Below are 144,179 nucleotides of genomic sequence, written 5' to 3' on the forward strand. Positions count from 1 at the left end.
CAGAGTTCTTCACTGGTCATCTCCCAGTCCATTCTCCAATCTCCCAATCACACCCTTGCCCCTACAGTGCTTTCCTCTCAAAGTACACTTGTGATATTACTTTATAATCACCCCTAAGCAAATGTCATTGCCAGTAACCTACAAATCAGACAGATGTTACAAAACCTAGAAGGAAAAAAAAAAAACTGTTAAGAATAGAAACCAATGGTTTAGTGTAGTAAAGAAAAAACACTCCTCCTGTATGTGTATTATAAATTACTTTATAAATTTTGTAATTTATAGTAAGAAATAAATATTTGGTCTTTGTCCATGATTCCTGGAACATTGCTCCCAGAGCCCTGTAATCTCCTATATAAGAACCATAGGGGTATCTTTCGGTATAATATTTAGTTTTGTTCCCAGTTCCTGAAAGAGCCCTAGTGTGATAAAGGTGAAATGAGTGTTTTTTGTCATTCATAACAAGCTCCTTCAACCACACCTGAGTTTATGTTAATGATGTGATTTTTGGAAAGCCCACAGGGTAAATCCTTGTTGCCAGGGGAACCAACCACGTGATTAAATGGTTGGAACTTTCAACCCTCCCTCCACCTCCTGGGACAGGATAGGGGCTGAAGGTTGAATCAGTCACCAGTAGCCAATGATTTAATCAATTGTGCCTGTGTAATGAAACCTCCATAAAAACCTAAAAGACAGGGTTTGGAGAGCTTCAGTGTTAGTGAATATGTGAAATACTTCAAAAGTGACTCACTCAGAGAAAACGCGGAAGCTCCATGCCCCTTCTCACATACCTTACCCTATACATCTATTCCATCTGGCTGTTCCTGAGGTATCTCTTTTTACAATAAGCTGGTAATCTAGTAAGTGAACTGTTTTCCTTAGTTCTGTGAGCAGCTCCAGCAAAATTAATTAAACCCGAGGACAAGTTGTGTTAACCTCTGATTTATAGCCAGTTGATGAGAAGCACAAGTTGGCAGTCTGAAGTGGGGAAGGGGAGCAATATTCTGGGACTTAGCCCTTAACCTATGGGATCTGATGCTATCTGCAAGTAGGCAGCGTCACAAATGAGTTAAATTGTAGGACACTCAGCTGGTATCACATAATTGCTTGATGTAGGAAAAAATCCATACATCTGGTAACTAGAACTGTCAGAAGTGAAGAAGTGTTGTAGTAGAGTGTGGAAAGTAGAGGAAACATACAGGAGTGTTTTTTTTTTTCTTTACTACACTAAACCATTGGTTTCTATTCTTAACAGTTTTTTTTTTTTTTTCTGGATTTTGTAACATCTGCCTGATTTGTAGGTTACGGGCAATGACATTTGCTTAGGTGGGTATGCTTTTTCAACTTATTACTTCTCAATTCCAAATCCACCCTTCATTGCCTGCTGGTGACACTAAAAGAATTCTCTTTTGCCAGTTGGCTTGATGTTGAGCTTGGTCAGTAGAGAATGCTGGAAGGACACTGAAGGAGGAAAGGGTTTTTCTTCGAGGTGCTGGTTAAGTTCTCCTTGGTTTGCTCCTACAGCATCCTGCAGCACAGGACACCCTATGGGCAGCTTCTCCTAGCAACCCAGAGGGAAATGTCCCTGCTGGTGGCTTCTCACTGGGTTCTTTAGCAGGGCACCTTTCTGTGGATGGCTTCCTCTGCTCCAGAGGGCAGAGTTCCAACAGCACTTCAGGAAGTTCCCCACCATGCAGTGGGGCATGGCTGCCACCCTCTCCAATGAGGTCTGAATCTCATGGTAGGGAAGGGGAGAGGAAGGCGGAATCTTCCATATTTGTTTCTTCCTTGGATGCTCTATTTCAGCCCTAGAGATAGGTATTGGTCCCACATCCATTCCTCTTATATTCCTTAGACTTTTCTTTGCTCCTTAGTAAGTAAGCCCCTGTTTTAGTTAATACTTTGTTATACTAAACTTTCCCTGTTTACATTACTGCGTTCTATCTCCTGATTGGACCCTGACTACTAAAATGCTTTCTTGATATCACTACACCTCTCAGAATCCACTTCACCCATTTTCCTCCTTTTATTGGTGCATTGATGATTAATCTGTAACATTATCAAGTATAAGTCTAACAGGGGAGAATGTTCCTTTTGACTTGGCATCAATGACAACTGGGCCATCTCTTTGCAGTATTACAGATCTGATAATTGGAAGGATTTTCTCCAGACTAGCTTCGGACTCCCTTGTTTCTCTTCCATTTCCCACACACTTGTGGTTTTAGCCACTGTAGGCTGCACTCATATTTTGGTGTGTCCTCTGACCCTGCACCTTCATGTTATAACAGCTGGTGAGTCACCAGAGTGGGAAGCAGGAATATTTCAGGAAGCCATTCCTATACCAGGATAGTTATTAATAGTTTAACTTTGCCTAGGAGTGCCTGAAAACTACATAAACACACCCCCATTAAATGCAAGTTAAATATCTCAACTCCATCGAGTCTCAGAGGCCACTTCAAAACCACCTGACACAGGAAGAAGTGTGATGAAGGGGAAGTTGGAGTGAAATAAAACAGCAGTCAATTTGTTGAAATTGAAGTAGTTTACTTTTCCAAATTTTACAAAAATATGTGACCCAAATGAATACATTGCTAAGATTACAGCCAGGGCTTAGCAAGTGAGGGGCCTTGAGTTTAAGCTCCAGTAGTTTCATGGCAACTCTGCCTCTACTCTTAAGACTTCAATTTTGGAAGCTTGTAACACGAAGACATAAGCTCCTCCTGGATTTCTGTTCAGTAGAGTGGACAGAGACATCCTGGGTCCAGAGACAGACCAACAGAAGTCTTCCGGCTGGCATACATGCGCCATGTTGGCAAGGCACTTTGCAGTGTCCATACTTGGCCACGAAAACAACAGCATCTTTGCCAAAGCTGCCTAGTGGTGCAACTCAGACATCATTTCTGGCTGTGACTCCCATTAGCCTGTGAAGCTGCCAAATATGCCTTAGTGAACATCTTAACGCACAATGAACCCATCTAGAAGAGAATCTGTTATTTCTAAATTAAAAAAATGTTTTTAACTTAACTGTGACAAGTCTGTGAACCTGACCCCTTCAATCTGTGGGTTATCCCAGTGAGTAGAAGAGAGGGAAGCCTTTCCCAAACCCCCAAGCTAGTCAGGTTCTTTTGCTATGTGCCCTTCTAGAACTGCATTCAAGGTAATAATTTTAGTTCTTATTATACATTTTATGTGATTGGTTTATTGACATCTATCCCTCAAAAGACTCAGAATCCTGAGATCAGAAACTATGTGTATTTTACTTCACCAGTCTTATCACCTGGGTGCCCAATAAATGTTCACTGAAGAGAAATAAAATCACTTATCAAATGAATCCATTCTTCTGCTTTTATCCTGCACTTGCCTTTTTTTTTTTTTTACCATATTTAACACATTCTACTGATATTATCTATTTATTGGTCTGCACAGCTTATTAGAGTATAAACTCCTAGAAGTTCAAAATTATTTCTCAATTATTTAAAAATCCTCAAACTACTCAATAAATGTTAGTTGAACTGATCTGTGCCCTGAACTGGGAATTAGTATTTCTGCCATGTGTATCAGATGGCTTAACATCACCTCTTTGAGATTCAATTTTTTTTTTTATCTGTAGAGTGAAGAAGTTAGTCTAGAAATAATCTCTTAGGATCTCTTCCAATTCAAAAACCTAAAAGTTATATGATTCTAAATACAAAATACATTCTCATATCACTAACAATATCTTAAGCAATTTAAATGAGAAAAAAAAAAAGCCTTCAGGGGAAATTTGAAGATGTGGGGAGAAATTTCATAAAAATTTTGTCACTTATTTGATTTTTACTCAATAAAATTATAAACAATAAAATGTTTATGCACAGAAGCCAAATTGCATAACCATAAAGAGTTTACGCTTTTCTGGGGCCCTGCAGAAAAATCCCTAAAATGTGGGTGCCTTTTTAAAAATTTATCATTTTAGGAAATAAAGTAGTTTGTACTTCTTGGGAATTTGAGAAATGTGATTATGCTTGCTGGATAGTATTACTGTATACAAAGATTTGAAAGTTTCCTTTAGGAATTTACTATTATACTCAAGAAAAATATATTAGACATTTGGGCACATTGGACCATTTAAGATAACTTTCTTTTAACAAATGTGATTTCTGGTAAAGAATAAAACATGTATATTTGAATGATTCTGTTTGAGCTTTCACCCTGCTCTTACAAATGTAAATTCTATATTGAATCTACTAAATGCAACTATTGGAAAATCTAACCCAGACACAAAACGGTATCTTGAAATACTCTATTCAACATGAAATATTGCTTCCCCATAAAGAAAACTTTCCCCATTTAGTTTTTATAGCAATCTTCAAAATACATAATTTATTTAGTGGCATTTGCTCCAGAGCCTGAGAATAATTTTCATAAATTAGTTTATCAAAATGTTTTAAAGAAACAGAAAAGGAAGGCAATCTGAGAACAATGGGTAAAGGAGAGTAGCAGCTTTCTCACATCCTCATGCAACATACATCTCTTAGTCAACAATATTACTGCCTTTTGAAAGAAAAGAAGAAAGTACATTACCTCCAACTCCTTCCAACCTCTACTTTCAAATGACCATGAGGACCTAAAATATAAGTATGTAGAAAAAGATCTAAGATTAAGAAAGGGTAATGAGGAACCCTGGCCTCTAAAGATGAACTTACCTAGACTGTCAGAGTATCAGACATCTCACTACTAGGGATTCATTCCTTGGGGATTTTTGCCATGTGGAAGCAGGTCCCTTTTTGATGTCTAACTTTGGGGGGAGCACTAAATACATCAAACTTTTACTATTCAATCATGTTGCATCTATAACTTAGAATACTGTCAGCCCAACCATGAAAGTAAGTCACAAGCAGGAAGGAATATTAGATAGATTGGAGAGATGAGGAGAGAGGGCCTATAACCGAGTAGGGCAGGCCTAGGGGACCAGAGTGAAGCGTCTCTGCATCCATCTGTGGCCTATTGGCATCACTGGGGGTGGGGAGAGGGAAGGAAGGAACAGAAAACAGTAACAGATGCTTAGAGGAACAGCAAGATGATGGCGAAAATTAAATTTACAACTTTGCCAGGGACAGATTATATGTTTTGTGGTCTACTTATTATAGAAAAGTTGCTTCTGAAAGACAGAAAGTGGCTCTGACTGCCAACCTGGACTTCCTCTTCCTTTGAGAGATTGTTCAGAATTTCTAACAACAACAACAATTATTCACCAGTTATAACAATTATACCAAAATGCCATACATGGTAAATAAAATACTCTTTGGTTTAGCATGTACTCACTTCAGTATTTAAAGGGTTTTTTTTTTTCCTCTTTTTTCTCTTTTATAGAAACACAGAAAAACATACTATGAACAGTTTGGTCACTACTCTAACATTTGATATTACCAACCTCTGGTAACCTGGACACATGTGCTTCATAAGCTCAGGCTCTTCCATTAGCCTCTTCTCTGAAACAGGGATGCTAATAGGAATTCTTCATTCTGAAGTTCAGCCACAGTGAAAGGGAAGAGTATGATTATGCTGACTGCAAGTCTCAAAAAGGAATATATATGGCTCCTATACATGGCTCAGAGGTAGAGCAACTTCACTGTAATTCAGGAAAACTGACACTCAAAAGAGAGTGTTCTCAGGCAGAGAAAGACACATTGCTTAAAATGCTGCTTTCCAGATACAAAAAGGGAGTGGTAACATTGGCATCAAATTTTTATATCATAATTTAACATTTATATCCATTAAAATTAAAAAGATTTTAAATGAAAAACTCCTTGGTCAAAAAGAAACAAAAAAATCTGCCTTCAGACTCAGAAGAAATAACTCAAAAAGTGATACATCAAACGACAGCACATTTAATATGGTTAAGAAGAAATTTTGAAGAAAAAAAAACTACAGGAAATTTTCATCACACCTTATATTCACTGATAACCCTACCCATTCATCACACAGCTTTTTATCCCATGGGATACTTCTCAAACCAGGTGACTAGCTATAGAAATTTACTTCTGCCAATTGATAATTCCTTTAGCAATCATCTAAATTCTTATTCAATTTTATATCCACTAAAGAGAAAAAGAAGAAAATGAAAATCAAATCCAGGAATAAAAGTAGAAACGTTTGACTCTGCGTGAATAGAAACCCGATTGTTTATGGTTCTTGGGTCCCCTACTCAGCTATTTCTGTGCCCGGCATGAACTTCTGAAGGCAGCACACATGTATAATTTAACTTTTCGTTTCTTAACTGTGTACTTTATTTTATTTTTTAGACATCATCATTCTTTTTGCCCACTGGTACATTTCTTATTTGTAGGAAAAATAATATTCAGTACTCTGGTATAAATAAAAAATGTAGATGCTTTTTTAAAGCATGTGTTTACATTTTATATGAATTTTTCATATTTAAATATTTATATATTATATTTAACTTTTATTCAGAAAGCATTTCTAAATTGCTAACGAGAATCCATTTGAGCTATGCCAAGTCATAAATATTTGTTTTATAGTTTTTTATTAACTATTTTAAATATTATTTTTCTATTTAAAAAACCATGTATACAGTTTGAGTTTGTATATAATACAGATGTAAAAAATAGATCAGCTATAATGGCAATGTGGTATAGTGGTTAAGAGTGGGGTCTGTGGTATCAAAAAGCCTGCTTTTAATTCTGCCTCTAACACTTTCAAGCTGTTTTACTTTACAAAAGATATTAACCTCTCTGTACCTCAGTCTCCTCATCAGCAAATGAGAACAATCATAGAATCCACCTCAAAGAATTGTTATGACCCCTATTCATTTAAAACCATTGTTGTTCCTATTGCGTCTACTGCCAGCCAAGGAGGTGTCTTGGTATTGTTTTCATGATCATTTCCAAGAATCAATTCTGAACTTACAGACACATGACGCTTTGCTAAACATTAGGTACATGAGTTCATCAATTGAATCCTCTCAAAACCTGTAGACCCACACGTGTGCATGTGCACATGTACACACATCCTGCAACAGAATGGCCTGTACCAAACTTGAAATAATCCATTAAGAACATCGTCTATGGATGTGCTCTGCCGACATCAGAAACAGGTCAAAGGTAAATGGGAAGGGATATGGAGATGCCCGTGGAAGTCCCTGAGAATTCTGTATTCCACAAAGAAAAGTACAGATCTCCTCTGGTTAATCTAGAAAGGCTTTCACGGAAGAGCAGTGACAGTGACAGTTTAATGACAGGAGAGACACAATTGGGTGGATTTGAAAGAAAAGAATCTGATCTAGGCTTATAAGGCTGTTATCTTAAAGGCTTGGCATTTGGACTGGAATGACTGTATCATGGGAGTTTGAGACAAGTTTGTCCAATCTGATTAAAGACCCATGAACCAAAGAATAGAAACTAAGGAAATGAAGTTCAAGGCTTGTCCCTGATAGGCTATGTTGTACTCTATGTGGATCTTAGAGTTCTGGAGAACATAATTAGTGACAAGACACTCTTAGGCTTTGGGGAGAGACAGGCAAGAGCATTTTAGGAAGAATTTCGAGGGGCTACGGGATGGATGAAGAAAACAATGCTGACCACAGGGTGACAGTGAGAAGTGTGGCACAGCTGGAGGCAGAGAGTCCAGAAGGAGACTAACATTGATCAGGACACACAATTAAAAGCAACCTGAACCAGTGGTAAAAATGTGGGTCAGGTACAAGGTGAAATCATGAAGCAAAATGAAGCTTCATTTAGCAGTAAAATGCATGAACAGAACGCAGAATGCAGAGGTGGTGAAATGATACTTGTTTGTGGCTTGAAATGAGAAAGAGACGGTGATGATGGCACAGCTGCTTTGATTGACAGTCCGGCGGTGGCACAGAGGATTTGAAGGAAAACATATCACTGTTCTTGAATCTTCAACTGACATGGGACCTCCATCCCAATTCATCTTATGTTTGGGAAAATATAAATCAAGAGTGTGAGCGGGCAAAGGGAAAATTACATTTGTATTTCAAAGTTCTTGATATCATGTGAGGCCAGCACTATCTAAACCACTTGCTGCTTCTCTCCTATTCTTAACCCTTTGTCTCTATCAGTTACTGGGTAGTTAGGCACGTAGCCTGTGCAGGGGAAGACAGTACACAGGATTCAAAAAATAATAGTTTTACGTACATGCAGACTGACGCATAAACACACACACATGCACCTTCCAAAGCTAGAAAACAGTACCAGAATTAAACTTAAGAAGCTATTTCACTAATGCCCTTTCCACGTTATTTTCTTTCGTAAAATAACTCTTGCTTCCTGTACTTACTCATATGAAAAATATCTGTTATTCTTTACATTTGTTTCACACGTATCACTTCATAAACAGCTGAATCATGGTAAATAAGTGGAAATGTTTCACATTACCTCCTTAGTTGGTCATTCTCTTCTCCAATGGTACTAAAGAACAAAGTAATATAAGCAACACATTTTTGAACAACGGACAGTACAGAAGAAGTGCTGCTTTGAGGGCCCATTTAAGTTTGATGTATTTTCAGAGAGCCATACACAGTGCTAAAGAAACAGACGAAAGTGTGTCATGGAGAAATTAGCAAAACAAAGTTACTCTCAGAATGAGCATCTGAGAGCCAGCTCCCATCCTGAGCTAACTATCTCCACTTCAGCATACACAGCAAATATCTAATTAACACAAATATCTAATTGCTTTAACAGAATAGGCAGTAAATTATATCAAAGGGAAAAATTAAACAGCAGGGAAAATAGGGAGAAAACTACTCAGGGGATTATTTGAGAAATGTGATTATACTCACAAGTATTCTCTTTAATGTACTTGGCTAAGACATTGTCTCAGCAAACAGCTCTCGTCCTATGAAACAGTAAAAGGAAGCAAGTTCTTCCGTGGGAGGGAGGGGATATTTGTTGGCCACAAGGCTAGTTAATTAATAAAATCTTGGCATGTCTAATACATTTGCCTTGAGTAGTGTTCTGAGTCAATTAATTGATCTGATTTATTGCTTGGCTCAAAGTTAAAATAAAAAATGAACAGGTGAGCAGGACTTGACCAGTCAATATACCTAATCTAAGATAGTCCATAGAGGTGTCAGTCAATAAACTAGAACAGTGTCCAGGAATGATCAAATTTAAATTTGCTTTACTGACCCCAGACTGGATTTTTGTCAGAGATGTTTTAAAGTGAAATCTTCGTGAATTCTGAATAAAAATTTTACGTGGAAAAAAACGTGTGGCGAAGATAAGGATGTATACTCAATCAAGACAATTACATGAACTCAATTATTTCAGGGGTTGATTCCTATGGCAAAGACGGCATCTTCTCTCCTGCAGGTTATGACCCTCTTTTTCCTTTAAAGTTCTTCTCATTGGAGAATCTATCCAGAGCTCATTCCACTTGGCACCAGACATGTCATTCCAGTGTTCCCTACACACATAATGTGAACCCCTGCACAGCTTCAGAAGGTTTACACTTATTTATTTATCTGTTCGTTCATTCATTCATTCTTTTATTCTATCTTTTCCAACATCACTAGGAAGAAGCAAAAGCCAATTGAGCATTCAGTTTTCTCTTTGAGCTTTGTAGGACATTTGTACTGTCCTCTCACGTCCTTTGGTTGCCTTGGTAAATGTCAATTTGTAGCTTTTAATGTTCAATGGAAAAGAGGAAATTGAAAGTTGACATAAATCAGTAATTATAAGCATAGATCGCTAACTTTGGAAAGCACCTCAGAAGTCATAGAATCAAGTCTTCCACCCAGGAACCACTTTAAAATATTTGTAGAGGGGGGTTTTTCAACTTCTGGTTTAAAATCATTTAGTGGCAGGAAGCTCACTATCTCACAAGTCAATATCTGTTTTACCATTTTCAATTTGTTTAGAAAGTTCTTCCTTAAAGGGAGCCAAAACCTACCACCCTATAACTCCCAGCCATGAATCTTTCTTCTGCCCTCTGGAGCAGTGAGAGCAAGGTAATTGCCTTATTTATATGTCAATTCTTCAGATATTTAGAGTGTGATTTCTTTCCACAGTTTTCTTTTTTCCAAATGAATTGTCCTAGGCTCCTTTCTATATATTTTGATAATTACATCCATTTAACAAAGCCATTGTGAGTATTGAGTGGGAGTCCCAAATAATACCTGGAAAATAGTAAGCATTTGCACGATTGTTCAAGAGATGAATTTGCTAGTATCAAAAGATCTCTGAGTCTTGTTTTCTCCATCTATACTCCTGAAGAAATCAGAAATCCTCTTTCGAAAACTGTCTAATCTATAACTGTCAATATCCTTCTGCAAATTTGTTGATAGAACGAAACACAATCCTTCAATTAGCTAGTGGTCAGAGCAAAAACTCTGCACTACACTTCCTGTGGTCAAGACCTGAGCGCTTCTTGTTTGTTTGTATATTGTTGTGTGTAAAAAACCAGCCCATCATTTTGTTATCCTTTTTAGCAACAGCAGCAAATGGCGGGCTCATTTAAATACCCCAGATATTTTTCACTTGCACTCCTTTTTTATTTTTGCAAAGTATCTCACTGATAACATTTTTATTATGAGCTGTAGGAAGATTCACTCCTGACTAAAATGTGGATTTTGTTTATGTATCCTCTATTTCTGTCATTAAAAATAACAATCAAGGGCTTCGCTGGTGGCACAGAGGTTAAGAATCCACCTGCCAATGCAGGCGACATGGGTTTGATCCCTGGTCTGGGAAGATTCCACATGCCTAGGAGCAACTGAGCCCGTTCACCACAACTACTGAGCCTGTGCTCTAGAGCCTGAGTGCCACAACTACTGAGCTCCTGTGCTACAACTATTGAAGCCTGCATGCCTAGAGCCTGTGCTCTGCAACAAGAGAAGCCACCGCAATGAGAAGCCCTCGCAGCACAATGAAGAGTAGCCCCTGCTTGCTGCCCACAGCAACGAAGACCCAACACAGCCAAAAATAAATACATTTTTTAAAGTAATAAAAATCAAAAATCATATATCATATGGATAAAAAGTTCTTATTCTCTTTGATCTGAAAGCAAATAGGCCACTGAGGGGTAACATATATTCTGTGCTATCAACAAATATTTTTGTGAAAGTAATTCCTGGAGAAAGAAGATTGGCGAATGCTTTAAATTAAACTGGGACATTGCTTATAGACACTTTAAAATCACTTTGCAAAAGAGACTTGTTTTGTATCAGTTGTTATTCCTCATGCATATTCAGCACTATTTAAATAACTTAATAATAAAACAAATTTTCTTTACACAACTCTAATTACTGCTTGCCAGTGATTATATACAAGCTTCCTTTATCTAATTGGTTTACATATGCCATGATCTATTATCTTCCCAAGAGTGTTGCCTCCATTTCCAAATAATCAGCTTAATATATTTAAAACACTGAAAGAATTTCTGTGTACAGAAATTTGAAGCTTTTTAAGTAATAAGTTAACAAATTTTGATTATCCTTGGAGAAAACAATACACAATAAATAGGAAAAAGATGAAAACTTGGTGTTAATTTCATAAGGGAATACTGCCAATGTCATAACAATACTATCAGGTCTGCAGTTTTTTCTGGAAGACAGAATTCCACTATTCAAACACCTGAAATATAACAGGTCACTAGGTTTGTCTAATCTTTTGTTGTGAGTTTTATTACTTTCAGAGGGCTGCAGCTGTTTTTATGCTCAACAGAATGTATAGAGGAAGAACAGGTGTTCACATCTGATTATTCACTCCATGGATTATAAATGAAATTATGGAGACTAGGCAATCTGTTGGATTAATCAGAAAAAGAAAAGAAAACCACATCCCTCCATCTGTAAAGTTTTAGATGTACAGGAAACCTATGATGATGACCTGAGTTCCAGCTCATCCTTGCTTAATCATAAGAATGCATCTATCAAGCAAATCAACACAAAGGCATGGAGACATTCTGTGGGTTTGAGACAATCCTCTGATATTTGTGTCCATTAAGTGAAAGATAAAGGAAGATACTATTCTTAGAGTATCTTTATTTCTAAAAGATAGAATTTTATCCCAAAACATATAGACATTTCATGATATTTCACCTTTTTTCAACATTTATGCAAACAGTATTCATATTCATTCTTTATTGTGCAAGTGCTTCAAATGGTAAATATTTTATTTTGTACTTATTTATACCTCTGTTTCTCCAAAAGGAATTAAAAATGACACTTTCAATGGATCAAAAATGAAAATAAAATTTTAAATAAGTAAGAAAGATGAGGCAATGGAGTAAAAATGGGTAGAAATACAAGACAGACCATGGAATAAAGTTAATTCAAGAAATTTGTACTACATAATCCTAATTGTTACTGAGAAGAGGAAAGCAATTATTTATAAGCTTCACACTTGCATAAACTATTTTTTTATTGCTTAAGAAAACAACAACTGTGCCTAATTCTTTGGCCAGAAGGAAATTTTTTCCATAAGCTCACTCACTGTGAGAATACTGTGCAGTGTAATATAATCAATAATACTCTTAGTACACATAGCAGTGTATTTCATAAGGCTGGTCTTTTTTTGAAGCTCATCAGTATCAGCCTATGATGGCAACCCAAAGGGGGACTGAATAAATGCAATTTGCAGCAAGAGATTGGATTGAAATGCAATATAAAATTTTATACGATCATGGCTTTCTGATGTTGATATATATTTGTTATGATTTAATATCATTAATACCAGTGTTATTTATAGAAATGGATATTAAACATAAAACAACAAAAGGAAGCCTCTGATAGTACTTTTCAATAAATTACCCCAATCATTAACTTACATGAAAAAAGTTATTCTGAAATGTTTTCTTCATTTTTCTCTTAGGTTAAAATATACATTAGGTCTGTGCACAGGAGCCAAAGAAGTATTTGGCTTAAACGATATCTGAGAATGTGCAAAAGCCTATGTTGCTAAACGCTATTTGCAATTCCTACCTAAATATGTCACAGTGCAGTGTATCAAGTGCTTGAAGAGCAGCAAATGTGGGTCCTATGAAAATCCCACAAAAGAGCAAGCTTGAGGACCCATGAAGACATCTCAGAGAGGGTGACCTTGGAGAACAAAGGGCAGGCCAGATATAGATGGGAGGAAACAGGGTTCCAGGCAGAGGAAAGAGTGCGTGCAAAAACCAGAGGGCAGAGAAGGTCATAGAACATTTAAGTAATTCACTGTGATGGGAGTGTACTCTTGGAGCATAGTTACAGGAGTGACAAGAGAGACTGGGGAGAAAGGCATAGTCTTGGTCATAAAGAGTCTTATATATCACAATAAGAACTTTTTAACTTCTTCCCTAGAACAATGAGGAGCCACTGAGAAATGTTGAGCAAGGAAGAGACAGCACCATATTTGAATTTTAGAAAAGTTTCTCTGGTAGCAAATAAAGAATGGTCTAGAAAGGGATAAGAATAACAGTAGGGGTAAGTCAGAATGTTTTAATAATCTATATCAGAGCTGATAGTTGGGAGTGGACATAAAAGGTATTTAGGAGGTATAATTGAAAGGAATTGTTGAGTGATTATAAGGATGGTGAATGGAAGAAAAATGGCCCAAAAATGACATTCAGATTTCTGACCTGAGCAACTAGTGGAAAGACATTGCCACTGTCTGCCCAAAGGAGAAACTATGGGAAGTTCAGCAAAAGAAAGAAAACTTCATTTTGTGGCATGTTGAATTTGAAAGCTGTCCTGGCAGATGTCCAAATAAAAATGTTCAGAAAAAAATTTTGATATCTGGGCCTGGCACTCAAGAGAACTGTAGAATTGAGATTTGGGTGTCACTGGTATAGATGATGATTGAGAAAATTCTCATTTAAAATGGCAAACATGCTATTCCTCCTGACATCTGAATGGAAATTACAACATAAAATTAGAGGGTAGAAATCCACCTGCAACAATGAATAGAAAAGTAAGAAGGATGACCAGCAGGTAAGATATTTCAACACCTAATGAGAAGATGCAGTACTGCAGGAAGATGGGCAATAATGTGCTCGTTGGAACCCTGAGACTCAACTCTAATGTAAGTTGGGTGAGATAGGAAGGCAAAAATGAGATGGGGCAGTAGTTTTAAGTCTGGCCATGAAGAGTTCGTCCTCACCAACGTCTGCTTTGCCCTCCCTAACAATTAAAAAAGAAGTAAGAAATATAAAAAGGAAAAAAAAAGTATACCTGAAACAATTCATAATTATAATTGTAATAATGTCAACAGGAAGGAAGGATAAAGAGCAGTGGCTGTAGGTCAATGTTAATGTTCTTCCTTTAAGGAAGAGGAAATAAAGTCAAAACTAAAAGCAAGAAAGGAGAAAATAGGCATAGAAAAAGCAGACATAAGCTTGGTTTGAACACCATTCTATAAGAAATGGAGGGTGCTCATCTTGTTTGTCCACAGTGGGTACAGAATCTTCACTGCAATTGTCTGGACCATGAATCCATCCTTGTTTTGTTTTTTTGTTTGTTTGTTTTGTTTCCTGTTTTTTTTTTAATATTTATTCTTTTATTTATTTGGCTGTGCTGGGTATTAGTTGCGGCACAGGGGATCTTCCTGGCAGCATGAGGGATATTTTTAGTTGCAGCATGCGGGATCTTTAGTTGCTGCATGTGGGATCTTTTAGTTGTGGCATGTGGACTCTTAGTTGCAGCATTCAGGGTCTAGTTCTCTGACCAGGGATTGAACCTGGGACCCCAGCATTGGGAGAGCAGAGTCTTAACTGCTGGACCACCAGGGAAGTCCCATGAGTCTACCTTTGGATTTGTCATTTAACTTTAAAAAAGCAACAATATGGATCTCTATTAAATGGAAAATATATTTCATCTTATTAAACAATTATATACAGAAAACTAAATTTTATTCAACGAGGTCTCAGTTTTTTCTCACTAGGAATTGATGAAAGCCTTGATAGGTGTGACAATGACAATTACCTGTTCCATTCTGTGCTAGGTCCAGCTCTTTATTCTTTCACTGTCCAGTTTCTCCTGAATTTCTTTTTTGTAGTCCATACCACACAGATGCTAGGCCAGATCACTTCATACTAATTATTTATAGTTCAGGTTTTAAATGACAACAATCTTCTTCATTGAATGTTAAGTAGTATTTCCTTGAGTAATATTGGTATAATACCTGATACAACTATAGTACAGGAATTCATCCCACCTGTTACTTGAATGGCCTACATTTTCTGTCTGCCTCCAGCTATTCTTTCAGCTGTCTCTGGATTTTGTTCTTGGGTTTCTGTCCTTTGGGCCAAATGATAACTTCCAGATCATATTTGAGTTTAAAGCTTTTCCCCTATTGTATATATTCTTAGATATTTTATCATACGCTCTAGCTACAGGAGCCCAGAGCTTAACTGCTTAGCTATTCCATGCCTACTATAATGTAAACTAACCACATATTTTATGTTGACACTGAATTACTGCTAAGGAATCAAAGGAAAACAAACAAGAAAGACTAATGGGACATCTTTAGAAGGTGATAAAAGAGCTGCTCAGTAGAAGACTAATGATATGAAAGACACAAATACATTTTCAACTCTAAATGATCTTACATAATAAAAAGTAGTTAATTATTCAACCAAATAAAGTTTTGAATGTTTTTGTGTTAGGGTTTTGAATATAAGTTTTATTAGATAAAAACTTGGTCCAAGTTTACAGTATACGTATACAACTAGAAACACTGAACATTGTCATATAAATCATATTTTAAAGTTTCTCTCATCTAAATCTCTACTTGAGAATTCTACTTTTAAAATGAGAAAACCTAATTCATATATTAAGAGGCTAATTCCATTTTTGAAAATCCTTTATTTTTACTGCTTCTTCCTTTACATGCTATTTTTTCTTTTCTTTCTTTTCTTCTTAAAAAAAAAAAAACTTTATTCTCGGTATAATTTATGTCTAAAGGTAGGGAAAAGAAGTTACATACATCAAACCAGCCTGGTCCACTACATTTTTCACCATCTATTGAAGTAGATATTAAGATTATCTGGCTCATATAAAGCTTGTAGAGTATCTGAAGGTGTAATCCTGTGGAGTATATTTGTTTATTGCCAAGAAAAATGGTGAATTTTCCATATCTTTCATTTTGGGTTGGCTTTCAGCTAGTTAGGTAAGAACCACTACTCAATGGACAATAACTGGAAATCACAAAAATAAAAATGTTCTAAGTCTAATAAATCCATCACAAACTACTCCATCTTCCTTTTGAGAACTATCCTCTGAAACCCAGCAGTAAAAACCCTACTACTGGACAATAGCCCAGTAGAAGAAAATATAAAACATAAGCTGTTTAAATGATATCAGAATACATTTTAATGCCACAAGTTATGAGAAAAATAATTTTGTCATAAAACTAGAACTTATATATTGGTAATGAACCAAATATAACGCCTTCAGCTGTAAGCAACAGAAAACCCAACTCACTGACTTATACACAGATAAGTCATCACACACAACTGAAGTCAAGAACTTGGGCGGACTTCAGGTTAACTTACCTAGTAGCTGCAGCTTCACCACTCCTCTTCTCTCTCCTTTTGTGTTATTCTCAGGCTGGTAGCAAGATGGTTCCACTAGTCTGGATCACATATCCACACAAAACGACCGCCAAAGGAAGGAAGAGCGTCTCTTCCTGTAGTTCCTTCTCAAGCGTAAGAAAACTTTATCCAGAAGCCCCCAGAGATTTTTTATGTATGTCAGGGACTTGTGCTAGGTCACATATTTTTTTTCCTGAACTCATCTCCATTACCAGGGAAGTACGTAATTTTCCTCAACTCTTGGTTCCTGAACCAAGGAGGAGAGGGTTTCCTGTCCAGTGTTTTAGATATCTCAGCAACTCTGTGTCTATGGCCTAACATCAGGCTAAACCTGTAAAAATGGGAAACTCAGTACATTCTGATCCCTTCTTCCAAATTCTCACTTTTCTCCAACCCACCTGGTTTTTCATTAGCCATAGTCTACAGGTAGTTGTTTTCTGCAGTGTTATGGTTTGAACTGCATCCTTACCAAAATTCATATGTTGAAGTTCTGAACTCCACTACCTCAGAGAATGACCTTACTCAGAAATCAGGTCTTTGCAGCGTAACTAGGGAAGACGAGGCCATACTGGTGTAGGGTGGGCCCCTATTCCAATGTAACTGGTATGCTTATAAAAAGGGGGAATTTGGACACAGACACACACATAGGGAGAACACCAAGGGGAGATGAAGGCAGAGAGTGGGGTGATGCTACCACAAACCAAGGAATGCCAAAGATTGCTAGAAAATCACAGCAACCAGGAGAGGACTGGAGCAGGTTCTCCCTCAGAGTTCTCAGAAGGAACCTGCTGATACGTTATCTCGGACTTCTAGCCTCCAGAACTGTAACAGAGTAGATTCCTGTTGTTTAAGCTACTCTCTTTGTGGTCCATTTTAGGATTCCTAACAAACTAACACATGTGATGTGCCCGGAATTCATATAGGCACTTACTCCACCCAAACCAGGAGTGCAACTGCCCTGCTTGCCTTAGAATAAGTTCACATTTTCTGTGTGCCTCTAGCTTTCTTTTCTGTCAAATAGGGATAATAATAGTATTTACCTCATAGATTTGCTGGGAAGATTAAAAACGTTGATATATGTAAAGCACTTAGAGAAAAGTATGTGGACTGCGTATGTTCTCAATCGTTACGAGGTATTCTTGCCCTTGACTCATTGAACTAATACATGCCAAGCTCCATTACAGGCACTGTAAGTACATCACCAAACAAAACAAATACAAATTTGGGCCATTATGATTTTTACATTTGTAGTGAGACGGTGCAAACAAATAAGCAAAGTATGTGATATACTGGCCAATAAAAAGTTCCATGAAGAAAAATGAAGCAGAGAATGAGGAGAGGGCGGGCTGGGACTGGGTGTGGCAGTTTTTAGTAGAGTGGTCCAGAGATGCAGCCCTGGAGGAGGGATGGGAGTGAGCCACGTGCACACCCGGAAGAAAGACCACTCTAGGCAGAGAGAAGAGCAAGTACAGGTGTCCTGAAGTGGGAGCCTTCAGGGAATAGTCAGAGGGCAAGAAGGCCAGTGTGGGTAGAGCAGGGTGAGGTGGAAAGCAGCAGGAGGTAAGGGCAGAGACATAACAGGGGACCAGGCTGTGTAAGTCCTTAGAGGTCTTTGGCCTTTATTCTGAGTGACAGGGCAAGACACTGGAGGTTTTGAGCACGGGAGTGATGTGATCTGTCACACGTTTATAGGATCCCACTGGCCGCTGTACGAGAATGGTAGCGGCAGGGGAAGAGGGAAGGCGAGACACGGAGAGACCAGGTAGGAGGCTGTTTCTGGAGTTCAGTCTAGAGATCTTGCTGGCTCTGCCTAGGGTTGTTTGGGCGAGGAGGTAAAACAGAGTTGGGCTATAGATATTTTGACAGGAGAGGTGACAGATTTTCCTGATGGATTAAATGTGATGTTTGAAAGAAAGAATGGAGTTAAGAATGCCTCCGAGGGTTGAACCTGAGACTCTGGAAGTATATTTCCATTAACCAAATTGGGAGAGACTTTGGGAGCAATTGTTTGGGGAAGGAAGGAACAAAGTTGTTTCTGTTGTTCTTCCTCTTCCCTTTTATTATCATTGCCTTTGTTATTGTTACAATGTGAGGTAGCTTCATCCGTGCTTCCCTTTTTATTCTTAGTCCCATCTCCTACCAGATTTTCTCTTTTTTCCCAGCAGGTAACAAGCCACCACACACCCTTCCCCTCTATTTGGTCAGCAAGTGAAATCGAGCTGGTCCTGTTTCCAACTGTGATCTAGTCCCACAGAGAGGTATTACAGGTGGATATGTAGCACGGCCTTCTATCCTGGGAACATAACCTTGACCCTACCTGCCTGCTTCTACATTCATACCTCCCCAATAGTATCACTATGAAAGGAAACACCTGCTTTTTCTTCTTTTGGGAATTACGCTGTTCTTTGCTTTTTCTCATTTTAGCCATTTTTCTTCCCCTTACTCCAGTTTCCATTAATCTTCCCACCAATTCTTCTCCACTGTCTGCTCTCGCTCCCATGAACTTTCCTACAACCCCTCACAACAAATCTCCTGACCTATCTCCCTAGCTCATCCCTTTCCCCTGGTCCTCAATTAAAGGTTTTTGCTGCAAGAAGAGTCCTTTGAGGTCTTTGAGACTTAGTTTGCTCCTCCATAAAATAAAGGAATTAAGCTAGATTATCGCCTAAGATACTTTCCATTTTAACTTTTGATCAAACTGACTCTATTTGTTTAGCTATTCAGTGTTATCTCATGTGTGGCAAGTTCTCATTTTCTAGCTATCTTGTCCACAATGTTTCCTTTCATTACTTCCTTACAATTTCCAAACTCCTAATCACATTTTGTCATCATTATTTCTTAGGCCAAGCCAAGTGGTTTGGACCACTTGATCAAAAGACTGTGTTTCTTTTCTCAAATTTTTCCTAACATTAGCACACAAAATAATTGAAGGACAATGTTTCGAATCTAAAAGAAAGTAAACTTATTTGAACATTTCTTTGCCCTGAGTGAGAACTTATGATGTTCTTTGAAAAACCTGTGACTGGAAAGTTTTATTAACACCAGTGACAAGCAGCTAATGGCACAATATCTGCTTTGATTTTCTCTGACACACCCTTGAGCTTTCCATCCTCACTTCTTTGTGGTGTCCTCACCTTTGACTTTCTTTTGTCCTGTAACTGTCAATTTTGATCAGTTAATGAGTGATAAGGAAAAAAAATTTAGTTCAGCCGAACGCCTCATTTACAAATAAGGAAACACAGTTTGTTCTTCTGGATTTCAGACTAAATTAACATTTAAACAAAATCCTATACAAAGAGGTCATTTTTAATGCTTTTATTTAGCAAAAGTTCCAGGTGATTCTGAAATACATGGAACATCCCATTCATTGAGGATGAGAAGTTTTTCCAAAATGTTTTTAATAGCCCTAAACAGATTCTGTCTATCAAAGTCCAAAAAGGGAAAAATCCACCCCCAAAAAAAGTCTTTCTATAGTGGAAGTTACATAGTTGGACTTCTTAGACATTAAAGAAATTCTCACACACACACATTTATATAATTAGTTAGAAATATTCCATATTTAAGATTAAATTTTATATGACACATTATGACTACAGGCTACTTGAGTAAAATAGTTATTTCTACTTATTTTTAGCAAGAGAACTGGACTTCATATTATGTAATCCTGGCTTATAAATTTAACTTTGCAAAATTGTAGGATACACGTGTCCTGTCTAGCTTTCTCTGCCCAAATTAAATGCCATCTCCTCTGAGTCCCAGCTATAACATGCCTCTCTCTCCTCTGAACTCCACTGGGACTTACCTTTCATCCTTCTTATCCCCATACTTCCTAAATCTCATATCTATCAATAAATACTTATGGAAGAAAAGAAAGAGAAGAAAAATAAATAAGCATTGTAATTTAATAGGAAAAGTATGGGCTTTGAGTCAAACAAACCTAGCTTTGTGTCTTATTTCATCTATTTATTCACCATGTGATAGAGGACAGTTGATTTAATCTCTCTGAGTCTTAGTTTCCTCATCTGTATAATGGAGATAATAAAACCTCCCTCATCGGGTACTGCGAAGATTACATTAAATAAGACTGTAAAGCGTCTAGCACATAAGAAGCACCCAATGAAAGTTACTTCCGCTTCCCCATTCCAGCAAATCATTACTAGTTCAACCCTGCAGTGCACCTGATTGAACACAGGGCTTTTTCTAGGCTCTGAGCTTTTTGAAGGCAAAATCCCATTAATCTTTATAGTTCCTATAGAAGCCAGGAGAGTGAACTGCATAGTCTGGAGGCACAGTAACTGTGGTTTGTATTAAATTGAGGGCTAACCCAGGATCGCTCCTAAACTGTGGAACAATCATCGGTGGACTTTGGCACTCCGGGCTCTTTCGGGAATAGAGCTCTTCTTGTGAGCCACGTACGGCTCAGGTCACTCTAGCCTTGAGACAGCCCACCGACGTTTAAATTAGGATAACTACTTTCCTGAATTCTATGGCAACTGATCAGAACACTGGTCCATTTCTCACTGTAAAAACTGCTGCAGAAAAATCGACCTTCCTCTGAGAGAGTCTGAACTCACTACAGTGTGCTGGCAAAACCACAGGTTGTGTTGAAAAAGCACTGAGTCAGATAAACCTGGGTGATAAACTCCAGCTCGTCCCTGACCAGCCCTGAGACCTTGGGCGTGCTCCCTCCGCTCATGGAGCCTCGGCTACAACAGAAAGAGATAATAACACTCCTGAGGCTGTCACACAGGGCTGCGGGTAGGGAAGAAAGGTGAGACCTTGGAACACATTCTACAACCAGGAAGCAGGATGAAAAAAAAAAAGTCTAGAAAGTCATCGCTTTGGGTCATATGGGCCTCCTACTTTATCACAGTCCAGCTCCCGCCCACCCTTATTCTCTTCTTTGGTCAACTGACCAACTCTCACTGTATAATTCCATTTCAGTTCAGCAGAAAAGCTGTGCATGTAGGGGTGTGTGTGTGTGTACACACATGCAGTGATGACATCTACGTAACTCCAGACCTTTTCTTCCACACACCAGGTCGCAAGGCAACAAGCAAGGGAGGTGTGCATTCACAGTCAGCAAAGCAGCCACCGTGCTGCAGGGCCAGGCTGCCTGCACACACAGAACTGCACCCACTCCCTTTCTGTCTGATGCTGGAACCACACTGCACAGGCCAACTGCTGGTGGATTTTCCTCCTGTGTCAGTCACAGCTTCCTTTGTAAAATATTTCAAAGAAGATACAGCTCAACCAAAGCATGATGAAAGTCAGTGCCAGACTAAAGAAGGCGGGTCAGGGGAGAAGCCAGGCTCCGTCTTTCCAGCTGAGGAAGAATCTTGGTTTTTAGGTCATTTACAAGCATCACCCCAGGCTTCCTAAGGAAACCGGGAGGGAGAGGAGGCAGCTCCGTCACCTATACACCGCATACGGAAGCCCGAACCTTCCCAAATTTCTGATAAAAGTCTTCCTCCGCCCGTGCCAAGGCATCTTCATCAATGTACACAGCCGGCCTTTTGGCCACGAGGAAGTACTGCACCTTCCGGAGATTCCAGCCCAGCACGTACTGGAGCCAGCCGCACACGGCCGCGGTAGAGCGGCCCACCCCAGCATTGCAGTGCACGTACACGGTGTGTCCATTCTCGAGCAGCGCGTGGAGGAGACACACCGCCTGCGGCAGCATCTGGACACGGCCTGGGATTGAGAGAGCACAGCACAGACCAGTGAGAAGTGAACCCCGTGTTGCCGCTAATAGTCACTCCTCCAGCGCACCGAGAAATCACAGTGTTTTGGCGGGAGAGTCAGGGATGTTGGGGCTTGCTTCACTCCTTTGTTTTGAAGGAAAAGGTGTGACAATATCAAAACCTGCTAGATGTAAAGTGGAAAGAGCAGACAGAGGCAATAGGTCAGCTCTGAACCTTCACTTGATTTCGCTGCTCCTTTGAATGACGTCTGCATCCTTGCAAATCTCCCTTCAAAGATAAATTCACTATCCTCAGAAGAATGGATTTTTACATCCATCAGAATGGCCTGTACAGATTGCGTAGAGGTTTAAAGGATTTCAAAGAGAAGCTCACAGGTCCTGTCACCTGAATTTCCTTTAATCCAAAAGGATCTTCCAGGTAAATGTAAAACAGAACTAGTCCATATTGGTTAAAGGAGTCAACCTGACTCATTTGACATAGGCTAATTTTCATTTGTCCAGTGGAATGGCTAACTTATTAATTGCTACATGGGGATAGCCAATCATTCCTGTATTCCCTCATGATACAGTGTATATTAAAACTGATTCAGTTTTCCTTTTCTGGGCAACTATGATTATAGGTGCTGCTCTGTGGCTACTATCTTGATGGTTAGATGATCCAATGTCTTCCCCTCGTCCCACTGAGAAAGGATTACTGTCTCTGCTGAGGCCCATTGGACTCAAGCCCATTCCATCATCCTGGGGACAGACAGCGCCCTAAAACCAGCAAACTCCCGGATGCCTGGAGTTTCTTCTGCTCACAGATTCTCAGAGCAAAATGAATTTAGTGGATTTTTTTGGAGGGTGGAAGACAGTCATTGTCAATTACTTCAAGAAGGGATTAAAGAGGGAAACTACACAGAGTCCTGGAGGAAAGCTGTGTGCCGTGACCTCACATTCTCCAGCTGCTCTCTGTCTTCAGCCACATGGAGACACCACAGCCCTGGAGTAATCTTTCAAAGGCCACAGAAAAGGCCCTGTCCGGCCTTCACATTGCCACCCCATTGGATGACTGCAGAGGTGGGAAAAACCCCTCCCTCAAATGATTTCATGCCAGATCTTTACTGAGCCCTAGAATTCTCCCATGAGAGCTACTCAAGGAAGTTTAGACTCTCCTTAAATGTCCTTTTAAAAAATGCCTTGAAGGGACCAACACAGCACATTGCAATCAGGCAGCAGCACCTCAGAAAGAAAGAGTTACCAAAACCCAACGGTGCCCTGAAGGCCCTCCCAGGGACCACTCTGCTGGGGCGGGGGCGGAGGTCAGGGGGTGCTTACCTTCAGGCTCACCCCGCTCTGAGATCAGCGCAGTAGATCATCTACATGGGAGCCAGATAATATTCTAGTTGCTCCCGGTGCTCTGTTACTCCCTCTGACTAAGGGATCTACAGGCCCCACACAGCAGTTTGGAGATGTTTTTAACAGGAATGCTTTAGGCAGAGCACACTTTGCAGCTCCTGAAGCCCCATCCCTCCCCAGTGCCTGCTGCCGCGCTTTCACGTTCCCTGTCTGCTCCCTGAAGGCATCTGAATCAGAGACACACCAGCCCCAATGCCTTGCTTGATTTCTCAGAATCCAAACTGAGCCACAGACTTTAATTGATCTCTGCCTCTGTGCTCGGTTGCAGGGTGCTCTGAGGTTAGAGCTAGGTGGGCCTACCATACAGTTACTCATGGCACTCTCCTAGAGGCAGTAAAGTATCATCGGAGATGTAACAAGGTGTAAGACACCATATGTCTCACTGTATATCTCAGGGAAAGGACTGTGATTTTGGTCCACTATTTGAGTTGAGGGATCAGAGGAGGCAAAACCTCCAAAGTTTGTTTGACGACCCTGCTGATAAGGGTGAGGCCTGTTTAAGGACACAGCTTTCATTCCGCTGAGGGGGTGTTAGAGGTTTGCTTTAAGTAACATTGGCCAGGAAGGGAACTCCCAGTGATGGATCCGGGAAGTCTGGGTTCTTCCTGCTCCTGCCACAGCTGGCATCACTTTTCAAGTTCCCTGTTGCCTCTGCCTCTCCAGTTACCATGTTTATTGCCAGGAAATAAACAGAAACATTTTTCACGTGGGTTTTCATCAAATGCCTAATACACAAGTAGACCACAGTGGCCACGTGGAGGAGGAGCTGCTGGAGTCAGAGTCTCAGAGGCAACGCTCAACTTCTGCAGCATCAGCAGTGCCAGCCTGCCCCAGTCAGGTCTATATGGACCCATGAGGTTCCCTGCCCCTGACCTTCACTCTGCACAGAGGTTCCCTGAGCAAGGGTCTGCACCAAATGGCCACAAGGACCTAGTATCTCTCCCTTTCCTTTTTATCTGTAAAAGATTCTTCAACAGGTGTATAGACAGTTTAGAAGCTGAAAAGGGATATGCGTTAGTTTGAGGTTCAGTGAGCTCAGACACGTAATCCTGGAATGTAAATGTCAGCTGCTGTGTGGAACCTCCAGAAGGCGTCCAGTTTAAACGCAGGGCTCACCCACCAGTGGTCTTCACCTAGACTCACTCAGCCATCCCACTTAAGAACTTCTGAACAATTTTTTAAATAACATAAAGAATGAATAAAAAATAAAAAGGAGCACCAGAGAAGCAGTGGATCTGGAATGCCCGCCCCTCTCAGCCTGGCCTCAGCTGGAGCCCTCCTTTATTCGGACCCTGCTGTGATGGATGACAGCTAGCATGCACTCAGCACTTTCTACCTGCCAAGTGCTGATCTAAGCACTGTGTGTGCAATAGCTCCTTTATAGCTACCCCTCAACAACTATGAGGTTGGTACTCTTATTATCTTCAGTTATATCTGAGATTTGCCCAAAGTTATTCCCTAATCACCACTCAAATCAGCCATCCAGATTCTAAAGCCTCTGGTCTCAATGTCTACACTACTGTCCTTCCCTAGCCTACCTGGTCAATGGTACTTGCTGGCTCCTATGCTGTCAGTCTGAATTCTCAGTCAGTCCCTGACTCCCCATTTATCTGGTCATGCTGTGTCTCTCACCCTTACAGGACAGTAAAACCCTCCCTGGGGTTCAGCACCTCTGCCTCTACCCTACAGGGGCCATCTGTGCCCGAGAGGTGTATGTCCTTCTGCTTGAAAACCCATTCTAGGGAGCCTGAGCTAATATGTAACCCACCAAGGAATCACAAGAGGATTCCCAAGATCAGAACTCACACAACAAAGCCAGTGTCAACCAGAGCCCCTAATTTTTATGTTTCATATATTTAGGCTCTGTATAGAATTTAATTTGATAGAAACTGTCCATTTTTAAAGACAATAATATCCCAAGGCAAGAGAGAACCGCTTTTTTTTTTTTAATGTAAAATATTCCACATTTTAAATGTTGGCAACTAAGTTGAAAATTTTAAAGCCTGTGCAGGTCCAACAAAACACTCCACCATCTGTGATTCTTATTTTGGAATTTAAAACAGGCCTTGACTCTCCATAGACGCTCAATAAACATTCATGAAATACATGAATTAAAACAAAGTGAAACAAAACCATAAACACCAATTTGATCTGAGACAGTCCAAGACCCCCCTTGTCTAATTTCTGGTCCACATCTCCTCCAGGCTAATCCAGCTCTGGAGGGATGAACAGCCACCTGAGAGCATGCAATGAGCAAGCAGGCATGTCGTGAGAAGGGGCACAAGGACATGGTGGGGCGGCCGGAAGCATGAGGGCCTGAAATAAGTGGGAGTGGGTGGTCCCGAAAGATATCTGAGGTTGACCTAAGGCTGGCTCTGAAAGAAATCATTTCTGGCACAACTTTCAACCTTTCCAAGACACACACGCACACGTGCACACACACACGTCTTTCTTAATCCAGAGGCAGATTTATGGCTGAATATATTACTATTTTATTTGAGCATATCTTCTTTTCTTTAATATAAATAAGGTCCATGTTATCTATAACACCCTTTGGTAGAAGCTGAAGGAATTAGCACTAATAATACAGTCCTACCTTTGGAGTTTTCAAACCACTTTCCTATCAATTATCTTATTCTGCTGTTATAATCCTGTAAGGCAGAAATTATCATTCCCCATTTTCCAAGGGCAGGAACTAGCCTTCCCGTATCACACGATGGTCACGAGGCTCAAGCCCAGGTGGTGTGGCTCCAAGGCCAGTGTCTGCCTCAGGGCAACACTGAATTCAGTGCATTGAGTCAGAGAAAAGCCTCAGACCGTGACAAGAAAGGGGTGGCCGGGGACTCCGGGCAGCATTTTAACCCATTTGGAGATAAACCATTTGTTACAAACAGCACTGTGCTTACAGAGGTCAAAACCCAATCTGAGTACTTCCTGTGGGAAGGAAAAATGACTTTTAGTGAACAGATTTCATGTTTTCAGGTGAGTGCTAGATGTGGGAGCTTTTTATTTCTCAGGTGAAAGACACAAAGCAAAAAAATTTTTAAACAAAGAAAAGAAAAAGGAAAAAACCTAAACAACCCAGTCCCTCTGCATATGACAAAAAGTACAAGAGTAAGAATCGATGGCACAATTGATTGTAACAGGTCTGTGACAACCAGCGGTGACAGTCAGGCCTAACAAACTGTCTTCTCTCTCAGACTTTATCTGACAGCATTATGCTGCGGCTCAAAACACTTCCAGATGGATTTTTCTCTGGGGTTCTAAAAATATTCAGCTGAATTAATCTGTGTGTTCATTGTGCTAATGCTGTGAGCCACAGAGATTGATCTATTGGTCAGAAATTCCTCTGCGACTCAGGAGGGGTTGTTAACTCTTTGATGACTCCCCCAGGTTATGCTGAACCAAAGAAACTCTTTTATTTAGTCCTGGGGTTTGGCCTCTTTCAAGTGGGAGCTTTCATTTTGCTGCCATTTCATGTTTCCAAACTGCCTCAGTGTGGAAGATGCTCCATTGTATGACTGGGTCCTGGCGACTCTGTAATCCCCCCAAAAGCGGGATTTTAATACAATTACAGTGGGTCTTTTGGGGGTAGAATTTCCATCGGGCTTCTACATATTCCCAAACTATCGAGCAAATTTCCCATCAGTCAGCAGGGTTTGGGGGTAATCAGTGAATAGGGTGGAGTAGGCCATATTTACCTCAGCGTCTCTGAGACTCATCACATATCCTACTCCAATGGGATAACAACGCTATAAGATCAGACTCAAGGAAGCGAAAATCAAAACACTCCCTAGAAGCTACAGGCACACGATCCTAATGACATTCTCCATTTTGAAATCAGAGAAACAAACTGGATGGGGCAAATATGACCTAGATTCAACCAGTGCTCTTCTGCGCAAGTAAGGTGTTTGTTTTTAATTCCTTGAAAAAAGACAGAGCTCTTGCAGCTAAATCAGGCTCCATTAGATCAGCATTAATTACCAAGAAGAGTAACCAAACTATCTCCTCCTTCAGAAAGAAAAATTATACCTCATCCCCAGTGATAGTTCAGTTCAGACAGACCCACAAAGGGGCCCAGCCTGGTCAGGAGGACCATAAAAATTCATTAAAAGCCAAGATGGCCAAGGTCCTGGGACTTAAGCAACCTGTGATTCTTAGAGTCTCCCATCCCCACCTACATCCTGAACTATCGACTCTGGGGTGGGTGACAAGCTACCTCCCTGGAAACTCATGACTTTGTCTAACTCCAGCTGACGATGCGCATGATAGTTGAAAGTGTGGGTGGTGGTCTGCAGAAAGTGCATGAAGAGTCCATGTGATCATGTAGAGAAGCTTCATCATATGGTGTCAGGAGAAATGTTCTGAGCCTGACCACTTGTGTTGAAATCCAAGCTGTGTCTCTCCTATATGACATCGGCCAGGTTACTTAACGTTTTTGTACCTCATTCTCTTCTTCTGCAAAGTGGGGATAACTACATCTGCCTGGACTCTTGCCTTGAGAATTAAATGAGTTAATGTGTGAAATTGCCAAGAAGAGTGTTTGACACATAACGTACTTTGCAGGGAAGAGGGCTGATGATAGAAACATTTCCTCCTGGGCATCACTGCCTTCCTTCTTTCCCCCAGAAGAGCAGTTCCCCAAACTCCCTCAGCCTGCGCCAGTCCATAGCTCTCTGCTGCCCCCTGCTGACACATCTGGTTGATACTATTCAGATAACTTGCTCTCTTGGCTTCAGAGATCTCCATTCCTTTTCTACAAGAATCCTATTCCACAACCGGGCTGAACTACAGATCGTTCCTCTAAAATACCATGCCTCTGTGCCTTGGTTGTTTCTTCCACCTGGCATGCCCTTCCTCCACCTTGACCTACCACACCCACCTCAAACCCCAGGATACTCATGTAGCCTCCCTGTGCTCCTCTGTAGCCAGTGCTCCTCCCACACCATAACCCTCCTAGCGCACATGACTCATCCCTCTCATCACATTCTTCTTTGTACTATAATTAGTTTTGAACTTGCCTTACTGCCTCTTACCATGAGATCAAACCTGTGCCTTACTTGTCACCGTTTCCCTGGCAGCACCCATGTCACACCCTACTTCCCCCTTCACAAAGACATGCTCAGCCAGTGTTTGTGCAGTACATGAGGCATCACTCTAGCCACCCTGCCTCAAGCTGCATTCTCTCTCATTATCTTTCACCTTAACTCCTGCAGTAACCTCCTAACTGGCGTCCCCAGGTGCCCTGCGGGCCCACCCCCACATTCTCTACACTGTAATCAAAGAGCACTTATGGAGAAAAAAAAAGGTCACCTTGACATCTCTCAGCCTCCTGCCCTTTCAACTGCTTCTCACCACTTTAGGATAGAGTCTAAATTTTTCATTGCGTCCCAAGTCCTGCAAGACTCTGTTCCCTCCTTCCCAGACCTGCAGCCACACTGGCCTTCTTTCAGTTCCTGCAACACTCTGTGCTCTCCTGCAGCAGGATTCTTCCCAAGCTGCTCTCTCTGCCTGCAAGCCTCTTTCCCACCTCACCCATGCCCAGCCTCCCCTTCAGATCTCAGCTCAAACATACCCAAGAAAACCTTTCCTGGCCCTTCTTCCTAGGTCTAATTTGCCTGCCCAGGCTCTAATTGATTATCTGTGTATCTTTCTAACCAAAATCTCATCATAGCTTTACATTTATAATTGTAGTCATTTGATTAAATGCTTGTCTGCTGTATAGGACCCTAAGCTCCTTGAGGACAGGAGTTGTGCCTGCTTTTCTTCACTGTTGTATTCCCAGCTACCAGCCTAGTACCCCACACACATTGTAGATACACAGTAAATATATGTTTAATGAATAAATAAATTGAAGGACCCATGTTAAATAGAATCTTAGCCAAGATGTCAAAGGACATACATATTAAGTATATTAAACCAAAAACCTTAGGTTTATTCCATCTGTCATTCACGTTTAGGTCATTCAAGTATAGAGAGCAAGGTAGGCAGACAGATAGATAGACAGACAGACAGGCAGCAAACCAGCAGGGGCTTCTCTGAAACACATTCAGCAAAGAGCCAGGAAGGTCCTGCTCATGCTCACCTTCAGTGCTCATGTCCGGTGTCGGCATCCAGATGTAGGCCAAGCCTTCTTCCTTATATAGCTTAATCATAGTGTCTGGAGTCATGGGCTCCGGGTAGCGGTTACAGCCGGAGGAATTCTGTACAACATCCCATTCTGTCTGGAAATTCATTACAGCTGTGATTCCCAATTCATGCTTTAGTTTGATGGTTACATGTTCCACTTGGCGAGGGCAGCTACCCAGCCAGATATTTGGGAGAATTCTAATAAGAACACAGGGGGTCTGCTATTAGGAGCTGCATAAAACATGTACTATTAAAATACAATTAACCTTTAAGGCTGGCACAGTTAAAGCTGTGTATTAAGAATATGAAAACCAATACTATTATCGAAAGACAAAAATATTAGTGGTGGTATTTGGGGGGAAACAAATAATTCAATTAACTAGAATACCACAAAATAGACATTAGCAAACCAAACCTAGCAATATATTAAAGTAAGCCCAGCAAGTTATACTTATTCCATGAATGTATATGTGGTTCAATATTAGGAAACCAATCAATATACTTCAAACATTAACAAATTAAAGGCTAAACTCCTATGATTATATCATAAATTCTGGAAAATATGTGCTAAAATTCAACAATAACTCCTGTTTAAAACTCTATATTAAAAAAAAACTCTATATTAAAATTTCAAATAGTATGAGATTAACAGAAACAAACAACAATATTCTTTCAAATAAAGTCAAAGTGAAGATTATTTCCATTAGTATCCAACATTATTCTATATGTTTCATCTAGTGCTACAATGTAAGAAGAAGTATAACTGTGGTTCAAATGCCAATTTTAGCACAATATTTTTAACAGTACTTGGTAATAACTGCCTGACCTTAAGCCTACTTATTTATCATCTCTGAGCCTTTGGTGTGCTCATCTTTACAATGGGTCTAAAAATAACTAATTCACAGGAATTTTGTAAGGAGTAAATACAATTAAGTAAGGTATTTGAATAAGACTGACACTAGTGGATACACAATAAATACAAGTGGAGTTTATGTCTAGTTATTATAATTTACATATTTTAGTAATTTATTTTATCTTGAAATAACTATTCGTATAATTTTTCATTACTCTGTGCATACTTCATTTGAATGCTGCACAGTGTAGACTATTCACCCTGTTGTGTAATATGAAGTCCGGCTATTTTCTTCCTTTGGGTGGTTGCTGTCACCACTTTGGATGTTAACGTTAAGAAGCCAATTGACTAATCCACAAACATGGGTGTTAGACGCCCTCAGTGAAAATATCTCACAGGATAAAGCATCATCTTTCTAAAGCTTGAACCAGGAGAGGGTAAACCAATTTTTTATTGCTGCTTGGGTTCTAAGTCTAACGTGTTATTAGGGATTTCCTTGTGGATATTGAGGATTATTATGGAAAAAATAAGGATAAAATTTAAAACAAAAAGTTAGAAACCCAGGAAAGACTTAATGGTTCTGTGAAGAGGGGCACAGGATCCAAAGGTCTTTTACCTTATTTCTGACTCCAGAGAATTCTCAGACACCCCACTTGGCCCAGTGGACTGAGAGAAAGACCACCAGCTGGGACAAATTTAGAGTACCCCAGAGATATGCTTAACCAGAACTCTGCTAGCTGAGCATTCAGTCTTTGCAGGAATGGAAACTTTGCACCCTCTGGGTCATTGCTCCTTCCCTCTGGCTGTTTAGTGAGAATAGAAACCTTCCCCTGTCTGGATGTTCCATCCCTCCTTCCAGTATTCCATAAAGATTCCTCCTGCAGCAACCTGCTGGATGCCTAGTAGGTAACAGTATTGGGCTACCAACCATACCTACACTTCAGTGTTTAACTGAGCATACTTAAGTACATTCAGCCAGAAAAGAGGGACGTAGACACCTCAGTTATATAACCTTCTGGACAATAGCATACTTTTACTGTCCAAATCTTGAAGTGGACTGGTTACATATTAAAATGAATATTCATGACAGGCAAGCTAAATTCCAAATGTCACCCAGAATTCTCTTGAACACTGTACTCTTTGAGTGGGAGCGATTAATATTTAGCTAGTAAATAAATGCCAAAAACAAAGTGGCTAGCATGCAAGATTTGCCTAAATACCAAAGAGCAGTTCATAGAGATATGCAAAGGGTAAATTGGGACATTTGAACCTACAAAGTAAGAAATCAGAACCCTAAACCAATCTCAATACATAAATCATATTGTGTTGCTAAAAAAAGGTGTTATTTTATCATCTCATTCAGCCCTGGTCTTCACATGTATTTAAACTAACCAGTACCCTTAAGAAACTCAGAACAAATCAAAGATAAACAGGCCCTAAGTTGGTACCTTAACATATGTATTTCCCACATCAAGTTTCTAATGGAAATAAGCCCTTGAAATACACACCCACACATACACACAAATAACACCAGTTTCTATATCAGATATTTCCAACTTTTACATACCATAGTTAATTCTTCCTCTAAAAATGCTAGAAGTCAGAGTACATATTTCAGAAATTAATATAAAATAATTCCTGATTTTTTTAAGTAAGATGTTCTGAACCTAGGAGGCAGATAAATTCTGAAAACAAGCAGTGTGTTGAAGGACAGAGAATTGAAGTTGTAAAGTAAATTATACTGAACCATTGTATGGGATATGGAGACAAAATACTGGGTTTGTTAGAAACACAGAGATCAATAGATTCTGCTTCATCAGACAGCTAAAGTGCCCTTTACGTGCATCCTATTTCAGTTTGTTGTTTCTAAGAGTAGGTGATACATTTCTAGTTACACTATACACCCTAATAATAAGATGCATGATGTCCTTTCTAAACAGTAACTAAACTTTTACTTCTCCATTCAAAAGAGAATGATTTGACACCATTAAAAATCAATTTTTGCTCATCTCATCCTAATTTTAGTCTTTTTTTGGTGTTAATGATACTTTAAATGATTTTTAAAATCAGGATTTTTTTTTTAATGTAAGAAGAAGTTTGTTGAAATATAGGATTTAGGGAATAAAAAATCTGTAAATGTAGTTTTAATTCAAGACACGGCAAACTTCAAAGATACAATAACAGAATATAAAGCACAGCTTACAATTATATTGTAAACGACATCATAAAACTTCCAGAGAACTATTTTATGAATAACTCACTATCAATCATGAATTACAGCAGAGATTTCTGGCAGTTCCACTATAGATTATTTGGAAAGGTCAAAGAGAAACCACTGTACCAAATGGGAATTGACACTCAATCAACCCAGAACAGAAGTTCCCAGATCTGGCTTTGCATTAGAGTCACATGTGGTGCTTTTATAAAAACTTCTATTACCCAGATCTACCCCAGAGATATTCATAAAGTGGCTCTAGTGAGGTCTCAGATTCTGTGAATTTATTTGTATTTTATTTCTTAGAAATTAACCATATTACATATATTACGTATGTAGCTAGATTCCAGAACCACCAGCCTAGCAGATCCCAAAAAATGTGTAGAAGGAGCTGAGTATATAGATCTCAATACCTTTTAGTAGCAGTGAAAAATATGGAGATGAGAGGATGTGGACTTGCTCAGCTCTGCACATGGACATGTAAAGTGAAGCCCTTACTTTCTCCAAAAATAGTTTCAAGACTGCAGAGAGTGAGGAATGGGAAACTCTCTGTTATGAGCAAGTAGTTATGAGAACATGCGTCCATGTGTTTAATGCATATTATCTTCCAAAATGTCAAAACTAAATCTACTTCTGAGTGATGGCAAATATTTAATACAGTAATAACCACTGGGATATTGTACTATTATAAAAAAATATTATTCACTTGTGTTTTGACTATTGCCACTATGATTCAACAAGATTGAATTTCAATAAAATCCATCCTAGTCATATCACAACTTAGTTAACGACCAGGGGAAAGAAATGGATGGCTGACATTCTGGGACCTTACTTTCTTGGACTGCAAATCAAAATCAATTTCATTCATTGGAGTGAACCTGGATTTATGATTCCAGGTAATCACATCACAATACTACACCGTTTGCTTCACTTGTCAGGCTGGGACCTGTGCTACAACAGCTACTGAAGCATGTGAATCAGAACTCACTTGCTTCATCTCAGCTGTCAGTCAAAGGAGGCCTCACTGGCAATAATGAGTACATCAAGCAGAATGAGCACCCAAGCACTTTGCAAAAAACACCACAGCGTATTGACAGAAGGAGGGAACGTGGAAAAGACAAGCGATGTTAGGAGACAGTTGTATAGACTCCACATCGAAGGTTCCATCCTTAAATGCCACGAGAAACGGCAGGATAACCTTTTCCTAAAGGTGAAGATTAACATTGTTTTTTGTCCACAGGAAAAAAAAAAAAGAATTAGGAAAGCCACGGGAATGGTGGGATCAATGTACGAACATAGACTTGTATTTATATCTTATCACACCAAGAGACCACAGCTCTTGAATTGCAGCACCCTCTTCTTAGCCATACAAACAGCCCCATTTCAAAGACAGAGAAAATGGATTTTGCTGCGGTTCTTCACAAAACCCAGCTAAGAATTTAGGAGCAAAAAGAGATTAGCACATTTCTTAAGATGGATAATTGTGCTGCATTTACCTTATTTAATATTTTATGGGCAATTCGATGTGAAATTAAAATGTGATCTGGATTTCAAATAATGGGTGAAGAAAAAAGTCTATCAGTCTTGTAATTTAGATCTCATTAGTGAGAAAGCAAGAGAAACATTAAAATCAACCTCTAGTAAGCTCCAAGCTTCATTAGCACATATAGCTCCTTCTGCTGAAAATTTGTTCTCTGGTGTCAGGTGTTAAGTTATTAATGCCAAATTTCTACCCAGAAAGGGTGCTTGTAACAGACTCCAGTTAAGGCTGAATAACTGCTCAAAGACAAATTCCAATTTAGAGAGTGATGCTAATTAACTTCTTCATTAAAAAAGTTTTATCATAGTTTGCTCATGGGTCATAGACTACAGTGTATATAGAGCATATGTGAATTTCTGTAAGTGCCCTTAGTTTCTTAGATTTTTTTGGATGTGCTATGTAGTTTTTAGCCACACGAAGCAAATATCTTCTATATATGTTCTTTTATTTTCTATTTTATAAAATGCCATATAATTAAATTATTTATGAAGGTCTGTTACAGTTGAATTTCATTTCCCCAAAATTCCTATGTTGAAGTCCCAGCCTCCAGCGCCTTAAAGGGTAACTTTATTCAGAGACAGGTTTTCTACAGAGGTAATCAAGTTAAAATGAAGCCACTAGGGTAGGCTAATTCAGTAGGAATGGTGTTCTTATAAGAAGGGAAAATTTGGACACAGACATGTACAGAGAGAAGATTACGTAAAGAGAAAAGGAATACAATGTCAATCTCCACAGTCCTCAGAACAAATCAATCCTACAGACTCATTGATCCTACACTTTTAGTCTCCGGAATTTGTGTAAGACAATAAATTTCTGCTATTTAAGCCATCTGGTTAGTGGCACTTTGTTATGGCAGCCCCAGGAAATGAATACAAGGTCTAAAATTCATACTTAAAATATATACAATTATCTGGACTCTTCAAGTATCCATATATCAGGTACACTTAAAGCTAAGCATTTTAATAGCTATTTTTCACTTTTCATCCCAACATTTGGAATTCTACAAATACAATTAACATTCGACTGTGGTGCCAAATTGTTCTCTTATACACAATACTACCCGCAGTTCTTCCTTTACTCGGGTCCTCAATCCATCACCTGAGCACCTCCAACTTGGCGGAAGAGCTCATCAGACCCCTGGCTGGACTATTCGGTTTTTTATTAATCTAACAAACTTAGTTCTAAAGTCCTGAGGTATCTAGTTTTGATAAACACAGTAGTGTCTCGGGCCTCTTTGTTTGGCTTTCAGAGAATGAACCTTATTGGCGAATCACCTGAAAGAGTCTCTCAGACTCATGATTTCTTCAGACTCTTAGTCCCAGAGAATTTGGTCTTCTTATTTTTGCACGTGTTGCCCTAAAATTTGGTGTATATGCCATATTGATAGATTATAGTGGTGAATAAGGCAAGTAGCACACTTCCCTTTCTTAAAGTCAATCACAAGGTACCACAAACTGAGACAAATAATTAAGCTAGCAGCCTCAATTGGTTACCTTGATACAAATTTCAACAAAACGTTCCATAAAATATTCTTGTGGCATGTTAATATTGTTTCCAATGCTGAGCATTCCTTGAAAGAGTAAAATGTCATGTTTAATATTTCTCCACATGATGAACTTGAAAGGATTTGTTCAAAATTAATCACTTGCATAATGAATTAGGAACCACAGAAGATTAAGGAAGTAATAAAAAATTAAGCATGTGAATTTTTTTTTGTATTTATTTTAAGGTCATCCTGACTATTCAACAAAAATGTAATGATGCTTGCTTTTTGCCAGGGGCTCAACAATCAATGGTGAGCAAGATAGCCAAGGTATGCCCTCACTTGAGCCTACATTCTTTGAGGAAGACAGTCAGTAAGCAAATAAATATTCAAAATGTACAAAATTTATAAAATTAGTTTGTAATACTATTGAGAACTTAAACAAGGAGTTAAAACAGAAAACCACAGAGGAACTAGAATTCAGAAAAGACAAGCAGGAAGTTTCTTCCTGAAAAGGTGACATTTTTTTTTTATTCAAATAGAGTTGATTTATAATGTGCTAATTTCTGCTGTACAGCAAAGTGATTCAGCTATGCATATGCAAACATTCTTTTTTACATTTTTTTCCATTATGGTTTATCCTAGGATATTGGATATAGTTCCCTGTGCTACACAGTAGGATTTTATTATTTATACATTCCATATACATGAGTTTGAATCTGCTAACCCCAAACTCCCCCTCCATTTCTCTCCAACCTCTTCTCCCCCTTGGCAATCACAAGTCTGTTCTCTATATCTGTGAGTCTGTTTCTGTTTCGCAGATAAGTTCATTTGTGTCATATTTTAGATTTCACACACAAGTGATATCACATGGTATTTGTTTTTCTCTGTCTGACTTACTTCACTTAGTATGATAACTCTAGGTTCATCCATATTGCTGCAAATGGCATTGTTTCATTCCTTTTGATGGCTGAGTATTATTCCATTGTATGTATGTAACACATCTTCTTTATCTATTCATCTGTCAATAGACATTTAGGTTGTTTCCATGTATTGCCTATTTTGAATAGTGCTGCTATGAACATAGGGATGCATGTATCTTTTTTGACTTGTAATTTTATCTGGATATATTCCCAGGAGTGGGATTGCTGGATCATATGGTAACTCTACTTTTAGTTTTTTGAGGAACCTCCATACTGTTTTCCATAGTGGCTGCACCAACTTACATTCCTACCAACAGTGTAGGAGGGTTCCCTTGAAAAGGTGACACTAAAACTGAGGCATGATGTAGAAAAAGGAGCAAGACATACAATGTTTTATGGTGAGAAAGAGAGGTATATACCTCAGGAACCGAGAGAAGCCTAGAGACATGGAGTGAGGGGAAGTGTGGCATTGGATAGATTGAGAAGACCATGCCAGGCCTCACTGATGTGCTAAGGAATTTGTACAAGAATATAAAAGCGATGAAATGCCAATGAAGGATTTTTAAGAATAGGAGTCACATGGACTTGTTTTATGGTTTTTAAAAGGTGGCTCTGGCTGCTATGAGGAAGAGGAAAGACCTTTGGATAGTGATGGCTTGGAATACAGTTAGTGGTGCAGATAGAGAAGTGGATTAACTCAAAATGTACTTTAGCAGTGGAACCAACAGAACTTGCACGTTAATTGGATGAAAAGATTGAGGAAAAGGAAAGATTCTAAAATGACTCTAAGTTTACTAAGGTAATATAATCTACAATTTCTTAACCAGGTCTGCCCTCGAAGCCTACCTCTCTAAGTTTCTTTACTATATATTTTTACAAGTTTAAGATTAACCAATGTTTCATTGACTATACATCATGCTAATGGCATCCATATGCCCAAAGTCTTGAGAATATCAAACTATTCAAACTTCCTTTCAGTTTTCCACTCAACTCTTTCATTTCTACTATGCAAATATTAATAAGGTAGGGGGTTTTTTTGATGTAAGAACTTTGTACACAGGATATGTTGCCCATCAATTAGATTTAACTCATATCAAGGAAATAGTCATAGTAGACAAAGTGGTACACAATGAAACTGGTTGATTTATTCAATCAGTTCTCTAAAGAGTTATTTTTAAAAATTTATTCTTTATACCTATGGGTCTTTAATTCAGCTCTGGAACAAAAAATGAATTTAGAAAACAAGACATTTGGAAAATGAAAAAAATCATGACTTTTTTTCTTTCTTATGTTAATTCTTCATCATTGCTAGCTAAGCATTTAACTTACTGAAATACAAGGAAGTTCTATTGTGAAAGGATTTCTATTAAGTACTTTGAGCCACGGTATCTGCTTTCATTATAATTTTCCTGACCAAAAAAAATCATTTGGGGTATTTGTATGGTTATTATTCACCTAGACCAGGTTTCTTTAATATTAATGTGCAAAGGAATCATCAGGGGATCTTGATAAGATGCAGATAGTGATTCAGTACATCCAGCTTAGAGCATGAGATTCTGCATTTTCACAAGCTCCCCTGTAATATCAACACTGCTGGCCCTTGGAACACACTTTGAGTAGCAAGGAGTGCTCTGAAAGTGATATTTAATCTAAATACTATTATGATATTAAGATACATCACAATAGATGAATACAATTCATAATGTTCAGGTGCGCTGAGAAGTCAACAACTACTCTTGTGAGTAGATACAAAAAGACAAACATTTTATCTCTATTGTTGATGCTAATACCAGAGGCCTAATGACTGTGCAGAGAGGCTTGCTATTTTTTTAAATTCTACTAATTACAAAAAAAAAAATTTAATCTCTTTAGCCTCTTTCTTCATTTCTCAGCTTGTATTTACATAATGACTTCCTTGGTTCTAAAACATTCTCCTTTCTCCTTATTTACAGTGCTCATTGGCCTCTTGATAGGGATGAAAAACTCCCTTTTGTGTTATCTGTTTAAAACCAAAGTTGAGATTTTTTACACGTGGATACTGAAAACTGGGGAGGATACACACAAGACGACATTTATGGACCACCAAGGAATTTTAATGGTTGAGAACTCTGATGCAATGAGCAGTGTCGCAGTCAGGGATGTCCGAAATTAGATACGGTTCAAGAAAGGCAAACAATAAACACCTCCTTTCCCCTATGAGATGTAATGGCAGGTACAGAAGAGAGATTCGTAGCTACAAATATTGTAACATTGGGACCGAGAAAATCCCTGGGAAGTTTTGCTTCTTTCATTCAGCCTAGAATCGGGGCATGTATATTTCATGATGTCCAGAACAAAGGCATGACAGTCAATAAACTGCTTAAGGAGGTGCAAATCAAAAAGGCTTCTCTTTTCTTTAAGTTACCCACAGAGCCTGAGAATCCATAGATATGGAGAAAAGAATCCACAGATATGCCAGGGATCAGTGATACTTGGTTTACTTACATTATTTCTAACTAGGAAAAGTCTTAAATCAACAGCTGGACATGTATTCTAAGACAATTCACAAGGAAAATTAAATACCAATAATACCCAAATTAAAAGTGTCATATTTAAATTGGTGAATTTCACATAACCCTAATCATCACAAGAGTGCATTCAGTTACATAGTGCTCGTATATGCAGTTAATTCATCCTGACAAGACCTTCACAACACAGTTTTACTTCAGATCATCCATTCCACTGAGCATATTTAGCTTCCATTCACTGAAGTGCTTAATTGGGAAAAACTAGTCTTACATTTTTTAAGCTAAAATTGCCTCTTCCATGTTTCATGGTCAAGGACATCATCCACTTTGTAATCCACCTCGTGCTGTGGTTAGATGTTTTCAGGATTTTTCAAGAACCTTATTCTGCATTCACAACTGGGCTTATGTATGTGGAGAAATGTTTGGATTTCAAACTTTTGAGACACATCTGATACCTAAATCATCTGTCCCTTCAATAAGATAAATCATCCAATAGGCTCCTACTAAGAGAATTCAGCACAGCAGCCAGAGACACAATACCTGGCAAGTCTCATCTGGCACGGTTGATATTTCACAGATTAACGTTCACTTTCTATCTGTCCCAAATCACCCCCCATTACATCTATCAAATTACCAAGTGACATCCCTATTACATGATCCCAAATGACATCTCTGTCCCAAATTACATGTATTCTATTGATCACTTCCATTATCCCATATACTCCTACTTTATTCTTACTTACGCTTCTGTTTCCTTCATAAACTCTGCGTCCTCTACAAACTTTTTAGGTGTGAGTGTTTCTTAGAGTTCCAAACTCTGGTCTCTCTTCGATTTATACACTCTTAAGTTATCTCACTAGTATACGTTGCCATCTATAACTGCCATCTACACGCTGGTAAATTCCAAATCTACTGCTTCCAGCTCAGACCTCAATGCTCTGCTGGAATTCTCCACTCATAGTCCCATGAGTATCACCAGAACTCATTTTCACCATCTTCCACTCTTTGCTCCTGACCCACAACCCTGATTTCTCCCCAGTTGCTCTAGATCCCCATGAATTGTGCCACAAGCTGCCCAGTCATCTAAGCCAGGAAACTTTTCTTCCTTCTTTCTGCTTCCCCTCCCTACAGCCACTAACCCAGTCATATAAGTCAAGCTCCTAAACTGCTGCAGGATCAGTCCCCTGTTCTCCATTCCCATTGCTTTCCTTCAGACTCTCAATGCTCAAGAAGTGAATTACACTAACAGCCTCCTAAGTAACCTCCCAGTCTGTCTCCCTTCCACACTGTAGCTAAAGTGATCCTTCTAAAACACAAATCTGATCACATGACTGTACTGCTAAAATACTAAGGGTGACTGCCCATCACTTTCACATGAAGTCTCAAGTCTTTGGCCTGACCCTTGGGAATCTGACCCCTGCATATGTCTCTCATCCTTCATCCCCACGTGAATCCCACCCTCCAGTTTAGGGGAGATACTTGTGATTCTTCTGAAGCACCATGTATTCTCCCTTTTCTGCCACTTATCCTGCTGTTCTTCCTCTTGGAATGCATTTTCACTGCTCATCCATCTGATTAAGACTATTCAGTCTTCCTTGGTCCCCCACTTAGGTCCTCATTCTTTGTGTTTCCATAGCATATACACACCTTTATTTCAGGCTGTGACCTCTCTCCCTCAAAATTTTGGGTTTTCTAAGCATTTTCCCCACTGTGCTCCTTGAGAACAAGAATGACATCTTACTGATCACCGTATTTTCAGAACTTAACATTGTATTCAGCATAATGTTAGCAATTAGAAGCAAAGAGGTGATTGAATAAACAAATGAGTGAATGAATGCCTTTACTCACTCAAAATATTCGGTTCATTCAGCTGTATGATGGTTCATACAACTATCACCAATTGAACAGCATTTCTATAACTTTTACAAAACTGTGGTGAAGATAATTTTAATTGTATTATCCCAAGGATATAGGTGTTAAATTATTGGTTGAAATTAGTTTAAAAATAATGATTTTCTCTGCAGACAAATGTGAAAGCTGTTTTTATCCAGAATATAAAACTTTATTTTACATCTTTTTTTTTGCCTTAACTACTAGAAAAGTGAAAGACAAATTTAGTGTTCAACAGTAGTAATTAGATCATCTCAAGTCCCTGGTAATTTCTACCCCATTTCCTCTCACAGATGGACTATTTCTATCCTAAATTATTTTACTATACATGATTTATTCTCTAAATTCTTCTATTATAAATGATTTTAATATTTTTAAGTAGGTAGAAAATGGTGGCAAAATCTAATCCTTCAAAATATGTGTCTTCCACCTTAAGTCCCAAGCATTAAAGAACCACATCAAAGTAAAGACTGGGGACAGGCAGGGGACAAATTAGGAGTATGGGTTAACAGATACAAACTGCTATACATGAAGCAGACAGGCAACAAGAACTTACTGTATATCATAGGGCATTATATTCAATATCTTGTAATAACCTATAATGGAAGATAATCAGAAAAAAATAACTGAATCACTTTGCTGTACACCTGAAATTAACACAATATTGTAGATCAACTATACTTCAGTTTTTTAAGAAGTCAAGTCCAGCCTCTATTTGAGCCATATAGACTTCTGGCAACCTATCTGAATCTCTGAGTTTTTTGGTTAGTCTGGTTCTGCAGCTATGCATGTCAATCCGAACACCCCACTCACATAAAACTGATTGAATATTATAGCTACCGGTACAATTTATCTGCAATAATAAAGTTCCACTCATGCTTGGAATGTGGTCACATTTTTATTAATTATAACCCATGGACCATAGCCGTAATTTTCATTTCATGCCATGTAGTATTTTAAATGTTAGCCATTAACGCAGGTAGACAAATTTAGCAGACAATAACAAATGTGATTCACAATCCGGCTCCCTACAAGAATCTCCCGGGGGTAGCTTTTGAAATGCTTACACCAGATCCTCAATTAAAACGTAATTTCTGAAGCAGCAGGGTAGGGCCCAGCATTATTTTTTCCAAGCACCCCAAGTGATTCTACTGTACCTTGAGGCTTGAGAATCTGACTCAGAGCCTGGGAAAGAGGTTCGAATTAGAGATGTCAACTTTCTCTGAAAAGGAAATTGCCTGATTTTTTAAAGTGAAAATAATTCTACTTTTTAAAAATCAAACTGTTTACCCCATTGAAATGAGGTTGGCTATAAAAACCCGAATTAAAAAGGAAAATTAGAGATGATTACTCATTTTTAAGAGGACTTCTGTCTTTATAAAGGATTAATTTAAGCATTCCTTCAAGTACCAGGTAGTGATTTAATTGATTTGTAGACTGGTCTCAGTTATTAATTATACTCGTGACCTTTGCAAAGTCACCTGAATCTCTCTAGACCTTGCTTTTCCAATGTGTTAACTGAGAGAATGGGATGAAAGAAGCACTTTCTCAGCTCACACTATTTCCCAGAGGTGTCTAGATATTACATCGAGGTGGAAGGGTGGCGGAGGGCACAGACCTTGGAGCCAGAGTGCCTCAATTTGTATCCTGGCACCACTAATTACACTACCTTGGGCACATTAATTAACCTTTCACTGCCTCAGTTTCATCAAACTATAAAAGGGTATTAACAATACTACATACTTCATAGTGTTTTGAGATTAAATGAAATAATATGTGTAAAAGCATTTAGAATAGTTCCGGGCACATAGTAAGCACTTCTAAAGCATTAGTTACCTGGGACGTAATAAGAGCATAGCATTGACATATATACACTACCAAATGTAAAATAGATAGCTAGTGTGAAGCTGCTGCATAGCACAGGGAGCTCAGCTCGGTGCTTTGTGATGACCTAGAGGGGTAGGATAGGGAGGGTGGGAGGGAGGTGCAAGAGGGAGGGGTTATGGGGATATATGTATACATACAGCTGATTCACTTTGTTGTACAGCAGAAACTAATACAACATTGTAAAGCAGTTATATTCCAATAAAGAAGTATTTTTAAAAAAGCATTAGTTATCACTCCTATTGCTAATATTACACACCTGAGTATTGCTAATATATTGGTGAGCCTCTAAGAAGGGGGAACATCATGCAGCATTTCAAAAATATATTTGGGGAGAAAAGATGGCGGCGAAGTAGAGAGACGTGGAGTGCATCCCTCTCCACAGATGCATTGGGAATGCACGGAAGGACGCAGTCATTCCCACAGAGAACCAGCTGAACACCAGCAGACGGCCTTGGACACCAGAAAGGGCTGCGGGGATCCCGACATAGCCGGTAGGGAGGCATCTACGAGGGCTCAAAGAGGGTGAAGCGGCGGAGCTGTGGCACACGGGAGGGAGCGAGAAACATACGGAGGGTCCACAGCGCAGCTCAGCGTTCCCGGACAGAGACATCGATCCGCGGCTGAACGGAGGGTCCAGGAGCGGGAGCGTGGGAACCGGAGAGCTGGTTCAGGGTGAGAAACATTGTTGCCAGTAGGGTGACGGACCGAGAGGACAGGAGGGAGGAGGTCCGCAGAGAGGAGTGCCCATCCCTGAGAGCTGCCGGGCCATGATGGCGGCTGGAGGCTGCAGGCTCCTGGGCGGGGGGGGGGGGGGGGGGGGGGGGGGAGGAGCCGCACGCATAGCCTCTCCCTCTCTTTCCGTGCCTCTGCAACAGGCAGTGGAGAGATGCCCTGCGGGCCACCTAAGGCACTCAGGGATAACAAGCACCCTCAGGCACTCGGGCGGGGCTAGATTAAAACTCCTTGCAACGCCAGCAGCAGGGAGGCTGCCAAGAGAAAAAAAAAAACCAGCATCAAAAAGAAAAAACCCTGAGAGAGGCCCAAATCTAAGACTTTCTGTTTACGCCTGAGCCACCAGCACCCTCTGCAACAGGCACCTCCAAGCCTGACTGAAACAACAGTGCGCCACTGCTCACTCACTCCCAGGAGAAGGAGCCACTATTGTACCCTCTCCCTCACCACACACCGAGGCTTACAGACGAACAATAAAGGAACCTCTGCTGGTCACAGAATAACGCAAAAAAAAAACCCAAGACTGAATATTCGTTTAATCCAATACTTGGACATTAGTCTGAGGCTTGGACAGTCTTCTATAAACACCTCTATCACCAGGACAAGCAACCCCAAAAGCTTGGACAACCATGAGGAAACAAAGAAACCCCATGCAGGCAAAGGAGCAGGAAAAAAACCCACAAGACCAAATAAATGAGGAGGAAATAGGAAAAATGCCTGAAAAAGAATTTAGAGTAATGATAGTAAAAATGATACAAAATCTCGATACCAAAATAGAGAAAGTACAAGAAACAGTTCATAAGAACTCAGAAAAACAAACAGCAATGGATAACAAAATAACTGAAATTAAAAATACTCTAGAAGCTATAACCAGCAGAATGACTGAGGCAGAAGAACGAATAAGTGAGTTGGAAGATAGAATGGGGGAAATAAACGCCACAGAGCAGGAAAAAGAAAAAAAAAATAAAAAGACTAGAAGACAGCCTCAGAGACCTCAGTGATAACCTTAAACGTACCAACATTCGAATTATAGGCATCCCAGAAGAAGAAGAAAACAAGAAAGGGCCTGAGAAAATATTTGAAGAGGTTCTAGTGGAAAACTTCCCCAACATGGGAAAGGAAATAATTCACCAAGTCCAAGAAGCACAGAGAGTCCCATACAGAATAAACCCAAGGAGAAATACACCAAGACACATATTAATCAAACTAATGACAATTAAACACAAAGAAAAAATATTAAAAGCAGCAAGAAAAAAGCAACAAACAACATATAAGGGAAAACCCATCAGGATAACAGCTGACCTTTCTACAGAAACTCTGCAGGCCAGAAGGGAATGGCAGGGTATACTGAAAGTCCTGAAAGAGAGAAACCTACAGCCAAGAAGACTCTACCCAGCAAGAATCTCATTCAGATTTGAGGGAGAAATCAAAAGCTTTCCAGACAAGCAAAAGTTAAGAGAATTCAGCACCACCAAACCAGCCTTACAACAAGTGCTAAAGGAACTTCTCTAAGTAGGAAACACAAGAAAAGGAAAAGACCTACAAATACAAACCCAAAACAATGAAGAAAATGGTAATTGGAACACACATGTCAATAATCACTTTAAATGTAAATGGATTAAATGCTCCAACCAAAAGACACAGACTGGCTGAATGGATACAAACACAAGACCCTTCTATATGCTGCCTACAAGAAACCCACTTCAGACCAAGGGATACATATAGACTGAAAGTGAAGGGATGGAAAAAGATATTCCATGCAAATGGAAGTCAAAAGAAAGCTGGAGTAGCAATCCTCATATCAGACAAATTAGACTTGAAAGTAAAGACTATTAAAAGAGACAAGGAAGGGCACTACATAATGATCAAGGGATCCATCCAAGAAGAACATATCACAATGGTAAATATCTATGCCCCCAAGATAGGAGCACCTCAATACATAAGGCAAATGCTAACAGCTATAAAAGGGGACATCGACAGTAACACAATAATAGTGGGAGACTTGAACACCCCACTTACATCAATGGACAGATCATCCAAACAGAAAATAAATAAAGACACACAAGCTTTAAATGACACATTAGACCATCTTGACTTCATTGATATTTATAGGACATTCCATCCAAAAATGACAGACTACACTTTCTTCTCAAGTGCACACGGAACATTCTCCAGGATAGATCACATCTTGGGTCACAAATCAAACCTCAGCAAATTCAAGAAAATTGAAATCATCTCAAGCATCTTCTCAGACCACAACGCCATGAGACTAGATATCAATTACAGGAAAAAAACTGCAAAAAAGACAAACACATGGAGGCTAAACAATTCACTCTTAAACAACCAAGGAATCACTACAGAAATCAAAGAGGAAATCAAAAAATATCTAGAAACAAAGGACAACGAAAACACAACAACCCAAAACCTATGGGACGCAGCAAAAGCAGTTCTAAGAGGGAAGTTTATAGCAATACAGTCCTACCCTAAGAAACAAGAAAATGATCGAATAAACAACCTAACCTTACACCTAAAACAACTAGAGACAGAAGAACAAAGAAACCCCAAAGTGAGCAGAAGGAAAGAAATCATAAAGATCAGAGCAGAAATAAATGAAAAAGAAAGGAAAGAAACCATAAGAAAAATAAATAAAATTAAAAGCTGGTTCTTTGAGAAGATTAACAAAATTGATAAACCATTAGCCAGACTCATCAAGAAAAAAAGGGAGAAGATGCAAATCAACAGAATTAGAAATGAAAAAGGAGAAGTCACAACGGACACCTCAGAAATACAAAAGATCATGAGAGACTACTACAAGCAACTATATGCCAATCAATTGGATAACCTGGAAGAAATGGATACATTCTTAGAAAAAGACAATCTTCCAAGACTGAACCAGGAAGAAATAGAAACCATGAACACACCAATCACAAGTACAGAAATTGAGGCAGTGATTAAAAATCTCCCAACACACAAAAGCCCAGGACCAGATGGATTCACAGGCGAATTCTATCAAACATTTTGAGAAGAGTTAACACCTATCCTTCTCAAACTCTTCCAAAATATTGCAGAAGGTGGAGCACTCCCAAACTCATTCTACGAGGCTACCATCACCCTGATACCAAAACCAGGCAAAGATGTCACAACAAAAGAAAACTACAGACCAATATCACTGATGAATATAGATGCAAAAATCTTCAACAAAATACTAGCTAACAGACTCCAACAGCACATTAAAAAAATCATCCACCATGATCAAGTGGGGTTTATCCCTGGGATGCAAGGATTCTTCAATATACGCAAATCAATCAACGTGCTACATCATATCAACAACTTGAAGGATAAAAACCATATGATCATCTCAATAGATGCAGAAAAAGCTTTTGACAAAGTTCAACATCCATTTATGATAAAAGCTCTCCAGAAAATGGGCATAGAAGGAAATTACCTCAACATAATAAAAGCCATATATGACAAACCAAAAGACAACATTGTTCTCAATGGAGAAAAACTGGAAGAATTCCCTCTAAGAACAGGAACAAGACAAGGGTGTCCACTCTCACCACTGTTATTCAACATAGTTTTGGAAGTGTTAGCCACAGCAATCAGAGAAGAAAAAGAAATCAAAGGAATCCAAATTGGAAAAGAAGAAGTAAAATTGTCACTCTTTGCAGATGACATGATATTATATATAGAAAACCCTAAAGACTCTACCAGAAAACTGCTAGCACTCATTGATGAGTTTAGTAAAGTAGCAGGATACAAAATTAATGCACAGAAATCTCTTGCATTCCTATACACGAACAACGGAAGAGCAGAAAGAGAAATTAAGGAAACTCTCCCATTCACCATTGCAACCAAAAGAATAAAATACCTAGGAATAAACCTGCCTAAGGAGGCAAAAGATCTGTATGCAGAAAACTTTAAGACATTGATGAAAGAAATCAAAGACGACACAAACAGATGGAGGGACATACCATGTTCCTGGATTGGAAGAATCAACATCGTGAAAATGACTGTTCTACCCAAAGCAATTTACAGATTCAATGCAATCCCGATCAAATTACCAATGGCATTTTTCACAGAACTAGAGCAAGAAATCTGACGATTTGTATGGAAACGCAAAAGACCCCGAATAGCCAAAGCAATCTTGAGAAGGAAAAATGGAGTGGGTGGAATCAGGCTTCCTGACTTCAAACTATACTACAAGGCCATAGTGATCAAGACAGTATGGTACTGGCACAAAAATAGAAAGGATGATCAATGGAATAGAATAGAGAACTCAGAAGTAAGCCCAAACACATATGGGCACCTTATCTTTGACAAAAGAGGCACGAGTATACAATGGAAAAAAGACAGCCTCTTCAATTAGTGGTGCTGGGAAAATTGGACAGCAACATGTAAAAGAATGAAATTAGAACACTTCCTAACACCATACACAAAAATAAACTCCAAATGGATTAAAGACCTACATGTAAGGCCAGACACGATAAAACTCCTAGAGGAAAACATAGGCAGAACACTCTTTGACATCCATCAAAGCAACATCCTTTTTGACCCACCTCCTAGAATCATGGAAATAAAGTCAAGAATAAACAAATGGGACCTCATGAAACTTAATAGCTTTTGCACAGCAAAAGAAACCATAAACAAGACTAAAAGGCAACCCTCAGAATGGGAAAAAATAATTGCCTATGAAACAACGGACAAAGGATTAACCTCCAAAATATACAAGCAGCTCATGCAGCTTAATACCAAAAAAGCAAATAACCCAATCCACAAATGGGCAGAAGACCTAAATAGACATTTCTCCAAAGAAGACATACAGATGGCCAACAAACACATGAAAAGATGCTCAACATCACTCATCATCAGAGAAATGCAAGTCAAAGCCACAATGAGGTATCACCTCACACCAATCAGAATGGCCATCATCACAAAGTCTGGAAACAACAAATGTTGGAGAGGGTGTGGAGAAAAGGGAACTCTCCTGCACTGTTGGTGGGACTGTAAGTTGGTACAGCCACTATGGAAAACAATTTGCAGGTTCCTTAAAAAACTACAAATAGAACTACCATATGATCCAGTAATCCCACTCCTGGGCATATACCCAAAGAAAACCATAATCCCAAAAGAAACTTGTACCATAATGTTTATTGCAGCACTCTTTACAATAGCCAGGACATGGAAGCAACCTAAATGCCCAACAACAAATGAATGGATAAAGAAGATGTGGCACATATATACAATGGAATATTACTCAGGTATAAAAAGGGATGAGATGGAGCTATATGTAGTGAGGTGGATAGAACTACAGTCTGTCATACAGAGTGAAGTAAGTCAGAAAGAGAAGGACAAATATTGTATGCTAACTCACATATACGGAATCTAAAAATGGTACTGACGAACTCAGTGACAAGAACAAGGATGCAGATACAGAGAATGGACTGGAGAACTCGAGGTATGGGAGGGGGCGGGGGGTGAAGGGGAAACTGAGAAGAAGCGAGAGAGTAGCACAGACATATATATACTACCAACTGTAAAATAGTCAGTGGGAAGTTGTTGTATAACAAAGGGAGTCCAACTCGAGGATGGAAGATGCCTTAGAGGACTGGGGCAGGGAGGGGGGGGGGACTCGAGGGGGGGGCGTCAAGGAAGGGAGGGCATACGGGGATATGTGTATAAAAACAGTTGATTGAACCTGGTGTACCCCCCAAAAAAAAAAAAGAAATACAGTGTTAACTAGCAAAAAAAAATATATATTTGATCAGTTAACCTGTGGTTAGAGGGGGACAGCTCTCCATGGATCACACTTTGGGGGAAGCTGGACTACATGATTGCCATGTCCCTTTAAACACTAGTATTGTGTGATTCATCTTCATGTCTTAGAGACCCAGAAAACTATGGCCCATGGGCTAAATACAGCCAACCATCTGTTTTTGTAAATAAGGTTTTCAGGGAACACTGCCATTCTCATTTGTTTACATATTTCTATATCTACTTTCACACTGCAACAAAAGAGCTGAAGAGCTCCAACAGAAACCATATGGCCTACACAGCCTGAAATATATACTGTCCGACCCTTTGCCAACCCCTGCTTTAGATGTGTAATGTACTACAAAGCCTACAGCTCTTCTCCATAGTAACTTAATCAGGACACATTTTATTTTATGAATAGGCATTTCTATTCCATTGACCCAGTTGGCTGGAGAGAGAGAGCAAAGAGTCACCAATGTGGGATGCAAAGAGAGACTGGGTAGGAGGGTGGGAGGTTCTCAATTATACAGTCTGGAAAGAAAAAAACAGCAAGGATCATAGAGGAAGAACTGCTGATGGGGAGAAAACAGAAAGCAACGGGAAAAACAGAAGGTGACCCGGAGTCCTAGACATGAATTGAAGCTGCCGATGTAAGACAGGCATGTTCTCCCATCACTTCCCCAAACGTCTACTCATCCTCCCCTAAATATTAGATTTCCTTTATTAATTACTGCTATTAATTAAGTACAACATAGAAAAATGCTTTTGTTATGCTATTTGTTTCTTTATATGAGTATTATTATCCTAATTTTATAGAAGAATAAACAGCAAAGTTTAAGCAACTTTCCCATAGGTAACCAATGGTTGAGCTCTTAGTCAAAATTAGTTTCACTGGTCTCAGATTTTCCATTATGGCTCAACTGAAGTTATCTGGTTTTAGAAACTCTCAAATGCAGATAAACGCTGGATAAAATTCTGATAACCAGAATTGCTCATGCACTATGCTAAATAATTGTTTACCATTGGGCAAATCTTTACTATTTCTACCCATATGGATAATCTATTGCTCTCCATAAGTTTAGCTCTTGGGTGGAGGGTGCAGGAGGAGGGGAATGGATAGGCAAGGTGATGTAAGGAATCTGACTGCATCCTGCATAGATGCATCCTGCATGTAAGGAATCTGACTGCATCCTGCATCCTGCATAGAATCCTGATCCTGCATCCCTGTTGAAATGTATCTTACCAAGAAAGATAAAGAAAGGGATTCATCCAGTATGAATAGAAACACAGGAAGCTATTGAAGAACAGACAAAAATACACTGTTTGAAATGGCAGCTGCAAACCTTATCACTTATATTCCATTGCTACAAAGACCAGTCAGCTTATCTTAGCCAAATGTGAATTAGAAGAAATATAATTTAGTGTTTAGAAAATATGCCTAATTTACCACCAAAGCTATACAATTTTCTCTTGAAGTAAGGAATTCTACATCAGCTTTTTAAAATGATGGTGATTAAGTAGACTACAATATACTTCCAGTGTTCTGTTCTTTTCATTATTTGTGGCACCCTGATGAAAAGTAATTATGCTTTGGCGAATTTTCCTCTTAGATGTAATTTGGACCACTTATCTGAGATTCTCAGAAGGGAGCTGACTTGACAACTAAAAGAGAACACCTGTTTCTATCAATGTAAAGGAAGCCTTCCTGAGAGCCTTTCCCTCTGCTTAGCAATGCACAACATTTCTACAACCAGAAATATTGAGTGATGTATTAATGAATTGCCTTCTCTATTCAGCAAACAGAACTAGGAATTAAATGGTATATATTTATATTTACATACGGAAAGAAGGAAGAATGGTCATGAATATAAAATAACAAAAAGAGAAGAGGGAGTGTCCAGTGATTGAGAGGATGGAGTTACACTGATTTCTGTCCAAATGACCCGTCCACCTGCAATGAGATCTCTCAGCTACTCAGGTGCTTTAAAAAAAACAATTCACAATTTGGGATTCTGTTATTTTATTAAATAGGTCAAAGGGGATTCGCAGAAAAGATTGGTGTATGTTTTATATTGTCTCCAACACACATTGTGCATGTGAAAATTCCATCCAACCACTTTTCACTGACATTAAAAGCAGGCGGCTGGCACGATACTAATGGTTCATAAAAAGAGGATGGTCCCACTGCTTTACTGAAATGCTAAATAATTCCATTTTCTGACTAGGACCAGTGAAGCTTCAAATATACTTTTAAGAGGCTTTATTTATTCCTTTTATTATCTATAAAAAGGTTATATACTGCTATTACTTTGGTTTTTCCATCCTGTTTTAATGAACATCAAAAAGCACTTTTACAAATACAATCTTTTGGCCTCACTGCATTCTTGAGATGAACATCAACATGTAAAACAAGTATAGCACCAAAGATCTAAAACACAATTTATGTGGATCTACTGAAAATCAGTTAATGGACTTCAAGGAAATTTGTTTTTCTTTGCCTATACTTTACCATCCCTTTTTGTTTACCTCTCATGAGAACCTAATTTTCTTATGGAATAGTTTATGGAAACTATTGAAGGGAAATGCTGCAACAAGTTTTTTTTCATTGTTTATATTTGTAACACAGTAACAGTTTGCACCCTATCAAGTTTTCTAAGTATCTGTAAGACTGGGTGTATAAATTTTAAACTTTTTACTGAAGTGTAATATACATTAAAAGTACATGAGTGTACTGCTCAATAATTTTTTTTTACAAATAATACATTCATATAGCCAGAACCCAAATTCAGAAACAGAACTTCCACCAGGCCCTAGAAGACGTTCCTCACACTCCTTTCTAGTCCTTATAAAGATAACCACCATCTGAACTTCTCCCGATCCTAAAGATGTCAGTTCCATAGGGTCAAACATGGGCACATTAAATCTTACAAACTGGGAATTCCCTAGCAGCCCAGTGGTTAGGACTCCATACTCTGACTGCCAAGGGGCTGGGTTCAACCCCTGGTCAGGGAACTAAGATCCCACAAGGCACATGGCACAGCCAAAAATAAATAAATAAATAAATAAATAAATAAATAAATAAATAAATAAATAAAATCTTACTTCATTGATCCCCCAACATAAGCCTGGCCTCAAAATCCTCCATAGCAATAATCAAGTCAGGAGACTAAAAACATCTAAATATATTTGAAAGTAATTCAAAATTCTATATCTAATCAAGTTGCCATCTATGTATGAAGATATATTAAATATGTAATAGATTTAACAAATAAACTCCCATGAATCCTTCTTGAAAATCTACTTTGTCACTTAATCTAACCAACCCATGATGACTTTAAAAAGACTCAGGAAAGATAATGCCCTTACATGAAAAACATAATGGTCAAGCAATTTATTTAAATATGTTATTAAATCTAAAGAATTGATTATAGTGGCAAAACAATGTGTTATCACTTATAAAAGTAAAGCTATACAATATTAAAAATAAAAATAAACAATTATAAGGAACTGGGAAAAATCCCACTAATACTAAAAACTGAAGTTGTAGCCAAGGGAGAGTGGGTTCTTTATCTATATAATAATATCTATGGCCTTTCAGAAGGAGGCCTTTTGGGGTGCTTTCAGTTGATTAAGTTGAATTTGAAGTAACAGTATGTTCACATTTAAAAGATAACCTATAGTAGAACAAGAAACATTCTATGTATCTTCTAATTATCAGAAAGATGATCATATAGAAAAGAGAGAGTAACAGGAAATGTTTAAAAAGCATTAAAAACAGGAAACAAAATAAGATGGTATGATAAAGACTGAGCACTTTATAACACTAAAATATTGAAGGGCTATATTTACCTATTAAAGAAAAACTACTCTCCCACTGACTCAAAAAACAAACCTAACTACATTTTAAATATAAAAGGCAAAGTAAAAACAACGTAATTTGGAAATGGGTAAAATAAATGGGTGGACAAAATTTTTTCATTTTACTATTAATTTATCACTAAATTATTATTTTCAACAATAAATAAAGGACCAATATTTTAATAGAAGGCAGGATTGAATTCAAGGCAAGAATATTAAAAGATTTTATTTTATATTAAACTGAAAGATTTGATTATGTCAAAGGAGCCAATCTTCTGAGTAGAAAATTAAGATATTTTATGACTTAAATGAACATAGAGATTTTATTACCTATAAGTGATCAAAGAAATTATTGACTTGCCTATATTTTTATCCAGGGAGAATTTCCCTACCAAATTCTGGAAAATAAAATAAAGTTGTTGCTTTTTTATGATGCCTATTTTGAAAATAATTAAACAAGTGTTAGGCACTTACTGTGTTACTGTTTTATCTCCTTTAGTCCTGGCAACAGCCTATTAAGGTTTAAGTTTGCTCTTATCATTATCTTACAGATGATGCACAGCACTTAAGTCACATACCCAAAGTCCTACTGCTTAGGAAGTGGTAAAGCTGGAATTCAATCCCTGGCAGCCCAACTCAGAGCAGATGCTTTTAATGACTACATTAAAATATGGTGGGGGAAAAAAAACCACTCACACAGAATGGGATGTATGTTCCTGGGATTCGCACCAAGGTGACTAGATACCAGCCTAAGACTAAAAGTCTACCTGCACCTCTACTAATCCGTTGTTAAGGGCATTCTGAGAGCCTGCAGTCCTGGCCAGGACTGGCTCAACACATTAGCTAGGCTGAATCCCATACAGTGAATATGTCAGGGCTCCTCAAGGTCACTCCAGGTTTGGTGATTTGCTAGGTGATCTCACAGGACTCATACAGTCATACTCACTCTGAGATTTATTACAGTAAAAGGATGCAAAGCAAAATCAGCAAAAGGAAAAGGTGCATGGGAGACGTCTGGATGAAACTAGGTGAAAGCTTCCAAGAGTCCCCTGAACACACAGTATATAATTGCATAGGACATGTTTAATTCCTCCAGCAGCAAGTTCTTAAAATAAATGGGAAGTACTGTCTACCAGGGCAGCACGTTAGAGACAACACCAATGGTTTTTATCAGAGGCTGGTATGCAGGTACCCTCTGCCTAACGTACCAAAATTCTAGATTCCCCAAAGGAAGGCAAGTGTTAAGCATAAACATGTTCTTTGCACAGTTTAGGCACAGTGAGCCACCATTATTATTTAGGGAAAGTTTTATATCAGTATGGGGAACGGTTTACTCACCAAATTCCCAGAGACCAGCAAGAGGGCCAACCTTACAAGCAGGCTTTTCTAACAGGCAATTTCAGACCTGCTCTATTCTTTTTCTGCACAGTAAACATGAAGCATTCAACCACCTTGTTCTGAGCTTCCCTCTATGATTTGTGATCAACTGACCCTATAATATTCTACCATTCTATAGATTTAATTTTCTTATAATTTAGATTTCTTCACCTTTCTGTACTCCCACCTGCTTACTCACTCTATTCACTGAAACGTGTACTCACCATCATTAGGTTACTTCTGAAAAACACACCCTCTGAATTGCTGACATTACACAGTCAGACTCTCTGGCACCCTAGAGATTTAAAGAGGGGAGAAGGCATTGTGCCTGATGGTGGCCAAGCTATGACTCTGCAGCAATTCAGTTGTCATTTCCTCCACCCCCAACCCCAGCACGGCACAAGACCTACCTATGAGTTGCAAATGTTTTAGATAACTTCCTAGATGGCAAATAATAGTGAACCATTAAAGTGCATGAAGTTCATCATTCAACCTACATGTGTAACCATCAGCTACATGCAAGGCATGTGTTAAAAGCACTGAATAGACGTGATGCTGAATTCAGACATATACCCTACACTGAAGGAGTGTGTAGTCTTACAGGATGCATTATTAAATAACTTTTATATGAAATAATAAGTTTAATGGATTACAAAGTGTAGGCACCACAACTGAGAATGCAATGGTGAATGAAATAGACATTCATTACCAGAGAAAGAGCAGGTGGCATCAGAGAAGGTGCCTGATAGATACCTAGATATGTCAACATGATGACACAATGTCATCATCATGGAAAACAGTTGACTAGGTAGGTACAGTGCTGTTGCCAAAAGAGCCACATGAAGCTGGATGGGCTAATTTCCTGATCCTGTGTGACTGACTTTGTTCTATCTGCAGAATGCCATGCATAATATTCGAAGTTTCAAAAAATCCCTGCTCTCCAAGGCTATTTAACACTCCTTTGAGAGTGTGACAGCATGAAACTTGCCCAATCTTGTAGATAAAAATGGCTGCAATTTAATACTGTTCTTCTACAGGTAAAATAATCTCCTGAATCTTATGTTTATTAGTTTATTTTTCAGGAAATGCTAGAATTTTTTTCAGTGTCCACTAATAAAATAAGGCAGGATTCATTTTAGAGAATGTTTATAATAGGCTTAGAATCAACAATAAAATTTGAAGACAAATTACAATAAATGAAAGAATATGCTCCATCATTTTTTTTGAGAAATTTAATCCTTCTGATACTTTTTTTCCAGACATGCATTGTAATTTTTTTAATGGAAGCTATGCTTCCTATCTAACAGACAGGATTTATTCTCATAATTGAGTTGTATTTGGGTTTTTCTTTCTGACCTTTGCTTTATTTCATTTACAATCTTTATTCCTTTTCTTCCATTTTCTCCTTCTCCTCCTGTGCTAACTTCTGTCAACCACTTGATCCATAATCAGAGATCTGACTTTCAATTTAAGTGGCATTTTTTGTAATAATCTGTTTGGTCAGTTGGGGTTTGAAGCTACTACAGGGCAGATTTTAATTTTAATTTTAGGGACACAAAGATTAGATTAGATTTTCATGTTCATTTTAAGGACCAATTTCATGCTCTAATCAAAAGGCTATCATTTCACTCTCAAAATAGCAAAAGATTTACAATCCCTGTTCCCTGAGTCTGCTGAACTCAGAACTACAGTCACTCAGGTGAGGTAGCTCATGGGACTGCCCTTCGACTTGGTCCTGAACTGATAATACCAAATTCCCATCAGCTTAGTATATCATAAGACTATGTTTGTTCCTTCAACTGTCTGGAGTAAAACTTCATTTTCTTAATTTTTCTTAGTACACTAGCTACCTTTATGTGCACTCTCTATTTGCTATTTTGATTTTCCCAAAAAAGCTAGTTGCATTAGCAAGAGAGCAGCCTAAGACAAACATCTTTAAACAAGCTGAAGAAACTAGTCGCACGAACAAGATGAAATATGTTAAGCCAAAATTGGATAGTAAATACTGTCTGCACCTGTCCAAGCATGCCGTCATACTCTACCCTCTCTTTGTTCTGCATTTTATTTATAGATATGCTCCACTGACCTGCTCTGTACTACTCTACAGCATTTTTTAAATGTAGGGGCTTCTTATTTTTAATGAAGATCAGTAGTTTGGATTCACCATTTACAACACAATAGATGGCTTTTGCTCCTAAACTCATTATTTCTCCTTCTCATTATAATTACTGGACTCTGAGATAGTTTCAGTCAGAGAGCTAGTTGCGCCTTACTTTTATTTCTAATCCTAGAAGAGGACTTTCCTATTCTTTTTCATTTAAAATACAACTTATTCTGTAATGGCAAAGTTCACTGAATTCCAGGTGAAAGTTGTGTCATTTTCATTAAAATTCATTTCATAATTAAGCAATAAAAAAATCTACTCAGGGAGGACACATACCTAATAAGGCTTTCTCAAAAACCTAAATACATAGAAAAATCTACTTTTCCTTTTATAAGTTAAAGTAGTGAAAAGCCATAACAGTTTTCTAAATTCAAAATCCAAAAGTGGTTTTGATTTTTAACTAAATTAATGTCAACTCAATCTTTCCAGTGCATTTAGAGGCCTTCATACAATTTTTTAATCTCCATTTTCCTGTAGTGTTTAGAAATATTTGTTTCTAGGCTAAGATACTCTTCCCTATGCAAACTGCAGGAAGATTTTTCAGACTGTTGCAGGGGAGGAATAAATTCTCTTCCTGTTACCCTTCTAGGTTCTCTGGCTGGGGCGCTATAAATTAGATTGACAAAAGACAGATTAACAAAAGAGAAACATACAAATTTATTTATATTAATATATACTTAATATAAACTTTACATGACACAGGAGCCTTCACAGGAAAATGAAGACCTGAAGAAGCAGTTAAATCTGAGCATTTCTGTACGAGGTTTGATGAAGAGTAGAAAGTAGTGGGAACAATGTAATAGGACAAAAGAATGTGAGCTAAGGGTGATGAACTGGGGGAAACTTAGAGAGGTATGTGCATGTGAATTCCTCTCAGTCTATAGAGGTAAGGATGCTCCTTTCCTCTAGGTATAGGGGTGTAGGGAGGGCACTATCCATCTAAGGTCCTTGTACCTGCTTTAGGAGAAGGTCAGATACATGCTGCTTCTCAAGTTCCTTCAGCTTAAAATATTTGATATCCCAAGGTGTCATATCTGGGGTAGCATATTCTAAATCCTATCACTGTGAAGTTTTACATACTTGAAGATTAAATAACATGAAGTGTAACCAACCAGGACCTTATGGGGCCTTCCCCCATCCTGTGCTTTAGCTCCTCTCTGAAGTACCTAGATAATAATATCAGATGCACATTTCCTGAGTTGTTTTACAGATGCTAAAACCTCCACCAAATGGAAGAAATTAACACATCCCCTCTGGAATCTAGCCGGAACCAGGAAATATTTGCAACAACCCACTGCCTGCCGTTTTACTTTACCTCACATCAACCAATCAGAGAATTATGCACAAGCCAATCACATACCCTGGGGCTCCCCTCCCTTGCCTGGCCTTTAAAAATGCTTTGCTAAAACCCATCTGGGAGTTTGGGCTTTTTGAGCACTACTGATACCGAGCAGGGCCCTGCGGGGCTCCTGGGCACAAAGACTGTCTGTGTCCCCTCTTTCTTTGATTATAGGAAAACAGCCTTCGTTCAGCCTCCATGACCTTCTCTGAGTTTCAGTGGGCAGATTCAAGCAGTTGTTAATTAGTGAAGGGAGGGGATGCATGAGACCTAGGAGAAACAGTCAAGAGCATCCTTGGGGCAGGTCCTGTTTCCCCAGCAACAATACACACAACAATATCTTTGAGCTATTTTGCAGAAGTTGAAACCCCCTCCAGGTGGGAGAAGTTAACGATTAACGATGGTGTGCTGCCCACAAGCATGCAGACCCCAGACCAGTTGGACCTGAAGGTTGATGATGCTGACTCCTACTTACCTCATCGCGGACCCATCAGGAGAAGGCGGGACTGTTACTGCCTTGATCCTTATCACCTACCCCTGACCACGAGCCCCGACTATAAGCCCTCTCCCTATTCCCCAGAGAGGGGGGCACGGTTCTTGAGGCGCTAGCCACTGTGTTCCCCCTTTGCCTGGCAAAGTAATAAAGCTATTCCTTTCTACTCCTCCAGAGCTCTGTCTCTGTATTTCTATTTGGCATCAGTGAACAGAGGCCAGGTTTTTCTCGGCAACACTAGCTGTCCCTGACCCCTAACGTGGTGCCCTGAAATAAATACTGCACTTTCCTTCACACAGCCCCACAACCCGGTATCAGTAGATTAGCTTTACTGTGCATGGGCAAGTGGACCCAAGTTTGATTTGGTAACAAGAGGCCTTAACTCACTCAGAGTCCCTTAGGAAATGTGATGGAATATCAGTCATTTGACTTGCAAACTAAATAGTTTAACACAGGTAATTTCTTAGAAGTTATTACATCTGGGTCCAAAATGTACTATAAAGTTTTTAAGTATTTGTCAATCCAAAAAATTATAACGCCCACCACATAGATTTGTGTATAGTGTCTAAAATTACTACCCAACCAGGACCACCACATGTAGCAAGGCAGGCTTTGCACTGCACAGAGAGAGTGGCGGCAGGGTTGGGGGAGAGGGGCTTCACGTAAACTACTATATGAATCATATGTTCTGGAGTTGTGTACAGAAAAGGTCCTGGACCCAACCCTCTATGAAAATTTATTTTGAATACTAATAAAAACCTAAAGCTCAATTTTAAGACAGTGCTCAACTTTACCCTTTAAAGGCTTTTTCTGTACTTCAACTAAATAATTATTTAAAAGATTTTATTGGGGTGAGAAAATAAGAATGTGAGGTAAATAAAACTTTTATTAATTTCCTTACTTCATAAAATTTTAAGTACCATGGTCTCTCCCTTTATTAAAAAATTTGTTCCTGAGAATTAAATATTAACTAAGTTTTTGTAGAGAGATTTCAACCGGAATTCAAGACCTTAATTCACTAAAAGCCACTTAAATAGATTGAAAAATCTCAGAAAAGGAAAAACTAAATTAATTGGATTAAGGTTTTCACAGTAATACATATTTGTTTCGTCTCTACTGTAGGACAATTAGCTTCTGCAGGAGAGACACAAGGTGGTGTTTAACCTCGTACCCGCAGAATCCAGCAACTGGCAAAAAGTAGGTACTAGAAAAACAGTTGAATGAATGAGTGGAGACAGACCAAAGTCAGCTGATTACCACATTAGGAACAGAAAGCACTAAATATTTTAAATATCTGTATAGATATGGACTTCAGTTCCATGTTGTGGCCAGTTAATAAAATACCAAGACGAAAAAGAAGAAAGGGAAGAAGGACATTAAGATAAGGAAAAAGGGGGCAGGAAAAGACAGAGGGAGGATAAGGGACTGACAGAGACACAGAGGCACAGTGAAAGAGGCAGCAGGAAGGAAAAGGGAAGTGGGGGCAGGAGAGAAGCAGACTGGAAATACAGAAAACAGTAGAGAAATAGGAAAGGCGGCAAAGAATAAGGGCAAAACCTAATAGACAAAGGTACATTTGTACCAAAATAGTTATAATTGCTATTCTGCAATCTGCAGCTCACTGGGGTCATGAATTCCAGAATTTAAACTTCTCATCACTCATCTTTGAAATGTGAGTTAGCTGGTTAATTACTGTTCACAGTTTTGGGGTTGTTTCCCTATAATTAATTTTTTCTAGTCCTAGTAGCAAAGGCCAGAACAAAAACATTCCTCAGGGATTATTAATTCAGGCCAGGGAATGATCTTTCCCTGTCAGCTCTATCCAGAGATTGCGTACAATCTAAAAGCAAGAAAATCCTTTCACCAAGTGAAGAACACATTTGTGATATAAACAAATACTACATCATTTCATTATTAAGTTGAAAATTTTTGACAGCACCTAACAGTACTGGGCACATGGTATATAATCAAAATGACACTTCTAAATTCAGCTTTTTAGGTTGTTGTTTTTTTTTAAATAGAGAATAACGTTAGTCTCATGAAAAGGGTATTCTGATGTTCAAATCTGTTTCTATAATCAATTCATTACATGTATTTTCCACTTCTATGATACCATTTTGATCGTCCTTTTTACTCCATCTTGACTTAACTAACAATATCTGATTTGAATATCCTGAATTAAAGGGCAGCTCTCAAAATCTCAGCAACTGTAAATAGCTATGATTCTGGCTGCAGACCCTACATCAATGCATTGCCGACCCCTCTCAGAGTGGTTCTTTTGCTTTCACTGCATCCCTGAGCTTTGTTTTTTGTTTTGTTGTTTGTGGGGTTTTTTTTTTTTTAACAATCTGAAGTAATAGATACTCACTGTCGTGGCTAAAAGCAACGAGACACACACAAGAGGTCTTATTTTCAAAGCTCTGGTAACATCAAAAACCAGCAGATTAATCAAGGTGAACTTTAAAGGGACAGAGCTAGTCTCAGAAGGAAATGCAACTAAGAAAATAATCCACAGTTCCTCCTACTATCATAGAATAGTTGAGTGACAAGTGGCCAAGTCTATGTTCCTTCATTCTTCCCTCTTTCTTCTCCACCCTTCCTCCTTTTTCTTTCTAAATTTTCTAGTATATGATGAAGAAACAACTACACACATACAAGTAGCTTTATAGATACAGACACACTTTACTTTGCACAACGAAATGGTTCCTTAATAATTTGTATAAACCTATTATTTTGAAACAAATTGATCATGCTTCTCTTTAATTATCATTTTGAGATGCTTAATTTTTATTCCTGATTCATCATTAATTTTGGCATTAGGCGTCTCTGCCCTCCTAAAACTAGACTGAAAAAAAAAATCTGGAAACACATTCTTAGATCCTTGGGGAGGTCACCATTTATTTAAATTCTCTAGTGACTTCCTGTTTAATGCAAAAATGTCTCTTTGAGCTTTGGATTTTATATTGTTTCCATAGAACTTAGCATGAGGAGTCACACCAAGTATAATGAAGCTGGAGTAACAGCAGAAAAACGATGTGATACAGTTTATACTGGAAGATCCTCTCATAAAATGCCTTCCTCTACCATCCACAAGCCTATTTATAATGGGGGTGGGGGTGCAGTAAACATGTCTGAGGAGAGGGCATAGCCATGGAAATGCCAGTGACTAAATTAAGATTAATAATAGCTGTTCCAGAAAAACAAACAGCCCTAACAAACGAATCTTATGGAAGAAAGGGGTGTTGGGACAGGATCTGTGATCTAGGAAAAGGAGAAATGAGTCAAGCAATTAGTACCACAGTTGAAGATTACAAGGTGGGACGAGGTAAGTTGATGCCTCGATAAATATCAATTTCAAAAAAATGGCATAAAGTTGCTGGGGGAGAGAAAAAGTTTTCTGGTATGTCATAACTAACTCAACTTATTTTGACTTATACAGACTATCTAAACTTTAAACGTTGAATCGTGAAAATAAGCAGGACTTTTTGTCTTTTGTTTGTGTCCAGATGTGTATTTGGGTCAGAAACTGATGGCAGCACGCTGATACAAGAAAACGGAGGTCCGTTTCATGAGGAGAAAACAGAGGCGCGTGGAGGAGAATCTGAGAATGGGGTCAGCTGTCGTGACCACAGAGCAGGACCGTGTACATTTGGTTCCCATTTTGCTCCCCTAGAACAAGAGGGGATGCTGTGTAGGATGACTTTGCCCTCACAGTCAGAAGTAGCTTAGGGTTATAAAGCATTCTTATGGTTTTACGTGCCCAACAGAATCCTTGTACAACACCTAAAATCTAGCCCCTGCTTTCATTAGCCTGAATCTGAGGTGTGCCTCTGCACTCTGTCAAACACATCACGTGGCCTGCGGGTAGAAAACAATCCTTTCATTATAAACTTGGGAGCCTGCACAAATAGGTGTTATCAGTGTGGGGGTGTGTGGGGGGGTGTGTATGTGTCTTGCTACACCCAGTATTTTTTTCAGGGTATTTATCAACTATGTGGTGAAACATTTAGCATTTACATATGCTTATCAATTAAATTAATATTTCAGCACTATTGATTCATTTATCAGGAATAAGAAGTCTGCAGGACATTCAAAGAAAAAAATTAAAAGAACTTTGAGAAAGAAGGATGAGAAAGGCAATTCACAACGTATCAAAGCATGAAAATAAAGATCTTGCTTTTCAAAAAAGTCTGTGAACATATAAATCATAATAGGGCCTTTATGATATAAAAATAGTCAATAGCAAAAGTATGTTACATATGCGTTTTCACTACTCGTTCTTCACTGATCCCTCCTCCATAGGCTTCATAATCTTTGCATTCTGTTCAGCCAAAGATGAGACTATGATCTAAGAAACTAGTCATTTTCAATCAATTTAAATGATCACAATCAATGATTGGCAAAGTGATATAAATATACCAACCCTCTGAAAACAAGAAAGGAGCATTCCACAATGCGTTCACTGACTCCAATACAAATAGTTCCAATGTTCTTCTGGAAGTGGACCTTCCATAATGGCCAGCATAATAAATTTAATTCTAGCTCTGAAAAATATGTCATATAATTCCCAATCTACCAAGCCTCCATTTTAGCATATTACTTACACTTCTTTCTGATCTGTCTAGAGTCACACAGAAAACTGTCAAAAATATTCTGTCTGTCTTCTGCATTCATTTAAAATGAGAGAATAACTTCTCTGCTTGTCATAGCCACTGTAATGTTGGAATTGGGAGTCTTGTAAAAATTAAAATTTATGCGTCAGTACATTTACATTCCATTAGTTTCCCAGTCTACATAGCTCATTCAAACCTAAAACTCCTCTCTCTTCTCACTCTCATCTGATGACCTTGCTTTCTATTTCATGGAGAAAAGAGAAGCAATCAGAAACTGAACTGCCACACGTCCTCACTACTTCCCTGATGTACCTGCACCCACGCCCGTTCTCTGCTTTCTCCAAGACGGTGGATGAACTCTGTTCTCCTGCATTCAAATCACTCTTGTTTACAAAAAAGATTTTGCCCCTGTGACTCTCCCCTTTCTCCTCTTAATGTTTAATTTTCTCCACTGTATGAGATCATTGTCATTAACAGCCAAACACTCTGCAATAGCACCCACTTATAAATTACCCTCCCCTACGCTATATTTCCTTGTTTCTCTGCTCTCTTTTGTAGTAAAACTTCATATTTTTATAGTGAAATTGCCCCACATGATGACTTAGGAATCCAAATTGCTTAACTTATATGATAGAATATTCCCTTTTTCTTACTACCATTCCTATAGACACAATCTGAGATCTGACAATGGAGTTCTCTCCTTTAATCAAGCTTTTCTCTCATTCGCCAGACCAAGACAATTCAATCATAGTTTAAATAACAATGCTGTTGATAATATACAAGGCAGCAAAGAATCCAGCTGCTTCCTTTATAATTGTACCGAACCCACAACAGCACTATCAGCAAAAACTGACTTCTCCATAAACGTTAGCAGATATGTCCTAAATAAGTCCTAAGAAACAAGAATTAAGGAGTATGTTTACAACTAGTTCATATTACCATTAGGATGTGAATATCTATCACTAATTTTTTGATATGATACTGAAAATAAATCATCCCTATATACATATATATAATAAAAAATACATAATCTACTTTAATATGTTAAATATTTTATATAAACACATATTTTAATCATAAGAAAAAGAGAATATCCATCAATTAAGTTGACCTCATAAAATATGAGCAGCATTATTTATATAGAGAAAAGGAAGTCTTCAAGGAAATCTCACACATACACAATACTCAGTAAAAATCACTGCCCAGTCAGAAGAACTCAATAAAAAGGAAAGTAATGCAGTTTTTCTTTCCAAGTAGGATGAACAATTATAATCTTGGTTTTAATGTTTAGAAAAATCTCAAATCATTCAATCAGATGCAAATACTAACTGAAATTAGATTCTTCCTTTGGCCAATAATGTCTTGATTGTGAAGTACAGAAGCAGGACAATGTAATTAGATCCTGTTGCACACAGAATTTTCTGACTATTCTCTATTTAGTCCAAAAGAGATTTCTTGTCAAAATTTGATTATGAATATGAGCAATGTAAAAATATCATTATGTAATAAGTACTTCCATTCTTATTAGGGATTAATTGTAAAATGACTATAAAGTATGTATATTTCCAAATATTTCTGTAGAGTTGGATTGAATGTATGTCCTGGGCTACAAAAATGAGGGAAAGTGCCACCTAGAGGTAGCACTGGTTGCAGGCATTTGATGGCTGGATCTGAAACCAAAGAAGCTGATACAGAGTATAGTCACTGTCAGGTCAATATAACGTATTGGCAAAATGTTGCATAAGGCTTAGCTTTTTAAATTAACTTTAATCCTTGATTATTTCCAGAACTGCCTTCAGTATTCATCTAGTTCAACCAGCTTACTTTGCAAATCAGGAAACTGAAATTCAGAAATGTTACAGGATTGTCCCAAATCTGCCCTGCAGTAAATGAGAGAGCTGGGTTGGCACCAGGTGCGTCACTCTTTCTCCAAAGTAATTAATTCCATTCACTTGGAAAATGTGCTAGATAAAACAGTATCAAAAATGTGTGAAATTATTGTTCTACAGTGTATAAAATAATTTTGAGGTTTTTGAAAATTACTGTATATCCTTTCTTTATAAGTCAAAGAGGCTGCAAAGAATAAACATGCTTTTATAATACATTTTCTAAACTGTAACATTTTTATAAGAGTATAAAGTGTCACTTTCATAAAGTCTAATTTATGGCTCTTGAAATGTGTTTAATTGGCAATAAGCCTTTTCAAGATATAGAAAGTACAGTCCCTTTCCACTAAAGTCTCATTAAATTAGTTATCTGTGTCTTTAATGCAAACATTCATTCTTCTGCATAAAAAAATCTATTGAAGAGGAAGATGTAGCTTGGTACCAAGTATAGACTGAATATGGAAGTGCACACTGATTTTTAAAATCTTGTTCTAGCATGGTAGAATCATACCTGGGTCAGAGGAACAGAATACAAACTAAATGTTAGAAATAAAGAATATACTTAATATATATTGAGCTACTCTTTACCAAGTTTTATGTTAGACACTTTGAATACTTTATTTCACTTTAATTTTACTGCAGACAATTTAATTTCATATATCTAACTTGACTTTCACCAAATTCCTTTAAAACAAGAATAAAGAGATTTTGTGGAAAATTAAACACATAAAACCCCAAGAAAGGACAGGAGGAAAGATAACAACAAAATTGTGGAAACTGGAAAGCAATTGGTTGATTACTAAGTAATTTAGCAGACTGAGAAAAACTAAGTCCTGAGGCCAACAGTGGAGAAAGCTGAGAACTGTCTGGAATTGCATTAGAGAATCCCAAGCAGGCTCAGAAACGGAATTCCCAGGTACTTCTGGAGGTGGATGAAAAGAATAAGGAAAACTGGTAAGTCTGTTTAGTACGCAGACAGACCCTTACATTCATTTTCCCACTCTTCTCAGCTGGGACACTTTCCCTCTCCAGTCCTGACAAGAGACTGGAGGTTTATTCTCTGGGGAAGGTTAAACAAGCCTCTGGACTGGGGTACACTCAGATAACTAAATGAAGAGCTCCTAGAAAACAAAAAATGATAGCAGAAATAAGAAACTAAATAGTAGTGATGGATGATTAAGTACGTTGAGAAAATATGTTAGGAGAGAAAAAAAAAACCTCAAAGATATGCAAAATATAAAAGACTCAGACCAGGATTTCAACCTGAATGATAGGAGGTCCAAAAAGGGAAATAAGTCATCAAAGAAATAACTGGAGTAATTTACCTTCAAAGAATTTGAAATTGCAGAACTTGCAGAATTTACAGAATTAAAAAATCTACTCACTGAGAGCTTAGCAAAATGCGTAAAAAAGTGACCACATCAAGATATTTCACCATGAAATTTCATAATATTGAAAATGAAGATTCTGACAGCTTCTCCAGAGAGGGAAAAACTCAGTTCAAACATAAAAGATTAGAAGCCATAAAGGCTTCAACTACTCAGTAGCAAACCAGAAAGCTATACATTCTTCAAAGAGGACTCAGACGTGTGTGAACAGTTAGGGGTGTTAAACAGCAGTTACGTAGCCATAAATAAACATGTGGCATACTGATCTCATCAGAATGATCGTATAACTATGTTGGGAGGATTGAACAACAGAAGGATGTCACTGAGGTCTGCAGGGAAGGGGAAGAAAAAAGGGCTACATTTTCATTTTTCACGGTGTGAACTCAATAGATAATACCAAAAAATAAAATCAAGAAGTAGTAATATAATCATCTTATTTATCATTTACCTGAAGGTAACTAGCAAATAATCAGCTTAAAGATGTGAGAGCGGTTGCCTGTGGACACACCAAGTGGGAGGAGATGTGCAGGTAAGGGGAGCGATAGACTTTTCATAATAAAGCCTGTAGATCCAGATTCGTCAAACATGCGCACGTACACTTTGGTTAACATTTAAAACTACAAGGTATCACACAAACCCCTAACCACGGTCACACCATGTAATGGGTGTGAATTTCTATAAAAGGACATCCATATTTCTTCTATTGGGTCAGAGTGTTTATCAGGTTCTCTCTCTGGATCTGAATATGGGGAGGTACCAGAATGTTCTCTTCTACATGACCTCTTCTCTAGGTTGCCCTATGTTCTGGTGTTCAAGATAGTTCTATTTTACACCTGTATGCAGGCTAATTATCAAAAGTACCTATTCTCAAAATTATCCTGGTTTGGTCAGCTTACTCTTATTGCTCTTACACTTCCATACCTTTGCATTTGCTATTCTAACCTTGACTTCCCTTCCCCAAATGTCCTTCTGGAAAAGAAAAATCCTTCACATTTCTGTTCAAGTTCCACTCATAAAGATTTCCTTGCACGAAAGATTTCTCCTCCTGTCGCTCATTCCACTGCATATACAACTTCACTATAGCAATTATCTTACGATATTGTAGCTGTTTACCTGCTTGTCATTCATAAGAACTTGAGTTCCTGAGAGCAGGGATCATCGTTGCTCCATCTTTGATCGTCTAGCACTGAACACAGGGGCTACACACAGTAATCTACACAATTCTTACTGGATGAATGAATTTGTCACACTACGTAAAATTTAATTATTAGATATTTTAAAAATCTTAAAATCTTGAAAGTTTTATCATTATGAAGGGGACTGACAACTCATTTTTTTTATCCCAACCATAAAAAAATTCTAGGCATAATTCCATTCCCATATTCAAACTAGAGGCTGAAAATTTCTGATTGTAAATGATTAGGTGAGTTTGACTCTATTATTACATATGTTCAAGCATATAACCTATCATGTGTACATCTTTTTCAGCAACTAAAATAAATTCACTAATTATTTGAGCATTGTACAGTCAGAAGAATATAGTCAGCAGATAGCTCTTAGATGTTTTCAATTTAACGATGAAATGTATTATTGTCTTTTCAACGCATAAACTGAATTCACATTTTTATCTTCTCTGGTTTCAACTGACAATGAATAGTGGCTAGAATTTATAAGGGAAGTTAGACTGAAATGACTGATGGCACAGAAAAGTCTTCCCTTTTTTAATTCTAAATGAGTGTCTTTATTCAACTAATTACAGAAGTTCTCAAATTTTTAAGAATCATAAGAATCATATGGAGAGGGTGGAAAAAAGATTCCATGGATTGATGGGACTCATGAATCTATATTTTTAAAAATCATACCATCCAATTGATTCTCAAGTAGGTAATTTTGAGACTAAACTGTGAGAAACACTGGAGATTAATGGGACTTCTTAGAAGCAGAGCTTGGCATCAGGTCCACTATAAACAACTGTTATTTATTTCCAAGTTCCCAGTTATCTCTGTTATAGAAATAAATAAATAGAGGAAAAGAGAATACTATTGTTAGGTCCAAAACTGTGATGAGTATGAGATTTTATCCCATTTATATATGTATACAGGTATGTGTGTCTATGAGTATTATATACTACATATATATTATATTCCAGGTGTAAATATATTTATTATACATTTTATATGCTACATATATATTAAATATGATGTATATATTATACATTTTATATACTTACATTATTATAGTATATAATTTTTATATATTACATATTTTTTCTTTTATATCTGAGGAGGATAATAACGGGCTGAATTACCTGAGAATTGAGTAGGACAGAGACTTAAATGTAAAACTAAGTTGCTTTAAAAAAAATTTTAAATATAACCCCTCTTGCATGAACAATGAGTATCCACATATGATTCGTACTCACTCCATACACAGCTATGATACTATATGTGGCTGAAGAAATGCCTTCTTTAAAAACTGAAACATCTATGTGGGGAGTAAAAGCTCTCAGAGTGAGAGGTGTGCCCCACACAGGTCCTCCCATCTTCTCATTCGGGGAGGGGTGGCAGGAGGGCCCAGGCTGACTGTCTGCTTCTGTTCCACTCAGGGAGATGTGATCGGCCCACATGCACACAGCCTGGGTCAACATTCCCATAGGTATAGAAGCCAGAAATGGCAGAGGAAACGCATGCCCACCAAAATTACTAAACAGCCTACTCTTTCAAACAATAAATATGAAATACTAAGGATTAGAAGTTATTTTTAAAACTAACAACAAAAGAGAGAAAGATCAAAATGAATAGAGAACATCTGGTTTAGGAGGAAACAAGATCGTTTCAGTAAGAGAAGATAACTTTAAAATAATTCTCCATAGTATCTTAAGAAAGATTCAACAATACATCCATTTATAAACTAGAACAAACAAATATGCAAAAAAGAGAATGAAAGAATAAGGAAGAGCCCATGAGAATTAAGAACACAAAATTAACCAAAATTAAGGGGAAAAAAAGAGGTGAGTTGGAAAAAAAATGAAGTCTCCCAAAATGTAAAGCAATCAAACTGGAAGCTGAAAAAGAGTTTCAAAGAGTCAAGAATGGAGTCTAAATCCAAGCAGTCTAACAGCCATCTAAGGAGTGTCTTTAATGACAGAAGAAAGACAATGAAGGAGGAGAAATAATCAAATAGCAGAAGAAAATGCCTAGAGCCTAAGACATGACTCTTCAGATGGAAGAGTTAAGAAAATGTAGTTCCGCAAAAATGATAACTAACCCATAAACACATCCTCATTAAATGTCAGAACATCACAATGGATGTTCCTTCGCATTCTTTTCTCTTGATCTTCTTCTTCTCCTTGATCCCTAAATTGTGTTGACCCAAGGGCTTTTCTTCCCTTTGTCACGTCTTTATTTTACGCATTTGCTACATGATCTCAGCTAGACTTATCATTTTGAATGTCACCTATATATGGATAACCCCAATTTTATCTCATTTCCAGACATTTCTACAACTCCAGACATCAAATTGATTCCCTTTATGCAATCTAACCTACATTTAAGGGCAATATGTCTAAAACAGAATTTTCATCTCAATCCTTACTCCAAATTGCTCTCCTCCTCCATCTTCCCCACCTTATTAATCCAGTTGCTCAGACCATAAAACCACAAGTCATGCTTAACTCTTTTCCTCCTGCTGTGCATCCAATTCATCAGAGAAGCCAACATCTAACATGAATTTATAAGAAAGATGTGTCCAAGAAGAATATTAGTTCCCTAACACTATGATGAAGTTGCATTCTCCCTCTCTCCTATCCCTTACAACCCCGTTTGAATTAATTATCTCTCTCATTCAAAGCAATACAATTTTTAAGAACATGAGAATGCGTCTCTTTGTCTATGGTACAAACACTGCAGGTCCTATAGTAAACAATCTATACAGAGTATTTTAAATGTTGAATATTGGTTTAAAATTTTAAACCATCAAAGTATGAAAGGCTCATTTGTATTTGCTAAATTAAATCTAAGTTCTATTACCCTTGAAAATGTAAAAATAATGAAAAACAGGAGTTAATGGGCAGGAGTAGATATGGAGGAAAATATAAGGGCAGTAAATCTCTGATCTTACACAGTAGGAAATCGGGGAATTGTCAAAAATTTATGGGTCAAGAAATAGAATTTCTATGAAGTTAAATAACAAAATAATTTTTTTAATGAGCCTAGTAGGGATTGGAAGTGGGGAGAGATGATACGTGAGCTAAATCTCTCTCATGCCATAAAGGGGAATCAAAAGCCATTTTTAAATTGACATGTTAACAAATAAAGTGCACACATATCATTTAACACATGGATTTAAACTTCAGAAAAACTAAGCACAAAATGGTTTAAAATAATTATTTCTGGTGAGTGGGAATGAAGGAAAGTATATTGAACCTTACTTTTCATTTGGCATCCTCTTTGGTGTTTGAATTTGTATTATGACACATATTATTAGTATAATAACTCAGACAAATAAATACAAATAAATCTATTAATAAATAATACAGCAAATGATCACATCCAACCTAGCTTTATGTCTAGATTTTCACACATGTTTATTTGAATAATATTTTGTAAAGAGACAGCAATTTTTGTTTTACAGCTGGTCAGTAGCAAAATGCTGATTTAGGATATTTTAGTCTGGTTTTTATTTTTAATTCACTATGTAAATACAAATAGTTAACATTGGTTAACTACTGTCTTATCAAAATATGTTGATGCCAGGGTGTGCATTTAATAAAAGAGTTCTATAAAAAGGATCCTTCACATCTATAACCAGAAAATCTCACACTGTAATTTACCTCTTCAAAGTACTGCAGGCCGATATAACCCTCTAAAGGGAGATGCTGCAGTTTTGAACACAGTGAATACTTCCATTGTCCTAATGCTACCCTTGTCCTACTTCTATGCTTATAAACATGGCACTATTTTTACCTTGAATAATGCATGGCTTGGTGGCCTGCAATATTAAAATAGAAGTCTGTTGTGTGCTTCATCTCATTGGTGTGCCCAGTGGCCTCGATCCAGTGTCCTATTGGGAGACAATAAACACCATCCACCAAGTTGTTTTCATTATAAATACAGCAACGGTCATGGTGAGGCCCATTGCCTAGAACAAGAAGAAATGAAAAACAAAGCAATTACATCAATGTTTTGCTTAAACAGCCACAGAGTTGCTGATGCAAAATTAATAGTAAGAGGAAAATAAATACAAAGCTGCATAATCTACACATTTCAGTATAAACAAAAATAGACTAGAGTAAGAGGGAACACAGTAAAAATTTGTAGAGTTACTTATGAATTTCATAGAGTTCTATGCTCCCTTTGAATACATGGATATTTCCAAAAGCACATTAACTCAGAATTTCATGGGACCTCTCAGTGCCTTAAGAGCCCGTCGTGAGTCATTTTGTAGCCTGATAAGCAGCTGAAAAGAGTTTTTAAAGCCATTAATGTCCCTGCGCTGCACACTTTTATCTTTCTGGTATGCAAATTTATGACTAAAATCAGTAATAAAGTGTTTCAGTATCAGCTCAAACAATAAATAAATTTTAAAAAATAAATACATGATAAATAATAAAACAAATGATCACATCCAATCCAGTTTGCATGTAAATCAGTGGTTAGTATTATCTTCAAATGGGAAAACTAAGTATCACAGAGATTAACTAGCTTGTCCAAGGTCACAGACCTATTAAGTGCAGAGCTATTAGTAATCTGATACCCCCAGACCCCAGCTTTCAGGCACCTGACACCTTCATCCTGTTTTCTGCCTACTTCACAAGCACTGAGACACACCATCCTCCTTCTAGGGAATAAAGCAAAAGAGGCAGAGACAGAAGACATGTTTCTGTATTTCCCATGTTTCTGAAAACACTACTTGCCTACCTCAAAATTCTGCCCAGTATCAACTACACTAGTAAACAGAACTTTTATTTCTATGAAAACTGTAATTCATAAGTTATTTTTATTAGCTCTTCTTATGTGACCACCCCATTACAAATCATTCTTTTCCTTAAACTACCTAATTTCCATATATTGGCATTTATAAGAAAAACATGTAAGCAAATTAAAATTGGAATAAGTCACATTTATCATGAATACAAAAATTCGACTCATTTGTTCCTTGCTCTATCTTACAAAACATTTTACCTAAGGTTATTTGGCATGAAATCTATTTTAAAAAATCCTTAAATCATTGGGCATTTCTTTAAAATGTAACTCCCCTCCATCAGACAGAAGGTACAGGATCTCCTTTAATAAATCACTGATCTTCCTAGCTTAGACACTTCTTTTTCTCTTGATGGCTACAAGGCACTACACCAACTGCCCTATTAACCCTGATATTTAATAGATGAAAACCAAACTATACTAGCAATTTCATTTCTAGAAATATATCCAACAGAAATATCACAAGATTAAAGGAAGATACATAGATACCTACATGTGTGTGGCAATACTATTTTAATAGCAATACTGTAAACTATGTAAGTTCATCTATTCATTCTTCCACAAGTATTTATTGAGTGTCAACTATATGACAGGCATCGTACTAAGTCATGCTAAGGACTTAGGTATTTCCCATAAGAGCAACAAAAAAATGAAATATTTTAAGCAGGCAGGTGACATGACCACATTTTCATTTTGAAAATATCTTTGGTTATAGAGTAAAACATTAATTCAAGCAGAGTGAGATCAGAAACAGAAAGTCCACCTAGGAAACTACTGCACTAGCTCAAGAAAGAAATGATAAAAGCCTGGAGGTAGAAATGGAAAGGAATGGGAAGATTCAGGAGGGAAAAACCACAGGACTTGATGATTAATTGGATATGGGAGGTGAAGAAAAAAAGGGAACCAATAATGACTCCTAGTCTTCTGGCAAATATAACTCAATATATAGTGGTACCAGTCACTGAGATGTGAAATTTGGAGGAGTTGGAAGGGAAAATCATCAGTCTGGTATTGGCATTTGGGGCTTGAAGTGCTAGTTAGATACAAAAGGAGATGTCAAGTAGAGAGTTTTGTTTTTTTTTTTTTTTTTTTTTGAGTTGGAGTTATTGATTTGACACTCAGACCAGAGATCTGAACTAGAAAAATAAGTCTATGAGTCATTTAAGTATACATGGTAATTGAGACAAGGATACAACTGAGTCACAAAGAAAAACAATATTGATTGAGAAGAAAAGGCTTCTAGAACAAAGTTTGAGAGCATCTCAACATTTAACAGCTGGGTAGAGAGGGATGAGCTTACAAAGGGGGCACAGAAAAAGAAGCTGGAGAGGAAAACTGGGAGTGAGTAAGTGAGTTGGGGGACCATGATTGAAACTGTAAACATAGACTAAAAACCTGATGATTGCATGTCTAAGTGTTAACAGTAGTTAAATCTGGAGAATGTAATTGGGATGGAGGGACTATTTTACTCTATTTTGAATCCATTGGATTTGCTACAAAGGGAAGGTATTACTTTTTAGTAACAAAAGAATAATATCTATGGCTCCCACTGTTCAGTAAAAGAGACTTACAACAATTTAAATGTTGTAACTTAAATACATATAATTATTGAAGAGCTCAAATAGACATAAATTACACTGTTCAAGAAAAATTATCTATGTAACATCAACTTCCAAAGAATTCTTCATTCTTAGAACTGGTTTTTTGAGTTACTTATTTTTACGCACATGTGTTTCAGGAGAAGTAACAAGACATCTATCTCTCTCAGCCAGGGAGGTATCAGTGAAGGTGTAGTGGAGAGCAGAAACTCCCACCCCAATCAGTAGTAATAAAGAGTCCAAACCTTTCAGCTGTCAGTGCAGACTGGTGGGGAACCTGGGTAATGAGCTGGTGCCTCCACTCTCCTGCTGGAGCAGTGTTAGAGGAATCCAGTTAAACCAGACGGTTTGATGAGATGCAGAGTCTCATTCTACAATACTCAAAATGTCCAGATTTCAGTAGAAAGTCACTCATTATATCAAGAATCCACAAAGATCTCAAACTGAATGGAAAAAAATGCTCACAAGATGCTAACATCAAGATGACAGATGTTAAAACTATCTCTGAAACTAAGCTTCAACAATCCATTGAACACATTTGAAACAAATGAAAAATCACGAAGTCTCAGCAAAGAAACAGAAGATGGAAATAAGAATTAAATGGAAATTTTACAACTGAAAAATATAACAATTGGGACTTCCTAGGTGGCTCAGTGGTAAAGAATCCGCCTGCCAATGCAGGGCACATGGGTTTGAGCCCTGCCCTGGGAAGATTCCACATGCCACGGAGCAACTAAGCCCATGTGCCACAACTCTTGAGCCTGCGCTCTAGAGCCCGTGAGCCACAATTACTGAGCCCATGTGCTGCAACTATTGAAGCCCACGCGCATAGGGCCAGTGCTCCACAACAAGAGAAGCCACTACAATGAGGAGCCTGCACAGCACAATGAAGAGTAGCCCCCGCTCTCTGCAACTAGAGAAAGCCCGTGTGCAGCAATGAAGACCAAACGCAGCCAATAAATACATAAAATAGATAATTAAAAAAATATATATATATAACAACTGAAATAATAACATCAGGGGATAGGCTAAAGAGCAGAATGGAGGGGACAAAGGAAAGAATTAGCAAGCTGCAAGATATAAAACAATAGAAATTAAACAATCGAAGCAGCAGAGAGAAAACAGACTGGAAAAAAAAAACACAAAAAAACCCCCACAAAAAGCAGAGTCTTAGGGTCCTGTGAGACTATAACAAAAGATGTAACATTCCTGTAATTGGAGTCTTAAAAGGAGATGAGAAAGAGGATGTAGCTAAAAAAATTTGAGAAAATAATGTCTAAAAACTTCCCAAATTTATCAATAAGCATAAACCTACAGGTTCAAGAAGTTGAGCAAACTCCAAACCAAACAGGATAAATAACAACAACAAAAAACCCATGCCACAACACATTATAATTAAATTTCTGAAAACTGAACACAAAGAAAAAATCTTGAAAGTAGCCAGAGGAAAAAATAACAATTTAGGAAAACAACCATTCTAATGTCAGTAGGTTTCTCAAAAAACAAAAAACAACAAAAAATGGTTAAACATAAGATCTCTAGAAACAGAACGAAAATTGTTGAACATCAGGAAGGAAGAACACGGTAAGCAAATATATGGGTAAATACAATAGACTTTCTTTCTCCTCGAGTTTCTAACAAAAATTACAGTGCTGTCTGATGCAGTCCTACCTGTAGGTAGTAGAAATATTTAAGACAATCATATGAAGACGGACAAAGAAATAGAGGGAAGTAAGAGTCATCCAAATCATTTAAATTGGCAAAATGATGAAAGCAGTCAACTATATGTTTGTATAATGTAATTGAAATGGAATTCTAAAATGGAATTCTAAAAACTATATGTTTGTATAATGTAATTGAAATGAAATTCTAAAATGGAATTCTAAAAAATGTTTAAGTATGAACCATATTCTTATAAGAAGGTAGAGAAAGGAAACAGAGGGGGCAAAAAAAAACAAAACAAAACAGAGAAAACAACCAGAAACAAACAAAAAATAAAATAAAATAGCAAACTTAAATCCTAACATACCAATAATCTCATTAAATGTAAACTGTCTAAATACACATTAAAATACAGGGATTGGCAGAGTAGTATTTTTAGTGAACCAGCTATTTGTTGTCTAGAAGGAACTCACTTCAAATTATATAGGCAAGTGGAAAGTAAAAGTATAATAAAAGATATGCCAACAAACATTAATTAAAAGAAAGCAGAAGTGGTTATATTATTAGTATATAAAGTAGGACCTCAGAGCAAAGAAAATCACTAGAGATAGAGAGGGAAATTATATAGTGGTAAAAGTATCAGGCCAATATGGATGGACCTTGAAGGCATTATGCTAAATGAAATAAGTAAGCCAGAGAAAGACAAATACTATGTGATCTCACTTACATGTGGAATCTACAAAACAAAAAGCAAAACAGAAAAAGTGATGTCTTTCAATCAGTGAATGATTTAACAAATTGTGATACATCCACAGCACGATTTAGGCAAAAAAAATGGAATGACCTATTGATAATGCAACAACCTAGGTGAATCTCCAAAAAATTATGTTGAGTGAAAAAAAATGTCACTCACATATTACATAATGCCATTTATATAACATTCTTGAAATGAAAAAAACTTACAGAGATGGAGAACAGTTCAGTGGGTGCCAGGGATTGGAGGTTGGGGGAGGAAGAAAGTGGGTGAGGCTGTAAAAGAGGAACATGGGAGATCCTCGTGGTGATGAAAATGTCACCATGGAGGGACATGATAAAAGTTACACGGGACCTTTCTGTGTTATTTCTTACAATTGCATGTGAATATACAATTACGTCAAAATAAAAAGTTTAATTAAAAAATAAATAAATCTTGGTTTGTCTGGTTTTTTCCAAATAGACTGGAGAATGTTTAGGTTTCAAGTTCACTTTCTGTTCCATAGGACAGGACTAATAGCTCAATATGTAATACATTGTTTACTACCACAGCCAGTCATTTATGCCTAGAAGTTTAGTTAACTTTTCCAGGTCTCTTCTACCTCATGAAGGAGTCAGTCAGCTATGTTGCAACAAGGTTAAAGGAGTAACTTTGAGGCAGGGGGGATGGGGTGGGGTGGGGAGGGAGCTTGTAGGAGTGAATTATCTGTTCCATTGGAGCTGCCCATTGCCAGTTACTCATTAGCATTAATTTAAAATACATAAACATACAAACAGCTCACTGAGGCAGGAGAAACTAACCTATGTTATTGTCAGAAAAGTAGAAAAGAACTGGTTTAATTCACAATAAACACCTATTTCCTTGGAGCAGATTTGGCCACCGTGTTATATGTGCATTGAGGAAAGTTAGGTAAGTTAAAATAAAGTGAATAAATGTGAAGGAGTAAGGGGCCTGCTTTCTGGAGCGCCAATTAAAGCCAGAGAAGTAAGAAATCTAAAAATCTGGACTAACACATGATTTCAAATAGTTCTATAAGATTGAAAGTTCAGGTTAAAATAAGTTTATATTTTATAAAGTCAGAAGGTTTAAAATTATATGGGACAAGCAAAATCTATTGGATAGTGTAGTCTATTTAAAATTAAAATTCTAATTATTTCACATATGTTATTTTATTTGAATCTATCCTCTTTGGAGTTTAATTACCTTGCAGTTTTTATTTCCAGCACATGAACATCAATGTTGAACCTAACACATTAATCTCTAATTTTAGCTAGCAATTCACCCAAATCAGATCTCTCTCATGCCCCATCTGTTACTTACTACTTCAGAAGCAATTGGTGCATAACGTTGTACAAACATGGTGTAATCATTACCAACTCTGGCATTTTGATATTCTGTTCCAATGGCAAAAGCAAAACAAAATAAAAGGCAAAAAATCTTTTTGTTCAGCCAACTGCCTCTGAGAGAGTGGATCCTGTTCCGATTGAGCACTTTGATAAACTGCAGTATGCAACGGTAGAAAATAGCTGAGTTTGGGAGTAGCCATGGGAGACAGATAAACTGCATCAGAGAATAGAAAACACAGATGCAATCAAGGCAGGAGAGAATGGCGGGGGGAGGGCGTGAAGATTGAGAAGGAGAAGGAAAGGTAAGGTGGACAAAGAGAAGAGGGAAGGGAAGAGACCGCTGGCAAACTGCATAAAGTGAAGTAGATAATCAAACACACTGGTCATGAGACCACCAGAGAGCAGGTAAAGGCGAGCATTTTAATACTTAATTTGAAGTTGTTTGCCTTTCTATAATATTCCTCTCTACACTTCCCCCACAACCTTCAATATAACCTACTACATTCACACACAAATTCACACACAATTTTCTTGCATGGAGAGAGAGAGAGGGTAGTCCATTAATGAAAATTTATTTGAAAACAATTTCTTGCCTATGTTGATGTATAACGGGGCAACATAAACAGGGCAACAAGCAGAGCCAGAAGCAGGAAAGCAAATGTATGGAGGACCATGAAGATTTGAAGCTTCCCTCCTGCATAGGCATCTTGAGAGGGTTCCATGAGCCCCAATCTATAGGAACATGGACTTAGATATATATAAATACATAGATATATGGATGTATAGATATATAGATAGCCTAAGGAGGAAGACCACAGTTAAAATCTAACCTATGCAATTATACAGTCTTTATAAGCTTTCAGAATCTGCACATACACAACAAAATAAAATTTTAAAAGAAAACGAGGACAGTTAATAAGAAAATAAATAATGCAAGACAGGAAGAATATTTTAATTACAATATTTTTACCTCATTTGATTATAGGAATGAAAAATCTTAAATGCAAAGTGTTAAGTAGACAACACTTCTTGCTAATGGCCAAAAAATGAAATTTGGCTAATGAATACTAGGAAATCAATGACTACCTATGGGTATGAAAAACATTCTATACTAACTCAGGTATGTATGTAGACAAAAGCCCAGTTCCTGCATAACGATTATTGCATTAAAACAAGAGGAGGTTTATATAGTCACGAGTGCCCTGCCAAGAGTTAAAGCTGAAATAACTCCTAGGAAAAATCCAATACAAAACAATCCAACAAATTCAGGAAAAAGCTCCAAGAGTTTTGGTTTTAAATAATAATAATGACTATAAAGACACTTAGCAATGATGACAATAGGAACTAGATTTAGAGATAATAAGGTTTTTCCACAACAGACACGAAAATACTATTGTTAAGGATGCTAGAGTTTGGAGGACCAGAAAAGGAAAATATCAAAGGTGACCGGGTGATCATAGTAATGAATCAAACCTCTGACTCAGGTGTGTGTGTGTGCACATGTGTGTGTGCGTGCACGCACACGTGACATGCATACATGTGTGCAGATATGTGTGTGTGATTGTCTTTCAAGATAAAAACCTGGTTATTATTAGTGATTGCTATATTAACGGCAAATAGTAAATTGAAATGTGGGAAACATAAGCATCATCCTTTTTGTAAATTTGTACATGTAAACTTCTCTAACCCTTTTAGTCAAAAATAAGCTACTCAGCCTAAGACAATTACTCGATAGAACAAGTCAGGCGCCTCCTACCTTTGTCCATAGTAGGTCTGGCCTCACTTGTTCTCATTAATAATCAGATTTAAGACCATTCACCTATGCTTCAAATTCTATGAGATAATCAACAAAAGTCCTTGAGATAGTTGTTTAGTTGGCAGGTGTGATGTGTTGGTTCTCTCAAAGGTGAGCTTGCGGTGTGCAGAAAAGGGGAACAGCAGCAGGAGTGATTAATAAAGCTTAGCCTTGGATTCATTTTCTGCCAAGCCTCCGGAGGGGATCTTTTAGGTAAAACTCCCTAAAGAGGCTTGATCAGTTCTAGCTAAGAATTATAAAGAAAAATTTAATTAACACCTGCCAAACCATACAGAGCAGAAAACATTAGAAGGGAAAATTTCCATGATTACAAGAAGATATAGGTGAAATGGAGGCTTAGATCAAGCTATGTTGAAGAGATATAATTTAAAAATAGTTAAGGGAAAAGCAAAATTCAATTGTTTTTTTCTTAAAAGATTTACTAATAATTTAATTTCTCATTGTTATGAACTAAATTATATACCCCTAAAATTTATATGTTGAAGGGTGGATACAGGGCTGTTAGCGAGGGAATTCAGGTTAAATAAGATCATAAGGGTGGGGCCCTAAACCAATAGGACTGGTGTCCTTATCAGAAGGGGAAGAGAAACCTGAGATCTCTCTCTTCATGCAGGCATAGAGGAGAGGACACAGCAAGAAGGCAGCCATCTGCAAGGTAGGAAAAAAGTCCTCACCAGAAACCAAATCTGCTGGTCCCCTGATGTGGGACTTCTAACTTTCAGAATTGTGAGAAAATAAATTTCTGTCATTTAAGGCACCCAGTATTTTGTTGCAGCAGCCCAAGCAGACTAATGCACTCATATATGTGAAATGTTCTAGAATTTAATCCAGTTAATATCCAAATATTGTCGAGAGCTTGTTGTGTATATAGTCCTGTGGTAAACTGAGGTAGACAAATGAAATTTAAAACATGGTTCTCATAATGAATCGACTATTGTTGATTAGACAAAGGTTACACAAAGCAATTAGTGAATGAAACGAAACTAAATGATGAAAATAATTTTAAAACTACGCTAGACACTGATACATGAACAGACTGTTCAAGGATTGCAAATAAGCTGCATCTCCAATGACACTTTTCAAGTGTGATAACTGGAATGCTATGTTGAGATGTATTTTAAGGGGCAATTGGCTCACTATGAAAGGAAACTATGATAGATTTGTGGTGTGTTCATGGATATAAAAGACTGAAAATAGAGTATCAGTATGTGCTACATCTACTGAGAAAGGTTTTGTGATAAAGGGGACGGAATCTCAAGCTGTGATGACAACAGAGTATGCTTAGATACATAACAAAGAGCACAACAATGTATAAATGACTATGATTCAAAGCAGAAAACAGATAACAAGAACAAATGTTTATTTCAGTGGGTAGAGTGACAACATAATATGGATTCATAGGGGGTCCATATGACTTACCAAATTCTAAAGCAAGCACTGTAAAACAACTGGATCTCATGACTTAGAAAAGCAGAATAGAGAATTACCACTTTTCTAACCCTTCTTTAGGAAGTCAGACTTTATTGCAGACAATTTACATTAATTAGTGATTCGTGAGGATACACACAGCTTAAAATGGGAAGTATCTCGGAGATTGAAGATTCTCTTTAAAAACATCCTCAAAATGGCATTACCAGGCAATTATGCTTCCATTTAAAATTAAATATAATAACAGAGCTGTCCTTTTTATATAATTTTTAGAGAAAATCTGAAACGTAGATTGTTCTTAATAGGCTTGACTCAAAGCACCAAGACTAAATTATTAATAATTCATTCAATGTAATGGTAATCTAGAGAGAAGCCAAAAGATTTGACCACCTGATTTGAAGTGATCAAATCTTTTGGTAGCTAATTATGCCATGACTCAAGGGATTAAACAAGCAGACTGGAATATTGAAATGCTCCATCTCTGCATAATTGGATATATTTCTACATACTGCATTTACTTTCTATGTCACATGCAGAGATGTTTATTCATGTGTTTAATATACTGTTATTTGATTGCTCTAATAATTTTTAATGTTGATTTTCCTAGTGTCATTTAAATAATTTTTATAATAGTATCTAGACTTTTGTTGCTAAATTGTCAGGTCAATTCTTCTCTCCATAGCACTCTCAGAATTGACTAGAAATTTCATTGTGTTTCATTCTCTGAAGACAGATACAAGTCACACGATAAAAATAAAGCATCTATAGTAATATTAGACTCACTAAATGAAGCAAATTCTTCTAACCAGATTTCACTACTTCATTTGACATATCTTGAAGCCCACGACAAAAACTCTCATGTCACCTATCTTTGTGTACTTTTAAGTCCAATAATGCTGAGGCGGAAGGCAATGCCTTCCCTAGTAGCCATATCTCAAGTGTCCAACATTTAGATGCAAAGAACATAATATAATCATATTCATCCCAGGAACTCTGAAGAACACTGAGGATTATTTTACATTTGACCCCATCCTAACCCAGCTCACCCAGCAGACAGGCATTTTAGTAGTTTCATGGCATGTAAATGCTTTGGCATGAAATCTCTCTTCAATTAAGATTTTCTAGAATGTGGACTAAATAGTTTAATGAGACATTCCCTTGAGCTGATCTAGATCTGATGTGAAAACCATCTCTGATGGCTTCATGCTTTGGTTTCTCCCATGGCAAAAATATTTTTTTGGTATTATAGAGATACAGCTGATGTAAACATCATATAGACACTGCTCTAGTTACTAAAAAGAAACTAGAAATGAACAGCTAATTGAAATAAGGGATAGAGTGGTCAAATATTTTTAAAGATTAAATTGTTTCTGAAATCGATAAGCCAGATTAAAACTTTTTAATGAGACATTATAGCCTATAAAAATAAAGGAGGGTCAACTAGAGAGATTATCTTAAAATTTACCAAAGCCACAAACTATACATGTATAAGAAACAGCTGATAAAGAATTTTGTATCTCTGAGTCCCACATCTGGCTGCAAGCAACAGAAAAACTGACTAACAGTGACTTCAACAAATACATATACATCTCTCATGTAACAAGACATGCAAAGCCAGGCAGTGCAGAACTGGTGAAATACCAAGTGCCTTCTAAATGTCTGCTCTGCCATTCTGCGCACATTGACTTTGGTGTCATGCTTGTCAACCCGTGTTCAAAGGGTGACCTCTAGACTAGTGTCTGGACACTCCAGTAGCCATGAAGAAGAGTGAAGTGCCCCGTTCCTTTTCATGAAAAAACTGAAAGCTTTCCTGGGAGCCTCACCCAAAAAACTGCTTACATCTCATTAGCGAGAACTAGGCAACACAACATCCTTGGACTAATTGCTCGCTAAGATGAATAAGAGTACCATAACTGATTAGAGCAAAAATGATTCATCCCACTGCTATCAAAACAAATCAGGATTTCTGCTATCCTGGGAAAGGGGGTGAAAACAAATGCTAATTAGGCTGCCGATGGTGACGGTGATGGCAATGGGTTGGAACACATCATCTTTCTCCAGCAAATCATTTTGGAAGATAAACCACATTTCCTTAGGTATCACTTGTCTCCACCTGGGATTTAATTCAAAAGTACCCAATGCGTTAAACTTTTAATTGTAAACTATTTTTAAATAAATCAAAAGGAAAACTAAAAGCATTTTCATGTACTTTAAAACTGCCCACACATGCCTGCCCCCCCTGCAAAAAAAAAGAGAGGGATTACAGGCTCTCTAGTTCTTGATTGTGGTTGTCTTGTATAGCCTCTTCGCCATAACACAGACTCTCCTCCTTCTACTTCTAGCCTTAAATCTCTCCAAATCCCTCCTCTTCCAGTTTTCCTTCAGTCTCTGTCCCACCGTCATCTCTGACAACCGTATTTTCCTTCTAACTAGCCTGGTCCCCAACAAAGACCCTCATTTCCCTATTCATTCTTCAGGGGCCTATAATTTGGCATCTGCCCTCATCACCCCACTGGGAAAAAAAAAACCCTTAAATGAAGTCACCTCATGTCAGATTCATTTTTCACCTTTCTTTACCTGCCTGCAGCATGTGATGGCAGTGGCCACTGTTGAAACTCTCCTCTGTTGGCTCCATAATACTCCTCTCCTGGACAGCAGTATATTATAGCAGTTAAGCGCATGGACTCAAGGTCCAGACTCAGAGACTCCATCCCAAGTTATACTATTTACTGTTTGTAAATAGTAATAAGAAAGTCATTTAAACAATCTGTGCCTCTGTTTTCTCGTTTGTGAAAAAGGGTACTATCTACCTCACAGGGTTGTTGTGAGGGAATTCAATTACACAATCCATTTAAAGATCGAACACAGGACCTACCACAGCTGGTGTTCAAAACAACTCAATAAGAACTCTTAGCTATTCTTCTCTTACAACTCTTCCACTCCTTCTAGTCTGTTTGCACAACTGTTTACTGAATTGCAAAACAGGTATACCTCTAAAATAAGCTCGAATTGTTTCAACAACAGCTTTGGTCAGACTTACATGTTCCAAAGATAAGACCACTGATTTTTTCCAGCAACTCACCTAGTTTACAAACTCTGACCTATCTCTTTCCAAACCATGCTAACTTCTTCCTAAAACCAAAACTAATTGAAACTCCCAAATCTTTTCACTTTGAATGGTTCTCAAGGCAAATTCTCTAGTTCTCTATTTTTATAAAATAAGTTATTAATGCAAATACAAGGCCTGACTTTTATTCATTTCTTCTTGTTGGTTTATTCCTATCTTTAGGATTTAATATTTTGAATAGTGCTTCTCTCAAACGAAATAGCAACCATCCCTCCCAGTTTTCCCTTTATCAGCATGGTTGATAAGCATGCTTCCTAAACTACTAATAAAAAGATTCAGCAGAAAGGGACCTAGAATAAAGTGACCTGCGAAATGCCAGTTGCATTCACCCTCATGTCCCTACTGGTGTATTCATCAGAGCACTTTAGTTTCAGTCGTTCAACTTGCAATGAATCCACCTAACTAATCCATTAGCCAGCCAGTTGCTTTCTAATTTGTAGACAAAGAAATTGTGAGGTTTTCCTAACATTCTTAACTAAGATACACTGTTCCTCCATTTTTTTCCCTTTGTTCAAATAAGGATTGATATTTGATGAGGTGAAACTTCTAAAACAATTTTTAAACCTACTTTAAAATATGTAATGATGATGAAATACCAGAGGGTCTTTTTTTTCAATTTCTGAGGGGTCACAAATCCTTTTGAGAATCAGTAAAAAGCTATGGATCATCTTCCCCCCCAAAATTTTTTAAATGTTCATGCACACAGTGCAAACAGCTTATCACTATTCTGTGTATTAGAAGAGAGGAAATGTGATTCATAATTATGACCATAAGAGAAAGAAATGAAATTTTCATTAACATATCAATTCATGTTTAGCCATGCATTTTTTTAACATTATTCTTTTTCACAGCAAAAATTTATCTGGCACAAAACAATTAAAATTTTATATCAAATGTCAGCCATTTAAAAATAAAGATTTCTCTATCTATACCATTCTATAAGCAACTTTTCAACAGCCTCATTTCCAAAGCAGCTACTTTTCCTTGTACAGAATGCAGTGATTATGGCAGTTTAAAAATCGCACTGATGGTCTCCTTACAAGTGAAAACTAGCAATCCATTATGTTGCTAAACAACCCTGATTTCTTTTTCATGCTACAGGGAAAGACTACTCTAACAGACCTAGACCATCACTTATATGGAAGCCTTAATATCAACAGAAGCAGGCAAGGAATCACTTACCAAGCTTTAGAAGTGTACTTTTCCTATTTAAATCATCTTGCAGAATTAATTTTCTAAGAAATTCTAACACAAAGTAAACTGATATGGAACCATGACAACGTGTTTCACAAACATGTCATAGACATCACAGGATTCAGCATAACAATTTTATCATCTTAGGATACATAGTATAAAACAAGCATCAGTATTATCAGTCAAAACTGTCTACATGAGTTTGAAAAAAATTGTTAAAGCATTCACCAAAAAAGCCAATGGCAAGATATTTGTAGGTGATTTTACTGATGCTAATTACCTGCATCAAAGTAATTTACCTGCATCTGAGTAAAATTAGGCTATTTAACACTTCTTCCCAAAGACACAAAAGTTCTGGATAAATTGCTAAGTCTTAGTGATTGTCCTCACACTTATGTCATCAAATCAGTTTTAAACGAATGATAACAGTTTCTCAGAATTGTTTTGGGAGACGGGGAATGCATGGGATGGGAAAGGGGAAAGATAAGGTTGGGAGAAAATGAGATGGTGATTAAATTATTTTCTATGAGATTATGTACAAACTATAAAATTATAGTAGCATGCAAGTGAAATACTGCCACCCAGTGGAATTAAAATATAAATAAAATCTTCAAATTTGAAAAGATTGCAAGAATTTCATATCACTTTTCAATTGGAATAATAGAGCTTAATAAATTTCAAAGTACTTTCAAATATATTATTCCTCAAAAAAAAAAAAAATCCAGTGGGACAGATAGCAGACATGTGAGTACATCTTTTCCTGAGTCTGAAGTTCTAACAGATTACATGACTTGACCAAGTCCTGTGCTTAACCAGCAGCAAAGCAACCACTGGAGCCCAAGGCTGCTGGCTCCCAGTCCACTGCTGCTTACACCACACAGCTCCTCCTGAAGAACCTCTGACATCTCTACCTTTGTCCAAACGCTGTGTTTCATAGAGGAGGAAAGTGAGACTCAGAGATTATCAGGGTTTCTCAAACATTTTCAACATATAGATTGGAATATATAATCTATAGGAACATAGATTAAAGCAGAAGCCTACTGTCATAAAAATTCGTGTATTTTTCCTTTTAAAATTCCTGCGAAATCTGTGTTCTATTCCATATCATATGCATGTCTGTTTTAATTTTCCTCAAAGATCTTTTACAAAAAGTGTTGCTTTAAGGCACTGGTGCATTTCTATCCTGTGCTACAGACTCACTAGTCCAGGACCACATCAAATATGGGAAGACAGAGAATATAAGCTTACTGTTTTGAGACACCTGGAAAGTGCCTTGTTCAAGTTCATTCATTCATCAAGTATGTAATGAACACCTGCCAAATGCCAGGCATTGTTTTAGATCCTAGGACATACTGTGATAGTAAAACAACTCCACGTTATCAGTGGCATTGAAAAGCAAAGATTTACTTCTCTCCTGTGCTAAAGCTCATTGTAATTGGCTAAGTGAGGGCTCTTCTTCACATTGCCAACATCCTCATGCTGGGACCATCACTCAGAGCAGTTGTTTTTTTAACATCAAAAGTAATCCCTCATCAGAGAGAAAGAAGTGAGGCAAAGCAACAGAAGGTGACACATCATTTCTTTTACACTTTATTGACCAAAGCAACCCACATGACCAAGGTATACTTCTTCAACAGGGCAAAGAAGAATAATTTTCCCACAGGGAGAGGATGTGGATATTGGTAAACAATAATTGTCTACCACACCCCAGCTTTTCCAAATATGCTGAGAAAAGGTGGTTCTGAGTATCACAGAGGAAAGAGGTCGGATCCTTCAGTATGTGGGATGAGAATTCAAGCAATTTTACTTGTATAACAAAAGAAAGGGTTATCATAGAAGGCTGGAGAATTTGAAATATTTATGCTTCAGATATGTGAGATACAAATGAGTATGTATTGAGTAGACAGAGAAAAGGTATTTAGAATATTTCTAAGTATGAATTATGACTCTAAGTCCTAGTTCTGGACATAGATAGCACTTTATCAGTACAAATTCACAGAAGCTCCCTGTGTCCAGTGAAGGATACCACATCTCATCAGAGGCAACATGTAGGGGTTCCTTAACGTACATAAACACAAATACTATAGCCAAGCGGGTGGGGGTATCAGAGCCAGATGTATGCACATTATATCTAGCGTCAACCATAATGGTTGGTTAACTTACATGTATGTAAAGCCTACAGCCAGTGAGTGGGAGCAATGGAGGGAAGCATGTACATTAATCGCGTATATGACCAAAATGTATGAGTTCACTAAACTGCATGCTATTTTCATAGCTCAAAAACACTTGCTCCAGCAGGAGGGATGCATGTTGTTCCTTCCCTCTGCCAATGCTGGAAGGTTAAGTCTCTGACCAGAAGCTCTGAAACGAAAAAACTTCATACTGAATCTAATCAACACTGATGACCTAGACAGCTGCCAGAGAAAAAGAAAGCAACCTTACCTACAAATACCACCAATGAACTGTGACAGACACCTCCTAGTATAGGAGATACTAATCCCTTACATCCCTAATCCAAAGAAGTATGTATATGCATCTGTGAGTGTTGTGCATTAATCAGAAGATTTTTTTAGATAGATGTAATAATTTGTTGTACTCAAGAATTACATAATAAATATAAATCATTTAAAGAGGTTACCTCTAACTCGTTTTCATATTATTCCACCAAAGCCAATGGAATAATGTGGCATGGTTTGTTGCAGATCTAAGACTGCCAAGGTTTTGAAAGAAATCCAAAAAAAGGATACAGTACTAACAAAGAGTTGCATAAAATATTGGGGAAAAATAAGAGTCTAGGTGGCTGAAACTTAGATTGTTCTTAAGAAGTGGCAGGAAAAGTACAGGCAAAAGTAATTTTTTTAAATAAATAATTGCCAGATTATGAGCAACCTGAAAGGTCATACTAAGAAGTTTAGATTTACCTTATAGGAAATAAGAAATCATCAAAGAATTTTTAATCACACATGGGACATTATCCAATCTGTGCTTTAGGAAGACAGCAGCATGGAGGAAGGAATGAATAGGGAAGGGACGCAAAGGAGTTAGATCTGTACAAGGCCACTGAAACGTCAAGGAACCAAACTACAGCAGGGGCAGTAAGAGGAACATAAAAAGGGCTGGGGATACAGACTGAAATATTTCAACTGCAGAATCTCTTACAGGGGTTCCCCAAGCCAGTTGCTTATCAAAAGCACCTGGGGAAATTATCAAATTCTCATCCCCTGGACCATTCCAGAATTATTAAATCAGAATCTTTAAGAATGTGGCCAAAGCTTTTTGGTGGGGATAATGGTGAACTCTGGGAGGACTCACGCCAATGAGCACTTCTCAGAACTCCTGCCGCCAGTGCCCCTGTCTCCTCAGTGAGCCACAGCTGCCCTCCACCTCTGCAGGCAACCCTCCAACACCAGCAGACGTCACTTAGTGGAGAGAATAGATAGCGGCGAAGTAGAGAGACGTGGAGTGCATCCCTCTCCACAGATGCATTGGGAATGCACGGAAGGACGCAGTCATTCCCACAGAGAACCAGCTGAACACCAGCAGACGGCCTCGGACACCAGAAAGGACTGCGGGGAGCCCGACATAGCCGGTAGGGAGGCATCTACGAGGGCTCAAAGAGGGTGAAGAGGCGGAGCTGTGGCAGACGGGAGGGAGTGAGAAACATACGGAGGGTCCGCAGCGCAGCTCAGCGTTCCTGGACCGAGACATCGATCCGCGGCTGAATGGAGGGTCCAGGAGCGGGAGCCTGGGAACCGGAGAGCTGGTTCAGGGTGAGAAACATTGTTGCCCGTAGGGTGACGGACCGAGAGGACAGGAGGGAGGAGGTCCACGGAGAGGAGTGCCCGTCCATGAGAGCTGCCCGGCCATGATGGCGGCTGGAGGCTGCAGGCTCACGGGCGGGGGGGGAGCAGCGCGCGTAGCCTCTCTCTCTCTTTCCTCGCCTCTGCAACAGGCAGTGGAGAGACGCCCCCTGGGCCACCTAAGGCGCTCAGGGATAACAAGCACCCTCAGGCACTCGGGCGGGGCTAGATTAAAATCCCTTGCAACACCAGCAGCAGGGAGGCTGCCGAGAGAAAAAAAAAAAAAAAAACAACAGCATCAAAAAGAAAAAAACCCCAAGAGAGGCCCAACTCTAAGACTTTCTGTTTACGCCTGAGCCACCAGCGCCCTCTGCAACAGGCACCTCCAAGCCTGACTGAAACAACAGTGCACCACTGCTCACTCACTCCCAGGAGAAGGAGCCACTATTGTACCCTCTCCCTCCCCACACACCTACGCTTACAGACGAACAATAAAGGAACCTCTGCTGGTCACAGAATAACGCAAAAAAAACCCAAGGCAAGGAGAAGGACACTTACAGCTGTGACGCTAAGGAAACAGAAATAGTAGTATCAATACCTATTGAACTGGTCCATTCTGGGATCAGTTCTGGATTTTTCTTTTTTTTTTTTTTCTTTCTCTCTCTCTCTTCTTTTTTTTTTTTTTTTTTTGATTTATTAAATACGATCTTAGCCCTAAGGGATCTACAAGTTTTATAACATAATTTTTTAATGGTATTTTTTATTCTTTTTTTTTTTTTTTGCCTTTTTATATACTTCTATATCTAGCTAAATTTTTGGTAGTACAGACAAAATATCTCTCATACTTTCCTTTCATCCCTATCTTTTATACATTTCTATTCCTTTCTTTTTACTTGCATATTTCCAACCACATTACGCTCTTCTGTTCCCCTTTCTTCCAGCCTTTTTAAGTTTATTTTATCTTAACATACTTATAAGCAACACTATCGGTCTGCTCAGACTCCTTGCTCTATTCTCCAGATGACGCACTGCCTTGGTATTTAATATTAGGCTTTTGTCTTTATCTTAGTTCTTAGTACAGTTGTCTAATGACATTCTGAGAATCTCCATTCTCTCTGGTGGTACTCTGGCTCTTTTCTATATTTGATCCTAGCTTACAAAATCTCCCTGGATTGATGTTTGTATGTGTAGGGTGTTATTTGTTTGTTTGTTTGCTTTTGCTTTTGTCTCTGATTTGTTCTGTTTCAGTTGTCAATTTCTGTTGGGTTTCTCTTTGAATATCTGATAGCACACTGGGGTTCTGTCAGGTCTTTCTAGAGCCTTATGTCCTAACGGATTCAGTAACTGTGTGTCTTACACATGTATGTGTTTCCTAGACTTAATATTTGTTTAATCCAATACTTGGACATTAGTCTGAGGCTTGGACAGTCTTCTATAAACACCTCTATCGCCAGGACAAGCAACCCCAAAAGTTTGGACAACCATGAGGAAACAAAGAAACACCATGCAGGCAAAGGAGCAGGGAAAAAACCCACAAGACCAAATAAATGAGGAGGAAATAGGAAAATGCCTGAAAAAGAATTTAGAGTAATGATAGTAAAAATGATACAAAATCTCGATACCAAAATAGAGAAAGTACAAGAAACAGTTCATAAGAACTCAGAAAAACAAACAGCAATGGATAACAAAATAACTGAAATTAAAAATACTCTAGATGCTATAACCAGCAGAATGACTGAGGCAGAAGAACGAATAAGTGAGCTGGAAGATAGAATGGGGGAAATAAACGCCACAGAGCAGGAAAAAGAAAAAAGAATAAAAAGATTAGAAGACAGTCTCAGAGACCTCAGTGATAACCTTAAACGTACCAACATTCAAATTATAGGCATCCCAGAAGAAGAAGAAAACAAGAAAGGGTCTGAGAAAATATTTGAAGAGGTTCTAGTGGAAAACTTCCCCAACATGGGAAAGGAAATAATTCACCAAGTCCAAGAAGCACAGAGAGTCCCATACAGAATAAACCCAAGGAGAAATACACCAAGACACATATTAATCAAACTAACCACAATTAAACACAAAGAAAAAATATTAAAAGCAGCAAGAGAAAAGCAACAAACAACATATAAGGGAAAACCCATCAGGATAACAGCTGACCTTTCTACAGAAACTCTGCAGGCCAGAAGGGAATGGCAGGATATACTGAAAGTCCTGAAAGAGAGAAACCTACAGCCAAGAATACTGTACCCAGCAAGAATCTCATTCAGATTTGAGGGAGAAATCAAAAGCTTTCCAGACAAGCAAAAGTGAAGAGAATTCAGCACCACCAAACCAGCCTTACAACAACTGCTAAAGGAACTTCTCTAAGTAGGAAACACAAGAAAAGGAAAACACCTACAAATACAAACCCAAAACAATGAAGAAAATGGTCATTGGAACACACATGTCAATAATCACTTTAAATGTAAATGGATTAAATGCTCCAACCAAAAGACACAGACTGGCTGAATGGATACAAACACAAGACCCTTCTATATGCTGCCTACAAGAAACCCACTTCAGACCAAGGGATACATATAGACTGAAAGTAAAGGGATGGAAAAAGATATTCCATGCAAATGGAAGTCAAAAAAAAGCTGGAGTAGCAATACTCATATCAGACAAATTAGACTTGAAAGTAAAGACTATTAAAAGAGACAAGGAAGGACACTACATAATGATCAAGGGATCCATTCAAGAAGATATCACAATGGTAAATATCTATGCCCCCAAGATAGGAGCACCTCAATACATAAGGCAAATGCTAACAGCTATAAAAGGGGACATCGACAGTAACACAATTATAGTGGGAGACTTGAACACCCCACTTACATCAATGGACAGATCATCTAAACAGAAAATAAATAAAGACGCACAAGCTTTAAATGACATATTAGACCATCTCGACTTAATTGATATTTATAGGACATTCCATCCAAAAACAACAGACTACACTTTCTTCTCAAGTGCACATGGAACATTTTCCAGGATAGATCACATCTTGGGTCACAATTCAAACCTCAGCAAATTCAAGAAAATTGAAATCATATCAAGCATCTTCTCAGACCACAACACCATGAGACTAGATATCAATTACAGGAAAAAAACTGCAAAAAAGACAAACACATGGAGGCTAAACAATTCACTCTTAAACAACCAAGGAATCACTAAAGAAATCAAAGAGGAAATCAAAAAATATCTAGAAACAAATGACAATGAAAACACAACAACCCAAAACCTATGGGATGCAGCAAAAGCAGTTCTAAGAGGGAAGTTTACAGCAATACAGTCCTACCTTAAGAAACAAGAAAATGATCGAATAAACAACCTAACCTTACACCTAAAACAACTAGAGACAGAAGAACAAAGAAACCCCAAAGTGAGCAGAAGGAAAGAAATCATAAAGATCAGAGCAGAAATAAATGAAAAAGAAAGGAAGGAAACCATCGCAAAAACAAATAAAACTAAAAGCTGGTTCTTTGAGAAGATTAACAAAATTGATTAACCATTAGCCAGACTCATCAAGAAAAAAAGGGAGAAGATGCAAATCAACAGAATTAGAAATGAAAAAGGAGAAGTAACAACGCACACCACAGAAATACAAAAGATCATGAGAAACTACTACAAGCAACTATATGCCAATACATTGGATAACCTGGAAGAAATGGATAAATTCTTAGAAAAATACAATCTTCCAAGACTGAACCAGGAAAAAATAGAAACCATGAACAGACCAATCACAAGTACGGAAATTGAGGCAGTGATTAAAAATCTCCCAACACACAAAAGCCCAGGACCGGATGGGTTCACGGGCAAATTCAATCAAACATTTAGAGAAGAGCTAACACCTAACCTTCTCAAACTCTTCCAAAATATTGCAGAAGGCGGAACACTCCCAAACTCATTCTACGAGGCTACCATCACCCTGTTTCCTAGTCTTGTAGACAATAGAATGTATAAGCTTGGAACCCAGAAGAGGGATTAGAGCTAGAGCTATATCATCAAGGGATTGGAGGAGGTCCTACAAAGAAAGAACATAATATAAGAGGTGATCCGAGGAAAGAAGCTTAAAGAGCACTTACACTTAACAGGAGTGCACAGAAAGATAAACATGTTAACATTAGGGCTGGCCAAGAAAGGACAAATGCATTTAACAGATAATGCCATTAAATCAGTATTAAACCAAATTGATCCACTTGTTTACAACAAAGTGAAGCACTACGCAAAACCAGTTCACACATTTCAAAGTAAAAACTGCAACGTTCAGCCAAGTTAGGTGTATCAGCTGCCTATCCTATAGTTTCCACTTATCCATCCAAATATCTGCATCAATGCCACCTGAAGTGGATTTTTTGAAAACATGGACTCTCAATGAAATGACTCAACATCTGAAAGGCAAATAGCCCAATTAAAAATGGGTAAAAAGATGTGAATAGACATTTCTCCAAGAAGATATACACACACACACGTATCTTCTGATTGGCAAGTGGCCAAAGAGCATATGAAAAGATACTCAGCATCATCAGTCATTAGGGAAGTGCAAATCAAAACCACAATGGAATACCACTTCACACCCTCTGGGATGGCTAAAATAAAAAATACAGAAAATAACAAGTATTGTCAAGGATGCGAGAAAAGGAAACTCATATACTCCTGGTGGGAATGTAAAATGCTGCAGTCACTTTGGAAAAGTTTGGCAGTTCCTCAAAAGTTAAACAATGGAGTTACCATATGATTTAGCAGTTCCACTTCTGGGTATGCACCCAAAAGAAGTAAAAACATCTGTCCACACAAAAACTTGTGCACAAATGTTCATAGCAGCATTATTCAAAAAGTGAGAATAACCCATATGTCCATATGGGTTGATGAATGAATAAACAAAACATGGTACATCCATACAATGAAATATTATTCAGCAATAGAAGCCGATGAAGAACTCAGACATGCTACAATATGAATGAACCTTTGAAAACATGCTGAGTCCTGTGTGCTACATATTGTATGGTTCCATTTATATGAAATACCCAGAACAGGCAAATCCATAGCAGCAAAAAGTACATTAGTGTTTGCCAGAGGATGGGGGAGGGAGGAATGGGAACTGATTAGTAATGAGAACTGGGTTTCAGGATTTCCCTGGTGGTGCAGTGGTTAAGAATCCGCCTGCCAATGCAGGGGACAGGGTTCGAGCCCTGGTCCAGGAAGATGCCACATGCTGTGGAGCAACTAAATCCGTGTGCCACAACTACTGAGCCTGTGCTCTAGAGCCCGTGAGCTGCAACTATTGAGCCCATGTAGCACAACTACTGAAGCCCACGCACCTAGAGCCCGTGCTCCGCAACAAGGGAAGCCATCGCAATGAGAAGCCTGTGCACCATAACAAAGAGTAACCCCTGCTCTCTGCAACTAGAGAAAGCCTGCGGGCAGCAGCAAAGACCCAACACAGCCATAAATAAATAAATAAATACATAAATAAATACATAAATCTATTAAAATAAAATAAAATAATTTCCCAACCCCTCTCCCCTTCCTGAATTCCCACCAGGATGAACTTCCTCCACTACACTGCATATAGATTTTCAGATTTCTGTTACACTCCTTACTTGATTAAAAGCTTTTTTTTCTTTTTTTTTACTCAGCTAGAATATGTCTCTCAAATGCAAGTGCTGTGATTTTTCATCTTTGTTTTCCAGCACTTGTTGCAACTCCAGGTGGATAACTGAGCTTCAAAACTGTTTGTTAAATAAGTTCAATAAATGAATCAAATACCGATTCTGATTTCTTAGGGGGTTTTTTTCCTAATTGTGGGAAGGAAAGTAATAGAGATCTTCTCTCAAAGGCTAATACCAAAATAAGGTTTTAAAAATACTAAAATTTGAGGCTTAATGATATTAATAGGTTTTTATTTTCATGGCATTTTTTTCCTTTGTAACCACAGACTACCTAGAAGAGTTACTTTTTAAAGTTTGATTTAGATTGTCTCTCTACATTACTCACACCTAATTGGATGGATTCACTAATGAATTCTGAATATATCTCTCTGAGAAATAATAAAACCTCTTGAACCACAATCAAAAGGCAACATTATCAAGTGAAAATTTCAGATTCAGATTTCTAAACAGATTAAGTAAGTAAAGACAGAAACCTGTGCAAGAAAAGTATACACTGCTCACGGATAAAGGACTTTTAATAAATTTTTATAGGATACTCCTTCATTACAAATAAAATGTGAAATGTCTCCAAAAAATAATAAAGATAAATAAGCCAATGACAAAATCTTGTCACTATTTGTAATACAAAATATTAATCACTTCCATTTACAAAGAATATCCTCATATATTAATTCAATTCTTTCTTATTATTATTATGAACTAGTAAGTGTTAAAGCAACACTTTAAACCAATGGCTTTCTTTTGCACAACATTCAGAATTTGCACAACCTCAGAATTCAATAGATGATACATAGAATAGTTCTGAATCATGGAAATAGCAGTGTAACTCCCAAATATAACTTTCTGTGTATGGGAGTCTGAATTATTCTAGTTCTGGATAATGACTGTCACACTCATCAAAGAGATTTTTAGTGATTGCAGTCAATAGAGATAATAGTAAACTGGTAATTTATGGCAAAAGACACAAATGTAAATGCTATATTAACTTTTCCAAAGGTAGAAATCTATAGATAAAACATCTAGAAATTCTGGCAATAACAGATCAAATGATGATCTATTATTTCTCATAGAAGTAGAATAGTCTTTTACAACTAAGCTGAAAAAGGAAATGATTTCAAAGTAATCATTCCTCTGATTCTCTATGGTTTCATCAGCTAAAATTCAGGATAAAGCTCTATGTTATTAAGGCATTATGATTTAACATTTAAAAACATGAAGGTCATAGAATTGAAAATGTTAAGCTTCTCACTCAGCTGTATGCTGGCTGTACTACAGACCTCAACTAGTGGGATACGGGCCCATGATCCCACCATCAGAGCAGAAAACTGAGAAAATTTTCTACATGACGAAACAGAAATTGATGATCATCTTGGAATAATGAAACATTTTAATGAGCTTACAGATATGGAAGCACTGGCACCAATATTAGTACCAAGACAGAGCCACCTCTCACGCCTAGCAGAGACCCACCCAGCTAGTCAGACCCGACCTGCCAACTGAGCCCATCTCTTTCACAGAAGGTTGAAATCTCCTCAGACTTCTTTCATCTCATGAAGCTACCCATCCTCTGTGGATATAAAATTTATATATTTTTATAAACAAATCACAGTTGATACATCTTTTTCTCATTCACTCTCATGTCCTAAACACTCATGAGCATTATCTTTACACAAAAAAACATATTTAATGAAGTATAAAATCTCCCCCATATGCATTTCATTTTCCTAAACGCCCCACCATAAAATATGTTAGACTGGTTTAAACTAATGCTTTATCTAGCTTATTATTTTGTCTCTATAGGAGTACCAAGGGACATTTTTCAGATTTTAGTTGTTCTACCACCTTTTGAGAAAAAACAAAACGAAAACAACTTTCCATAGCATTTCTCCCTCCCCACTGTGTGAGCATGCAACAACATTTTCTTTAATTTTCCCTAAAATTAGAACCCCATTCTGCTTCTAGGGGACATGAGTAAGTCATCTGAAAACAGCAAGCATTTTCATTTCAGCTCCCATTCAGCTCTCTGGCAAATGATGGCAGATCAGGTACTGGGGGAGATGGAATGAGAAGCTGCAATAATATCTATTCTCGGATTATTTTAGTCTGGCACAATTTATTTTGGATATGTGGTAGACCCGTGGATTGGTCCAAGAGCAGGAAAAAATGCTGTTTATTCTGATTTGAATATCATTCTTGTTGATGTTCTCAAAACCCTGGGTCATTTTTGCTGAAGCAACACATTAAATAAATGCTCTGAAGAAAAAGAAGGTGGGAAGAGGATTAAGAAAGTGGGTTTATCTTATTGCTAACATTTGTTCTTTGTACTATGGTGTCCCTCCATATTGCCTTCCAAATAGATGTTTTTATCTAGAATACAGATAATAGTGAAGTAGCTCTAGGGCAAGTTTTTCTACCCAAAGACAAATGATAACCTTCTTTAATAATTTAGAAAGAAATCCGAAAAGAAACATGTACCATAATGTTTATTGCAGCACTATTTACAATAGCCAGGACATGGAAGCAACCGAAATGCCCATCAACAAATGAATGGATAAAGAAGATGTGGCATACATATACAATGGAATATTACTCAGCTATAAAAAGGAATGAGATGGAGCTATATGTAATGAGGTGGATAGACCCAGAGTCTGTCATACAGAGTGAAGTAAGTCAGAAAGAGAAAGACAAATATTGTATGCTAACTCATATATATGGAATCTAAAAATGGTACTGATGAACTCAGTGACAAGACAAGAATAAGGATGCAGATGCAGAGAATGGACTGGAGATCTCAAGGTTTGGGAGGGCGGGGGGTGAGGGGGAAGCTGAGACGAAGTGAGAGAGTAGCATAGTCATATATATACTACCAACTGTAAAATACATAGCCAGTGGGAAGTTGCTGTATAACAAAGGGAGTTCAACTCGAGGATGGATGATGCCTTAGAGGACTGGGACAGGGAGGGTGGGGGGGAGTCGAGGGAGGGAGGGAATATGGGAATATGTGTATAAATACAGATGATTGAACTCAGTGTACCTCAAAAAAAAATAATAATTTAGAAAGAACAATTTGATAAATGAAATAAATATTGAAAGAGATCTGCCATTGGTATGGGTTGAATTGTGTCCCCCCAAATTCATGTGTTAAAGCCCTAATCAATTCCCAGTTCTTCACTCTGAGTGACCTTATTTGGAGAGTCTTTACAGAAGTAATAAAGTTAAAATGAGAGTACTGGGGGTCAACTGTATTCCACTATGATAGGTATCCTCATAAAAAGAGGAAGTTTGGACAGAGAGACACAGAGAGAGAAGGTAACATGAAGACATAGGGAGCAGACAACCATCTACAAGCTGAGGAGAGAGACGGAGAACAGATCCTTTCCTCTCGGGCCTCAGAAGAAATAAACCCTGCTGATACTTTGATGTTGCACTTCTAACCTTCAGAACTGTGAAACAACAAATTTCTGTTGTTCAAGCCATCCAGTCCATGAGAGTTTGTTATGGCAGCCCTAGCAAACTAATGCATTATCTTAAAAACATAAAGTTGCCTGTTGATTTCCTTAATCTTCTTAAATTATAATAATAGATTATTTAAGATTAGAAATGTTAACATGTCAATTCTACTCTAACACAATCATTGCTGTGGCACAAAAGGTAATATGAAATGAAGACAAATTACAGTTTTTGCAGAGGAACAAAAGTGGAGTAAGAAATAGTGATAATTTGAATGTTGAATTTATGGCCATTAAAATCTAAGACTAAGATGCCTAATCCAGAGTGTAATTGAGTGAAAACAGAATTTAATGCCAGTTTATAATGAAAGAGTTAGGAATCTTCAGCATGAAAGAAGACACTACCAAATAAAATAACCTAATTTTAACAAGAAAGATATAGGTTAAATCATATACATGTGTGTGTGTGTATATACACATATATACATATATACACACATACATAAATATATTAGAAATAAATTAAATGTCAAAATCAGGAATTGCCATTTTTAAGAATATGCGATAAAAATATCTAACAGCAAACTTTTAAAAATCAGTCAGAGACTTCTGTCTGTAAAAGCAACAACTGGAAAAATGACAAAATACATGAAACAAAACGCAGGACTGAAATCTCTGAGAAAAGAAAAACAAACAAGGTGAACAATATGAATGCCATGGATTTCTGCCTGTAGAACTTCTGAACAATGACACAGGGATAGAATCCCAAATAGAATCCAACAGTGTCACTGATCAAAGAACTAGAAATATAAATTTGGGGGGAACAAAGTGACTAGAATTTGTAGAGCCAAACTCTAGAGATGAGAAAGTCATGCAAAGAGGTCCATAAATCTTTATAAAGGTCTCTTAGATTCTTTGGTTTCATGCCTATCTGTGGATGTATAAGTTGGAATTTGACAGAGCCATACAAAGAACTAATGACAAGAAAAGAACGACTTCTGAACATTGTAAGCCAAAGAACTGGCAAAGCTCATGCAAAATTGGGAAACATTTGAGTTTCTACCAGATACAGTGAGAAGCTCTTGTTTAATACATGAAGCATCCCACAGAGAACACAGAAGGATCATTGCTTAATAGTGGGGCTAAACTAGCTCTACAGAAAAAGCTACTGCAGTCGTGCTCTTATAAACCTTCAAGATAAACCTCAAAAAGAACAAGCTAATCCATAAATAACTTAACTGCCACCAAAAAAAAAAAATCCCAAACTTTCTTGGAAGCAATGTAAAACTACAATGTCCACCATCCAAACAAAAATCAATAGATATTTCTGAAGACTTAAAGGAGTGGGATAGGGAGGTTGGGAGGGAAGCTCAAGAGGGAGAGGATATGGGGATAGATGTATACATGTGGCTCTTTCACTTTGTTGTACAGCATAAACTGACACAATACTGTAAAGCAATTATACTCCAATAAAGATTAAAAAAAACAATAGATATAAAAGTTGATTTATTTCCTATATACCATCAATGAACAATTGAAATTGAAAATTGAAAAAATTTTAAATACACCATTAAAAATAGTACCCCCCAATTAAAAAAGAAAAGTAAAAATCTAATGAAACATGTACAGGATCTGTATATGGAAACTATAAAACACTGATAACAGAAATTAAAGACCTACTTAAATGGAGATACATTCCATGTTCACAAATTGAAAGACTCAGTAGTGTTAATACGTCAGTTCTTCTGAACTTGATCTATAGATTCAGTGCAACTGCAATCAAAATTATAGCAAGCCATTTTGTAGATTCAACAAATTGATTCTAAAATGTATATGAAAAGGCAAAAGACCAAGAAAAGCCAACGTGATACTGAAGAAGAACAAACCTGGGGGACTCACACTACACTATTTCAAGATTAGTATAAGCTACGGTAATCAACAGTGTGTTACTGGTGTGAGAATAGACATAGATTAGTGGAACCAAATAAAGAGCCCAGAAATAGACCTATGCAAATGTAGTCGACCTATTTTTGATTAAGGCAATTCAAAATAGACAGGATAGTATTTTCAACAAATGGTGCTGGGAAAATTGGACACCCATATGCAGAAAGAAAAAAAAAAGACCTAGATACAGACTTTATGGATAAAAATTAACACAAAATGGATTACAGACCTACATATAAAATGCAAAATTACAAAACTTCTAGAAGATAACATATGAGAAAATCTAGATGACCCTGGATTTGGGGAAGAGTTTTTTATTCAAAACCACAAGCACAACCCATGAAAGAAAACAATGGGAAATTGGACTGTATTAAAATTAAAAGTTTTACATTATAAAAGACACTGTTAAGAGAATGAAGACAAGTCATAGACTGGGAGCAAATGTTCACAAATAACATATCTCTTAAAAGTTTGTTTCTGAAATACACAAAGAATTCTTAAAAATCAATAATAAGAAAACAAATAGCCCAACTAAAAAACAGAATAACTGAGCAGACATCCAATTAAAGAAGTTATACAGATGGCAAATGAGTATATACAAAGATGCCAGATATAATTTACTTTTAGAGCATTGCAAATAAAACAGTGAGATACCATGACACACCTATTAGAATAGTTAAAATCCAAAAAATGAACAAACCACCTGATGAGGATGTGGAGCAACAGGAACTCTCATTCACTGCTGGTGGGAATGAAAAATGCTATGCCCACTCTGGAAGATGGTTTGGCAGTTTATTACAAAGATAAATATAGTCTTATCATATGATCCAGCAAATCCACTCCTAGGTATTTATCCAACTGATTTGAAAACTTCAGGTTTACATAAAAACTTGCACATCAATTGCAAACTATTATATATAGAATGGATAAACAACAAGGTCCTACTGTATGGCACAGGGAACTATCAATATATTCAACAAGTCAATACCATGTAATAAATCATAATGGAAAAATAATATGAAAAATAATACAGATATATAGATATATCTGAATCACTTTGCGGTATACCAGAAACTAACAGAGCATTTTTAATCAACTATGCTTCAATTTTTTTAAATGTGGAAAAAAAAAAAAGGCAACAAAAAAACCCCAAAACAAAAAACCTTGCACATCAATGTTTACAGCAGCTGTATTCATAATCACCAATCCTGGAAGCAATCAAGATGTCCTTCAATAGGACAATGGATGAATTAATTATGATGTGTCCACATAATGGAATATTATGCAGCAATTAAAAAAAATTATCTAACAAGCCACAAAAAGACATGGGTAGATCTTAAATGCATATTACTAAGTGAAAGAAGCCAGTCTGAAAAGCTTACACACTGAATGACTCTAATTATTTGACATTATGGAAAAAGCAAACCTATAGAGATGGTAAACAGATCAGCGGCTACAAGAAGTCTGAGGATGGGGAGGGTTGAATAGACAAAAGACAAGGGAATTCTTAGGGAAGTGAAACTATTCTATATGCCATTATAATGGGGGATGATATACGACTGTGCATGTGCCAAAATCCACAGAACTCTATATTACAAACAGTGCATCTATACCCCATATTTACACACACGTATTTCTTTGTTCTGTTGGCTAAGAGGGCCTACAAGCAGCAATATCCCAGAAGCAAAGAGCATACTCAGTGCCCAAATCTTGGTTTCTAATACCGCTCCACAATAAAACAAACCAGAGCTCTTCAGAGAAATGGCTGATTTTAGCATGAGGGCAGGAAATACAAAAGATGAGCCTGGAGCACTTTGCAGTACCAGAAAGTAAGGAAGTGCTCAAACTGAACAAACAAGCAAAGAAATAAACCATACACAATGATGGGGGCAGCTCAAAGAGCCACTGAAGCCACTAAAAGAGCTCTCAGTGGCCAAAGCTGGATCAAACTGAGCAAGAAAACAAATAAAATACTAGAGGCAGGGGTAGGGGGTGGATGGGAGTGTGGGCAAAATGGGTGAAAGGGATCAAAAGGCACAAAGTTCCAGTTATAAAACAAATAAGTCACGGGGATGTAATGCACAGCATGGTAACTATAGCTAATACCATATTGCATATTTGAAAGTTACTAAGAGGGCATATCTTAAAAGTTCTCATCACAAGATATATAAATTTTGTAACTATGTATGGTGACAAATGTTAACTGACTTGTGATCATTTTGCAATATATACAAATATTGAATCATTATATTGTACACTTGAGACTAAAATGTTAAATGTCAATTACACCTCAATAAAAAAATAAATACTAAGAGATTATAACCCAAAGTAAAAATATCTATGAATCCACACTGAAATCAAAAAGTGATTGAATAAATAAATAATTGGAGAAGAGACAAATCCTCCATGAAGATGAATTCCAAATAATTTATGTAGATACTCCATCCTTCAGGAGAAGGAGCATAACTTTCCACTTCTAAAATGTAGGCTGTACATAATGAATTCTTTCCAAAGAATACAGTATTGAAAGAGAAGGGAAAAGAGTAACTTTACAGCAGAGAAGAAGAATAAACACTACCTCAGCCAGGTGATCAAGGTCAATATCAACAGTGGTAAATCACGTTCAAAGTATGTACCCTTGATGTGATGTAATAAGAAAGGTAATTCACCTCTATGATCTTCTTCCCCAAAGCCCACAATTCGAGTCTAATTATCAGAAAAGCAACATAAAAATTCCAATTGTGGAACATTCTACAAAATACTTCATGAGTTCCTCAAAACTGTCAAGGTCATCTCAGAAACAACTAAAGTCTGATAAAACCAACACAGCCGGGATGACTAAATGTAACATGGTATTGTGGATAGGATCCTAAAAGAGAAATGTTAGTTTAAAAAAAAAAAAAAGAAATCCGAATGAAGTATGGACCCTAGTTAATAATACTGTATTAACATTGGTTCATTAATTTTGACAAGTATATGCCATACTAACATAAAATATTAACAATAGAAGAGGGTGCGGAGTAAATGGGAACTCTGCACTATCTTTGCAACTTTTCTGTAAAGCTAAAACTATTCCAAATACAGTTAAAATTTTTAAAATACATGCAGTATGGTCCAAAATGTGTAAAAATAAAATCCACAAATAAAGCTCCATTATTAGGGAAAAGGGCATGAAAAGAAGCCGAGAAGTATTATTAATAACCAATAGGAAAATCAGTCAATAGAAATCAGACCCAAATATAAAACTAAGGGGACTAGAAGATAAGGACTCTAGCTATATGTTCACTGTGGTCAAGAATTTAAAGAAACACATAAACTAAATAAGAACAAAAGGAAAATATGCAAAAGAGTACCAATGAAACTTTCAGAGGAGAAAAATACAATATCTGAAAAGAAAATTTCACCGGATGAGATTAATAGCAGATTGCAGGTTAGACCTTGCAGAAAGCCTCAGTCTCATCTGTGTAAGAAGCAAGTGAGTATCTTCTCCCTCAGTGTAGCTGGGGAGAACAAAGGGTAATTTAGTTGAAAGCACTTAAGAAGTAATTAGCCCATGATAGATATTTAAGAGAAATTTTCACCTTTCTGTTTGTGCTTTCTTCATTCAACCAGTATTTACTGAGCAAGCTACTATGTGCCAATTACAATTGCAGGATATAAAAGAGTGAATAAAGCAGACATTGTCCCGACCCTCATAGAGCCCACAGTCTGGTGGGAAGGTATATATTAAACAAATAAAGAAATATTGTAGTTGGTATCTTTCATTTAAAATGTAGCAGATGTTGTTAACTGCCTACCTAAAATCCATTCTCCTTATTCTTGGTAATCAGAATCCTAATTTTCCTCAGGGCAGCAATGTGCTAGGCTAAATAAAGTATTTTTCCAGTCTCCTCTGCAGTAGAGGTAGCCCAGCACAACAGTTCTGTCCAATTCTAAACATGAACAGAAGTACAGGCATACCTTAGAGACATTGCCGATGCAGCTGAGACCACCAAAATAAAGCGAATATCACAAGAAAGCAAATCCCATGAATTTATTGGTTTCCCATTGCATATAAAGTTATGTTTACACTATGCTGTGGTCTATTGTGTGCAATTAGTATTGTATCTTAAAAACAATTTAAACACCTTGATTTAAAAATACTTTATTGCTAAAAAATGCTGACCATCATCTGTGCCTCCAGGGAGTCATAATCTCTTTGCTGGTAGAGGGTCTGCCTCAACGCTGATGGCTGCTGACTGATCAGGGCAGTGGTTGCTGAAGGTTGGGGTGGCTGTGGCAATTTCTTAAAATAAGAACACAGTGAAGTTTGCCACATCAATCGATTCTTCCTTCCATGAACAATTTTTCTGTAGCATGCAATGCTGTTAGATGGCATATTACCCACAACAGAACCTCTTTCCAAATTGGAGCCAATCCTCTCAAGCACTGCTGCTGCTTTATCAACTAAGTTTATGTAAAATTCTAAATCTCTTGTCATCATTTCAACAATCTTCACAACATCTTCACCAGGAGTAGATTCTATCTCAAGAAACCACTTTCTTTGTTTATCCAGAAGAAACAACTCGTCACTGTGAACGTTTAATCATGAGATGGCAGTAACGCACTCACGTCTTCAGGCTCCATTTCTAAGTCTATTTCCCTTGCTGTTTCCATCACATTTGCCGTTACTTCCTCCACTGAAGCCTTGAACCCCTCAGAGTCATCCATGAGGGCTGGAGTCAACTTCTTCCAAACTCCTGTTAATGTTGATATTTTGACCTCTTTCCATGAATCACAAATGTTCTTAATGACATCTAGAATGGTGAATCTTTCCCAAAAGGTTTTTGATTGCTTTGCCCAGATCCATCAGAGAACTCAGTATTTATGGCAGCTAAAGACTTATGAGTTGTATTTCTTAAATAAAAAGACTTGAAATTCAAAATTACTCTTTGATCCATGGGCTGCAGAATGGATGTTGTGTTAGCAGGCATGAAAACAACATTAATCTCATTGTACACCTCCACAGAGCTCTTGGAGTGACCAAGGTGCTTTGACAATGAGAAGTAATATTTTGAAAGGAATTTTTTTTCTAAGTAGTAGTTTTCAACAGTAGGTTTAAAGTATTCAGCAAACCATTTTGTAAGCAGATGTGCTGTCATCCAGGCTTTGTTGTTTCTTTTACAGAGCAAAGGCAGAGTTCATTTAGCATAATTCTTAAGGGCCCTAGGATTTTTAGGATGGTAAATGAGCATTGGCTTCAACTTCAAGTCACCAGCTGCACTAACCCCTAACAAGAGAGTCAGTTTGTCTTCTGAAACTCTTTGAAACCAGGCATTGACTTCTCCTCTTTAGCTATGAAAGTCCTAGATGGAATCTTCTTTCAATATAAGGCTGTTTGTCTACATTAAAAACCTGTTGTTTAGTGTAGGTACCTTCATTAATTATCTTCCTAGATCTTCTGGATAACTTGCTGCATCTTCTACATCAGCACTTGCTTCACCTTGCACTTTTATGTGATGGAGATGGCTTCTTTCCTTAAACATCATGAAGCAACTTCTGCTAACTTCAAAATGTTCTTCTGCAGCTTCCTCACCTCTCTCAGTCTTTACTGAATTGAAGAGAGTTAGGGTCTTTCTCTGGATTAGGCTTTGGCTTAAGGGAATGTTGTGGCTGGTTTGATCTATCTTTGTTTCAGCAATAAGGCTGTTTCACTATCTTATTCGTGTGTTCACTGGAGCAGCACTTTTTATTTCCTTCAAGAACTTTTCCTTTGCACTCACAACTTCAATAAAGTGAAATGCAATAAAACAAGGTATACCTGTATGTGTGTTGAGGGATGGGGAGAACTCTGGCAAAGTTACTGCTTTCTAGATAAAAGGGGATAGCCACGGCTGACATTTCCACCCTTCCTGCTCCTCCCTTATTTCACTGAATGCAGATGTGATGATTAGAGCGGCAGCTGGTGCCTTGAGGGAAAAGCCAAGAAAATGCAATGGCACCTCATCTGACATCCATGAACTACGGACCATTACCACTACCACCTACCTATGAACTTTTTATAGCAGAAAAATGAACCCTTATTTGTTTAAGCAACTGCTTGTTGTATTTTCTATTAACCTGCAGTCCACTACATTCCAAACTGCTTCTGAAACAGTGCACACTTTGAGGTGGTGGGGGGGGGGGGTCCTCCTTCCTACTCCAAGAAGTTTGTTGTTGGAAATGCTCATCATTGTACCCAAACTTCCTTGGCAACAGTGATTGGTTCCAGCAAGGTGAATTCCAGTCCTTCCCCAGAGTTTTCTAACTAGAGCTGGCAGGGAAAATTATATTTTTCTTCTCTGGTTCTAAGGATGTAAGCCTGGAGCCCCCTGTGGGGAATATAGCTTGACAGAGTCAGTAAGCTTCAGAGAACAAAGTACCTCAGTAAAGCAAATGCACAGGGAAAAGAGAGAGAAAACTAGAGGGCAAGTGAGGAAAGAGTCTGAACCCCATGCTTCTTTAGTTTGGTTACATGAGTTAATAAGTCTTTTTGGGGGGGCCTGTACATACTCAGTTTCTATTACTTGCGATCAGAGTCCAAGCCAATATAACTAATGAATTTTAAACTATAATAAGAGATATAAGGAAAGAAAGAGGTGCTGTGAGAAAGAGTAAGAAGTTAGTTAGGGAAGACTTGTAAGAAGAGACTTAATAAATAGCGAGATGTGAGCCTGCAAAGGAGTTAAAGGAAAGGTTCTCCATCTGCCTCCTTTCACCCCACCTTATCCCTAACATGAAATGAGTGTGCTCTAAACATAGTAGGGAATGGTCTTCCTGGAAAGGGTCCTAGTGTGGGTGTAGGGGCTAGAGATCTGGGCAGAGCAAATTTTGAGATGTCAGTGGACCCACCAACAGACCTGCAGGTAAGAGATAAAGGCAACATCATTTAGGAATAAAATAGACTGCAATATCTCTTCCTTTAGTCACGTTTTTGTTTGTTTTGTTTTGTTTTACTTTGCTAATCCTAAGGACCTGGAGCCCGCTGGATCATTAACCGTAAGCAAGGAAACTTTCCCCTCCACGAAATCTGCCAAATCTATGAGTGTCCTCCCATTCAGAGGAGATTTTGGATACACATAAGCAACTTCAACAGCGAACCAGCACAGCTGCCTATAAAAATCAACATAACCTGTATTCATAAAAATGATGGTCACCTAGGGATTACCAGATACTTGAGGAAAAACTTTAGCATTAAAAAAAATATTGACTACAGAGTGAGGGAAAAGTTAATACAAGACAAAAAAAACTTTTAATCAATTCTATTCAATGTCTTCAGAAAGATTTAAGTATAAATTATGCATATAGGAAGAACGATCAGATCTGGAAAAAAAGAAATCAGACAATAACAGGAAAATATGGGAGATTAAAAATATGATTGCCCAAAAATTAAAATAACCTAGTGTAAGAAGTAAATGATGGAATGGCTAGTGTTAAAAACCAAACAGTAATCTGGAAACACAGTTGGGGAAATCTATCCAAACAAAAGATGGAAAACACAGAAGAAGAGTTAAGAGATAATCTTATAAAAGCAGAGGTACAATATATGGCTAACAGACATTCTGGAGGAAAGAACAGAGGAAACAGAGAGGAGGAAATAAAGAAATAATAGAAAATTTCCATGAGTTGAAAAAAACAAATCCTGGAATCAAAAAAGCCAACCGTCGTCATGAGAACAACAACAACAACAACAACAACAACAAAACTCAGATACAGGGACTTCCCTGGTGGCACAGTGGGAATCCACCTGCCAGTGCAGGGGACACAGGTTCGATCCCTGGTCAGGAAGATCCCACATACCATGGAGCAACTAAGTCTGCGAGCCACAACTACTGAGCTGGTGTGCTGCAACTACTGAAGCCTGTGCCTAGAGCCTGTGCTCTGCAACAAGAGAAGCCACCACAACGATACGCCCACGCACCACAACGAACAGTAGCCCCCACTTGGAGTAGCTCCCCCCCCCCCAGTAACTAGATAAAGCCTGCACACAGCAACGAATATGCAAGGCAGCCAAAAAATACTAAATAAATAAAATAATTTTTTTAAAAAGGGAAATGGGAGTTAATTTAAAAGCAACAACAACAACAACAACAAAACAACTCAGCTACAACCTGGTAAAATAATGTAAGGAAAAGTTTTAAAGCTTCAAAAGAGAAAAAAAAAAATGCCTACAAAGAAATGGGCTTAGTTTGACATCAGAATTATCAACTACAACAGGTGCTGGAAGGTACCGAGGCAGTGTCTTCAAAGGGAAAATTATTTTGAGACTAGACTACTCTACCAGATGACTAATCAAGTGTGAAAGCAAAATAAAGGCCTTTTCAGGCATTTAAGGACTCATATTTTATCTCCCACTTACTGTTTCTTCAAAACTATTTGAGGATACAATCCAATGAAATGATTAAAACATTTAAGAAAGCAGAAGATATGGAATCCAAAACAGTGCAATAAACATAAGAGTTCAATTAAAAACAACACCAATAATAAAAGTCCCAGATAGCTGTGCTCAGAAACCTATATATTAATGAAAATTAGAACAAAAATCCCAATTCTTCAAGGAAAAGAACATTTTCAAAAACTGAGGAATTTGCATTCATCAAATACTGCATTTAAGCTAAGAAATTTTGAGGATCAGTGTGCTGTTTCTGTTTTTAAAAAGTAACTAGAAAGTTTGAAACAAGGTGTAGAACATTACCACCAAAATATAAAGTAAAATGAAGTCTGGTATCATTTTAAATAAAATCTGAGCATGATTTATAACCTAAGAGAAAGGAGCTTTTCCTCCTGATACGCAGGTTTCATGTCACAGAATTGTTTCCAAACTTTTAATGAGTCTAACTGCACTACTTGGTTCCACAGTAATTATTCCCTAATCATAATAGTGAAAATAACAATAACTAACACTTATTTAACACTTAACATATGTCCTATTCTAAGCTCTTTAGATTTATGAGGCAGTTTAGTCTTTTCAACAACAGCACAATAAAGTTAACTGACTTGCCCAAGGTCACACACTGGGTGGTGAAGCCAAACATTCTGGCTCTAGAATCCTTGCTCTTAAAGATTGGCTTGCTGTTTCCCATGATGCTCTTTAGTAACCTACAATTCTTAAAATTGACCTATCAACCTAAAACAAAAAGGCTCAGTAACAATTATAAAATGGAATATAAATTATATATCAACAGAACTTAATGTAGATTAACCAAAGTAAGGAGAAGGAGAGGAATGTGTAGATGAGTTATTTTTATTATCCTTTTATATAGGAGTAACTTTCTATATAAAAAAGAAGCATACTACAGAAATTTCTATATATTAGAATTGAACAGTAAACTACATAAATAATATAAAATAATAACAAAAATCTGCAGGGAGGAGAGAGATAATGAACTTGAGCTCAATTCCTCATATTTTATAGCAAGTATGATGTTGAATCTAATAGGTATACAGCAGCTGTCAATAGACAGTGTCTAATTTTAATGAAAATGTAATATATAACTTATATGGTAACTCTCAGAAGGCCCAAAGACAGAAAAATTTCAGTTGATATATTAAGAAATAGCAACATAAACAAATTATTCAGAACTTTGGGAAGAATATCTGAAAAACTAAAAGTAGAAAAGGAGGGGGGCTGGGGAAAGGGAAGATCTTTTTTTAACCATCTTAATTTTTATTAAAATTATCAGATACTACTTTCCTATGAAAAATAATCATATAATACTATTAATAATAGTAATATCCTGTAAAGAGGGGCATAATTGGTGAGACTACCTTTCAATTCTGGCATGGTAATACAAAAGGACAATAAACGCCACCAGACCATGAAACTCAGTGGGGTACAAAAACAGGAACAAGGATAATATATAAACATATTGCAGAACACTCACGCTCTTTGATGATTCTTTGTTTCCACATCATTATGGGCCAAATGGCCCATTTTTGTCATATAAACTTCCACAGAGACATTTCATCCGCTTTAGACAACTACTGAGCCACACACACTCCAATCCCCCACCTTGCACATTTCATTTAAAGAAAGGGCTATCTAAATTCATACATCGCGGGCCGGAGTCTACACCTGCATAACGTTTTCAGGGAATAATCTGGTAGTCCTTACTGAAATGTAAAACATGGCTAAGCTCTGAGCTAACAAGTTCACTTCTCAGCATCCACCCTACAGAAACATTCCCTAATGCTCAAAGAGAACTTTATACACGGGCTTTCAGTTAAGCTATTACTCGTTCATAACACATGAAGACGGAAAACAATCTAAACGCACACTGTCAGATGCAGAATATTTCGTTGACATTTAAAAAAAGAAATACATCTATATGGAGTGACACTAAAAGGTATCCGCAACATTTACAGAGCAAAAAAAAAAAGCAAGATAGAGCATAATATATTATACAATTTGTGTGTAAGATAAATGGACAGATACATATGTTATATTGGTCAGTGTGCAGTGGACTTAGGGTGTGCGGAGAAAAGTTTTTACTTTGTACATGTTTTTGGTTTTGTTTTTGCTTTTTTACAGGGAGCATGTATTGTTTTTATATTTTAAGAAATCAGAGCATGTCTCAACTGTCATATATTCGGGGCTTTAAAAAAAAAAATCAAAAAGAGACGCTCAACGTCTTTCCATTAGTTCACTCAAATCGAAAAGAAGAAAAAAAAATACACTAAATAGCAAGTTGCAGTTTAGAATTAACGAAAAGCCTAGCTTCATTGGCTGGGTCATATTAGGACAAGAAAATGAGGGCACAAAAACAGTCAAGGCAGAGATGAGAAGCGAACCCAGGAGCGGCGGGGGGCCGGGCAGCCAGGGGACCCGCGCAGGGGGAACGCGGAGGGCGAAGCGGGACCGAGGCCCGAGCGCCAGGCGGGCAGGGCGGGAACGACACTGGGGCCAGTGTTTGTGGGAAAGAGGTCGGAAGGGCAAAGACCGAAGGGCAGGGAGGCCGGGAACACAGCCTCAATCTAGGGAACCGGGTAGGAGAGCAGGAGGCGCGGCGGGGGAGACAGCTGGGCGGGCAGAGCCGTGTCAGCCCAGGGCGCCCGGGGAGTTCGGGCGGCTCGCGAAGCCCGACAGCCGGGCGAAGCGCCGGGGAAGCCGCAGCGGGGACTGTGGGGCCTGCCCCAGGCCGAGGCCGAGGCCGGGGCACACGGGCCTGCGCGGCGCCCAGTACCTTCCCAGGAGAGCTCTCCTCCCGGCTCGCGCTTCAGAAACTTGTACCAGAACGTGTCCACGCGGCCCGGCTCCGCCCCGTCCTGCGCCGCCTCCTCGGCCGCCAGCTCCACCTCCCCGAGCCAGAGGCCCGGCTCCTGCAGCGCCAGCGACCCCGCGCCCGCCGCCGTGCCCGCCGGCCGCAGGCGCACGGCGCCGCGCGGCTCCCAGTGCCCCAGCTCGGGCCGAGATCCCACGACCAGCAGCTCCGGCCCGGCCCCGGCCACCGCGGGCGGCACCACCACCCCGAAGCGGAACCGCATGGCGGCGGGCGGCGCGGCTCCGGGTCCCCAGTCTCCCTACGGCAGGCGGACGCGGCGTTTGGGCGGCGGCGCGCGAGGCCTGGACGCGCGAGGCCCGGGCGCCGGCGAGGACACGTGCGTTGCTGCACCTTTTTTGGGTTGCATCACGCGGCCCAGGAGCCCGAGCCTGATCCAGGCCGGGGCCTCTGGCCGAGGGAAGTGGTCAGCTGGGGCCACCACCCGCCTCTCCGCGAAAAGGAGGCTGGCCCCCGCCCGCTGCCTCTTCCTGCGGCTCCGCGGGCGCCTGGGGACGCGGCGAACGCAAGGAAAACGGGTTAGGAAAGGAAAGAAAACATCTCATAAGCCCCGAGATTTTCCAGTCATCTTTCCAAAAGGCTCGAAATTACTTTTGTGAGGATCATGGGAAGAAGAGACTGGCATGTAGAAAGCAGCCTCCACAATAGTGAAGTTGGGGAAAGGTCCTGCAGCGGTATCTGGAGAGCTCCGGACCTTCAACAAGTCACTTACTCTCTCTGGGCCTCAGGTTCTTACCTGTAAACTGAGGCTGTAAAATAATGATCTTTAAAGACCCTGCCAGCTCTAAAGGTTCTCTGATGAGTGGAAGAGGCGCCATTTAGAGCCGAGGGCACATGCAAACACAGTTAATACTTTTCCCTTGCCTAGACCAGTTTGATGCCTGAAATGACAAATGATCACTTTCTTTTTTCGAAAGTGTTATAATAATTTTATATGTATAACATAGGTTTAGAGTAAATACTTTTAAGCCTTTCCAAGATAAAACAAAAATGGTAATTCTATGACTATAAATATGACAATTTTTAAATGGCATAAAATAAAACTTTTTGCTTTAAATTTGGTTTCAGTAAAAGTCAGCAAAATTTTTTCAACTTAAAACATCATTTTGTGTCCAGAAACACAGGCTTATAGCTATTTGGTCAAAAGAAAACTATTGCGGGGGGTGGGGGGGGATGTTAATTTTAGTGACCACCTTAAGAAAACCAACTGTCCTGTTTACATATTTACTTTCTGATTCTTTATTAAAATTGTTCTCTTTATCTAAACATTTCTATATTCACCAGCATTTAATGTAGCAATCTTATGTGAACTAAAGACACATTTTTACCAGTATTTGAAACCTAGTGAATAGCAGGGGAGAAAGTCAAAATCTCATGTATTCAGAATATCATCAGTAAAACAGAAAGAAGTACAAAAATGTAAACCATATAAACTCAGTCTCTCTGTGGAACAATTAGTAAACTATTAATACATTTCACTTTTAAAGATGAATATTCCACTCAGTGTTTGGTTAGTTGCTACGCTTAAGGATAAACACAGAGGAAAATGTGAAGACAGCAGGGCTGGCCAAATACAGCTGATTCAAGAGCAAAGCAGACGTTAAATCACAGTGGCAAATGAACCCGTTTATTCAAATTGCTGTTACAAAATATTCTTAGAGTAATTTTAGGAAAATAAGAGTCATTTGGCCATGCAAGGACGCTGGAAGCTGACAGTTCAGAACTTTCTTGAGTTCTGCCATGCCACTGAATTGTGTACTTTCCAAATGGCATCATTCCCATTAGCTCTTCCAAAGGGAGTACTGCCCATTCTGTAGATGAAACAATGATCAAAAAAAGAAAACTGTATATTTTTTCAATAGACATTATTTCCTTTTCTCCTCTGTCCTCATAAAGAAGCAGTGTAATTTTAACAGTTGGAAGCACCATTTTAAGGCCCGTAAACAAGATTTATAGCAGCATGGATTTTAATATAGTACACATATGATGGCTACATTGTGCCCCAAGTAAAATGCAGTTGGAAAGAGAGAAATACCAAAATATGGATTAAAATACATATTTTAAAGTTTCAATCATACTTTGTCAATCATTTGAATTTATTAACTATAATTATAATAGCTATCGAGACCTTTTTATGTGCCAGATACATGGTTTTCATATTGATATTATCTCATTTAATTCTCTCACCAATCATATGAGATAACTGCAATTGTTATCCCCATTTTCATATGTGAGGAAACAGGCAAGAAATTTCCAGTAAACTGCCCACAGCAAGAAAGGGGCAGAGCCAGGTGCTAAAAGACATCCATTCAGCTTACAGTTAAAGATTATAATATAATATAATATAATATAATATAATATAATATATTTGATTTCTGATAAGGAAATCATTTACAGAATGCATTTAAATCCCAGCATATGTAAATAAGTTATTCTCCATTAGTTCTTAATAAAAAGTGAACTTCCTGTAATTATTTCCTGTAACTAAATTCATGCTTAGGAATGACGGAACAGATGAATCATAAGTGGGAGTCTAAACTGGTCAATGAGTCTGTAAAGACATAAATATCTTAGTATTTAAAGTGGATTTGACCTTGGGTCCTAGAAAATGGTAATTTTTATGCCTTAATATGCCTATCTTGTTGGCACTGGAAACACGATTTAAAAAGGCAAGGTGAAAAAATTTACCAATTATTAAACTGTGTTATTCCCAGCTCTTTTTCCTTGCTGAGTTCTCCAAGTGAGATTTCTTTTTACATTTCAATGACTCAGGATATTTATTAAAAGAGATTATTTATGAAATCCATTCGGGGTCAGATTCTTGATGCTATACCGACAAGCTGAATTTAGAACAAGAATTAGCTCAGCAGAGTAACATAATTCTGATAATAATTTTTATAAGACCGAACTAATTTGTTGTCGTTGAATTTCATTTCTATAGTGCTCTCATATATAACTACAATATATCTTGAAGAATGGGTGATAAGTTCAAATTTAGAGTTTCAGGATCCAATTCCACTGTAAATTCTTTCAAAGCCCCCTCAGGGAAAGCTATTACTTGGATCTCTGGTAATTTATGTTTTCTGAAGCAATCTTTCACTAGTCAGTGAGTTATCATAAATCTTTCCTTATAATATTGTATATGTATTCACACACTCACTGATGTAAAACATATTTCAACCAAGTAGTTTAGGAACCATTATAAGTATTAGTTTATTACTTGTCAGAACATACTGAGTTAAATGTGTCACGCATACTATTTCCAATTTTATAGCTTAAAAAAATGATAAAAGCAAAAACAAACAAAACATTCCAGAGAGAATTTGAGTATAGCTTAGAAATGTTCACACATTGCAGCTGACATTTTTTCTGCCTTGCAAAATGGCAGGTTGGGCTCCTTGAAATCCCCTTAGGATCTGGAGCAATAGAAGGATTTGAGCTCTACCAAGGCTTTGTTCAAAAATCCCACAACATTTCTCAACTATTTAAAGAATCCATGTCCCTTTTTGAAATATATAAAAATCTTCTATCTCCAGGAGATTCCAATAATTCCACTTCCCACCCCCTGCAGTCATAGGAAAGTACTGCATTTTCAGTGCGCCACTGACAGCCAGTTTTGTCATGCTTATTTCTCTGTAATTTATACAATCAAAAACGTTAGTTTTTAGAAATGCTCCAAGTATAAAATTACAGTGAAACGTGTCTTTTCCAGAGACATTGACTCTGCCCCTTCCCTCTCTCATCCCCTCCCAGGCTGGGCATTGTAAGACCCACATATCCTCCCCACACTTCTCAGTTGGGAACCTCTACTCAACAGGTCAGTCGAGCCTGGTTGGGTCCTGTTAGGCAATGACCTCAGCTAACTTTTCCTGGGGAAAGTAGAGGGCCAAGCCATGTGGCCACACCTTGAGGTTAGAGACACCAGCTTAGTGCTTCCTTCAGTGGTAAAAAGACTCTCCTAGGTCTGGGGTAACTTGAATGACAGGCTAATTAACACCTTTCTCAAGGAGGGTAGAGGGCCTATAACTCAGCCCTTGGGAATAAAAGAGTAGTGGCTGGAAGGGATGATATGAAACTCCCAAGGGAACTTTCAGAGAGTTTGAGGAAAGGGAAAGAGGTTAGCTGAAAGCAGAGCTGGCTCATTTATCCTTAAATGGAGAACGGAGACTGAGGTGGGGGAGGAGGGAGATTGTTGCGGGGGAGGCTAGGAGACAAACTTGACAGTACTTTTTAAAAATTTGAACACACTGTAATTTACCCTTTGCTTATTTTTCCTAGCCGTTGTATGTGTTTGCATTAAGAATAAAAGCACTTTAAACATGAATCTTTTTAGGTTGCCTATTTGTGAGATGGGGAGAGGAAGGCAAGGAAAAAGTTGTTTAGAAGACGTTCCTTTACTACACCATCAGCTGGACAAAGACCAGAATCCCAGAGAGGAAGGTAAGCATTGGTGAGAACTGTGAAGGAGCAGCCTGAGGTGGGCTTCAAGAGGAAAGAAATGATAAAGCAGGGTCTGAGTAAATGCCCTGGGCCTTCCCCAAATCTCTAGTTCTTACCGGGACCTCAAGAGCCCCCTGGACATACAGAAATAGGTTAGAAGGAGGGGGTGTCCTCATATTTTAGTTAATGGAACCAGCCACTTTTTTAAAGATATATGCTTATCCAAGCATGCACTATGGACATTGTCAAAGTATAATTTTCCAGAATGAATCTCTTGCAAATTAATGAAGGAACCAGCAGGATGGTAAAGATAGTTCAAAAAGAATTCAAGATGCAATATATATAGACACTGAAAGACTGCTAGAAGATTACTAGGTGAGACACAAAATTGGTTAATTTCCCACAGGGCAATAAAACTGTGACCTCTGGGTTTATCTATTCTACCACACAGAAATCACTTGCACCTTTAACAGATAAACATTTACAAAATTTAATATATAACTTTGGGAGTAGGGCCCTAATCAATGGTAAACAGTGACATAAATCAAGACACGAAGAATCTCATAAAAAGTTGAATAATTTTTGGAATGATCTGGTGGACACTGCTCCAGACTGCCCGACATGCAGTCAACCTTGCATCTTGCTTCTAAGTTTTGAATACTTTTTCTTAATCATGTATAATATTAATAATAACTTCTCATGTATTGAGCTCCTGTCTACCATGAGGTAGGCACTGTGCTGGGTGTCTAACATACCTTATCTTATTTAACTGTCTCCACATTTCCATGACATAGTTATGAACTCCATTTTACAGAAGAAGGATGAAAGTTTCCGAAACATTAACTGATTTGCCTCAGGCCATACAACCAGCTAATAAACGACAGAGCCAGGGACTGTACCCAGGAATGTCTCTCTAGCCAGGGACTCAGCGTATGGGTGTGTAGCTCAGATACTGCACAGAAGCACTGGGCTGGAGGGATCAGTGGAGGCTGAGACGCAGCCCATGCTCTGCTTGCAAAGCCTTTTCCTCTGGGTGCTTTTTTCTTCCCACAAAATACCTGCTTCTTGGTAAGCCTCGTGCCACAGTGTAAATCTATAGATTTATGGGGGCTGTGAGTGCCCAGGGGTGACACGTCACTACTTCCTTCTCCCAGAGGGACATACTACCAGTTCCCACAAAGGTATATACGAGGGTAAGTCAAAAATTATCCACACTCTGGCTGTAGAATTTATTTTAATTAACTTTTAGGAAAGACAAATACATTATTTTTTGATATAACCTCCTCGCTTTTCAATACACTTCATCCATCTGTCAACAAGCTTTCATATTCTGTCATTAAAAAATGTTTTAGGCAGAGCTGCAACCCACAAATGCAGCTCCATTGGACTTTCACCTGTTTGATCCCCTGAGAGCAGCCCTACGAGGACAAAGATTCACTTGTGATGAAGTGGTGCATTTGTGGCTCACAAACGAAACAAAAACACTAATTCAAAAAGATACGTGCATCCCAATGTTCATAGCAGCATTATTGATAATTGCCAAGATGTGGAAGCAACCTAAGTGTCCATCAACAGATGAATGGATATATATATACACACATACATACACACAATGGAATACTACAAGGATATGTTGTACAATATGGGAAACATAGCCAATATTTTATAATAACTATAAATGGAGTATAACCTTTAAAAATTGTGTACTCCTGTAACTTATACGATGTTGTATATCAACTATACTTCAATTTTAAAAAGTAGCCAAAAAAACAAAAACCAAGGCAGACCAGACAGTCTGCCACATAATATTGTCACAGACACAGTACCACAGTGCAAAGCTTGTGTAAGAAGGAAGGAGGGGAAGGGGACGAAAAACAACAACAAAAAAACCCCAAAACTCTTTAAAAAAGTGTAAAAAAAAATCAATGACAACTGTTTAGACACAGTTTGGTAAAACTCAATATTTTTACTCACTAGGAGAGATCCTTAGCAAAATTACTCTTATAAACAGGTTATGTATAACAGCCAGGACAAAGTAGTCCAGCATTCGCTATGATGAAATTATCTAGCTTTAGGGGTCTGCCACGTGGGGGCTTCTGTACCCTCTGCTAAGACTTAGTTCTGCAAGAACTTCACCACAAACTTCACAGCTGTTCTGTAGCTACGGGAACTCTGAGAGATGAGTGAAACAGGAAACAAAAATTCTACTGCTTCCTTCCTTAAAAGGAGGCCAGAGAAGGCTATGATGAGGGAAACAGTTTCCTGAACCTGACTTAGCACATTTCACTTCAATTTATACATATGACCAGATAGAATGAGGTGCTGTTCCCTCTAGGCCACTACACAAAAAAGAACTTGCAGAATGTACAAAAAAAAAAAAAAAAAAAGCAAGGAAACTATTATACTGGCTTATATTGCACATTTAAGTCATTTGAGTTTTGAACCCCTGCTTTTCAAAGGAAAACACACATAAACCTGGTTCCTAAAAATCTAGAAAAGAAGAATTTTTTCCCTTCAGCATATACTAAGGTACTGATTTGCACTTTGCAGTGATGGATAGGAAAAGTAACCTTTTCATTTTTTTCAAGTGCTTCCCCAAAAGGCAACTAATTCACATTAGACAATCAATATACAAATACTGTTGAAGTAGGTAGCATTGGATTCGGTGGCTTCGACCTCATAAACATACGGTCCTTGCCCTCAAAAAGTGTATGGTGTCGTTTTTAGAAATAAATACACATGAAAAATTGAATTACAGCACATATATTAATAGTTTTAATATAAGGATGTTAAATTACTTGTCACAGAGCAATGACTGACAACTAGAAACAGGAATCATAAAGGTCAGAACAGGATTGAAGCACCAAGGACCTGGATGGGTTGGGTCTGACATCAGGTCATAAAGGACTTGGAAGCAACACATGGGAGATACAGTAAACAAGAGCTGGAGGTGAGGGGACACAGGTATCCCGAGTCAGGGAACTGCATCCACAGAAGCAGAGACAGAAAACCTCAAAGCATGTTTAAGGTAAAGTCATTTTAAAGGAGCAAAGATAAGGATCCCAGAAGTCATTTTTCTAAGATAATTATATGACAGACATGTATTTTGCCTTACTCAGTTACATTTTAGAATAACCATGCACTTTAGCTAATATGTTTCACATATCACAATTTGTAATAAAAATAATGGATAAAGAGACAAGCATGTTATGGTATTTCTAGAATGAAGAAATGGAAAAAAATGTCTTGGATGTTTAATGTCCAAAGAGAGAATATCAGATGTATTAAAATCGAGAGGTAAAGCATTTCATGCACCTGAGTTCAATATGCTGTTTCATAACAGAAGACATGAGTTCATTTATGCTGTTTCATAACAGCAGAAATGAGTACATGGTAAATTGTTATCATCTATTTGCTCATTGCCTCCTTCAGTGAGTATGTGAGTGCCTCACCCACATGGTGATTTTCAGGCAAACAGTATTAATCATGGCAAGGCTAATACACATTCAATAATCTCATTTAGTTCCCAAACTTTTTGAAGTATTAGGTAAGGTACATAAGATTGCGTTTTCAAGTAAATATCTTTGGGATGCAGTAACATTCTTTTTAGAAAGTGTAATTTATTACCACTTTGAGGGAAGGATTGATTTTCCAGTCTTTAATTTTCAATAAATGTCCAGCTCTGACATAGTCACTTCAGGGCCACTGAATTCACCAGAAAAAAAAAAATTCTGCAGTTTAATTAAGTTCCTATATCCCAGATGGAATAGCAATTGATTCTATAATTCAGTTTAGAAATTCCTCCATAGAATAAATGAAAACATAATTTGTTTCACCAGATTAATGCCTTTAATATTCAGTCAGTTTAATATAGTTACTTTACCACATTGTCCTGAGTTAGAAAATTCAAAGAACTATTGTGTTTGGAACTGCAGATTTTTAAGAGCCTTCTGGATCTCCATGTTCCAGCATCTTTTTTTGATATACAAGCAAACCGAAGCTCCTAGAAAACCATTTTTTTGTTTCTATTCCTTTGTTTTCATCTGTAAATCTAGATTCCTAAAACATGAAGGATTATCTGAGAGACACTCTTCTTCTTGTTTCCATGCTCTTCATTCCCACTCCCTTTCCTAAAGGACTGACTATGTGGTAACCTCGTGTCAATGATGCATCCACCAGAACATATCCAATCCATGATTGATGATAATGTATTCATTGTGTTGTGCAAGTATCACCAAAATCTTAATTCCAGAACTTTTCATCAATCCAAAAAGAAACCCCATACATATTCATAATCAGTCTCAATTTTCCTCTTCCTCCATCTTCTGGCAATCCCTAGTCAACCTCTGTTCTGATGGATTTGGCTATTCTGGCAATTTCCTACAAATGGAATCATCTTAAGGGTTCCACTATTGGCTCTGAGATGCCTTTACAAGTCACTGAAAACCAGTCTACAAACTTTGATGCTAGTACTTTCTTCTTTTTACTAAACTTAAAGTTGCATTGTTTTCTCTCAGCTGAATCACATGCCACCTTTTGTTTAAAGCAGTAGATAGTTTCTGAAATTTGAAGTTTGATACCTTAGTGATAGTTGTTCACATTAGCCTGTCCCTATTTTAAATATTGTATAATTATCCAAATGGGTGTGACACCTCTCTTGCCTTTAGTTGCATCACTTGACATGTGATACACAAGCCTATTGCATGTATCTTGGTAACAAAACAACTCTGCTTCACCTACCTGTGGCAATCTTTGTCAGGTTCCATAAAGCACTTGGATGTTGCTTTGCATGAAAATAGGGAATTGTGATCTTTTCACTAATGGAAAATACTTGTTTCAATAGTATAAAATTTACATTTTGCTGATTCCTTGCCTTTTTGTACACAAGAAGTTGTCAGATTCTAGACTGGATCATACTGCAATCTTTTTGAAGATATTTTGGAGGGCAAACTCTACATGTGTCGTAACAACTAAGCACATGGTTCAAATGAAGTGGCAACAATATGAAGAGCTATGATTCATTCGCCACAGTGATTGCCCCAAGGCACAGGTCAGCAAACTTTTTCTGTAAAAGGCCAGATAGTAAATATTTTAGGCTTCATGGGCTATATGGTTTCTGTCGCAGCTTCTCAACTTGTAACACAAACACAGCCACGGGCAATATGTCCGATAATGAGCACGGTTGTGCTCCAATAAAGCTTTATTACAAACATGGGTGCAGGCTGTAGTTTATTGACCCTTGATTGAAGGAATGGGCACATGATCAATAAGATTTCTTCCCCAAGTGGAGAAGGAAAGCTCTTTGAGTATCAGACCCTGAAATTAAAACAGAGCTACCTCCACCAAAGTTTCTAGCCTCGTGAGGACAATCAATCTAAGAGAATGGAGCTGACACGCTAAGAGAAACAAAGACAAGAGACAGAGTCATCTCAGGATTCAAAGCTGTGAATCCATTTTTTCGTGAGGTAAGCACTTCCCCTGCCCTCTGTGCTTTGTTTACATGTAACTACCTGGTCACTTTTTAGGCATAAGCTGATTCAACTTGTGTTTCTTATGCTTATGATCCCTGGCTATGTAACCTTAAGTTCTCAAACTCTGTCTCACTTTCTTCACTTATAAAATGAGAACAAAAATGAACCTGCTTCACTGGGCTAATGAGGAAATCAAATGAGAGATCGTATATAGGAAGGTGCTTAGAATAATGCTTGGCAGGTAATAGACACCATGCAGATGTTATCAGCATCATTACCATCATCACCATTGCTAAGAATTTGGTTGCTTGCAAGAAAGTAACATAAATCTAGAATGTTACATTTTCATTAAAAGAGAGAACAGTTCACACAAATTGGCAAATATAGCTCATTAATTTTTCCCATCATAATAAGAGTTATGATGGCAATGGAAGAAAAGAACTATCAATAATATGGATTTTGAGACGGATATTTTCAGAATTCAGGAATATATGTGCTAAATTAAACAGAGGCATGACCATAAGAATAAGCAGTGAAGTCTATGTTTAAAATGCAAGGGCTTAAAAGTCAGATTGCTTTATTTCTTAGCTAGGTTACACAGATCACCTAGCTGGCATATGTTCATTAGTAAACTGGATATTCAATAATATGTCCTCATTAATCTTTAAAACACACTAATGCTTCAGCAGTTTGAGATGGCACGATAAAAACTACCTGTGCAAATCCAGACTATTCTTAGAACTAGTTAAGGAATTCATATCTCTGAAAGAGCATTGAAAACTTTCATTTTGTGACAATCATTTCCTTATTTCTCTTTATAGTTTTATTTCCTACATATACACCCATAATACAGTGTGGCAGAGGTCACTAGCATCCCACTCATATTCCCTAGCAATTACTAGTTAAGTCTCAACACAGTCTGATAGGAAATGATCTATTATTCTTCTATGAGAGGAAACAATTTATCAGATGTGCTACATGGCCTGACTAGTACATACAGGTGGAAGCTGAGAGGATATGCCTGAAAAGGAGGGGACGGAATATAAGCTGGATACAGTATTGGCTTATTCATTTGAAGTCCCTCTCCTGTGATTCAGGATGTCCCATCTCTAGCAAGGTCTTAAGAGGTCAGTCCCAATACATTGTTGGGATGGCTCCTTCAAATCTGGGGGTAAAAGATGGTGCAGAGTGAACAACATGAATGTTGGAATTGCCTTGGCAGAGTATTGAGGAAGGGATCAGAGGACTTAATGGGGTGAGTGGGCTAGATTGTATTTAGAATATAGGGTAAGAAGCCACCAGCTGACCATGTTCCTTGGGGGTGCCCAGTGGTATTCTTTTACCAAAGCAATAAGAGATACACTACTAAGGGAGACATCAGTATTTCTGAGAATTTCCATGGCAGCTCTTCTTTGAAGCTGTGGCTGTTGGTAGAAGACACTGCTATGGAACTGAGCTTTTCATTGTCAATGAGAAAAACGAGAATCTGGAAGAAAGATGCCAGGTGGCATCCCATCGACATCAGAAGGGAAGTGGATATATCATCAATTGAAGAGAACGTATGTCCCCTCAAGGAAGGACTTTTCAACGCCACAGCAAGAACTTACATAGTGATTTCCAAATCCTTCCACCAAAGGGCCACACATGAGTACACTACATAAAACAAAACAAAACAAAAAAAAACCAACCGAACAAAAAAAAACCAACCAAACAAAAAAAACCTTTATCTTTTAAGAACTCTTAGATATAGGATCTGACTTGAAACTGTCAGGAACCCAAAACATCATGGACATCTAGTCAGAAAGAGGGCATTCAGAGGTCTGTTGACAATTAGAGCCCTGGTCCATGTCCTTTTCACAGTGAATCCAATGGGTTCATCAAATCACCCATGGTCATTTCCCCAGTCCTTGAGGATGTAATTGTAAACGTACTTAGTAACTGGTAGAACATGTAAAACTTAAACTGGCTCCTGGACTTGTGGAGCGCCATAGTTAACTTTATGTGTCACTTGACTAACCACAGGGTGCCCAGATTAAACATTACTCCTGGGTGTGTCTGTGAGGGTGCTTCCGAAAGAGATTAGCATTTGAATTAGTGGACTCAGTGAAGTAGATTGCCCTCCCCAGTGTGGGTGGCATCGTCCAGTCCACTGAGGGCCTGAAGAGAACAAAAGGTAGAGGAAGGAGGAATTCTCTCCTTACTGCCTGGATGCTTAAGCTCAGACATAAACGTCCTGCCCTCAGTGCTCCTGGTTCTCAGGCCTTCAAACTCAGGCTAAATCACACCACTAACTTTCCTGAGTCCTCAGCTTGCAGATGGTAGATTGTGGGATTTCTCAACCACCATAATTATGTGAGCCAATTCCTTATAATAAATCTCTTCCTCTCCCTATATATCCTATTGTTTCTGTTTCTCTGGAGAAACTTAACTAATAAATGGAGTAAAATCATAATTGTATAAAAGTTCGTAGAAAATTATGTATGTCCTTGAATGCCTTCATTTCAGGCAAGATGGATTCTTATCCTGGATGAAATGGCAGATATTAGTCTCTCCCTCAAAAGTTTAAAGGATGTAGGGACACAACTCCATTATATCTCCATTTAATTCATAATCTGGCCTTTGCAAAAATCATATGGATCACGATGGATGATGGCAGAATACATGACAGCCTTCCCAGAACTATGATAACTCTCCTGATCTCAAGCACAATATAGTTCAAGGGTACCTCAATCATCTGGACATTTCTCAAAACTTCACTATATTTGATGTATAATAATTGGAACTGAGGATCGAAAAGTTGCAATACTCTGGATTCCTTCATAAGGTAAAATGCACACCAGAGGGTTGGAAATAACTCCTTTAAAGATTCAGAGGTCTGCAATAACTATTAATAGAGTGTTTTGAGATTCAGTAGTCTGAGATATGCCGGCATATACCCTTGGAAGTAAAGAATTGTGCCTTGCAACTCCTATAACTAAGAAAGAGGTATGGGCTTTAGTAAGCCCCTTTGGATTTTGGAGAATATATATCACATGAGAATGTTGCCCCAACCCATTCATTGGGTAACTTGGAAGACTACCAGTTGCAGTTGAGCCCAGAACAAAAAAGGTCTCTGGAGCAGTTCCAGCATAAGGTACAAGCGACAATGCCTTTAGTAACATATGTCCCAGCTGATCCCATCAATCTAGAGATGTTTGAGGTAGAAAACAATGCTATGTGGAATCTCTGCAAACCCTGGAGCAGATCACCAACAAAAATTAACAGGAAATGGTACATAAATATCTTAACTTTGCCCCTAAAATAAGTTAATTCTGGTGTTTTTTTACTGGCTCCCTTGAGTTCCCTAATGGGACTAAGCTCTAGTCATCCACAGTTAGCTGGGTTGAAAAGCACCATATATTGTCTGCTTGCACGTCTTGTCTATTTATTTCTCCACTTCTACTGCTATTTTTCTCTCCTTCCTAAATAAACTATTGGATTGAACCATATTTGCCATTTTCTCAGGTCAAAAAATGAATATCAGTAATCTCATACTTAATATGTGAGCTTGAATATTTGATTTAGGATTTGCTTCTGGGGACACATACTAAAAAATTGTTTCACCTATTTTTTGAACTTTATATAAGTGAAAGCATACTGCATGTATTCTTTTGTAACTTAAGTCTTTTGCTCAACATAACGTTTTTGAAATACATTTGTATTGGGGCTGGAAGTTCAATTATTTTTCTTTATGTACAGTATATTTCATTGTTTGAATATCTCACATTTTATAAATTTTGTTGTTAATGGATAGACAAATTACTTTTAGTGTGGTCCTATTATAAACAGTGGAGTTATTAACAGCCTGGTATTTACATCCTGATGTATACACACAAGTTTCTCTGAGGTACTAACTAGAAGTAGAATTGCTAAACCACAGAGTACGTTCATATTCTATACATTTTTAAAAAAATATTCAAAGTAGGAAAAGATAACTTTTACTAGGGTGCAATCCAATGTGTACAGCATCTTCCTAATCTCTGCTTTCTACACAGCATATCTCCAATGTGAGAATTTTAATTCTATGCAGCCCTGGGTGGGAAAGAAAACAGAGGCTTTTGATTCCTCTTAGAGTACCTTCTTCTGTATTTTCTCCTTGAAGAGTGTAATCTCCCTAAGTTTTCTCTTTCCTTCAACAAATAAATAAACCCAATTCGTTTCGTTATTTCTTCATAGGCTATTTCCTATGTCTCTAACTATTTCCATTACTCTCTTCTGGACTGCCCGCAAATTTTTCAAACCTAGGGTGATCATGAAATCTATTGTCCAAAGCAGGTCAATTTTGAGAACAGAAAGAGGTGTTAAAATAATTAACAGTGGTAACAACAGATGTAAACAAGATCCATCTTAGGCAAACCAGATTGTACTTTATTCATATCACACTTCATGTGTGTGTTCTCAAACCAAATAAGCAACGCTTCTGGGGGAATGGCTCCTATTAAGTATTAAAGAGAAGGGGTTGGCTACATGACACATTCCCATTTACAATCCCAGTCTCAGAGACGTTATTATGAATTTATTATGCTTAAGTAACAGCACATAATGGTATTCCTAAACAGCAAGGGCCAAACATTGGTTTCTTAGCAGCAGCGAAGAAATACTAACTAGGTTTCAACTGTGTCCTTTAGGGAAATTGTGACTGCATATTTGATCTTCCATTTAGCAATAGACACAAATCTCATAATAATTTAGTATTCAGAGGAGATTTTTTCAGAAGTATTAACTGGTTGCTAAGTAACAATAGGAAAGAAGGTAAAATGGGGGAAATTTTGCTCATTTCCCATGTATTTACTGGCTTCAGAAAACAGTTCTCTTACAGACAGGACCCATTTGACAATTTGTACTTGGAAAATTGAAAGTGTGACATTTTTCTGCAAGAAGAAATATGCAAAACAAAACTATTTTAGGCACAAAGAAATTTCACAGGGTTAGTATTTGTTTATATAGAACAGTCTATAATGCATCTCATTGTTTAGATAAGTGAAATATCTGAATAAAAAAGTAAAATGTTTGGGAAAAAGTTTAATTGCCTCAGAAATATTTGGATTTTCTCAAGTAATTTGGCTATAATAATAGAACTGGCCATTTAAGGGAAGCTGCCTTGTGGTGATCACTGAGCTCCAAACTTCAGTTACGTCACCTGATAAAATTTCCTTAATTTTCTTAACTAGAAATTATAATCCCATTTTGCTGGTTAAGATATTGAAGCTCAAGTGGTTAAGTAAATTCTTTTTCTGTTACCAGTTAGAAAGTGGCTAAGCCAGTATTTGAACTCAAAGCTTTTTGACTCCAAAAGCCTTATGTCTTTTATAAGATATCTGGAAGGCTTTGATGTTATTTGCTACCACATAAAAGATGCTATAGTTCAAATGACACTAATAGAGACAGCAAACATATTACTGAGACTTGAGGATATTAGGTTACCAAAACAATTAAAAATGATTTAGGCAAAGATTTGGAGGCCCACTTTATTTATTTTTTTAATTTTAATTTTAATTTTTTATTTTTATTTGTTTATTTTTGGCTGAGTTGGATCTTCATTGATGCACATGGGCTTTCTCTAGTTGTAGGGAGCAGGGGCTACTCTTCGGTTGCAGTGAGTGGGCTTCTCATTGCAGTGGTTTGTCTTGCTGCAGAGCACTGGCCCTAGGCATGCAGGCTCAGCAGTTGTAGCTCGTGGGCTCAGTAGTTGTGCTGGTGGGCTCTAGAGCACAGGCTCAGTAGTTGTGGTGCATGGGCTTAGTTGCTGCTCTGTGGCATATGTGATCTTCCTGGACTAGGGATTGAACCTCTGTCCCCTGCATTTGCAGGCAGATTCTTAACCACTGCGCCACTAGGGAAGTCCCTGGGGGCCCATTTTAAAAAAACAATCTACACTTTCCTTGAAAGTATATTTCTATACAAAAAAATTAATTATTAATACTTAAACATTAAAGATGATGTAATCTAGGAAACAGGAAAAAAATCTATTTTAAAATAAATATTGAACTTTATATTCTTGGGAAGTCAATTTAAACAATGTTAATTTAGGAAAAATATGTATTAATTAGCAGAATAATATAGATAATCAAGTAAGAGGAATTTAACAAATTCACAGAGGTAAGACACGTTTTCTGGTTGCCTCTCAAGTCTATCCAATTTTTGTTATGACAAAAGTTCACTTTGGTGGATAAATTTTTAGCTCATCTTGTATTTTTGTATTTTAATTTAGTTTAAAACTAAGATAAATAAAAGAAGGTAGGCCAGAGGGTAAGAAGATTAGAGAAAAATGGTGATTGATTTATGGAAATTAGATGGAAAGGATAAAATGAAAGGGAAAAAATGATTATGCATGGTGGGCAATAACATCAAAGTTTGATATTATTCTGAAGCAGAAAACTTGAAATCATTGGAATAATGCCGCTGTATAACCTTTCTCAAGATGAAATGAAGCAGAAGCTTTAAAAATTATTCTTTTTCATTGTTCTTCTGCTCATTGCCCATCATGCATAAGAACTTTTTTCTCTTCCATTTTATTCATTCCATCTAATTTCCACCTAATTTCCATAAGTTAATCACCATTTTTCTCTAATCTTATTACCCTCTGGCTTACCTTCTTTTATTTTATTTATCTTACTTTGTAACTTCTAGCAAATTCTTTTGAAATGCCTGAACCACATGAGCTGCCTTTCTTTCTTCACAGCAAAGTGATCCTTTATTAGAAAAAAAGGTCATACTTTAAAGAACTATATTTATTTTGAACTTTGGCCTTACCGAGGATAAATACAAAATAAATTATTATGGTTTAAGGAAAAAAGTTTTCAATAGTAAAATTACATATAAGTTCCCAAATGTAATACATGCCACACCCTCAGTGGAAAATATTAAAAATGTCAAGATAACTATTCTGCTCACAGTCTAGTTATGCTTCTTTTATTGCTAGCTAAGCTAAAGATAACACATGAAGGAAACTCTGGACAATATTACTAACTTAGTGTCCCAAAATCAAAAACGATAGAGTCCTGAGAAACTCATATGAGTTTAAAAAGTGACGTTAGGTAGCATTGTTCTCAATTTCTGAAAACTGTAAAGTAATAAAATAAAGTTAATTGTCTGATTCCACAAAAGGAATATCATTTCAATCTCTGACCAGTGAAGATTCAATTTTGAATGACTTAAAGCTTTTGTTAAATTGTAATATAAGGTTTGGGATTCACAGATCCTAAAGAGAATTTGTGAGTCTTTTTCAATAAAACGGCAAAAGCACGCGTCTCTTAGGATATGTGTGTGCTGATTAATAACAGTAGAAGAAAAGTAAACCATTAGAAGAGTAATAAGGTAGAAGATAAATAATGACCTTTCGATGTAGTTTGGCTCTGTGTTTGTGTGTGGGGGGGGGGTTTGTATTTAGGGGCACTAACAGGCCTGGGGATGGAGAAGAGAGATCACTCTAGTTGTGGGAGGGAGCAGACATGAGCAGCTTCAAACCACACGGACGTGGATAAGAACAGTGGCTACGAGGAGATCACCTGAGGGGGAATAAAATGACAGGAGGATATTTAATCTACAAATTGTAAACAAATTGGCTTTTTACTTAAATATATAAGTGGAAAAACTTTAGATTTATTAATATTAAACCAGTGGTTATTTATAATCAATATCTGAGGCAATTATAGATAAGCAGATGGGCTGATGACATGTAGCTGAATATGCTTTAAAAATGAAATTATTTAGCAAATGTCAGTTGTCAGGATCTAGCACTGTGATTAAGAGCTAGCACTTAATATCTAGATATTAAGCATCAAAACTTTTGATCTTATCAAGCACAAATGTAATTAAGATCAAAAGTTTTGATGCTTAATATCTATCTATATCTCTAGATAAATAGAATTATATTTTAAAAGACACTTATTTTTACATTTTATTATGTATGTGGCAAACGGAATTTGTTTCTCTCCTCAAATTTTTTCACTTAATGGTGTACACACACACACACCCTTTCCCACCGATCCCTTCAGTCCCTGGTCCATCCCAAAATAGAATAATCCAAAACAAAATTTTAGACTTTGGCAAAGCATAGAAAAGATTCAGAGACTCATATAGGCCATGCTATAAAAAGCAGTCTATTAGTAAGAAAAATATTTGTATGTCTCTTGAATGTTTCTCTTTGAAAACTAAAGGAATCAAAGCACTCCCCACTCAACTAAATGGAAACAGAGGTAGTCTGCTCACAACATCTATGCTGCTAACAACTGATCAATACTCATGTAGATATAAAGAAGTGATTTTGAAAGGAAAACTTTGCCCATGTTAAACTGTGTACTTGCAGGCCATCCAGGAGATGTTAACTGAAAAACAATTAGGTCAACCACTATAGAGTTTAAAGGAAATTTAGATTTGGAAGTCACCAAGTCTGGAGTGCCTGAAGATTAAAAGTGAATGTAATTATCAAGTTAAGTGGAGAAAGGGCCAAGGATGAAGCTCTGGTGTGCCCTGGTGTTAGAGAAGAGCTCTGACAAGGAGCTCCTATTCATTCATTTGACGTGGGCATTTATTTATTCGTTTGACAAATCTTTGTCTGTCTACTCTGCGTGGTGCAGGAGCCTGGTAATGGGAAGACAAAGAAGATATAGTCCATGCCCTTGAGAAGTCCAGGTAAGAGCAGCCAAAATAAATTAAAGGAAAAATAAGAGGAAGTAGTTAAGGGAAGATATGGGAAGAAAGAGTTTCAAGTGTCACAGAGTTTAAGATAGTGACAGAAAAATAACCTAATGGAGTTGGCAGTTAAAATGTCTTTGCTGAGAATGGTTTCTTTGCCATTGTTGCAGGGAAAAGTAAACTGCTCATGGTGGCTAGTGAAGGAGGCGAACTAATTAATGCAGAGTGAGGGTAAACTACTCTTTCAAGGAGTCTGACATGAAGAGCCAAGAGATATGATGGGATGGAGGGAAGGAAGGAGGGCAGTGAAGCACATGTGGAGGTTTCTATTTGTTTTCAGATGAAGCACACAGTCATATTTACAAGCTGAGAGAACATTTAGTGTGGAGATGGAATCTGAACGTACAGGGTGATACATGCCGATTGATGGAGCATATTTCCCCTAAGGGGTAGGAGAGGAAGATGGGATCTAGAGTACTGATAGAAGAGATTAACTTTGTAAACAATTAGGAATAGTATTTTAAGAAAATGAAGGGAAGAGAAATAAAGATAAGTGCACATGCAGAAAAAAGTTAGAATAAATATGGGAAGGAAAATGCTGGGTTGTCTTACTGAGTCTTCTGTTTCCTGTGATGTTAAAAGCAAGATTCCCCGCTGAGCATGAAGGACTGGAGATGCCCTAGACAGTTAGGGAATGCAGAGTGGCTGAGTAGCTCTACATGACCTTTGGTGTTTTGTTTAGAAATACTTTCTTGACATTGACCCTCAATGAGAACAGTGAGCTAAAAGTTTCCACACTACTTTTGATACCAGGAGTTTCTAGGGTTCACAGTATATCTCCTTAAGAAAGCATTGATTAAAGTTGAAAGAAGAGCTGAATAATGGTAGAGAGCAGCAATGTGAATACAATAATGCAATAAAGAGTTACTATTTTTAGTAGGTTATTTTAAGAGGTAAATATTTCAATAACCTAAGACTTGTACTGTCCTCACGTTCTCAACTCCAAATTTGCTATTAGTATCAAAGATCCAAAGTTTGACAATAATGCACTGTTTAAAGTTCATCGCTATGTAAACATAATTTCCACTCACTGGCTTTCCAGAAATGTTTGGTTGAGTAGGAAAAAAGGAGAGGACTTTAGAGTCAATATGAAGAGAGTGGTAAATAACCTGAGTCTGTTTCTGTGCCGCACTCATTAATGGGTAACTATCACTGTTGAACCATTTTCTGTTGCAGGATTATCAATTATTGAAAGTGCTTATGAGTTGTGATGTTCTAATCAGTTTTTTTATTTTAATTTTACACATGGATAAATTTTTAATGCAGAAGGAAGCAAAGATAAATGAGGAAATTATAAGTGTTAGATCTACTCTGCAGCACACAAATGAGATTAATGCTCCAAACATTTCTGTTTGTAACAACACACAATTTTGATGATCAAATTAACAGCAGACAAAACAAAGCACAGGTGAAAATTTCAAAACTCTATGTAGGATAATGATAATAAACTCTATGAGTGGATATTTTTAATTGAGATAGAGCTTATGCCACAAAATTACCCTTTTTAAGTGTAAAATTCACCGCTCTTTAGAATATTTACAAAATATTTTCACCACCCCAAAAAGAAACCCCATATTCATAAAGAGTAACTCGCCACACCTCTTTTATCTCAGCCCTGGGAAACCACTAATCAATTCCCTTCTCTATGAGTTGGCCTATTCTGGACATTTCATGTAAATGGAATAATGCAATAATATGTGACCTTTTGTGCCTGGCTTCTTTCCCGTAAAACAATGTTTCAAGGTTCAGCCAAGTCATAGAATGTACCAGTGCTTCATTTCTTTCTATTGCCAAATAACATTTCTTTGAATGGATATACCATATTTTTTAATCCATTTATCATTGGCAGACATTTGTGTTGTTGCCACCTTTTGGCAAATAATAATAAAGCTCCTGTGAACATTTCTGTACAAGTTTTTGTGTAACTGTATGTTTGCAATTTCTCTCAGATATATGCTTAGGAGTGGAATTACTGGGTCATATAGTAACTCTATTTTTAGCTTTTTAAAATTAAAAACTTTAAAAAATTAAAATTAAAACAAAGGATAGTCTCTTCAATAAATGGTATTGGGAAAACTGGACAGCCACATGCAAAACAATAGAACTACACCCCTGTCTCACACCATACACAAAAATTAATTCAAAATGGATTAAAGACTTGAATGTAAGACCAGATACCATAAAACTGCTAGAAGAAAACATAGGCAGTGCACACTTTGATATGTCTTAGCAATATCTTTCTAGATATGTCTCCCCAGTCAAGAGAAACAAAAGCAAAAATAGACAAATGGAATGATATCAAACTAAAAGTCCTCTGCATTGCAAAGGAAATCACAAATAAAACAAAAATACAATGTACCCAATGGGAGAAGATATTGACAAATGATATTCAATGTGGGGTTAATATCCAAAATACATAAAGAACTCATACAAATGGGCAGAGGAGCTGAATAGACATTTTTCTAGAGAAGACATAACAGTTGGCTAACAAGCACATGAAAAATGTTCAACATCACTAGTTATTAGGGAAATGCAAATAAAAACTGAAATGAAATATCACCTCACACCTGTCAGAATGGCTATTATTTAAAAAACAACAACAACAACAACAAAAACCAAGAAATAAGTATTGGTGAGCATATGGAGAAAAGGGAACTCTCACACACTGTTGGTAGGGATGTAAATTGGTACAGCCACTACAGAAGTATGGAGATTCCTCAAAAAATTAAGAACTACCATATGACCCAGCTATCCCACTTCTCAGTATTTATCCAAAGAACATGAACACTAATCTGAAAAGATACATGCACTCTTGTGTTCATTGTGGCATTATTTGCAATAACCAAGATATGGAAACAACCTAAGTGTCCATCAAAGGATTAACAAGATGTGGTATATATACGCAATGGACTATTACTCAGCCATTAAAAAAAAAAAAAAGATGAAATATTGCCATTTGCAACAACATGGATGGACCTTGAGTGTATCAGGCTAAGTGAAATAATTCAGATAGAGGAAGACCAATACTGTATAATTTCACTCATATGTGGAATATAAAAACTGATAAACAAATGAACAGAAAAACAAATCAAAAAAACAGAAAAGATGAACAAACCAAACCAAACAAAAACAAACATGTAGATATAGAGAATATAGCAGTGGTTATCAGAGGGGAAGCGGGGGAGGGTAAAACGGGTATAGGGGATCAACTGTATGGTGACAGATGGATGGAACTAAATTTTTGGTGTTGAGCATGCTGTAGGGTATACAGAAGTGGAAATATAATGTCATACACATGATACTTATATAATGTTATAAATCAATATTACCTCAATAAACATTTTTTTAATTTTCAAAAGTAAAAAAAATTAAAACAGAACTTCCAAACTTTTTCCAAAATGGCTGAAGCATTTTACATTCTCATCAGCAATGTATGAGGATTCCACTTTCTCCACATCCTTGCCAATGCTTGTTTGGCCCCTACTTTTTAATTATAGCAGTCCTGGTGGGTGTGAAGTGCTCTCATTGTGGTTTCAATTTGCATTTCTCTAATGACTAATGATGTTGAGCATCTTTTCATGTGCTAGTTTTCCATTTGCATATCATCTATGGAGAATTGTCTATTCAAATGCTTCATCCATTTTTTATTTGGGTTATTTGTCTTTTTGAGTTTTGAGTTCTTTACATATACTTGATATTGCCTGTATCAGGTATATGATTTGCAAATATTTTCTCTTATTCTGTAGATCATCTTTTCCTTCTCTTGATAGTGTACTTTGGCACAAAAAGTCGTTAATTTTGATGAAGTCCAATTTATCTGTTTTTAATTTTATTGCTTGTGTTTTTGGTGTCATATATAAGAAAACATTGCTTACTCAGAGATCACAAATATTTACACCTATGTTATTTTCTTTTCTAAAAGCTTTATAGTTTAGCATTTAGATTTTTGGTCCATTTTGAGTGAATTCTTGTGTATATTGTGAGGAAAGCATCTAACTTCCTTCTTTACTGTGTGGATATTAATTGTCCCAAGACTTTTTGTTGAAAGTCTTACCCCCAGTGAATTATCTTGGCTCCCATGTTGAAAATCCTTAAATGTGAGAGTTGATTTCTGAACTCTCAACTTTATTCTATTGGGTCTGTACGTCTATTCTTATGACAGGACTATACTGTATTGATTACCATATCTTTGAACTAAGTTTCAAAACTGGAAAGGGTGAGTCCTCCAACTTTGTTCTTTCACAAGATTGTTTTGGCTATTCTTGGCCCCTTGCATTTCCATGTGAATTTTAGGATCAGCTTGCCCATTTCTGGAAAAAAAGAAAAAAGGAATTTTGGAGATTTGATACGGATTACTTTGAATCTGTAGACCAGTTTGGGGAACACTGCTATCTTAATGTTGTGTCCTCACAGGATGTTTTTCTATTTATTTAGATCTTTTTCAATTTTCTTAACAATATTTTATAGCATTTTAACATGTCTTGAACTTCAGTTAAATTTATTCCTAATTATTTTATTATTTTGATGTTACTGTAAATGAAGTTGATTTCTTAATTTCAGTTTCACATTGTTCTTTGCTACTGTATATAGAAATACAATTGATTTAATTTTTTATTCAACATTTTTAAACTTGATCTTGTGCCCTGCAACCTTGGTGAACCCATTCATTAGTTCTAATAGTTTGTGGGAAGTTTTTAAATGACTTTACTTGTTACAGGTCTACTCAGATATACTATTTCTTCTTGAGTCTGTTTTGTTAACTTGTGTCTTTCTAAGAATTTATCCATTTCATTTAGGTTATCTAATTTGTTGATATAAAATTGTTCACAATGTTCCCAATATAACTTTTTTTTTTTTTCTGTAAAAGAGGTAGTAATGTTCTCTCTTTCATTCTTTGTTCTGGTAATTTGAGTCCTCTTTCTTTTTTGCTTGGTCAGTCTAGCTAAGGTCTGTCAATTTTGTTGATCTTTCCAAAAACTAACTTTTGGTTTGGTTGATATTTTCTATTTCATTTATTTCTCCTGCAGAGTTTAGATTCCTGTAGAGTTAGATTCCACGTATAACTGATATCATATATTTGTCTTTCTTTGACTTATTTCTCTCACTATGACAATCTGTAGGTCCGTCCATGTTGCTGCAAATGGCATTATTTTGTTGTTCTTATGGCTGAGTAATATTGCACTGTATGTAACACATCTTCTTCATCCATTCCTCTGTTGATAGACATTTAAGTTGCTTCTGTATCCTGGCTATTGTAAATAGTGTTGCAATGAACATTGGGGTGCATGTATCCTTTCGAATTATGGTTTTCTCTGGGTATACATCCAGGAGTAGGATTGCTGGATCATACAGATCAATAGAACAGGATAGAAAGTCCAGAGATAAACCCACGCACCTATGGTCACCTAATCTATGACAAAGGAGGTAAGAATATACAATAGAGAAAACACAGTCTCTTCAATAAGTGGTCTGGGAAAACTGGACAGCTACATGTAAAAGAATGAAATTAGAACACTCCCTAACCCCATAAACAAAAATAAACTCAAAATGGATTAAAGCCCTAAATGTAAGGCTGGACGCTATAAAACTCTTAGAGGAAAACAGAGCACTCTATGACATAAATTGCAGCAAGATCTTTTTGATCTACCTCCTAGAGTAATGAAAATAAAAACAAAAATAAACAAATGGGATCTAATTAAACTTAAAAGCTTTTACACAGTAAAGGAAACTATAAAGAAAACAAAGAGACAACCCTCACAATGGGAGAAAATATTTGCAAACAAAGAAACTGACAAAGGGTTAATCTCCAAAATATATAAAATAGGCTCATGAAGCTCAATATCAAAAAAACAAACAACCCAATCAAAAAATGGGCAGAAGCCCTAAATAGACATTTCTCCAAAGAAGACATATAACTGGCCAAAAAGCACATGAAAAGATACTCAATATCACTAATTATTAGAAAAATGCAAATCAAAACAACAAAGAGGTATTACCTCACACCTGTCAAAATGGCCATCATCAAAAAATCTAGAAACAATAAATTCTGGAGAGGCTGTGGAGAAGAGGAAACCCTCCTACACTGTTGGTGGCAATGTAAATTGGTACAGTCACTATGGGGAACAGTATGCAGGTTCCTTAAAAAAACAAAAATAGAACTATCACATGACCGTGAATTATTTTATTTTTAATCTATGCATGTCTTTGCATCTAAAAGTGTCTCATAAATCATTGGATTGCATTATGTTTTACAATTTCTTCCTTCTGATTGGAGTGTTTAGACTAAGTCTACCATTTTACTATTCATTTTCTAAATGTCTTATGTCTTTCATGTTCCTCTATTCCTCCATTGCTGCCTTTGTTTATGTTATTTTCCAATGTACAATTTTCCCCCATTTTTGTCTCTTTTATTGTATTTTTAGTTATTTCTTTAACTAAAAGATTACCCTGGGGATTACAATTAACATTGGGTTGAATGTCTACCCAGATACTCATATCTACTAAGAACCTCAGAATGTGACCTTATTTGGAAATAAAGTCTTTGAGATATAATTAGTTAAGGCAATGTCAGACTGGATTACAACGGGTCCTAAATTCAATGACTGGTGTCACTGAGAGGACCCACAGAGACAGATACAAGGAAGAAGACCATGTGATTGCAGAGGCAGATATTGAAGTGATGCAGCCACAAGCTGCAGGAATTCCAAGGATTGTCAGAAGCCACCAAAAGCTATGAAGATGCAAGGAAGCCTTCTTCCCTAGAGTCTTCAGAGGGACCTTGACCTTCCTGACACCTTGATTTCAAACTTCCAGACTGCAGAACTATGAGAGAATACATTCCTATTGTTTTAAGCCATTCAGCTTATGGTAATTTGATGTGAAAGCCCTAGGAAACTAATACAACACCTCAATTTATAACAATCTAGTTCAGATTAATACCAATTTAATATCAAGGATATACAAAACTGTGTTCCTATATATCTCCTTTCCTTCCCCTTCCATTGTGCTGTTATTATTATACAAATTACATCTTTATACATTGTATGAACACAGATTTATAATTATTGCTTCATACAGTTGTATTTTAGGAGGAAAAAAGTTACAAGCAAGAATTACATTTTTAATCTCAGTTTTCTACCTGTAAAATGGGAATAGCAATTCCACTTATTCAACACAAAGGACTTAAGTCATCCTTGATTCCTCTTTTTCTCATATACTTCACTATCTCTACTGCTAACACCCTGGCTCAAAACATCCTGTTCTTCTGCCTGGATGACAGCAATTGGTTGCAAACAGGTTTCCTTGCTTCCACCCCTCATTTCACTACAACCTACACTCAAATCAGTAGCCAGACAATCCCTTTAACATGAAAGAGCAGGGAGTGAGTCATACTCAAAGGGTTGTCACGGTTTTCATTTCACTAAAAGTCAGAGTCTCACAAAAACCCTCAAGGCTCTACATGATCGGGTCTCCCATCACCTCCCTCATTGACTCTCTACTGTTTTCCCTCCTACTCAACTCCAGTCACTCTGGCTTTCTTGAAAATGCTCAGCACACTCTCGTTTCAGGCACTTACACTTGCTGCTATTCCCTAGATAGCCATACTGCGAATGTCTTCAAGATAAAAAGGCCAATTTGTCAAGAAGACATAATAATACTTCTAAATAAATAAAAGAATGAATCCTAGGAGAAATCAGAAAATATTTTGAATTATATGATGATGAAATAATACAAAATAAATGACCTGTAACAGACAAATAAGGGAGAAAATAAAGCCACAGTTGGCTCTTTGAAAAATTAATAAACTCATAAACACCTATCAAAACTAGTAAAGAAAAACAAAAAAAAGAACTTAAAAGTTACTAATATTAGCAATGAAAGATGGGTGATGACTACAGATCCTGTAAACATTAAAAGTTTAAGCAGGAGTCACTTTTGTACCACAATGCTCCCCTACTGCTGCTGCTGCTCTGCCCTGTGCAAGCTCTTACCTGCTGTCCTTATAAAACTTGATCATATCCTCTATTTTTGAATTGGCTCTTCATTTTTGAAGAGTTTTTAATATTTAGGGGATTTTGCTAGAAAAATCTAAAGAGGAAAGATGAACTATCAAATTGGAAATTTCCTGGGCATTTGTGGTAGATTTAAATGGACAGATGCTTCCCATTCCTCATATATACACTCATTTGCAACATGACTTTGCTGCTTCTGCCACTGAGAGGTAGAGTCTATTTCTCCAACCCTTGTATCTGGGCTTAGCCATGTAGCTGCTTTGGAAAATAGGACATTCACAAATGTGACAAGCAGTGGCTTGCATATTGGGGCTTAATCTCTTGCTGTTCTTGCTACTGCCATGTAAATAAGCCTGGGCTAGCCTGATGGACGATGAGAGACAAGTGGTCTAATCACCCCTATCACCCCAGCCAACAGCCTGCCAGACAAGTCCGTAAAGCTGTCTTAGATCATCTAACCTCCAGCTGACCCATCAGATGACCATGGATGCATGAGCCAACCAGACGGAGATTAGCCAAGTCAGGCCAGACCAAACTAACCCAGCCAACTAATCATGAGCTAATTCAATTTGTTTCAAGCCATGAAGTTTTGGGGTGGCATGTTATGCAGCAAAAGCTAACTGAAACAGCATTAAAAAATATTGTCATTTTTCATGATTAGTTCAAGAGACATCTATTGAATGCCTTCTGTGTAAGGCCTTCTGCTAGACACAGGGATCCAAAGCCAAGTGAGACATAGTTTCTACCTAGAGGGGTCCACAGTCTATAGCAGTGTACAGATATCAGCATATTGGTAATGGCGGTGAAGTGTGATGAATACTGAAATAAAAAGGTGTGACTTTTATGAAAGAGGTGGGGACACAGATGAAAGAGATGCATTGGCTTGGGATGGCCTAGGAAAAAACAGGTGACATCAGAATTGGATCCTCACCAAGTATCTGTAGTTTACCAAACAGAATTTGGGGGAGGCCATTCTAGGGAAAAGAAAAAGCATATGTAAAGGCTCAGAGACATGGAAGGATACAATGTGTTTGGGAAATGGTGCAGAAATGTAGCCTGCAAGAGGACAGAATAAGAAGTGATAATTAAGGAAATATGGGTCAAATAACCTGTTTGATAAAAATTCTTAACCATTGTAGAAATATCACAAAATTGATAAGAAATCACTAAAGTAAAAAAAAATCACAAAAAATTTAGAGTATCAATTATCACAATTATTTCCCTTCCTCCCATTCTTTGACTTTGGACCTTGCTGCAGTGTCTAAGTAGACCCATTGTGGTGCAACTCTTGTCTACTCTGTTTATCCTGATAGTTTAAATCATACTATCAGCCTCAATCTGTTTAGCTCATTTAATTATACTTACAGTTGTTCAAGTTGGAGCACACACACACCTTCGTTGGCGTAGATATACCCCTAATCAGGTGAGAGGCCCAGTTATTTGCAAAGCAATTTAACTTATTTAATATTGATTTTAATCAACAATTTTCTAAAGTCAGCTTCTTAGAACACAGTGGAAAGTAACTGGCTTGAAGTAATCGAAAAATACCTCCTTTCTGAAGTCATGAAAGCAAACATAATTGTTAATAAACGCATTCCTCAACTAACAGACTATTTGTAATCATGTGTATTCTACTGTACTAAGGAATATGTCTTTAGTGTTTGAGGAAGGTATATATGAAGAACCATTTAAAGTGCCTAAAACCTTTCCTTCTCTGGACCTTGTCCATTTGTCCATGTATCTGGCTTAGTATATAGTAGTCATAGGAGGAGGAGGCGGAAGAAGTAGTAGTAATTAGTGAGGTATGTCACAACCTTCTAGAATCAAGCCTACACAGTGCCTGGCATCACTGCTCAAGAAATTCTTGTTGAATGAACAAACACTGACAAACTCAGCTTCAATTTCTCCAGATATAAGATGAGAAACTAAATGATCCTTAAAGTACCTACCAGTCCCAAGATTCAAGTATTTTCCCACAAGACAATTCAAAAGAATACAAAATGTATACATGAGTTCAGTTTATTAATTTAGTCTTATCTAATACATCAGTGTATTTGCTCTTTAAAAGGAACGCAAAGTATAAAACTATAAAAAATGATCATGAAAATTATACAAATCTTTTTCAAAGCATGATTTTAAATACGGATCTTTAAAAAATGTGATTGAGATGTGCCACAAGGAATCTTAAGAAAATGTCAAAGGTGAAAAATGAACATTAACATGGAAGCCAATTACTCACTGTTACAGTTGTATTAAATATAAGAAAATTGTGATGAATTACAACTTTATTTCTGCTGCTGTCAGCAGTACTTCTGTGATGGAATTCATAAATTTCATTAGGACTTTAAACTGAATAAATGTGTTACATTACTAATGCTGTAATTTAATTCTAAACCATAGCTTGAGCATTTCACACTTGAGAATGCTGTACCTTTTGGCTTTAGTAAAGACCGCAAATACTTTTTTTAAAAAATTGTGGTAAAATGCACATAAAATTTACCATTTTAAAGTGAAAAATTCAGTGGCATTTAGTATATTCACAACGTTGTGCAATCAACACTATTTTGTCCTAGAATACTTTTACCACCGAAAGGAAACCAGTACCCATAAGGCGGTCACATCCTACTATCCTTCCCCACCCCCCCCACCCCCCCACCCCCCCCCCCCCCGACCAAGGCTTAATCTGATTTCTCCCAGTGGATTTGCCTATTCTGGGATTATTTCATATAAATGGAATCATACAATATGGGGCCTTTTGTGTCTAGCTCCTTTCACTTAGCATGCTTTTTTTCTTTTTTAAGAAATACCATATCCTTTTGCAATTAAGATAAAAAAACAACTATTTATGTAAATCATGAGAAAAAGAAGATACTTTGGAAACTAAATGACATCTGAGGTAAGTTTATGAGTCAGTGCAATTATCTCAGAATGCAATTCAAGTTTTCAGGACTGACTGGTGCTTAAACACTGATCAAATGAACAATACAACTTTAACATTTTAAATGCAGCATAAAAATCTTTAGAATTCATATCCACCGAATTATTAACCATTTAAAGTAATTCATGTGTCAGAGTTTTTAATCATAAAACTACTGGAATGTTGCAGGGAATCAATATTATTCTTTATTTTTATTTCAAATCTCTAGTACAGGTAACAATTTCTTCTAATTAATTTTTATTGGAGTATAGTTTCTTTACAATGTTGTGTTAGTTTCTACTGTACAGCAAAGTGAATCAGCTATACGTATACATATACTTATTAGGAATCAAATACTCTAAGTAACAATATTTTCCAAAATAATTTCCTTACATCTAAACTGTCCCTTCTCTTTCTACATTTGTAAAGAAAAGTGAACCATGTCAGAACACATTGCTTGCAGATACTCCAATACACTCATCAGTACCTAAACTCTGAGTACCCTATGTATAAAATAGGTAACTAATGAGAACCTACTGTATAGCTCAGGGAACTCTACTCAATGCTCTGCGGTGACCTAAATGGGAAGGTAACACAGGTAATATTTAAGTTATCAGTTTATATAAAAACATCCAGTTGACATAATTAAACATTCACTGGGTAATTTTACTCTTGAACTGATGTAGCACCCTATTACTGTTTGTATTTCTATGGTTTGATTTCTCTTAATCAAATAATGTGATTAAACTTGAATGCTGATACTTCAATTTTTCAGCAATACAAACTTATTTGTGAGCTGAAACTTTAAAAGAAGCTAAGTTACTTAATCAAATCTAAACTTTGTTGATCAAAACTACTAAACAAAGGCTGATCAGCAAAACAAGTTTTTTAAAAACTCTATGTACTTAATCTAGGTTTTTTGATCACCTGATCAGATAACTGAAGTCATAGGATAAACAAACAATGACAACTAATGTGGAAAGGAGGACTTCAATGAAAAAAAATTCTAGGACAGCAAAAGGCAGGATCTCCTTTTTTCAACTTCAGTCTTTTGAGTAACAATAAATTATTGCTACTGTTCTTATTAGACCACTGAATAATAATCTAACAATGTTACTCTCTGACTGGAAGGGGTATAGAAAGCTATCTAACTCTAGTCAGTTCCTCTGCCAAAGAATAAGCCAACACATATATCAACCTATTTATCTGTTTGAAGATCTCATCTGAGATAAAAATTCTAACAATTTATATTAGAAAAAAGTAAAAATTAAACCTGATGAATTTACTTTTACTTGGAAATGACAATATGACCTGATTAGTTGGTCAGTCTTAAAGAGTTCAAGAAATGCAGTTTTATTACTTTCAAACACATACACACTGTTACCACCACTAGAACTACCCATGTAGTTCCTTTCCTGTTTGCATGCAAATAGGTTAATAATACAATTTGGGGGATGTTTAAAATTTTATTGGTGTTAGTGGAAAAAAAAACAATTTCCCTTGTTTCTGTTGTCAGTTTGCTTCAGAAATGCTTTTCTTCATAGTAAATAATAGATGCTTCAGTATAGCATGTCAAAGATAAAAAATTATGAAATAGAAGACATATGAGTTTTCACTGTATTTCTATAGAGCATGTCTATGAATCATCCTTGTAACTCATTTCTTTGTAGTCTATTAATGAAAAGTTACTCCCCACATAATACATTGGAATGTTAAGCCTTCAGAATACAAAATGTCAGTTTTGAAATGTTCTAAGGTAAAATAGCACTACAAGATGTATCTCCATTAGCACATTTGAAGATATATTAAAATCTACCTGGCCAATTTATGGATATTATACATGCAAACAAATATATGTATAAACAATGAATTTATAGAATCTTACCAATCACAGATGCAATAAAATACTTGTAAAAATTCAGCAAAAGATCCTATTTTTGCAAAGAATTTTCAGAGCAGCATACTGTACTTAATTTCTACTTTGTTTCCTTTTGGTATTACCCAATAACTATCCAAAACACGTATTAGGAATCAAATATTCTAGACGTTTTCTAAAACAATTTCTCTACATCTACATGTCCCTTCTCTTTCTGCATTTGTAAAGAAAAGTGAACTGTGTCAGAACACACTGCTCTCAAATACTCCAATATACTCATCAGTACCTAAACTTTGAGTATCTAGGTGTTTTCATCCATACAATGGAAACAAAAGAAAGTTCTTACCTTTTGAACTTACTTTGATCTTTTAAATCAAGGAAAATTGTTTAAAAGGTGACTTTAAAAGAAACCATTCTTCCTCTTCTATTATTTTATTTAAAAAGGAGTTTACTAGCATTGGCCTTTACTTGCACATCTTAAACTTTTTTGTTTGGAAATCAGATTTAGGTCAAATCCTAAAAAATCCCATCACTGAATTATTTTAAACACAATGGATGAGTCACTGATGAACTGATTTTCTTTAAAGGCATTAACTAATACACTCTTGCTTCCTAGGCCTCACAAGCATGTTAAGACTAAGAGCTATATTTAGATAACCAGCCAAACACACACAAGAGAAATTATTTCCATCAAAAGGCTCTGTCCAGCCTTTTGAGAGAATGAGGGCCAATCGCTTTCTTTCTAATGAAGTTCTAAACACCCACCTCTGCAGGTTCCAATTACATCACCTTCCAATGCCATGCAGGAAACAAACATATTTTTCAATGTTTCCATAACTATCCCTTAGAAAATTTTTAAAAATTAACAAGCTCCATCTTTTTAGGTTGGAATGCAAAACATGAAATCTGTTCTGCTTCTAAACACCAAAACCTACATTCAAATTGCCAGAGATTAAAAACCTG

At 37.5% G+C, this 144,179-nt stretch overlaps 2 protein-coding genes across 8 annotated transcripts in view; both read right to left on the bottom strand.

Moving 5' to 3' along the window:
• Nucleotides 1–19,848: 19,848 nt before the first annotated feature.
• Nucleotides 19,849–112,187, bottom strand: EPM2A (EPM2A glucan phosphatase, laforin). 5 transcript variants are annotated; one of them, XM_057740016.1, is made up of 4 exons: nt 111,669–112,184; nt 71,628–71,724; nt 29,718–29,959; nt 19,849–22,224 (listed from the first exon to the last, which is right to left on the bottom strand). In XM_057740016.1, the coding sequence occupies exons 1-4, from the start codon at nt 111,967–111,969 to the stop codon at nt 21,947–21,949; spliced, it is 918 nt and encodes a 305-aa protein (XP_057595999.1). In that variant the 5' UTR covers nt 111,970–112,184; the 3' UTR covers nt 19,849–21,946. The 5 variants fall into 5 exon arrangements, with proteins under 5 accessions (XP_057595999.1, XP_057595997.1, XP_057596001.1 ...); XM_057740014.1 differs by having other exon boundaries at nt 71,628–71,802; nt 111,669–112,178; XM_057740018.1 differs by having other exon boundaries at nt 71,628–71,802; nt 111,716–112,073.
• Nucleotides 112,188–141,105: 28,918 nt separating this feature from the next.
• The window catches only part of FBXO30 (F-box protein 30), a 21,373-nt gene continuing 18,299 nt past the window's right edge, over nt 141,106–144,179 (bottom strand). For all 3 annotated transcript variants that reach the window (XM_057739140.1, XM_057739143.1, XM_057739141.1), the window contains one exon: nt 141,106–144,179. This exon is cut by the window's right edge and continues 3,890 nt beyond it. The gene's annotated coding sequence lies outside the window, so the exon portion shown is untranslated.

The sequence above is a fragment of the Hippopotamus amphibius genome, chromosome 6 (genome assembly GCF_030028045.1).
Source record: "Hippopotamus amphibius kiboko isolate mHipAmp2 chromosome 6, mHipAmp2.hap2, whole genome shotgun sequence".
NCBI lineage: Eukaryota > Metazoa > Chordata > Mammalia > Artiodactyla > Hippopotamidae > Hippopotamus > Hippopotamus amphibius.

Coding starts and splice junctions, on each gene's coding strand:
- EPM2A (XM_057740014.1), bottom strand. CDS start 111,969: ATGCGGTTCCGCTTCGGGGTGGTGGTGCCGCCCGCGGTGGCCGGGGCC. Junction 71,803..111,668: donor AGGAGAGCTCTCCTGGGAAG/GTACTGGGCGCC, acceptor TTCTTGTTCTAG/GCAATGGGCCTCACCATGAC. Junction 22,225..29,717: donor ACCGGACATGAGCACTGAAG/GTGAGCATGAGC, acceptor TCTCAATCCCAG/GCCGTGTCCAGATGCTGCCG.